Genomic DNA, 136,532 nt, shown 5'->3' with positions numbered 1-136,532 from the left:
TTGACATTATTCAGCTGAGGCACACCTGGGCCCCTCTTTCTCTCTTTAACTTCTTCCCCTGCTTTCTTACATCTCCCACCAGACTGACGTTCGTCTTTCCTGTATAACTTACATAAACTAAAAATTTTTCACTTCTTTACTTTTATCTTGAATCAATCATTAAAATAATCTACAAAGCAACCAAAAGGTCCAGTATCATTCATTGCAAGGTAAATATTGCTTAACTGCAAGTGGTTTTAAGTGTCTTATCATTTCATTGCTATATCTATACACATTTGTAAAGCAGGGAAAAAAACCTGTGTGTCCTTAATTTAACAATATATGGAATCAGCCCTGATTACTTACAAAGCTTAATTCATAAAGTATAGAGGATATTGTCTCACTCATTTCAAATAAAGATGTAAATATTAGTGAATCTGAACATTAAACAAATTGGTGAAGTGTGTGGCTACATGGTTGCCTATAGAGCCCTGTACCTGGTATTTGTTTTCAGTTTCAGGATTTTTTTTTTAATAAATGTACTCCTTTGTCATAACATGTATAACAAAGAGGTAGTAGAAACCAAATTTCACTTCAAGGATGACAGTTGTCTTTGGGACCCCAAATAAGCTTCCTATGCTAAATATCTACAAGGAAATGTGACACAAACTATAGTGTAACTTTTTAAAAATGCTTCCCAATATTACCCCCATGACCACAGTTTATCAGGAAGGTTTGTGATCACAGCAACACACTATTTACAGAATGAAATGTCATGATATGTTCTGGGTCACTGTCAAGGAATAATAAGGTCATAATTGGACCCAGGAGCCCGAAAGCACTGTTACATTAAAAATAGGTATGTTTGTGTGTTTGCATGCATGTGTACATGTACTAATGGATGTCTAGAAGACCTATGAAGCAAAGATAGCAAAGAGCATCATTGAGGACAAAATCCTCATTAGGTTGTTGGGTTCACAGTAGAGGGTAAGGGGGCACAAAAATGGATCCAGATTATGGGGAAACTTGAAGGAAAGGCAAACTGAATGATTTGGATTTTAAACCACTTCTAATTTTTATGTAAAAGAGCTTCACATCCATGCTGTTGTGAAGAGTAGGAGTTCCTTCTTTCTTTCTGCTGCATAGTATTCCACTGTGTAAATGTACCATAGTTGTTTGATTCATTCATTTACTGATCAGCATTTAAGTTGCTTCTAGCACTTGGCTATTGTAAATTGTGCCACTATGAATATTGGGACACATAGGTTCTTTAGAATTAGTGTTTCAGGATTCTCAGGGTATAATCCCAACAGTGGAATTGCCAGGTCAAAAGGCAGCTCCATTTTTGGTGGAGGAAAAATGGAGACAACTGTACTTGAGCAATAATAAAATAAATAAAATAATAAAAATAAAAGAACTTCACACACAAACACACAAAAAAGTTGTACACAAATTTATACAGAGGCATGTATAGTAGAATGATCCCAGATGTGCAGACTGATAACTGGCCTACATTATGGGTCATTGTGGGTTTTCAAAATGTGCTCAAGGCTTAATTAAGCAGTTAGAGCAACATTGTCATGGCTTGTTTTCTATAACATGCAAGGAGGGCACAGCAAAGGGTACAGAAATCCCAAGACATTTCTGGGATCATGTACCAGGAATCACTGAATAATAGAGGGACATGGTATTTCTTCTACTTAGATCTGCCTGTAGTGTTCAAATCATTTTATGGGAAGGAAAGAGATGAAGGAGCATAGAAATTTCAGTAGGGTGAATCTTATCACTAATGTAAAAGTGAAATAGGGGGTTTATCAAATATATGTTCTTACAACAGCCAAGTTAGGGAAGCAACCCATGTGCCATCAATAGACAAGCACATAAAAAAGCTATGGTACACTTATACAACAAAATATTATGTGACCATTAAAAAGAATGAAATCTTACTATCTCCAACAGCATGGATGGATGCTCAGTGAAAATAAGTCAGTCAGAGAAAGACAAATGCCATATGATTTCACTCATATGTGGAATCTAAAGAACAAAATAAACAAAATTGAAAAAGTCATAGATAACAGAGAGAGAACTGGTGGTTGTGAGAGGGGAGTGGGGCTTGGGGTGCTGAGTGAAAAAGATGAAAGGACTAACAGGCACAAATTGGGTGTTACAAAAGAGGCACAGGGAAGTAAATAAAGCACAGGAAATACAGTCAATAGGTAGGGTATTGGAAACATTGAGGGAACACTACGTAAAGTATATGACTGTCTATCCACTACGCTGTATAATCCAGTGCATAATTAAAAATTCATATATCTAAGAATTTTTTAAGTGTGTTCTTTAAATAAAGCTCAATTATCTCTGAGAAGCATGACAATTATTTTACTACTGAAAATTTCAACTGCATTTAGGTTTCTGGCTTCAGGCTGTGGTAGAAATCATTATCTCCATAGGAACTGCCTTCAAGTATTTAGACTTTTGCAAGATGTATAGCAAACATTAAGTTATGCATATAATATCATTTAAACTATACAACATCCTTCTGAGGTGGAAATTATTATCTACAATTCTACATATGATTATTACGGGAGGAAATAGATTCTTGGGCAGTGTCAAGGGAAAAGAATTTCAGCAACACACACATAGGAGAAGTTTTAAGTGATAGTAACATGATTTATTAGAGTGAAAAGTGACTGTATACTCTTAGAGAGACAGAGAGCAGGGAAGCTACAGGGTAGGGCCTGCATGGACTCAGGAAAGGAAGTTACAGAGGCAAAGGAAAGTCCTCTGCTGCTGGTTGCTGCTCCCCTGGATGCAAGTCACATAAGGACCCTTAGCGTTTAGGAGAATAAAAGGCAAAAAGTACAAGCCCGAGAGAAGAAAGGCTCACACTGAATTCTTCGCCCAAATTCCATATATTTTCTTGGGTTTGAGAAAGAGCAAGGCTTTCTTTCAAACTAACTAGTCTCTTTCCTGGCTTTTCCCTGGGCCTTTCCTGGTGCTCTCTCCCTATCCAATCTCTTTCCTAGATTCTCTGGGGCTCGTGCCCTTCCACAATTCCATGCTTTCCCCAGGTTTTGCTCTTCCCCTATTATGGTTGTCATGTTGGCTCCTACTGTGCATGCACCCAGTAGAAAGACGTCACCCTGGCCATTTCCATTGATCCAGTAGAACAATACTGGTTACCTCTCCACCTTCACCCCTTGTATGGCTATAAAACTGTCTTCACTGCCTAGTGGAAAAAGCAGGATGTTTTGTTCCATTTGGTGGAACAATACCCATTATATCCAGGGGTGACTGTTCTGTTGACTTCCTCTCTTTTCGGTTAATACCTAAATAACTACCAACTGTAACATGAGGACACTGAGTTTTCAAAATTTTCCATAACTTCCTTTGGATCACAAATTAGAAAGACATAGAGATCTTGCCTTAAGGGTATTTTCTTCCAAACTTCAGGTGGAAAATAGTGTACCACCAGATGCAGCAATAAAAGAAGTTAACAAGAATTGTTAGACTCTCATCTAGAAAATAGAGACATCAAACTTAGATTTTGAAATTTTTTTCTTTCTCATTCATTCAATTTACTTTATAAACAGGACTGGGTGGTTATTAAACTAAACAGCATATTGAACTATTTACAGTGAGTTTATTATGAATCTTTATTATTTTCTTCAAAAAAAATGGATATCCTGCTGTAATATTGTATTTACAATGAGAAATATATACATATTTGTCTTTGTGCCCTTCTTGGCACAGAGCTCCTAAAACCCTTGGAATTTCCTGAGAGATGAGAGTGATAGAGAGCTTATGTTAATAAGGCAATTATTTTGTTATGTTACTAAGGCAGTTTTTGGAATGCAGTTAAGGATGGGGGCTGGTTACCTGGGAACAAAACCATGTGATCAAAGGGTTGGAACTCTCGGTCTCATCCCCTGACCTCTGAGGAGGGAAGAGGGCTATAGGTTAAATTCATGAATCTTGACTGTGTAATGAAGCCTCCATAAAAGCCCAAAGGACTGGGTTGGGGAGCTTGCAGGTTGATGAGCAAATGGGGATTTGGGGAGAGTGGAGTAGTCAGAGGGGGCATGAAAACTCTGCACCCTTTTTTGATACATTGCCCTAGGTATCCCTTCTATCTGGCTGTTTCTGAGTTATATCCTTTTATAAGAACTTGTAATCTGGTAAGTAAAATGTTTCTCTGAGTTTTGTGAGTCACTCTAGCAAATTAATCAAACCCAAGGAGGGGACTGTTAGAATCTCTGATCTAGTCTGACTGTGTCTGTAGGTGGTTGGGAACGGTCTTATAAGACTGAGCTTTAAAACCTATGGTATCTGGAATTGTTTCCTGGTAGATAGTGTCAGAATTGAGTTGAACTGCAAGACACTGAGCTGGTGTCAAAGGATTACTTGTTGGGGCAAAACCCCTCACCCACTGCACTGGAATTGGGTGCAGAACCTTTGTGTGCTAAATGCACTTACAAACCACACGTAGGAAATGCTCAGCTTCTATATTGTATGAAGATTGCAGGCATTTTAAGGGGAAACACCCACAGTATGTGATCACCTGCAAACCAAGCTGTTCTCTCCTTCACAATTGTTTTCAGAAATTTGTTATACACTGAAGTTTGACAGCAATTTTATGGATGGTACTATTAGTTTAATCTGGACAGAGCCTGTGGGCAAAGACAATGTCAAAAGTGATAAGATGCCACTGAGAAACCACAATGGATTTCTTCCTTACAGCCAAAGCCAAGGCAATTCTTTCAGCAAACAATACAGAATAACTGTTTTATAGGCAAACCATACTGTTGTAACTCTATACAGATAATTTTGAACTTTTGAAAACATGGACATTGTTTAGCAACTTTATACCATCAACCTTAGGTTTTCTCCTTCATTAATTGGTGCCATCCATTCATGAGAAATTACTTAACTCTTTCACATAAAACTTTTTTTAAAGATTTTATTTATTTATTTTTAGAGAGGGAAGGGAGGGAGAAAGAGAGAGAGAGAGAAACATCAATGTGAGGTTGCAGGGGGTCATGGCCTACAACCCAGGCATGTACCCTGACTGGAAATTGAACCTGCGACACTTTGGTTCGCAGCCCGCGCTCAATCCACTGAGCTATGCCAGCCAGGTACATAAAACTTTTTATACAACATGGGCTGATATGAATTTCTGTATTTCCAGCCTCATTTTGTCCTTAACTTTTCCCTTACAAAATTTTTGTATTAAATTATTTGGAAAAATAATTTAGGTGAGCTAAAGATCTGTTATTATCCACTTAGATAATCCAATTTATCCAATATAATTTACTACATAAAATGTTGTATTTTTCCATTTACCATATTTTGCTGTGTATAATGCACACTTTTTTACTGACATTTTTTAAGGAAAAATAAGGAGTGCATTATATATGGGTAGTACCTGAAATACCTTGTATCTGTTCTTGTGTTTTGTAATTATTTGTTACATAAAATTTCTTGTACCATAATATGTTAAAAATAAGTGTTAAAATTCTTTTATAATACCAAAAACATGTATCTAAATATAAATAAATAAATAATCTAATTAAAAAATTAAAACTAAAGATATTTTTTTGTGAAAGTTTGGGTCTAACACATGTTGTGCATTATACATGGCAAAATACAGTAATTTTTTATGTCAACTCTGTGATAAACTAAGTGTCTATAGAGTGTTTCTGGATTTTTTTTTTCTTTTACCCTATTGTGCTATTTAAATCTGCCTGTGCTTTATTCTCAATAATTTCAATATAAAGGGTTAAATCTGTCTAAATGTGATAGAATGAGTGACCCTTCTTTTATATTTTTAAAATATTTCTCATAATTAACTATTATTTGTCATTAAAAATGATAGTCTGTCTTTTAAATTCATCCTTCCACTATCTAAAAATATATACCCTACTAGATTATGATCACTATTATATTAAATTTACAGAGTACTTGAGCACTTGCTTCTTTTATTGCCAAGACATACCACCCATGAACATAACATACTGAATTGTTTTTACAGATTTATTTTTTTCCAAAAAGAATTATTTATTGATTTTTGGAGAGAGAGAAGGGGGAGAGAGAGAAAGAGAAACATGGATTAGTCATTCCATTTATTTATGTATTCATTTGTTGATGATTGTATGTGCCCTGACTAGAGATTAAACTCACAACCTTGACATATCAATATAATGCTTTACTCAACTGAATTACTTGGACAGAGCCTATAAGTTTACTTCTAAAGTTATTTAATAGAGCTTTAAAATATTCTTCATAATGGCCACAGGTTTTACTTTGACTTTCTCAATTTTTTCACTATATTAAGAAATACAATAGAAACTATCAGACTTAATGAGAGATTTGATACACTTAGAGAGGATATCAAAATTTTGAAACAAATATTATATATAAAGAAACCAAAATATGCCTACCATTACTGCATGTGTTCAAAATATGGCTAGTATTACTTAAGAAAGTAGTATTATTAACCAAAACAAAACAAAACAAAAACAAACTCATAGAAAAAGCGACCAAGAATGGAGGGGTAGGTGGATGTGTGGAAAAGAGAAAAAGAATATAGTCAGTAATTTTGTGATCAGATTACACAGTAACAGATGATTCCTAGATTTAGTGGGGTGGTTACATTATAAGGTATAAAAATGTCAAATCACTATATTGTACACCTGAAATTAATATAACTAATATAAGATTATATACCAACTATACTTAAATAAAATTTTTTAAAAATAAAGTAGTTTAACAAGACTTAAAAGGTAAAAGCAATGTATGGCACTGATTTTTTATGTTCAAATAAAATAATAATCACTTATGTTATCAGTATATTTTTATTAAAATTTATAAAATTTATATTTAAATTTACTTGATATTTCATCAAGGAAGCTAGATAAAAAGTCAATCAAAAGTGTTTTTTTAATATATAGGCAATATTTTATAATATTACAAAATATAATTATACAAATTATAAAAGTAATAAGGAAATTCTAAAAACCAACTTAAGCAACAAATTTCTTAAGATTTTTTACTTCCCATTACTCACTAATTTATTCAGAAATATGATTTTTCCTGGTAGAAGAAATCCACCCAGATTTTTTTCAAAGATGACCTCTATTAAAATAAAAGTTTTGACTTTTTTATTACTAAAGTATCTTTATTTCACTCATTTATTTAAATTATATGTGCAAGGTAAATTTTTTGATCAAAATAAATTTTATTACATATTTTGAAATGATTTTCCTCTTTTTGCTTTTATTTCCCATGCTTATTTAGAAAAGTTAGATGTCAATCTTTTCTTTGCATCTTATTTCTTTCTAGAAACTAAACATTTTTTCTACTTGTGATATTATTTAAATTCACAGCATGCATGTGTGTGTGTGTATTTTAAATCATGATTACTTTGCATGTTGTACTATACACTCTTTTAATCTGAACTCCTGTTCTTTTATTATATGATTATCCTTTTCTCAGATATTTTGTCACATTTATTTATGCTTTCTCTCTCTTATGACATCTCTCTGATGAATCTTTACAATTTCCTTTAGTTTTACATATCTTAAATTTGTTCTCATTCTCTCTGACTCTTCATGTCTTTCTAACACATTCTAAAAGATTTTCTCTATCAATGTTTCTTTTCACTAATTCATTCTTTACCTATTTTATATTTCACTAACTATGCAATCCTTCCTTTTGAGTTTTTCATTTCAACTATCTTTTTTTTTCACTTCTAGGGTCTCCAAATAGTTATAATTTATAATCACTTAATAATCATTTAAACCTCCATTATGTTCAGTTCCCTGAGGATACTTGCTGCGCACTGACTTCTCAAATAGTCCTGCTTCCTTTGGCCTGTGTTGTTCCATTGTTGCCTTTCTGTAATAACACTGGAGATATGCAGATATACTGAATATTCCTTACAAATATATTTATCAGTTTGGTTAGTTAAGTCTGTCAAGATTAAGCAAGGCTTTGTCTTCATTTTCTTTTTCTTGATGTGCTTGGTGGAGTTTGAAAAGAGGCATCATTTCTGAGGGGCTTTATGTAGCAGCCAGTGGTTCCCTGCTTCCTCTCTTCTGTCCCCACAAGTTGGCATCTCCTGTCCTCAGCCATCTCTGCTGCTCTGTGGGGTAGCTTTGCCCACAGAGCCCCCCGTCCACCGTGGATGAGAATAAGTCTACCAAGACATGATCTGCTTGGGGAGAAAAGGTGGCCATTCTCTTAAAGGAGAAGGACCAAGAGCCTTTTCCTCAATTGGCTTTTATTAGGTTCATTTTGCATAGGAATACAGGTAAAGCTCATTAATCATTGTTAGGCAGTAAGGATCAAATAGTAGATAATATGTGAAGAACTCTGAGGGCCTATTCTGAGTCAGGGTCAGTTAGCTAAAGGGCTACGAAACTTTGGGAAACAAACTCATTTCCTTCTCGGACCCTTATCATTTAATTGAGAGCATTCTTAGCAAAGCAGGTTTCACAGGATTTTATGTATTCTTTCCTAGGCCTGATCATCCGGGAAACTCGCCCTTTCCAGCACAGGGCTGCACCACCCTCTGTCATTGTTTCAGGCTTAAGTCAAGCAGGGGAAGTAAGGCAACCAAGAGATTAGGAGACTTCTGGCAGACAGAATGAGGACTCAGGCTATGTCAAAGCCGAGGGGCGAGGGTCTATCACCCCATTTCTCCGTAGCCCCCCAAGTCTTTCCCTGGGGCCTCCCCATGATCATGCCTGTCTTAGATTATTCCTCCCTTGAGGAATCTTACCTGTCATTGACTAACCAATCAAACACTGGGAGCCAGGCAGGGTGAAGTAAAAGGAGCAGGAGCGGTGCCCCTTCCAGGAAGATAAGCTTTGTCTCCTTAGTGGCTTATGGTCCCAAGGTCATTCACTCAGCCTTAGCCAATGGGGGGGTTACAGCTCCTTAAACCAGGCAGGGTGGTTGCCAACACTTCTCTATCTCATACATTCTCTTTCTCCCAGCAGCTGTGTCCTTTTTGATTACCCAAGGCTGAAGGCTGCCAGAACTAAGTATATTTATTTTTCTAGGTTTTTGGCTCCCCACTCTAACCTGCCTCTGGCATTGTGCCAGCATTACTCTTGGCATAGTTAGAGCATCAGTATTTAGAATATATCTCTAGGACTCTCTTTTCATGATTATGGTACATATTTTTCTTCTATTGTTTTTAACAGTTTTCTTTGTCTAATGTATACCTTACTGAGTTTTTTAAAATTGATTTTAGGGTGTGAGAGAAAGAGAGAGAGAGAGAAATCAATTTATTGTTTCACTTATTCATGTATTCATTGGTTGCTTCTTACACGTGACCTGACCAGAAATGGATCCTACAACCTTGGCATATGGGGATGACACTCTAACCGGCTGAGCTACTGGGCCAGGACCACTTGGCTGAGTTCTGAGATCAAAATTTCAAGCCTACTTAGGACTTATTTCATCAATGTTCACCCCTCTCCCAATTGCTACCCTAGTTAAACCCATCTTTTGTCAGTCACTGGCCCAATCTCAACAGGGCATAAGGGAGAGAAAAGAATGCAACAGAAATCTTGTGCAGGGGCCAATTTCCTCTTCTTTGGCTTTGGACATCTCCTGCTAAAGCCATGTCTTTGTGTCCCCTGGGAAAACAAAAAGGGGCATTAATTTTATGACTGCAGAAAGGAACTTTCTTACAATTCCTATCTCATTTCCATCACCCCCAGAGCTAGATGAGGGACAGAGAAAGTGTCTATTGTTTAGATTTCTACTCCATAAAGAATTTTGCATGGCCTTGCCATTTGTTGGGATATATATATTCTTAAAGAGTATTTCCAGTATAGTTCTCAGAATCAATTATCCTTGTCCCCTTAGTGGTTTATCTAATAACTATCCTCAGTTCCTGTACTTAATATTGGAAACACAAAGACACATATTCTTGTTCTTTGTTTTTCTTTTAGCTTGAGCTGATACAGACTACAACTCTCTCTTCCCCCACTTTATATCCCTCTATGATAGTGTAATATTCAATATATTATAATGGATAAATTAACACTATATACCTTATGGAAATTCTTGAAGATATGAAATATTAGTTAATTGGACACAGCTATTTATGAGAAAACATGTCTTATATTGTGCAGACCCTTGGAGGGTACATAATAACTGATGAAAGGTAAGTAGGTTTGCTTTATATAACTTAGTGATTAGTCCTAGTCACATTTCTTTATTTTCTATTGAAGTTGCGAAATCTGGAATCATAATATTTTATATAAGAAAATAAGACCACCAGGTATATGTAAAAGACAATGATGCAGGTATGTAGAATTTGCTTTCAGGCTATAATTAATAAATTCATTACTTCATCATATAATAAAAACAACCTTAAAGCTATATTGTAAAAAAAATATATTAGTAATTGAAATACCATTAGAAAAATAACTCTGTTACTGTGATTTAAACTCTTTAGCCCCTAATCACAATTTTGATAAAATGATAATTGAAGGGACAATTTTTGAAAAAAGTTTTGTTATAAGAAACATCTTAGAATGCAATATTCTTGTTATTTCTGGGGACTGCACCCATAATTAAGGGAGTATAAGGACAGTCTGTTCAGTAAATAATGCTGGGAAATTGGCTATTCACATGTAAAAGAATTAAATCTGACTCCTACTATATACCACTCACAAGAATTACCTTAAAATGGACTAAAGACTTCAGTGCAATACCTGAAACCATAAAGCCCCTAGAAGAAAGCAGGGCAAAATCTTCCTGACATGGATCTTCACAGTGACTTTTTTTGGACATGACACCTTTTTTATGTAAAAACAACAAAATAAAAAAATAAAAATGTGGGACTATATCAAGTTAAAAAATTCTGCACAGTGAAAGAAATGATAAACAAAATTAAAGGTAGAAAATATGCACAAGTTGAATGGGAGAAAATATGTGCAAATCATATATCTAATAAGGTTTTAATACATAAAGAACTGCAATAAATAATAAATATATAATAAAGTTTTTAAATATATAAAGTAATATATCATAAAATTCTTTAATATATCAAAAACTATGCAATGCAATAGCAAAAACATGTTTTGATTAAAAAATAAGTAGAGAATCTGGTGTTTTCCAAAGAAGACAAACAAAAGACCAACAGTACAAGAAAAGGTGATTGACATCACTAATCATCAGGGAAATGCAAATCACAACCAAAAGGAGATATCACCTCACACCTGTTAGAATAGATTACATCAAAAAAAAAAAGAAAGAAAGAAAAGAAAAGAAAAGCAAGAGATAACCAGTGTTGGTGAGGCCATGAGCTTTTTGTGGAAATGCAAACTGATACAGCCAATGTGGGAAACAAGTATGGAGATTCCTCAAAAAATTAAAAATAGAACTATCATATGATTGAGAAATTTCAATTTTGGATATTTATCCAAAGAAATAAAAAAACACTAACTTGAAAAGATACATGCACTCCCATGTTCATTTCAGAGTTATTTACAATAGCCAAGACATGGGGGCAGAGGCAGGGAAACTTCTGTCCATTTACAGATGAATGGTAAAGAAAATGTGGAATATTTATTGAGCCATAGGAAAAAAGTATATCCTGTCAATTGTGACAACATGGAGAGAGCTGAAGGGCATTAGGCTAAGTGAAATAAGGCAGATAAAGACATACTATTTGCTCTCACTTCTATATGAAATCTAAGTAAACAAACAAAAACCAAGCTTATAGAAAAAAAGATCAGATCTGTAGTTACCATAGGCATAGGATGGGAGTTGGCTGAAGTTGGTCAAAAAATTATTCAAATTATAACATAAATAAGTACTGGAGATGCATTATACAACATGATGACTATCGTTAACACTGCTGTATGCTATATCTGAAACTTGCTGGGAATATAAATATTAAAATTCTCACCACAAGGAAAAAAATTGTAAGTATATGAGGTAATTGACGTCAGCTACACTTATGGTGATTGCTTTGCAATATATGTATGTCAGGTCATTATATACATTTAAATATATACAGAACTATATGTCAATTGTATCTCAATAAGACTGAAAATATTATATAAATATATATGCAGAAATACAGCTATTGTTAATATAATCAGAGCAGTTTGCACAACACTGATGTAACCTGGCAGCCAAGGAGAGTGGACTGGAATGCACATGTGTGAACAATGATGACTTCACTGTTCTAGTCAGTGGGGGTGGTAGATGCATTGAGTGAGCATGTGTACTGTGTGGCCATCACATTCAAAATGACTGATTGAGTAGAGCAATGAACCTGCATCAAGTTTTCTGTTAAGCTTGAACATTCTTCCATGAAAACTATTTAGATGATTCAAAAGGCCACAGCTATGGGCAACTGGTGATTGGCAGCTTCATCACAACAACACATTACCTCTATTGCAGGGATTTTGGTGAGACATCAAATCACCCAGGTGACTCAGCCCCTCTACAGCCCAGGTACAGCACCCTGAGACTTCTGGCTTTTCCCCAAACTATAATCACCTTTGAAAGGGAAGAGATTTCAGACTGTGATGAGATTCAGGAAAATACCACAGGGCAGCTGTTGGTTAAGGGAGAATTGTGGGAGGTCCTGAGGTACCTACTTTTAAGGGCATTGAGGTGTCATTTTCCTAGGACAATGTTTCTTATATCTTGCATCTTTTCCAATAAATGTCTCTATGTTTCATTTTTTAATATTACATGGCTGGATCCTTTCTGGACACTACATATGTACACAGACACATGCTCACACACATATATGTACCCTGGCATTCACAATTCCCACATCTACCAGAAATTGGATGCGAGCTGCACTGGAGAAGAGTTTATGGCCACAGATTAGACATTTTTTAGAGAGATCAGAGAGTAAAGTTGTTTGCAGGCAGGACTTCTGGCAGCTAAGGGGATAAGTACAGAAAGGGACCCGTGTAATGTATCACAGCACACTAGGATGCAACAGTCTTTGAGAGAGAGAGACAGTTAAATTTCAGTTCTAAGCACTTGGTAGCCTGGTTGTAACAGGCAAGATATCCATACTAGTGAGTGCATTAGTATTCCCTTTGTCAGGAGATCATATAATTTGATTAGGTGTGTTCTGTCAGTTCTATTCTTTCACTTACATATAGTTTTTATAGAAATATGTCTTTTGGTATGAAGTAGTTAAAAACTGCAAAACCATGTTTTTGCTTCCTTTCCAGACTATTACTCATGGTTTAGAAAATTCCTTCATATGAAAGAATAATTGCAGGAAATGACCACAAGGTGGCAGCATATGCATGATAGTTAAACTTTTGATGCCAAAGAAAAGAAACTCTTAGAATGATGTCTTAAAATTATTTGCAAAACAAACAAACAAACACCTCTATACTTCATTGTCAGTATGCTTTAGCACTTTAAGTGGGCATGCTTGAAAAGACAAGAGTGTTTATTTTGTGTCCCATGCCTCCCTTCATCTTATTTGTAGACAATCTTGCTGACATTTACCTGATAACATACCTGTGCCTCAATTTCCTCACTTTCTAATGGAGATAATTACAATAACTCCCCTGTAGATTTTCTGGGAGGATAAAGTGAGTGAAAATAGAGAATAAGCAACAGATCCTGGCATGTTGTGCTCACTATTAATTTTTATTATTCACTATTTTCATTTGGGATGCCTGACACTGTACTTGCTTCTAATCAAAGCTGTCATTTATTAGTTGTCCATATAATACAAGATTTAGCATTCACAATTGCATTGCATGGGATATTATTAAAACTTTGGAGCAAACTTTGGATGTGAACTATGAATCACATTTATAAATGCAGAAATTTAGATACAAGGAGATTAAATAACACGTTCCAAGTAAAACTGCTAATAAATGGCTGGAATGAATTTCTAACCCTGTTCTTATTTACTGGAAGCATTTTCTTCAGCTCTTTACTACATATGAAAGAGCAGCTACGTCTGAACACTATTACCATATTTTGATTTTGTGAATTCAATGGCTGATATACTACATTGAATGTTTTTCTTCCTTTTCCAACCAGAATATTTAAGAATAATTTCTTTTACTTTTTTATTTTATACAGTTAAGGATATTGAAAGTTTGGGAGTTTTAGAAATATAAGCTGGAATTTTGTTATGAAAATTTGATAAGACCACGTGCTGGGTTATCATTCTTCCACTGTAGAGGTGGAATGAAGACGCTGTACAAACTCCTAGAAGGCTGCCAAAGCAGTATAGACTCAGAGAGGATGATGCAAAGGAGTAGCAAACTGTAGAAAGGTATATGTCTGTATGATGCAACTTTGTCCTCAGAAAACACCAGCAATTACTAATCATCCTGGCAGTGTTGAATTAAGTCATCCAGACCCTAACCAGAGCCAATGCTGTGGCTCACTAGCCCCTGTGGTTCATATGATGATTTCAAGATAAACCTCAGCAACAACCAGCAAGAAACTTTGAAAAAAGGTTTATACTCCAAGTCCTGGTGGGTGCAGAAAATGACTATGGTCATAAGCAAGGCTGTGGGTAGAGAGAAAGAGAGAACATGGAGTTAGGATTCTGTCTTTATTGAGGTCAAGGGGGGTTCCCTGTGGTTTCATGAATTTACTCTGTATTAGTGAATTTAAAACATATGAGTGGAAATTAAAGTGTGGGAAGAGGAAAGCAGGCAGTTAATTGAAAGGTAAGTTATCTAGGTCAACCTTTTTTTTCAAAGAGAAAGTTAATGAGAGGGTGACTTGTGTAGGTAGCTGGCGATGTCCTTCCAGATGAATGCCTTGGAATTGGATGCCACAGCACTCAAAAGATAGACAAAGGCACTTAACACTGTAGGCAAAAAAGTTGTCATGTGCTTACAATATAGTTACAAATAAAAAATTACAGTAATATTTAAAAAAATATTTTAAAAATATTAAGTGTACAGTATGTTAGAGCGTGGTGCCATTATGCCAAGGTTGTACATTCGATCTCCTGTCAGGGCACATATAATGTGCAAACAATGGACACATAAATAAGTAGAACAACAAATTGGTGTTTCTCTCTCTAAAATCAATAAAATAAAAATATTAAGTGTACAATTAAATACATTCATATTTTGGGACAATCATTACCACCAAACATCTTCAGAATTTTCATCTTCCAGATCTAAAACTCTGTACTTATTAAACAATAACTACATAATCTGTCTTTCTCCCAGTCCCTGGCAACTGCCATTTCAGGATGTCTCTATGATTTTGACCATTCTATGTACTTCAAATAAATAAAATTATTTAATAATTGTCCTTTTGTGGCAAATTCATTTTACTTAAAACATCTTTAAGAATCATCCATATTGAAACATATGTCAGAATTTCCTTCCTTTTATATGAAAAATAGAGCATTTATTGAAGATACAAGATAGAAGAAACATTGCACATGGGACAATGACACCTCAATGTAGGCACCTTGAGACCTCACATAGTTCTCTCAATCATCATCAGCTGCTCTATCTTATTTTCTTGAATCTCATCAATAGTCTGAAATCTCTTCCCTTTCAAAGGTGATTATAGTTTGGGGAAAAGCCAGAAGTCTCAGGGTGCTGAATCGGTGCTGTAGGGGGGCTGAGTCACCTGGGTGATTTGATGCCTCACCAAAATCTCTGCACTAGAGGTAATGCATGCATGGGTGTGTTGTTGTGATGAAGTTGCCAATCACCAGTTGCCCATAGCTGTGGCCTTCTGAATCATCTAAATAGTTTTCATGGAGGAATGTTCAAGCTTAACAGAAAACTTGATGCAGATTCGTTGCTCTTACTCAATCAGTCATTTTGAATGTGATGGCCACACAGTACACATGCTCTCTCAATGGCATCTACTGCCCCCACTGACTAGAACAGTGAAGTCATCATTGTTCACACATGTGCATTCCAGTCCACTTTCCTTGGCTTCCAGGTCACGTCAAACTCATGCAAACTATTCTCTTATATCAACAATGTCTGGACTATTTTGGATAGACCTCATATATATAGGATATTAATTCCTTGTCACTATTATCATTGGCAAATATTTTCTCTAATTTCATGGCTTTTTTTAAAATCAATTATGTCCTCTGATACACAATTTTTGAAAAATTTTTAATTTCATTTTTTATCCCGACCTAAGAACATTTTTTCATTGCTTTAAGAAAGAGAGAAATGGAGACAGAGAAAAACATCAACATGAGAGAGAAACATCAAGTGTCTTCCTTCTCATCCCCCCCGACTGAGGATGGAACCTATCACCTGGTATGTGCCCTGACTGGGAATTGAGCCTGCGACCTTTTGGCCCACAGGACAACACTCCAACCAACTGAGGCATTCCTGCTGGGGCAATTTTTAAATTTTTGTTGTAGACCAAATTGTTGTTTTCTTGTATTGCATATGTTTTTGGAGTCATATTCAATAACTAATTGCCAAATGCAATGTAATAAAACCATTCTCCTATGTTTTCTTCTAATTATATGCTAGGTGCTGAGTTCAACAGTATCTCTTGTAGAAAATATGCACTTGTTAGAAATAATGAGAGGAAAAACCTGCAGTGTAGAATATTCGTAGGCGCACATAAAGCAGTAGTTTTGATGAAGGCCTACTTTGTTAAACAGCAGATAATTAAAAGCTATATCATGTAGGAGAGACTGGCAACAATAAAAGCCTTCCTGTGTATGGGGCAGTCAAGACATTTTATCAAAAGTAGTAACAGAAAGTACTCTGATCAAAAACAGGAAAAAAAAAAGAAAAAGAAACCTGGACAAAATTTCTTCCACTAACTGTATAAAAGAAAACCTATGGAGGTTTATGGTAGGGAGAGGAGTGGTCAGAGGAAGTTGGGAAAATCATATATAGTGAAAATATTCCCTTGTCCCAACTCTGATCTATTTCATTATTTAATTCAGACTAAACACCTATGATGTAAAGGGCAGTATTATTATATCACATTTTACAGATGAGAAAATGTAATTTTGAGACATAAACAAACTGCTAAGTAAAATCCTACAAAACAAGGACTAGAGATGGGATTTGAATCTCAGTCAATTAGCCTCAGAATACAGCTCAGTGTCCCATACAACACCTGGTTCCCTGACCTGTGAGGAAACTTGCACCCACGCTTTGATTTCATGGAACCAAGGTGTTACAGTAAACCGGAACAGGAGCCCTTGTTTCTTTCCCCTGAACATCTCTGCACATCTCACTGTTCCGGGATGAAACTGGGATCTTCCCACTTTGCAATAAACAATGATGGGATGTCACTGGATGGAGGAGATGGGAAGGCAAATTTGTGGTAGTATTGGCAAAAGAGCTTTTAAAGTGACAGAATATGGTTAGGCCAAAAAACCCCACAAAGAAACAAACAAACAAACAAAAATGAGCAAGAGAGAGATGAAAAATAGAGAGAATGCAGGGTGAGCTAAAGGGCTAGGTTATATTGAAGAATAAGAACAGGCAGACAGGGTAACTTTGACAATCTGAAAAGACAGAGATCCTGGTGGTACAAGGCCTAGTGAGTTATAAGTATGAAATTTCAGGGTAATCATAACATGAAGGATGAGACTACATAAGTGGGAGAGTTAAAGAGGATTAAAAAGTTTGATGCAAGAGTTCAAGGGTATGAAACTTCAGAAGGTTGGGGTCATTCAAATACATGTTAAAGACACTCAAGTTGACTGCAGAATTCAGAATGGATAAGTTGAATTTGTTTCAGGAGATGCAATTTTTGTGAAAGAGAAAATAACATGAAAGCCATTATAAACTGGACATTAAATATCACGTGTTTCTTTGAAGCAGAAATTTTCAAAGGAGAAAGGAGAGTGATAATCTGGAAATGGTAAGGGGATTCTTGTGGGTCCCCAACTTTTTGTCAAGTCCAGACCAGTGCCACCTGCAGTGTGACAGAAAACAGCACCACAGTTGAGTGTGCTTTTGAAGAAATGATGTCCACAGGGGACAGTTTCTAGAGAAGTCTCCTGCATTCCAAATGTTTACTTTCCTCCCATTCCTGACACTGTTCTTATGAAATAAATGACCATAACTCTTCCTATATTTGAGCAGCATAATGTTGAATCTTGTTCATCCAGAAAATGCTGAAAATCCTGTGGTAGTTAGGGGAAGAAATAGATATCACTAAAATTATAATACACACAGCTATTTATGACAACCAATGCTAGCCTAAAATATTTAGGTATTTATGTTTTTTCTTAGTAACTGGAAGGATGAAAGGTAGAAACATCAAAAGAACAAGACATTTTCTAGATTGAAATCTGAGTTTGGATTCCCTTCATTTTACTTTGGTATTTGTTTTCTAAGCATGAAAAATTCATATGAATGAAACAAAGACATAGACTCTGAATTAAAGAGATTTGAAACTTTGTACTTATAATTAATCTCTTACAATGGATGTTGGCACACAGAAACCTTTAGATAAGGACTGAAGTACAAGTTCATTTGCAAAAGGAAGGAAACATCCACAAAGGTCAAGAAATGAGCCAAAGAAGGTTGTTAAAAGTGCATCATTAAGACATCTTCCATTACAGTTTATACTGCCCAATAAAAATGATTCAAAGTATAACTCTTTACACATATAAGGTATAAATTTGAAAATCCTAGTTGGAGAATACCCATTGCATGGTCCCATAGATGTGCACACTGTCAGACTGACATGCAAAAGTCCTCAACACTAGAAAAGGAGAAACACAAATTAATATATGAGAAATCATATATTACTGTGTTCACTGTAACCTAAATTCATATCACCCATAGATCTACATATACTGTATTTAATTTGAGGCATTTTATCTAAAAGAGTAAGATTAGCCCTAGCCATGTGGCCTGTTTGGAGGATCGTCCCATACACCAAAAGTTTGCAGGTTCCATTCCTGATCAAGGCACATACCTAGGTTACAAGTCTGATCCCCAATCAGGGCACATACTGGAGGCAACCCATTGATGTTTCTCTCTCTCTCTCTCTCTCTCTCTCTCTCTCCCTCCCCTTCTCTCTAAAAATCAATGAAAGTATCATTGAGCAAGGATTTAAAAAAAGAAGAAGAAGAAAAAGATTAACAATTTTCTGGTAACAGGCAAAATTAGCCAGAGTCCCATATAATGCATTCTTCACCAAATCCCTTACTGTCCAAAAAGAAATTGCTACCTTACATAATATTGTCAAAAAAGAAATAATTCTATCAGGCATCAACATGACAAAGGTGTTAAGATTAATTAAACAGCAACAACAGTGATGAAAATAACAGCAATGGTATGTACTGAGGTTTTACTAAGTTCCATTCACCTTCAATATACTAAAAGTTTGGTCTTCACAAGCAAACCTGTGGCATAGTGGCAGAAGAAAGAGAAGCCCAGTGGAGGTAAGCAAATGTCCCAAATTCATGCAGTTGGTAAATGACAGAGCAACAATCTCAACACAGCCAGGCTGGCTTCATTCACAGTGTGCCCTAGGACCTGAGTGTGCTCCAGAAGCACCCGAAGAACTGGGCACGGCCAGGTTCCTGGGCCCCCCTCTCTGAGCTCCTGATTCAGGAGGTCTGGGCTGGAGACCAGGGTAAGCTCCTGCTGATGCTGATACTGCTGGTCAGTATCCTCTGTATAGCACACCTTATTTCACAAGTCTTTGAGGCATTTTATAGCTGTTTTTCTTAGGCAACAGCCCAGAGGTTAAGACATTCTTCTGAGAATAAAGATGTCCAGATTCTAAGCCAGGTAAACAAATATTGACAAATCTATTTTCTAGTTCTCTTATATCCCATAAAAGGGGAGAGAAATTTCTTTCCTATATAAACCTGTTGTGTGAACAGACTACTTTCTGTAAAAGAAAGTGCTAAGGCGCAAATGTGTGAGAAACAAGGTGGTAAAATAAGTGTACCCGTAAACGTAACATTTCAGGGGAATATGGGAGCTGAGTCGTTCCCTTGAAAAGTGCACAGGACATGTGTGAGAAGCAGCTGATAGAATGAACAGCAAAACATTTAAAGAACAAGAGTAGGACTAAAGAGGCAAACACAACTTCCAGGCAAAGAATTCTTCCAAAAACAAACAAACAAAAAAATGTCAGTGTGTAAAACCTGATTAAGTAGAAACATTTGTTCAAGCCAGTATTCATAGTTTTGATGCAAAACCTTTGAATACTCATTTGTGGCTTTTATCAGGAATGTACCACAAAAATAGGAGTGTCTCTCCAACATTAACCAGAGGTAATATCCTAGAGATTCTCCTCAAAGGGGCCTGGATTGCAAACTGTATGTAATGAGTGTTGCAGGCAGATAAGCACACTAGGAAATGGAGATCCCCATGTGAAATGATTATTGGGGTAAATCTCCAGGTTTATACCCACCTAAGGAGACAGGGAAAGAAGCAGGACTGGACACATGCAGAAGCTGGGTTGTAATGTAGTCACAAAGGAGGCCCCCGGTAAACCCAAGGGAGTTGTCAAATTTGGGTGATTGTTCTAAGTCGTTAAGATGGAGAGAGGTAGCCTGGCATTTACAGTTCCTAACTACATTTATCAGTTTTTGTATGTAGGCTGCCCCAGAGAAGGAAGTATGCTCATGGACAAGGGCAATTTTTAGAGAGGGCTGGTAGTAGAGCTGTCCAGGGAAGGACTCCCGCTGCAGAGGAATAAGTCTGAGGTGCAGAAAGGGACCCGGGCAGTGCATCACGACATCCACTGCAAACGACTGTCTGTGAGTTAGAAAGTCAAGACTCAGTCCTAATGATTTGGTAACCTGGTCACAATAGACGAGATTTCTTTACTAACAAGTGCAATGAGAATCCTCTCGGCTGGAGATCTTATACTCTGATGCTATGTGTTCTGTAATATCTATCGGTCCAGTTTGATGAAGCCATAAAAGTCATGTCTTTTCTTCTATAAATAAATCAAACCCCACAAAGCATGTTCATACTCTGTGCCAGGCTAATGAGTTACTTAATTAATCACATCATTTAATAAATTTCTGAACATCAAGGGTAATTCTAAGAACCAACCCAAAGATGGCAGCATATACATACTACATACGATGCTAAATTTCTTTGAATGCCAGAGAAAACGCTCAAAATCTAAGCTAGTTTGTATTCCAAAATTATTCTGAAGAACAGGTAAATGATTCTTCATAAAAGCTCATCCTAAAAACAAATTTCACGTTTTGTGGCAATGTGTTTCACACAGATACAGTGGCAGGTCTTCAAGTGAACATACACAATGAGAGGATGAAAGAGGGCCAGGGGATGATTTGGTAAAGAGTTCTGCCTTTCATCTTACTTGTGGAACAGCTGACATCCACCTGATAACATCCGTGCCTCAGTTTCCTCATTTGCAAATGGAGATAATTATAGTACCCCACTCATGGAGTTTCCAGGAGGATAAAATGAAAACGTATGCATAATTTGTATCAGATCCTGGTAGAGGTTGAGTTTGCTATTAATTTTTCACCATTTTTAATTGAGATGCCTGACACTATACTTGCTTGTAATCAGGCAGTCATTTATTAATTGTGCACATAATACAAGATTTAGCATTCGCAATTGTATTGCATGGGGTATCCCATTAAATATTTGGAACAAACTTGGGGTATAAATAACAGGTCACACTTATAAATGCAGAAACTGAGATACAAAGAGATTAAATAATATGTCCCAGATAAAACTACTAATAAATGGCTGGGATGAACTTCTGACCTGGCCTTATTTACTGCCAGCATTTGACTCAACTCTGTACTACATCTGAAAGAGCAGCAACATCTGAATGGTTTCACCAAATTTCAATCTTTTAATATATTTTTCTTCCACTTCCAACCAGAATATTTAAGAATCACCACGTCATTTTAATTTTTAGCCCAAACCATTGAGGATATTGCTTGCCTTGGAGTTTAAAAATATATAAATTAGAATTTTATCATGGAAATTTTACCATATCCTTGGCTTTTATTTAGGATGGTACACAAAATGCCACAATATTTTTGAAGCAGTGGAACTTGCAGAGGACAATGCAAAGGAGTAGGAAATTACAAGTAGATGTATGTATATATGATGCGACTTGATGCTCAAGATCTTGAAGGATGTTAAAGCAAAAGTAAGTGAAATCTTCTAGTCTGTATTTGCACTGGTAACCATACAGACAATGAAAGTGACAACACATGGGCATATATATATATTCATATATATAATATATGATATATAAATCATATATAAAATAATATATAGGTTATATAAAATTATATATAAAATCATATATATGAAATCATATAAAATATAAATCATATATATAATCATATATATAGTTTTTAATTTGGATATTAAAATTTTCAGAATCCATTTTCTGGTCAGTGGAAAAAAGGAATCGAAGATCTCAAAATTATAAATGTGTGGAGTGATTCGAGGATGAATACATGGGCAGCTACAAAGCTCAAAGGTTTTCCTCTGTGTAGTATCTCAGCTAATCATAGTATCACCACTATGTACCACCATACAGTTGAGAAATGAGGTCTCTGCAACTTTACTTTTTGTCCAGAGAAAGTTTAGGTACCAAAAATGAGACCACATTATGGCAATATGTTGACTATATAAATTAGATGCCCACTGCTAGTTTCCAGAAGCCATCAGTATTTCCTACACAAGTAAACATTAAAAATGCTTTTATTATAACATAACATAAAAAGTACTAATGTAACTGACATATCTACAGATTTTTAGGTATTTTAGCTTATTGTTATTCAAGATTAATGTTCAGCAGCCAAAGTGAATAAAATTAAAATGTTTTAGGTATTTTCCAAAATTCTTTGCAAAAAAGAATTTCCCTATATTGTGTAGCATATGTCATGTGTCAAGTTTTTTTTTAATTCCTCAAATTTACTAGTTATATATAAGCATATATATGATCTTTCCACTCCCCCATGTCCTGCCTTAAAAACACATAGCAGAAAAAAGTGTCTATTACAGGATTTCAGAATGCATCTTTGGATGTTGAAGATTAGGTGGTGTTTTTATAAGCAACAGGGAATTAAACTTTCTCTTGTAGACTCATCAAGACATAGCATTAGCAACAAAACAAAACTCTTCAGGACGGACAATTGCAAAAGGACACCGAAAAGCACAGGGAAAATACTGAATCATTTATTTCAAGCTTGGTAATCATACAACCATCAACATTCACAAGATACTGTAAACTGCTTCTAACTGCTACTCTGTTAATCCATCCTGATCACATTCAATAGCTTGATCTCTGAAAAACACATGGGAGGGAGGAAAAGATCAACAAACATTCTAAACAGCAACCTAAACTCTCTCCCTGGACCTTGAACTACTGCTAAAGGCCACGTCTCTCTGCTGTCCAGAAAATGCAAGAACTAACCCATATTAGGATCATATCAACATCCTACAGGCTTTAGTAGTTACTGAAAGGAACTGTACTACCCTGTCTCACTGCTGGCAACTCCAGGGTTAGAAGAGGGACAGAGAATCAGCATCCATTGCTTAGATCTCCTCCATATTATATATATAAAACCCTAGTGATGTCTCGCCATTTTTTAAAAATATATATACCCTTAAAAGATATGTGTATTAAGTTAGCTTATCAGAATTAACTATTCTTGTCTTTTGTAATGAATTTACATAATAACTGTCTTCAATTTCCCTAGTTGATGCTGAAAGCACAAAGGCATATACCATGAGGTCTGTCCAGAAAATATACAGCCATTGTTAATATATGAGAGTGGTTTGTGCAACATGGATGTAACCTGGAAGCCAAGGAGAATGAACTGGAATGCACATGCATGAACAATGATGACTTCACTGTACTAGTCAGGGGGGGACAGTAGATTCCATTGAGTGAGCATGTGTACTGTATGGCTGTTGCATTCAAATGACTGAGTGAGTAGAGCAATGCATTTGCATCATATTTTGCATTAAGCTTGAACTTTCCTCCATGGGAGCTACTTGAATGATTCAGAAGGCTTTTGGGGATGATCCAATGAGTGTAGCTCAAAAGAAGTGTGGCACAAAGGCTTCAAAGATGATCAAGAGTCTGTTGAAAGTAATCCACATTTTGGAAGGCCTGCAACAATCAGAACACCTGAAAATATTGAACGTGTATGTGCTACAGTCAACAAAGATCAGCAACTGGCAATGAGAGAACTAGAAGCTGATCTGGGAATTCCAAAACTACTGTGTCTGAGATTTTGATGTAGGATCTTTGCATAAAATGTTTCATGGCAAAATTTGTTCTGTGGCTTCTGCTACCAGAGCAGAAGGAACATTGTGCTGCAGTTGCTAATTGCTTGATTCAAACTGTTACCAATGACCCAGATTTCCTTAAGAAGGTTATAGCAGGAAGTGAATCGTGACTCTATGGCTATGATCTGGAAACGGAAGGCCCAGTTGTTTCAGTGGAAGTCACTTGGTTCTCCATGCCCAAAGAAGGCGTGGCAAAGTCGCAACAAGATCAAGATCATGTTTTTGATTGGGAAGGTGTTGTCCATCACGAGTACCCTTCAGGCCAAACTATTAACAAGGAGTACTACCCCTGTGTTCTTCATCAGCTGAGAGATGCAGTATGACAAAAGTTGCTACAGCTATGGGCAACTGGCGAATGGCAGCTTCATTACAACAATGAGCCTGTTCATGCAGAGTTTTTTTGCGAAACATTGAATCACCCACCGAGGTGGCTCAGCACCCTCTAGAGCCCAGATTTGGCACCGTGCAACTTCTGTTTTTTCCAAAAACTAAATCACCTTTAACAGAGAAGAGCTGTCAGACCATCAATGAGATTCAGTTAAATATGACAGAGCAGCTGATGGCAATTAGGAGAACTATGTGAAGTGCCAAGGTGACTACTTTGAAGGGGACTGAGGTATCATGCCATGTACAATGTTTCTTGTATTTTGTATCTTCTCCAATAAATTTCCCCATTTTTCATGATACATGGCTGGATACCTTCTGGATAGACCTGGGTATTCTCACCATTTACTTTTCCTTTCCGTAGACTTAATGTAGACTACAACTTTTTCCCTCCTCTTCCTGTACCCTTTCTCTATGGGAGTGTTATCAACATGTTGTAATAGATGAAGCCATATGGTATATTTTCTAAAGGGGCTGCACCATTTTACATTCCCACCCGTGATAAATGAGGGTTCCAATTTCTCCACATCCTTATCCATGCTTTTTTTTTCTGTATTTTTTATTGTTATTATAGCCATTCTATTGAGTGATACTTCAAATAATTTTTGTCAAAGTCTTTATGCTGGTTTATTCAACACAAGAAAACTGCAATATTAACTAATAGCAAAGTCAGTTTTCATCACTAAATTAATCAGCCATAAATACTTTCTCCAAAAATAAAATCTCTCATTTAGTTTTAGTGCAGACATTTTCATCCTCATGAAAACTATTCCTCTTTTCAGCTCAATTTCTAAGTTATACAGGAAGTAAATCAAACAGAAGAGAAAATATAAAGAGCTTCATCATAACTTTGCAGCCTGAAAGAATGTTCCCACCATCCTCAGTGTCTCACGGATACTCTCTTTGCTCTGATCTGATGGGCTTTCCCTGGAGAAGTCGCCAAGCATGCCCGAGCATTGGCCTGAGAATGGAAAAAGCATGGCAGTGGAACTGTACTCCCAACACCCTCCGCAGAAAGTACTTAAAGCCAAAGGCTAACACCAGCCTATGCTCTTCACAGAAATACTTATCGAGACGAGGAAAAAATAGAAGCATACTATTGTTGCCTTGAATAAACAAGATTTCATACACCCATTATTTCAAATTCCCTTTCTTGGGTTTTCCATACGCTTTCGCACCTCGATATAATTAATATTTGAAATGCGTGAGAGTAACGCTTTTTTTCTTTTTTAATAGTAAGCACAATTCAAAAGGGGATGTAGAAAATGAGGAACAGCAGGAGTTCTGGACTTCAAAACTTTCATTAATCCGGGATTTTTTTCCCTCCTCAACTGTCTGTCACCCAGGTCAGGTGCCAATACTCCAGACTCGCTCTCTGAGGTGACCGTTGGCGGCTGGAATCTGTGCAACATACTCTAAATCAACATTGACAGGACCATTGACCAATCACAGTGCCAGGTTTCCTTTCCCCAGTCCAATCTTAACGGCTGCTTTGGAGACTTAGTACTGAAAAGAAAGGGGCGGGCCAAGGGGAGGGCCAGTAGAAACACCAAGGCCCCAAGACTTCCCGCAGCAGTAAAGTGGTTCTTCAGCATTGCATTTGTATTGTCAACATGTCTCTTTCTAAGAAGTTAACTTTGGACAAACTGGATGTTAAAGGTAAACGAATCATTATGAGAGTAGACTTCAACGTTCCCATGAAGAAGAACCAGATTACAAACAACCAGAGAATCAAGGCTTCAATCCCAAGCATCAAATTCTGCCTCGATAAAGGAGCCAAGTCAGTCGTTCTTATGAGTCATCTGGGTCGACCCGATGGTGTTCCCATGCCCGATAAGTACTCCTTGGAGCCTGTTGCTGCTGAGCTCAAAGCCTTGCTGGGTAAGGATGTTCTGTTCCTGAAGGACTGTGTGGGCCCTGAAGTAGAAAAAGCCTGTGCAGACCCAGCTCCTGGTTCAGTTATCTTGCTGGAGAATTTACGCTTTCATGTGGAAGAAGAAGGGAAGGGCCTAGATCCTTCTGGAAATAAAGTTAAAGCTGAGCCAGAAAAAACAAAAGCCTTCCGAGAGTCACTCTCAAAGCTAGGGGATATCTATGTCAATGACGCTTTTGGCACTGCTCACCGCGCCCACAGTTCCATGGTGGGAGTGAATCTGCCTCAGAAAGCATCTGGATTCTTGATGAAGAAGGAACTGGATTACTTTGCAAAGGCCTTGGAAAAACCAGAGAGACCCTTTCTGGCTATACTTGGTGGAGCCAAAGTTGCAGACAAGATCCAACTTATTAAAAATATGCTGGACAAGGTCAATCAGATGATTATTGGTGGTGGAATGGCTTATACCTTCCTTAAGGTACTCAACAACATGGAGATTGGTGCTTCTCTGTTTGATGAAGATGGAGCCAAGATTGTGAATGACATTATGGCCAAAGCCAGTAAGAATGGTGTGAACATTACCTTTCCTGTTGACTTTGCTACTGCTGACAAGTTTAATGAGAATGCTAAGGTTGGCCAAGCCACGGTAACATCAGGCATACCTGCTGGCTGGATGGGTTTAGACTGTGGTCCTGAGACCAACAAGAAGTTTGCTCAAGTAGTGGCCCAAGCCAAGCTAATTGTGTGGAATGGACCTGTAGGGGTATTTGAATGGGATGCTTTTGCTAAGGGAACCAAAGCCCTTATGGATGAAATTGTGAAAGCCACTTCCAGGGGCTGTATCACCATAATAGGAGGTGGAGACACTGCCACTTGCTGTGCCAAATGGAACACTGAAGATAAAGTCAGCCACGTGAGCACTGGAGGAGGTGCCAGTCTAGAGCTTCTGGAAGGTAAAGTCCTTCCTGGAGTGGATGCCCTCAGCAACGTGTAGTTGACAAAATGTTCCTTCCTACTGCTCCCTGTCCACAGCCCTTAAGTCAAGTTATTGCCTTCACACCTCAACTTGACTTTTGTTAAAATCTACCCTTGTATCAAGACCCAGGCAATGACCTAGTGATGGACCATCAGCAATTCTTAACATCAGCACAACGATGCAATTCACTTTAGTTCTGTCATTCATTTCCTTACTCTCTTAAAGACCTCATTTGAACTTCACCACTGTGATTCCTAGGAAGTGGGTTGCCTATTAAAGTGAGGTAAATAAGTTGAATCTCTGCTCCTTTTTATTTTAGTCCACCTTTTTTATTGTTTCACTACTTGAAACATGGAAACAAGACCAAACCCTAATTTTTGAGGAATGGTGGGGTAGAAGTTGACAAACTATTAAACAATGAAAATACCCAAATAATCTGAGAAATAAAATTACATTTAAGAACTCATGAGTACCATTAAACCTCTGCTAAGAAGAAGTTTCTTACTAAATAAGGAAGATAAGAAATCAAACATTCTTATTAAACCCATAGAGTTAAAAGAAAGACGTTAAACCCAAAGAAGGTGTGTTTGTGCATATGGATGCACAAGAGACACACACATGTCTGTTAGAATGGGAGCTGCAAATCAAGGCCAGGTCTCAAACAAGTATTTTCTTTTAAAGTCAGATATCATTTAATAAGTAGCTAATATAACTGCTAAATCTAAAAACTCGGTTTTTGAGACACATATGAAATACATATAAAGTATGTTTAGCCATGGGGAAAATGGAGATATAAAAACTCTTCTATATTAGAAAACAGAATAAGAAAATACTAAGAAATGTGAAGTGAAAATACCTACTAGAGAATATTTTGCCTACTTATATAGACAGAAGTGACTTAGGGCAATGTTGGCATTAAATTAAAAGTAGAAATGCAGAGTAAATTTTCCCAGCTGTCATGACACATAGGCCCAGATTAATTGCATATATTCAGCATCCTGAAAACTGAACTTAAAATATAAACTTAAGATACTTAAACTTCAACTTATTTCTAAGGGCAATATTAATAATATCATTGTAATCCCAGGGTAGATGTAGAAATGAAGATATAGACCTAAGAACAAGTAAAAAGAAAAAGAAAACCAATACTGTAGTAGTTGAACAAAGATTATAGCATATTACTGTCTGTATGTAAGAGTAGTGCACATGGGCTCTTCATCATGAGGTCATCTAGAAAACCAACTGGTAACCCTATGACCCTCAATAAGTGAGTTTCATTTTTGTGTCTGTCTGAGCTTTTATTACTTGATAGCCAGCAGAGCTAAAGAAAAGGCATGCATTTTTTAAAAAATACATGACCCAAAAAGTTCATTTTTTTTCACTCACTCTATGGGCTATTAGTTGTGCAATAAAGCCTATTTTGCAAGGGAGGCTTAGGAATGTATTCTCTTTAGTTGCATACCTTGTATTCAGCTAAAAAGCAATAAATTTTATTACTAAAAGGAAGTAAGGTGAATAAATACAGGAGTAAAATTCTTGGTTTCTGACAGACTGTCGATGACATAGAAAAAAAATACATCATCCAGAAATACCTAATATGGGAAACTAAAAAGTATAGTCTTTTGTTTTTCTTATAACTCCGACACCTCTCTCTATACATACCAGATGTAGAATGATGGAAGAGAAATAGGAAACTACAATATAAATCATCACCTAAAAAAATTAGTTCATTAGAATTATAAATAAATAATTTGCTGGATCAAAATTTCAAGAACTCCCTGAGCTGGTAGTAAAAGACTTTCCTTGGTTAGGCTCTGGCTTTGTTTTCTGGGAGAAAGTCTCTTATTTATTGTCCTTTTCAGCCCCAAATTTGATCATCTGGGAAACTTCCTTTTGCCCTAATCTTTCTGAAGCTAGTGTTGGAGAGCTGGGCCACGTTAGTCCACTGCAAAGCCTTTCCAGCTTTCCCCTTGCTGGTGCAGATTCAAGAAAGCAATGGTTTCTTATTATAGCACACAATTAAAGCCATTCAGGGCCAAGCCTGTGATTTTTCAACTTTTTCAAGAATCAAGATTTTCAGTCTATATAATCACATGTGAAAGAACTTCACCCTTAAACTTCTTATAGTTAATAGTTCTTAATCTTCTGGTTCTTGTTTTTAACTATATGGCTGGGACTACTATCATCTTCATCTTAAGAATGGTTAACTTCTAGCCTTCTGAAATAGTAAGCAGGGATGGGAAAGGTGTATCTATAATTTGATCTTTGCCCATGGTCTCATTATATTTTTGGCTGAAAAGTCCAAAAATTTGAAAAAAAACTCTAACAATCTTTTTCTTGCAGGTTTTGGTATTGAGACAGATTTTTCAACTCAGAAATCACTTTCCTGGTCTATTAGCCAATTCAGGTTGCAGGCAATAAGCAGATTGTCCAATATTTCCTGGCTGTTCTCATTTAAAAAAATATTGTTGTTCAATTACAGTTGTCCCCATTATTTCCCCTTACTCTCCCCTGGCCTGCCCACACCCCCATATTCACTCCATCCTCCTCCATCCCCGTTGTCCGTGTCCATGTGTCCTTTATTCATGTTCATGACTTGACCCTTCCTCTTCTTTCCCTCATTATCCTAAACTCCCCTCCCCTCTGGTCACTGTCAGATTGTTCTTTATTTCCACGTTTCTGGCTATTTTGCTCATTGTGTTTTGTTGATTAGGTTCCACTTATAGGTGAGATCATATGGTATTTGTCTTTTATTTCCTGGTTTGTATCACTTAGCACAATACTCTCTAGTTCCATCCATTTTTTAAAAATTTATTTACAGGGTCCAGCAGAAGTAACTCCACTGAGTGTGGTTGGTAGGGAATGTGAATGTCTATCACAAGATGGACAGCAATTTGAGCATTTCACCTGAAAAGTCATATGGTGTGCTAAAGTGTGGTGTTATTATGTTACATGATTTCATGCTTATGATTTTGTAATAAAATATATTTGTGTAATAAAAAGGGGTGTTATTTGTGCTGGGGTCTGTATTTATTTTTAGAGAGAAGGAAAGGGAGAGAGAAAAAGAAGGAGAGAAACATTGATGTGAAAGAGAAACATCAATCGATTGCCTCTCATCACACCCCAACCAGGGACTGAACTTAAACTCAGGCATGTGCCCTGACCAGGAATCAAACTAGCAACCTTTTTCTTTGCAGGATGACACCCAACCAACTGACCCAACCCAGTCATGGCTTTAATCTTTATTTCATTTAGTGTTAGTTTTAATATTTTACTGATCAAATACTAATATATTTAATTTTGAAATTCCAGCCCCTTCCAGAATGGATAATATAGGACATATACAATAAAATATCATTCTAAAATATAAAAGGGTTAAGGATTATAAAACATGTCTTATTCAATTGTGAACCCATGTATCTTCATGCCTTCTCATGTGCACACACACAGAAATAGGTGAAGAGGATTAAGAAATACAAGCTTCCAGCTATAAAATAAATAAGCTCATTTTTGTTGTATATTACTTAAAACAGCATTCAACAACAAAAACACAGGTATTCCACCTCTTTCTAAGTACTTTCTCTGTAACTGTAGGCACTATAGGAACATGTCATTCCTATTACAGTACCATAGACAACAAATGCCACAGCAGGAAGTAATCGCCACCTTCCCATCTTCCATTTCTCTTTACTCATCTTCTCCCACCGGACCCCTTAATAAGTGCTGTATTTTATTGGTTTTTATTAAGGTAGCATCTCACTTACCAATAGTAATTTCTACTTCAGCCTATAGACTAGTGTTTCTCAACCAGGGAAATTTCTCCTTGTGGGGCACATTTGCCAAGTGGACACACTTCTGTTTGTCACAAATGGGATGAGAAGGGGTGAGGGGAGGGCTGTAGGCATCTAGCATTTGCCACCAAAGCTATTACTAAACATTGTACAATATATAGGACAGCCCTCACAACAAAGAACTATCTAGCCCAAGATGTCAACATAGAGATTTATTTTATTCTCATGTGACATTGTAAGTAGACACCACTTGTTGAGCTCACCCAAGAACCCAGGCAAGCAAAATGTCTCTGCCATCACATGCATGTAGCTTTCATCTCTAGGAACATGAAGGCCAATTGAATTTTGACATTTTTCAGCCAACTGGACAGGAAAAGAGGAATTCAGAGCAAGCATCTTCTCACTAAGGAAGAAAATAGGGAGTCATGCAATTGATTTTGTTTACATCCATTTGGCCTGAAATTAGTAACATGATCATTTCTAGCTAATAGGAAATAGGGCAATGTACTTTCTGACTAGGTGATCATGGGCCCCATCAAAACTATTACTAAAAGGAAAAATAAAAAGAGATGAATTTAAGACATCAAAAAGAGGAACCTATTAAAATTTATATGATATACACCGGAAGATTCATGAAGATCATGCTTTTGCACATAATTATCCCTAAGATAAAGATGAACAAGTACAATTCATGGAAAAAATTATGAAAAGAGTTAAAATGAATTAAGACAATAATATAAGATTAAAAATTCTCTAGAAGAAGGGATAAAAGGGTATAAAAAATTCAAGTATTTCTAGTACAAAATATTAAATGAGGTTAGGGCAAGCGGTGAAGAAATTGAAAATGCAGAGAAAAGAATCAGTGACTTGAGTTAGAAGATAGGGAATAAAAACCAGTATTTCAGGTTGACTTAGAAAATAAAATATATGTAGTATCATTCATATAAATATATATATCACACATACATATATATGTATATGTTTATAATATTTTATATTAATTGTAACTGAAATTTTATAGTTACATATTAAACTCGAATACATAAAATTATTTCATTTTCTTCTTGTAAAAAGCAATAAAATAAACTTTAAAGTTAGGGCATTACAATAAGAGAGTGGGAGTGCCTTGGGCTTTTAGTACAAACAAAAACTGCAGGATTTATTCATTTGTCCAAGGTTGCAATCAGTTGTTTAACTTAAATGCTTGGACATTACTATCCATTTACTTTCTGTACATTTTTATTAAAAATAATGTGTTGAGATAACATTCCCAGCAACATTAATTAATAAAGTTACGATAGAATAATTTTTACAAGTAGGTGTGATATTTAGTGGCCTTATACTTCTGTTAATTTTGAGTAATTTCACATTTTAGTCATTATAAGTCTTCTATAGATTGTAGCAAACTTTGTGTTTTCTAAGTCAATGTGTGTTAGTAATACTCCAAGATAAAAGGTAAAAGTGAAATAACTGGAAAAAAACAAATTAGAAAATCATATGTGCTTGTATGTAAGAGAATATTTTCCTTAGTGCAGGGAAAATGGAGTCAATCAGGCTCCCTCACTTGGATGTCCGGGCAACTAAGATACACAATATTCCCATAACTTTAAGTAGGGGCTCACATGCAGAGAATGAAACTCTGTTATATAAAGTGAAGGTCAGTACTGGCATCTTGCCAGCTTTGCATGCATTTAGTATATGAGGGAGTGGGAACTGCCTGTGGCGTGACACGTGGCTTGCAGCCTTGTGGATCGCCCCACCCGGGTAAAGGCATGTCAGACATCCCAAGAGCTCTGAGAATTGTCTTCCACCTGCCCAAATCCCATGTGAACCTGCCCAGCCTTGAATGGTCACAACACACGCTGCATCTCCTTGCCCTGGACCCTGAGGTTTCTCTCTGTGTTGTGGCCTTGTGACTGTCTCCAGGAAAACAGCAGGGCAACAACTGTGCGCTTATCTTCTCTGTGTCCTTGCCCTCATGTGTTGTTTCCACATTTTTGTCTGGTTTTCAGTTGTTCCCAATGAGAGGGTCTATTTTAGTCTATCCTATGCCATCTTAATCAGAAATGAAGGTTCAAATCGTTTATTCTCAAATATTTACACTGATACTCTCTTTAGGACCCAGCTGAGCTCTGGATATAGTAACTTGTTTTTTAATCTCCCCTCTTTTCTTTTCTAATATTGCTCAAGAAAATGTATATATTTTTTTTCTGAATCAGAGTCATCCACTTTTCAATTGGGGTTTTCAAAAATACATTTTTAGAGCACTTTTCTAGGTTCATAGCCAAACTGAACATTTGTTACAATCAATGAATTGACATGGACACATCATTATTCCCAAAGTCCATAGTTCACATTAGAGCTCACTCTCAATATTTACACATTATGAAGGTTTTGACAAAGGTATAATGACTGTATCCATTGTTACAGTATCATAGAGGATAGTCTCATTGCCCTAAAAGTTCTCTGTGCTATGACTAGTCACCTCCTCCCTAACTTCTGGTAACTAAACTTTTATGTGTCTACATAGTTTTGTCTTTTCCAAAATGTCATATAGCTGGAATCATATAGTATGCAGCTTTTTCAGATTGGCTTCTTTCACTTACTAATATGCATCTAAGTTTCCTCCATATTGACTTCAGGTCAAGATGACAGAGTAGGTAAATACCATGCTCACCTCCACAACCACATCAAATACACTAAATTATTGAACAGCCACCCTTGAGAACCACCTGGAGATGAGATGAGCAAAACTTCTACAACTAAGGATATAAAGAAGAAACCACGTGGAAACAGGTAGGAGAATACCTGTCACTAGAGACAGCCTGGAAACTGGAAACAGCCTGGTCTGACTCCCATGTGTGGTGGTTAGGAGTCAGCAGGGATATCACGCCTGTGGAGATGCCCTACTGGAGGGAGGGGCCCCAACCTCACACCAGGCTGCACAGCCTGTAGCACCGGTGCCAGGGAGAGAAATCCCCACAGCTGCTGGCTGTGAAAATCAGCAGGGACACAGTCCAGGTAAGACAGAGCTGCCATAGACCCAGGCTTCCTTTCAAAGAGCCTGAGCACAGACCCCTCACTCACACACACTGATCCTAAGCTCCAGCAAAGGGACAGCAGCTTGAAAAGCACCCAGGACATTTAAGGAGGAACTAATTTTTTCTAATTATTAATAATAGTCATTTTAAATTATCCCCAAATCCCTGCCATATCAGGGTCTGGTTCTGATGCATGCTCTGTCTCTTCAAACTGTGGTTTTCTTTTGTTTCTTTTTGCCTTTAGTATGCTTTGTAAATTTTGTTGTTGTTTTTGTTGAAAGATAGATGTACTGGGTAAAAAGAAGTGTGGTAAATAGACTTTCAGGAACGTAGTGGTGTGGAGTTAAAGAATTACTCTACTGCCCGAGGATTGTCAACCTCTTCGTGAGACTATGCATGCCCTTGGGCTGATCTTCTCAGTGCTTTTTCCCTTTGTTTTGTTCTGTTTTTCCAATGTCCTTGGTCATACAGGATGGATAGAGTGGACTGGAGGTGGATATTTCCCTTTCCCCATATGAAAGGCTAGAGCAGGCTTCACTGAGTATTTCCCTTTTCCAGATCACTTACACTCTGGCAAATCCCCCAATAAAGTAAGCTTTGGTGAAACAGTTTCTGTTAAAGTCAGGCTTTGTTAAGTAGATCAAAATGTTCTCTCATGTTTTGAAATGGTTATTTCCCCCAACCTACGGCCAAAAGCCTAAGGGGATTTTTCTTCATTCTTTACTGTCAGAACCTGGTGAGAGAATCTGGAGATAAAACACACAGAAATGATTTTGTGGGCCTCCCAATGACTGGGTTCCCTGGAATATTCATCTCTCAGTTTTGTCTACACCGAGCCTCCAGCAACTCCTCAATTCCAGTTCCAGTTTTGCTACCCTCGTATTGGTTTCTGAGGAGTTTTTGGTGGGTGGGCTTCTGCTCTGGTAAATTGTGATTTTCTGGACATGTCTGTCTGTCTGTCTGTCTCTCCAGTTTTGGGGATGGCAGCTCACCCTGTGACTTAACTTTTCTAATGGATCTAGGAAGAGTTGTTTTTATTTCAGTTTGTTCAGCTTTTCATCTGTTGTTAAGGATAGAGTGGCAGTTTCTAAGTTCCTTACATGGTGGACAGGAAACTGAAAATTTGTTTTTTTTTATTTATTTTAAAATTCAAACATATTTTTTATTTTTAACATATTTTTTCAGATATTAGATTATGGGATCCATTACTGTTAAGGAAATAAAATAATAGATTTTAAGTCCACTAACAGGACTTCAAACAAACCCTATTCACTGTATATTTTACACATCGGATTATTTCACTCTCCTTATTTCTATCTCCTATAGCAAACACTTGGTATTGGGTTGGCCAAAAGGTTTGTTTGTTTTTTTCTGTAAGATGACTCTAGAAGTGTTTAGTTCTCTTTAACTTCACTCAAAACAATTTTGTTAGAGTCACAGCTGTCATATCAGCATGAATTCAAAAAACATCAATATTGGTGAATTTTTGTGTAGTTATTTTAATATTGAAGATGGAAGAAAATAAGCAACATTTTTGCTATATTATGCTTTGTTATTTCAAGAAAGGTAAAATGCAACTGAAATGCAAAAAGAGATTTGTGTAGTGTATGGAGAAGGTGCTGTGACTGATTGAGTGTGTCAAAAATGGTTTGGGAAGTTTGTGCTGGAGATTTCTCACTGAATGATGCTCCACAGTCAGGTACACCAGTTGAAGTAGATAGTGATGAAATTGAGACATTAATTGAGAACAGCTGACATATCATGTGGGAGATAGCTGATATACTCAAAATATTCAAGTCAAAATTATGGGTGAAAATGAGAAATGTGTCTTATTTTATGGAAAAAAAACTGTATAAACTTTTTGGCCAACCTAATACAGCATGTAACTCAGTGTTATAGAGTTATTGTTTTTTCATTTCGTATTTCTGTAATGCCAAGCTGGCCTTGTACCTTAAATCTGCATTGGAATGCCATGATTTTCCCAGACACTTTCTCCGGTGGCATAAGCTCTGTGAGATATCTTACCTGGAAATGAATCACTGTATGTCCAAATAAATCCTATATGTACAAACTGATTTATTCTTCTTTGATGAAAGCCATAAGCCAATTTCTTTTTCAGAAAAAAACATAAACCACTGGCTTGTTTTTGTTTTTGCTTTGGGTTTTGTTTTGTTTTGCTTTTGTGGTGGTTCTGTTTTTAGTTTTGATAAACTAATTATTTTGCTTTAGAATAACAAAGTATACTTAAAATTACATTGAAAGAAAAGGGAAGGAAAAGATATGGTTAATACCAGGGATTACAGGGTATTAGCAAACAATGATGAAGTATTTTTACTGATTTTTCTAAAGCAACTTGAACTTATGACAGATATAGCTTTCAAGTGCCTTTTCTGGGTTTCTATGAAACCAGATTGAGACACAGAGAGGCAAATTGAGGAACAGTGCATTTGACCAAGTGCTTACAAAATCGGTCACATAAAAGACGGAATCACAGTTATGTTTGCATAACTCTCCATTGCCTGTTACGTTACAGTGCTATTAAGGTTTCCAAAGGCTATAGTACAATTTAAAATCACTACCTGAATATACTTTGCAATTGAATTTTTAATTTTAATTTCCATGTTTCCTTCAAAAGCCACACGTGAAGTTCTGAGAGACCCATGCCACACCCAGCTCTCTGGCACAGCTGTAGGAGGCTGCTCCCAATAGTGCAGTTGACTCAGAATGGAAGGAGGGACAGAGCCACAGTGCAGATGCAGCTAGTTGTGCAAAATTCAACAAGGCTTAAATTCAAGGGACAAAAACAAATACATTCTCTGTTAAGAGGAGACATCTTTGGTCTCTCATCATTTATACGAATGTTCTACATATATAATAACAAATCAAAAAGAGTGACAGTTTTTTTCCTAAAGATTAAAAACTATTTGTGCTTTGAATTAAATGCATCCTTATCCTGAAGCTGAGTTACTGTACTCACTTGTACATTCAAGTATCCATTTCTCAACTTTTCTAGACCCAGTTGCTACCCGTTGCTCTCTCTGCTATTACAATACGATAGTTAATTCTCCCAAGAGTTCACAGATCTGTAAGTAAGAGAAAAAATAAGCAACTGCTTTTATTTCATTATGGTAAGTACTATATTACATAGATGAAGTGTATTATTTGAGGTACCAAGTAATGTGCTGAAGATGTATGACCCTCCTTTCTTTGTGGGAAAGTGCAAGTAATATGGTTTCCAAAAGACGTTATTAGATTTTATGTTAACAGAATCACACTTTGCTATTTTAATCTCCCAAGATTTATGTAAGTTTTCCAATGAGCAAACTTCCATCATCAAGGTACTTCTAACTCATATTTATTTTTTATAGTGTATTTGATTTAACAACAGGTATAAATACATGCTCCAAACATATATAAACCCTTTACTCCTGCATAGTTTCTACCCTGAATTCCTCAGACTCTTTTCCTCTGCAGATAAACTGGGCTCGCAACCTAGAAGGGAACCTGAATGCAGAGTCGGTTTCATGGTCCTGTGATTTGTGTGTTCAGTTGCACAATGACCCCTTCTCAGTTTTAATGCTCTACCATCTTGTAATTTCTAATAATGTTAGAAACCTTGGGGCCCAGAATTTTTATTTAGTGCCTGACCTTACCCAAATTAGGTAGCCAAACCTGTCGAAGGCTGTCCCACTGAGCCCAAAGTTAAGGAGAGAGAAGTTGTCTTCACTTTCTCAGTTTAGATGTCCACAGGTGTTTCTAACACTTCAGAATCATGTAGAAGCCTTCCTGAAGACTTTCTGAAGATTTAAGACTCATAAAATGCTTCAGAAGATGAGCCCCCATCCCTCACAATAAATCTCATTTAGAAACAAACAAATCTCTACCAAAATATGATTTCTTAATGTGTGGGTTTAAATGCTTGAGGAAAAAAATCAATTTTAGCTTTCATAATGGTTCCACTTGTGTCCTAAAATGCCTTCCTGTGGTTCTTTCTATGCTATCGTTACCAGCCAAGAAAGAAAGGAGAAATTAAGAAGAATATGATACCCTTTGATGCCAAATATCAATACTGAGATAAGGTACTATGCTTTCTCATTATAACTCTTCATTTTCTATGAGTAACCTTAAGTCTCTCTGGAGGTGAGCAAAAATATTGATTGACAATATTTTTGTCAATAATCCTAGTTAAATTCTGTCTAAATGTTAGGGTTTTTTAAATCAGAAAACGTAATTGCTTTTGTAGAAAGTGATTGGCATAAGTTAATGTATTATTTATTGTGGTTAATCAGAAAATTATAGTTTTAGATAAACAAAATGACCTAATGATGTTAAAAATAGTTTTTAAAATAAGGCACTTACACTTGCTCCAAGCACTTACTTTTTGTTTTCTTATTATATTCATAAAATCTTGGAATTAAACACTATGATTTCTTTAGAAGATGGGTGATTTTGTCAGTTTGTGTCTGTGCAACAGGAGAAAAGACGAAGTATGATCATTGCAGGTTAGTGGAATACTTGTGGAATGACCACCTGAACCTTGGCAGTGAAAGAAGGAAGGTAAGAAAGATGGAGGAGATTACCCATAGTGACAGAGTAATGTGCAGACCTTGCTGTCCGGTTGCACAGATATGGTTAAGTAAGCATGAAAGGCGATGGAGAATAATTCGATTTATAAAGGTGATGTGATAAAAAATATTTTAGTATTCACTATTTTAAGTGGCATACATGCATTAACTTGAAATTTAAGTGGCACAAATAACTAACTGACCAGAAAATCTTTAGGTCTTCGAGCAAGCCATTAGAAAATAAAGCCTTACATGCACTGCAGGGAGATCTGTCTTACCAGGAAGAGAAGACAATATAAACCTGTCCAGGGAGAAATGCTTAATGGTAAATTTTCAGAAACTTGGGGTTAAGATTTAACATCTAACAGGCTGGAGGCCTCAAGATGCTCCTGCAGAACAAACTTCTCAATGTGTTCTTGCCATGCCAGCAGCACCAGAAGCTCATTAGAAATGCGGATTATTGGCTGTGGACATGACCCGCTGAGTCACAACTCTGAGAGTGGACCCAGGAATCTGTGTTTCCACCAACTCTCTAATGTGTCTGTCTCTTTCATGTCCCTCAGTCCCTCCCCACCCCACCCCAAGTCCCAGTGTTTCTATTTCAACTAAATTTGATAGCCACTTTAAAAGGAAATAGGAATTAGTTCTAGCAACAGTCATGTCAACAACTAGTTGTTTTAACTAAGGCAAATTATTCACTATCTAGCCACCTTTATATGAAAAAATAATACATCATCTATATGTTTTCTTGGGTTCCTATTGTTCATGAATTATATGACTCTGAAACCCTGACTGTTATACTTGAGATTATTGGCTACCTTTTCATCTACTCTTTTTTTTCCATTTAAAGTAAATACAATTTATTTTTTATTTTATTTTAATTTTTTTACATTATTTTTATTTTTGTTCAAGTCAAATAGGAAAAAAAATGGCCCAGGAGCTAATGGGCACACAACACAGAGGTCTAAATTTTAGAGAAAAACAAAAAAAAAACAAAAACATTAGAACTTTGGCTCTCCCAATATAAATTATTTTGCAATTTGACTCTTAATTCCTATATATGAAAGCAAATTTTCCCAAAACTATATTGTCTGAGAACTTACAAAAATAAATAGAACAAAATATAATGAGATGGATTCAATTATTCTTTACCTTATAAGAAGAAGGTGAATCCAAAGTTCATGTCTAAAGGAGAAATTTATAGTTCAGAAAAATACCTGATGTTTAAGTGTTTGGTTTGTTTTTGTTTGCTTGTTTGTTTTTGGTTGTTTGTTTATAGCTGTGATTTGGTTGCTTGTGCAGATAGAAAAAATTGATGTGAGGAAGGGGCTTGTGGTATTTTTCATTGTATACTCTCTTAGTTTGAACTGGTACTCTGATTGTTTTTTCAGTTAGGAAAAAATATCTACAATTGAAAAGCAAATGTATTTAACTGGATAGGCCCAGATATTACCCACAAAAGTAGCCTTACCTCCACTTTCCCTTGCCCAACCCACACATCCACATGAATGAATCATACCTTAGGGGTATTTTCTTCTTTATGCAAGCTTTTTGCTTTGCTTTTTAATATCATTGGAATTTTCATTTGCTTATATATCCACGTCCCCCAGCTACTGAAGGTCAAAGACTACTTCTTTTCAATGTTCCTAGATGGCCTTGCACAGTATATAGTACATTGGAGGTTTTTATTGATGATGCTGTGTTTTACACACTGAGAGCATAAGGTACACAATATTTAAAGATAAGTGGTGAAATAGAAGCTGCGCACTGGGAACAGAAATGCAGCAACATCTACCAGGCTACTTAACAATAACTGAATTTTCATAATCAGGAGGTTTCTTTCCTGTTAGCTGTGCAGTGAGAGCAGAAAAGTAACAATGTCCAGCAGGCTAAAAGAGGAACTGCATTCTCACAATCAGTCATTTCTTTTCTTGGTAAAACAAACAAACAGACAAAAAAACCCCAGAATATTCCGTTTAACGTATTATGTTTCAGAAAAGAAAGCAAGCCAACCAGCATACAGGATAATCAATTATTAGAGAAAACTAGAAAGTGGAATTCTTATTTAATCAGTGAGAAGTCATTACTGAAAGTCACAAGACATGGATAATACATATTTTGCTTATTTTACCAGATGGAAGGCATATAAATTCTTAATGTCTTATGTTAAAAGTGGAACTGGTATTAAGACATATTAGAGGTGTTGTGTGGTGTGTGTGTGTGTGTTGTGAAAACCTTAAGAGACAATCTTTCTCAAGTGCTCACTGCAGTGTTTGGCAGAAAGTTCTAAGTATGTAAGCACTAGCATTATTAATAGTAGGAGAATGGTTTACCTATATTACCATTCTTAGGATTAAGGACATTTTCACAAGATTAGAATTCTTTTGGAGCAAAAGAAGTATTTTAGGAAACCATATGTATTAAACAAATTCAGGTGGGTGCCATAAGATGCACCAAGTCCTGTGTTCACCTATAGCACAGGTGGCAAACACAAGGCCTGCAGGCTGAATCTGGTCCCCACTTTGTTTTATCAGGCTGGGTACTTTGTTTCTACCAGGCCACAACACGAAGCTCTCGCTTAACTGTTAAAGAGTAATTACATTTATACAATCCTAAAATTACATTTGGCCCTTCAAAGGCAACCATGAGGCTGATGTGGTACCTGGTGAAAATGAGTTTGACACCCCAGGCCTACAGTATTTCACCATCCTTAGCCATATTTGAGTTGGATGTTTTCTGGAATACACTGAAGCGTACTCTCTTGAGTTCTAGTCATTTTCTCAGTGTTGAAAGCTTGCTTGGACTATTAACATTTGACTGCATTCTGCTTTCTAGAGATGAAACCAGCCAAAGTATCACTACTGATGTTTGGGCATACACATTCTTTTGTCTTTTACATGCTACCTTGAAGGTATAGTACAACTTTCACTATCTTGTAACCATGGAAAACGCAAGGACGACTTTTGTTCAGTACATGTTTGCTTGTGATATGTGGCAGTAGACACACTCTATTTTAAACTGGTTTTGCATATATTCCACCTACACTTGTTGAAGAGTAGTATTTCTTACTCATTTTGGCACTTGTGACACATTAAAAATTGGTACTTTATAGGCATTCAATGAGTTTTTATCAAATGAATCAAGTAATGACAAATTAAAATTCCTCTCCCTTTTCATATGGATTAGTAATAGAGTTTACTTATCAATCAGGTATTTTAACCCCCAGATGAAGTACTCTGCCAATGGTATGTGAATTGCTCTTAGAACTATGCTACAAGGTAGAGTTATCCTGTTTTACTAATTAAAAAGAAAACACAAACAAGCACAGGGAGAATGAGTAGCTGGTCCAGGGCTGAGTAATAGAGTCCCTTTAGAGTTGGCTGTAACCATCATAGAGCACGATCCCAGGGGATCCTTCTGAATTCAGGAAGGTTAGAACAATCATTCCTGCAGTATTCCAGAGACATCATGAGAGAAAAAAATTAAGAAGTTGTATTCTTAGATATGCATACTTTGGTTTTCCAATACTTTGCTATTTGTTTTGGTAATAATTGATAATTTTTGTTTGTATGGATCCATTGAAAGAAAGATTCTATTTTTTTTCTGGGAAAATAAAAAGCATACCATTTAGAGTTTGATGGTACAAAACAGCAGTGGACAGAAGTAGTTTCACACTTCTGAGTATAAAGCTACTGTTACAATCATAACCTGCATGTCTTTTTCCATACAAACCACTGTAAACTTACTTTTGCTCAATCTTGTATAATTTCTGGGGATGGAAGCTTCCATTATCTGTGAAAAAATGTGTTTTTTACTTTAAAAAGTCACAAACTAGTCTCCTTTAGGTTAACATTTTTTTTACATTCCCACACAACTGTGAACAAGAAATTTTGCTCAAATTTCTTAAAAAAATGTAAATTTTTCTACAATATTTACAGTATTTAATACTTGAGTATAAATATTTAGGAAAATATAAAAATTTACCTCTATGTATGTTTGCTTTAATCAAAGATACAAACATATAACTCTTTGCCTCTTCCTCACTGAAACCACGCAAAACAGCAATTGAGACACAAATGAATAAGAATGCTCACAGAGCTTTCTCCCAAAAGTGCTAAAACGGAGACAGAACAAATTCATTTCAAATCATTAGTTCACAGCAGGATTTTTTATGAATGTTTTGCATGTCATTCTAAGATCACTGTATAGATGAGGAGATAAAACTAGCAGACTTCCCAATTTTTTCACCTAGATTTCTGTATTTCTTACCAAACCTTTCTTTTATTGTTCTCAGAGGACTCTCCTTCATGAGCAACATACTCTTTGACAAGAGCTGGAGGATAGATAGACATTACAAAATTATTTTTTTGATAAGCGCCATCATTCCCACTGCCTCCACTCCGCTTGTACATCAGAACTCAGAACACTGCAGCTCAGCTTAAATATCTGTCTCTAGTAGCATGGCTCACTCTTAACAGAATATACATATGATAAGGACAGATTTCAACACCTACACAGGGTTTTGGTGCCTTAATTCCCCCATTACCTATAACACAGGCTGCCTTTTTATTCAGGTCTTAGAGGTTCTACATCTGTGGCAACTCACCATGTAAGATGTGTGAGAGGTACTTTTTAAGAGGGAGCACATAATCATAAATGGAAAGTTGAGAAAGGTAAATCAGTACAAAGTTTCAATCAACACAAATCCCAAGGAACTGTAGATACGTGGTCATAAATATCAGTTTCAGGAAAGAGCACACACTTGGAGTTAGAGGATTCCCATAAAACTACCTGGGCTCACATTTCCTCAAAACTACTTATGTATCCTGGTGACATTACCGCATTTGGTAAAACGCAATTATAAATTGCATACACATGATTATACTAAAATGTGTATCAGGGAATTTTAATAATCCACTTATTTAGCCTTAAGGATTTAGATACAGGCATGACTGAGATGATAGAGAAAAAAAACTTTTTAGCAAATGGAATAGTCTTTGACTTAGTGCTTAGTGAAGAGGTTGAAATCTACAGAGCACTTTAAAGAGGAATTAACTAAAGAAAACAGTGTGTTCCTTCCTTAAATTATATTTATAATAAAGCATTATTGGAGAAAATATTCTTAGTAAAGAGTGCTGGAGTACTGGCCTAAAAGTGGTAATCAGAGAAAAAGCAAAACTCTTCTCAGATGAGAAGGTGAAGGTCTCTTGAGACATTAGAATTAACCCCTAAACTGACATAAATTATTGCTAATTTCGTTTGGACAGTGCTAAAGTGTCCCATGTAAACAATGAGAGTCCTTTAAGAGGATTCTCCTGGGGTCCTGAGGACTTGATGACGATTGTGGTTTCCTGGGTAGAAAGGAAGCCTAGTGCCAATTCAGACTTGATCTTCTTTCCAGGCAATTAATGATATTAAAAAAATTAATTGCAAATAAAACAACCACATAGTTCATGCTTTTCATATTCTTTGAGAAGAGAGAAAGTCTTTAGTAAATAAACATATAAAATAATACTGTGAACAACAATAGCAAAAGTCGTAACAGGAGTGTTCACGTATTAAGCGTTACTTTGTGCCAGGGAATGACCTAAATCTTTACATATATAAACTGCTTTAATTCTCACAACCATCCTATGGAATATATACTATAATTATCTCCATCTGTGGAAGAGAAAACATGGAGTTAGCAGTTAGTGATACACAGAGGTAACAGTGATACAGCCAGGAAGAGGCTCCACTGGAGTCAGCTTGAAGGACTGCATGTAATGTTTTCTGTAGCAGGAAGGTGAGTGAATATGCATAACCATGTCCCACTTGTGATCATTGTCATTCCCCTAATACTGCTTGTATTTTACCTAGAATTTTTATTCTCTCAAATCTTAAGTTTAAGTCCGGGGACTCCAACATGTTATGAAAGACAAAATTTTGAATGTTTAGATGAAAATATATTTTAACTTCTGACCTCTATTTATTAGCTCCATGACCTTGAAATATTTTTTAACTTTTCTAAGCCTCCGTTCTTGTAAATTGGAGATAGTAATACTAGTTTTCCATAATACAATTTAAAACTTCGAATGATACATACGAAGTTGCTTTGTGAACTATAAAATGCCGACAAATGTGGATACTCAATATCTATTTCTGACTTTTTCATCTCATCCACACCTTCCCACTACTTCCAGCATGTCTTAATTCCCTAAGCTATAACACATGTAATAATGGATTCATCCAGGCATTTATTTAACAAATTTGTCTTGAACCTACTCATGCAGTGCAGACTAGAGGAGCCAGGAAAGGCTTTTCTAAAGGGGTAATATTTGAGTTAAAATCTGAAAGGTATGAGGAAGCTAGCCATGAAGCTATGAGGGCTGGGCTGCAGGATAGAGCAATCTGGGTAGAGTCCAGAAAGTATAACAACCCTATGGTGGGCCTGAGCTTTCACTGACAAGCATTAGGATGTCCCGTGCAACTGGACCATCATCAGGGAAGAGGAATGCGATTTTCATCGAGTGCTCATAGTGCTCTTAGCAGAAGAAAACCCTTCTGACCTTGAAGCTGGTAGAGAGGAGTGTAAAAAAGTAGACTAGGCATTAAAATGAAGGACAATTGGGTGAACTGAAACCAGGTTCAAAACTGGAGAACCATGCTTACAAAAATAGTATCTTTCTTATAAATTACAGCACAGGGAATTAATCTATAATACTATAATAGCTATGGATGGTGTCATATGAGTACTGGACTTATCAGGCTACAAGTTACATAAATGTCTAGTCACTAAGTTGTACACCTGAAACTAATATAATATTGTATATCAGCTATAATTAAAAATTTTAAAAATACAACAACAATAAAATAAAACAGATGGTGCTCCTGTCATACCAGGACACAGGTCCCCTGTAGTATCTCAGAGTGATGACAAAAAAACCCCAGAATGTTTCCCTAGATTTGGGGGTGGAGAGAGAGCACGCTTCAGCCGGTAGGAACATGTGGATAAATCACCTGAAGACCCAATTCAGGACGAAAGAAAAATTTGAAAACTGGAAGACAGTATGCAGTGATTCTATCTAAAAATTTTTCTGGCAGGCCGAAGAATGGTTTCTTTACCCATATAAGAAAGAAATTTGCCAAGGACAGCATCACTTGAGTAAATAAGATGATCTGACACCACATAGAGGGATCAGCGCTAGTTATTCATATGTGTGAATCTGTAATTATAATTTGTTGTCCATCCTTAGGCAGGAATCCCACTGTTGTAAAAACTTTTTCTTTTGCTTAAGATCATAGTGAAATGAACATATGTTACTTTCAGTTTTATGAAACTGGAAAAAAATAACAAAATCACAGGCTAAAATTTATTTAACCTGATGAAGGTGATACCGCTTTCACTATGGCTATGAGTATTCTTGGAGTAATCATTTACCTGAGAAAGGGAAAAATAAAAATAGATAACTGCAGTTAACCCATAAGCTTCATATTAAAAGCAGATGATGTGTCTTCCTGATTGAGGGCTAAAAAATACACCCACAAGGACTGGCTTCTATTGAGTCAGAGAGGGCCTTTGCACACCAGTGAATTATTAAAACAAACATAAAAGGTCACATGCCAAAGAGCAAGGAGCCAGTGCCAGGTGCAGCAACATCCACACAAATCACTAAATAATGGATTTCTTTATTCCTTGGGCCTTTATTTAAGGGGGATTAACATTTGACAAAGAGCCACATTCTGAGGGACAATGAGCCAGCAGACCCAAATAGCTATCAGCTGACCTTTGAAAGAACAGGATGAGCTTGGGAAGTACAAGCACAGGGAGACTGGTTAATGCTTAACCTAGATTTACATCTTTCTGAGACACAGATGGTAACATTGTGTAGAGTTGGAACCAAGCCCCAGAGAAGAGTAAACTGCCACGTGTTCCAAACCTAAGCCTATTATGAGGACCTAAGGCTTTGAATTTACTGGCTCAGTGGTATAGCTCTAAACTCCTCAAACTGGTACAAAATGTTTTGGAGTAATTATCTTTCTTCTATATCATTTGCTTACCCAATATTGCTGTTCTTTACTCACCTATGTACTCATTTCTCTTCCTGTGTTTTGCTTTTGTCACTGACTTCATTGGGAATGTAAATCTCCCTTGTCTCCAATCAACCATATCTATTACTCCTTCGAAGTTCAGCTCAGAATGCATCACATTCATGAAATCCCTCTCTGACTGATTTTATCCATCTTTTTTTTTCCATTCAAGTACTCTTTCAAATAAGCATTCTTTATTCCTTCTTCATCCTTTATGTGTCATATATTGACATATACTACATGCAGGAAAAGTGCTAAGGATGGGGAATAAATATACATGAAAATCCAGGGTTTGAGAATATAACTGTTTAGAAAATAAAGAGACATGTTTTAAAAAAAACCACATTTAAGAATTACTGATTGAGAGATATGTCCAAAGTGAAATATGAGCTTAGGAAAAGTATTCAAATCTGCCTGCAGGGGCTAAGGAAGACCATCATGAAATACACACACACAGACACACACACATTTACATATATATATATATATATATGTATATATATATATATGGCTGAGATTCAAACAATAAAAGTAAGAGTTAGGTGGAAGGGAGGTAGAAAAGAGAGTGGTTCAGGAAGCAGATGCAAAAACAGGAAGACAGGGGAGAAGATGTCATTTTTTCAGAGCAGTGAAGCATACAGTGGAGGAGCTGGACCATGGAATTGATGAGGAATGAAAAAGCCTGATCATGAGGAATCCTGTGTACCATGAAAAGGAAATTATTTATTCTAAGGGTGGATATTAAAAATACTTCTAACTAGTCCAACACCGGCACTGATGCATTAGAACATTTCCAGGAGGACATGGCCGTGCCAGGCTTAGCCTTGTTTGTTGCCAGATTATGGGAATGTCACGCAGGCTCTAAGGGCAGGGGCCAGGGTGGCCCTGCCATGGGCAAGGAGCACCTGAAAGCGTGAGAGCTGTTTGCCAGCTAATATTTTAACTAAGGTGTGTACCGGGTAAATAACACTGTTTTTCCCCATTAAATAATTTATTATTCATATCAATATTATTATGGTCTGCATTGATTTTATTGTTTATTCTGCTCATTGTTATAGTTTAAATCATGTCAAAACATTTATTGATTTCAAGCATAATAAGAGAATAGTAATTTATGCATCATTACTCTGGCATCAGTTGGGGAGAAAGAATGGGAGAAACAAAAATTGAGAGAGCAAGAGCAGACAGAAGCCCGACACTATGATGTGGAAGATCAGTGATGAGGGTTTGGTCCAGGACAGTGGTGCCGGCTTTAGCAATAACGTGGAGGCATAATCTGTGGTGCTCATGGAGCATGAGGAGGGGAAATATGAAGCCAGCAGTCTAGGATGCACCCAAAACTTTTTGTCTGGCCTGGATTTCATACTTAAAATGTGTCTTAGTATTCAGCTCTTGCTATAATAACAGTAGTTTTGGTTTGTCTGGGAGGTCCCTGATATAAATAATTTATCCTTAGTAATAATTTTTGATAATGTCCTCTTTTTACTTTCAAAGTATCACAAATTAATGGTCATTCTAACCGGTTTTAGAGAACTTTTCAAGTAAATCCACACATGTATGCCTTTTAAGAGATCTCAACCTGTAAAAACCACTTGGAAAGCTTACTGAAAATGTTGAAATCTGAGCTTCACTTTCAGAAATTCTGATTCAGTGTTTTGAGGAAGAAACAAACAAACAAAAAACAACAACATAAAACAAGATAAACCCCCCAAACTTTTTTTTTAAATCAAGGACTGTTGGTGATTGTGATTATATTATTAGGAGCCCTATATTAACATATGCAAATGAATTGTATATCATCTATTCTTTTCTTCACAAATGAAAACATAAATTTTATGTACAATAGGTGCTTACTAAATCACATACTGCTTTTATTGCTTGGGTGTGTGTGTGTGTGTGTGTGTGCACTCTGAGAAAAATGACTTAGAGTTCAGCAACTACCTTGGAATGTCACTAGGGAAACTGCTTATTATAATAAGGCTATAAAATAAAATAAATAAAATAATATGAAAACAAAGAAACCAGAGACATTCAAAGCCTAGTTGAGGAAAAATTTTAAATACTCCTGGATGATCTAAATACTTCAGCAGAATTTAAAACATGGAAAGATATAACATGGTCTTGTATAGGAAAACTCAGTGGCATAAAATTGTCAATGTTACCAGACCTAATTTACTGTTCTAATATGATCTCAATAAACAAACCATCAGTTTTTTCCCCCTACCAGGAAAAAGCTGACTCAGAAGTTCATATAGAAATATTTCTAAAATACTGTGCATAGTTAATCCAATCTTCTGGCAGAAAATTACCAAATGAAATAATTAATAATACATATTTTAAACTTTAGTTTTTCTTTCTTTTAAAAGATATGGTAGCCAATAATATTGTGAATTTAAGTGAAAATAAAAAGATGATTATTCACCATACCACCTTTTATCATTAACAGGATAAATAACTCAAAGAAAAAGTAATAATCACTTGCATGGATAGAATAAATACTTTGAATATCAAAATGACCAAGTACATGAAAATACATAAAAGACACCACTGTTAACTACAAAAATTTCAATTCATAAACAGCAACTTGCTAGGAGTTAAACTCATACCACAAATACAAAAGTTAAAAGTGGAAATTAACTTTTTTCATAATGAATGTATGTTGAAATAATGAATGAGGAAGGAGAGAGGAATGAGAAGAGAAAGTGACATTTTCATCACTTCTAGGATACAATGCATTTTCATGGTCAGGTATATTCAACATTTTTTGTTAGGTAATGTTAAACAACGACTATGTTAATACATTTAAACAGAGCCTCAGAGACAATAGAATTAATATAAATACCTGTACATATACAGTTATCTTTGCTGGAAAATTCTGTCAAGATCTATAAGGAAATATCACCAAGACATGAATCTGCAAATTAATTGCTTTTTTTTTTTGCTTTCTTCATGAGTAAACACTGCTCTATTTGCTAAAGGTAAAATATGTCATCATTATAAATTATGCCACTCATCTTTTAACTGCTCACTAGATTCTCACCTTGTAAACCTCTTCAAGTAACAAAAGATAGATTCCTTCCTCATTGTTTTCAGCAATAATGAAAATTTTAACCTCTACACATAATTGATTAAATCATATATAAATATAATTATCCTGTATTTATATACCCATATTTTTGGTGAAGTCCCATCACACATCTCAAAATTTACAAAGAGATGATTACATTAATTTTCATTCATCAAAAATTAGGAGTTCAGTTGAGTACTGACCTTTAGATGCCTTAATTTCTAGGAGTCTATTATTTTTACCAATAATTCAATGTTCAGATTTTGGAACCTTGATCTAGCCTTTGAGCACGAACATAACTCTAATTTTTAAAATGTATGAAATAATGCTGCCATGCTTACTTCTATACAAAATGTTACATTGAGGCAATTTTTAACTATATGAATATTTTATTTAAGATGGAAATTGTCAGAGACTGATTGATTTTAACAAATAAACATTATACACTAAATTAATTCAAAGAATAAGCTAAGAGATATGGTTGGATTTGGTCACCTTATTAGAGCTCCAAAATTTATTCATCCTTAAATACTAACTCTCCTTCAAATTTCTGTATGTGTGGATGTGCAATTGTCATTAAGTGTATTCCTTTTATTAAATTCTTACAACAATTGTAGTGAACACAGCACATATTGTCACCAATCATGTGCACTAATGACTTATTGTATGTTTTCACGTATTAATCTTTTCAGCAACTCGGGGAAGAATTTTTCACATTCCTTATAGTACTTGGTACTACATACTAGGTGTTTGGTACTTACTTAAGAAATACTTGTTGAGTAACTAACTTGTTTCTCCAGTGATTGCATTTTGCAGAAGTGTGGTTCTCAACCTTCACTTCAATGATAACAACCTGGGGAGCTTTTAAAAGTCACTATACCCAGGACACACCCTTGATCAGCTGAATCCTAATCTCCATGTGTAGGACACAGGCATCAGAATTCTTTTAATCTGAAAATTTAGGTTAACTATTTTTTAAAAATCACAAAAATAAATTCCAATGCCCATTGAATTTTTAGGGGAAAAGTATCATGACCTAAGAATTTTATTTCCAGCTATGGTATATTTAATGTTCAGAATATACAGAACAGCTTCAGGTAGGCATGTGCTATTCATTTTCTTTCTTTATATATTTATTTGGTATTGTACTGAAGCCACCCAAAAGAAGAATAAGATTAAAAAATTGGTTAAGCAGAAATAATAGTATATTCTTTTTTTCAAAATTTTCTTTTATTATTATTATTATTTATTGTATTTTCCCATTACCATTTAACCCCTTTAACTCCCTCCCCTCCCCCATAGTCACCATACTGTTGTCCATGTCCATGAGTCCTATTTCCTTTGGTTCCATACCTCCACCCCCTCAACTCCTCCCATTGCTTAGCTGTCATCCTGCTCTCCATCTATCAGTCTGTCTCTATTTTGTTTGTTACTTCAGTTTGTTCATTAGATTCCACATATAAGTGAAATCATATGGTATTTGTCTTTCTCTGGCTGGTCTATTTCACTTAGCACAGTAATCTCCAAATCCATTCATGCTGTTGCAAAGGGTACAATTTTCTTCTTATTTATGGCTGAATAGTATCCATTGTGTGAACATCCCATAGTTGTTTTATCCACTCATCCACTGTTGGATATTTGGGTTGCTTCCATATCTTGGTGATTGTAAATAATGCTGCAATGAATATAGGGGTGCTTATGTTCTTTTGAATTAGTGTTTTGGGTTTCTTTGGGTGTATTCCCAGAAGTGGGATCACTGGGTCAAGGTCAGGTCCATTTTTAATTTTTTGAAGTATCTCCATGCTGCTTTCCACAGTGGTTGCACCAGTCTGTATTCCCACCAATAGTGTCTGAGGGTTCCCATTTCTCTATATCCTTGCCAACACTTGTTTATTGGTTTATTGATGATAGCCATTCTGACAGATGTGAGATGATATCTCATTGTGTTTTTAATTTGCATTTCTCTGATAATTAGTGATGTTGAACATCTTTTCATTGTCTATTGGCCATCTGTATGTCCTTTTTGGAGAACTATCTATTCAGGTCCTTTGCCCATTTTTAAATATCAGTTGCAATTTTAAATGCCAATATTGAACTAACAGAAGGGCTTGTTAAGAAAATAATCCCATTCTTCGCAATTGCTTTCAGAAGAATTAAATACTTAGTAATAAATCTAAGCAAGAATGTAGAAGACCTATACACAGAAAATTATAAGATACTGAAGAAAAACTGAAGAAGATACAAATAAGAGGAAGCATATACCATGTACATGGATAGGAAGAATTAATATCATAAAAATGTCTATACTACTAAAAGCAATCTGTAGATTCAGTTCAGTTCCTATCAAGATTCCACTGTTGTATTTCCCAGAACTAGAAAAAATATTACAAAAATCTGTATGGAACCAAAACAGGCCCTGAATAGCAACAGAGATCTTGAGAAAGAAGAATAAAATTGGAGGAGTCATGCTTCCTAATATCAAACTACACTCTAAGGCCATAGTAATCAAAACAGCATGGTACTGGCATAAAAACACACACATAGATCAATGGAACAGAATAGATAGCCTAGAAATAAACCCATACCTTTATAGTCAATTAACATTTTGACAGAGGAAGTAAGCACATACAATGGGCTGAAAGTAGTTTATTCAATAAATAAGATTTGGCCCTGGCTGGCATAGCTCCGTGGATTGAGCATGGGCTGTGAACCAAAGTGTCACAGGTTCGATTCCCAGTCAGGGCACATGCCTGGGTTGCAGGCCATGGCCCCCAGCAACCGCACATTGATGTTTCTCTCTCTCTCTCTTTCTCCCTCCCTTCCCTCTCTAAAAATAAATAAATAAAATCTTTAAATAAATAAATAAATAAGGTTGGGAAAATTAAACAAAGTTGCAGAAAAATAAAACTCGGTCACCTTTTTACACCATACACATGAAGAATAAATTCAAAATGGATTGAAGACAAAAATTAAATCCCAAACCATAAAAATCCTAAAAGAAATCATAGGCAGAAAAATTGCAGACACTGCTTGTTTCAATATTTTATCTAATATATCTCCCCAGACAAAAGAAACAAAAGAAAAAATGAACAAATGGGACTATATAAAACTAAGAAGTTTTTGCACATATAGGAAACCATCAACAAAATAAAAAGTCAGCCCATGGAATGGGAGAACATATTTGCCAATATATCTGATAAGGGGTTAATATCCAAAATTTATAAAAAATTTACAAAACTCAACACCCCCAAAATCTAATAGTATATTCTTAATTGTGAGATTTTTCTTTCATTGTGAATCCCAAATTTATGAATTAAACCATGGCATCTGAATTTTACATATTCTTATCTTAGTTATTCTTCTGCTTTACTCCTTGCCAGGGTATGAGTCTCTTGAACCAAATAGCTATACTGTAAATCTATAAAAATACAAAGCTAATTTCCAATTATGGACTCTACAGGGAAATATATAACAAAAGTTCTCTTTTTTTTTTTGTCCTCCTTTGCCTCAAAGGCAGTCCCGCAAAGAATGTATAGTGACTATTAGTATTATGAGAAAATGTGAATCTTGACTTTCTGTATCTTTACAATTCTTTCCAAACAACTTGAGAGTTATTACTTTTTTAAAAGAAGAAACTCGCTTAAAAAACTACTCAGTGGCAGATTTTCAAAATGCCAGTCAGTTTGTTACCTTCCAAGTAGATCATGTATTAACTATCTTAACTTTGGAGAAAAAAATCTGACTCTATTTTGCAATAAAAAATCAAAGACCAAAAGAGACTGGAAGAAACTACCCTAAAATATTTCTTGTTTTGATTTGTAATTGGTAAAGTCTTTAGTGATTAAAAAATAGTGTTCTTTCAAATACATTTTCAGAATGTACACTGTGTGATCATAATTGTAACTATGAAGTTAACCTCTGGCTTCCTAACTGAGGAGCTTGAGCAATTTTAAGCAGTACTCACTTGGGGGAAATATTTTTGTATCTTTTCTATTGATCCTACTTTATACTTAGTGTATTTTCAACAAATATTTATTAAATTCCTGTCATGTACCTACAATTTTAAGAATTGACACACATGACTCAGTCCCTGATGTGAAAGGAAACTCTAGTTTTTCTTTAAAAAATTTGTCCTGTACATGTATTTTGTTTGTTGACACAAAGTTTGAGAACATTGGAAGTGAGATTTGCTTGTTAGACCTGGCAACTCTTCTCTCTAGTTTTGGATTTTTCCTTACTCACTTCTCTGTTGTAGAGTTGTGAGTTCAGCCAGACACCAGGATATCCATGTAAGACACTTAACTATGTAATCCTTAACAAATTATTTGTTAGTTTTATAAACTTCGTGATGATAAACAACAATTTCTCTATACTTAAAAATCTAGCCCTGTATAGACCCATACACTCGTAATTGCTAGTATTTATGGGACATTTATAGTATATAAGAGATTGTTACAAAATGTTTTACATCCATTAAATTTATTAAAACTGCACAAGAGTAGGTATTATTTTTATCCTTATTGTATTGATAACAAAGCAGAGAAATGCTTTAAAACCAAGACTAGTAAAAGTCAATGACTTAGTAAATAAATTCATCTAGGTAATGAGAGAAAAAAAAAGTAATAGAACCTTGTTTTCTCTTTTCCTAAAACAGATACAGTAAGTCAGGAGTGGGGAGAGTTTTAAATTAGTCTGCACTATCATTTTTTTGGATGAGATAGCTGAGTCATGGAGAAGATAAATGCCTTCACTATACTTTGTATCACTTTTAAATATGCATTGATTATAATAATGCACATGTTATCCCACAGAGTGGTGGCTGTTTCCATAGCTCGCAGCTAGTCTGTCCCAAGGTCAGTGCCTCGGACGCCAGCTGCTGTGGGTACTGGTTACTAAGTGCCCACATCTGCTCCCCTTTTCAGGAGAATCGTCTGTGGTCAATGGGAGACACTTTGCCAAGGAAGTCTGGTCATCCCACTGCCGCTAATGACTGCTAGCTAGATCGTAGGTTAGAAAGGCTGTCTGGAGTTCTGTCCCTGTGGATGAAGAAAGGCTAGACTTGACTTGAGACCTCACTTTTCCTTGGCTCTTTGCTCTTGCCAGGACTACTCCCTTGCCTCCATTACAGGCTTTTCCTGAAATGCACTTCTTCAATGGACCACGAGCAATCTAACTGTGCCTATTTCTAAAGAGCCTGACTCGAGACATATATGTATGTATATATGTAAATTGCTCATGCATTGAAGAAAAGAACATGTAAATAATTTACAATTCAGATATTTTGCTCCCATGGTGAGGTATATGAATGATTAGAATGATTTGGAGACGATGTGGTATATTTACACAATGGAATTTTTATTCAGCCACGAGCAAGGACATCCTGCTATTTGCCACAACATGGATGGACCTCAAGCACTCTTGCAATGTGAAACTACTCAGACAGAGAAAGACAAGTATGTATGGTATCAATAACATGTGGGGTCTGAAGAACCCGGATTCTTTTTTTTTTTTTTAAAGATTTTATTTATTTATTTTTAGGGAGGGAAGGGAGGGAGGCAGGGAGAGAAAGAGAGAGAGAGAGAGAAACATCAACCTGCGGTTGCTGGGGGCCGTGGCCTGCAACCCAGGAATGTACCCTGGCTGGGAATCGAACCTGGGACACTTTGGTTCCCAGCCCGCGCTGGATTCTTAAAACCTAGAGTGAAATGGCGGTTACCAGGGAATGGGGGAAGCAGGACAGGACAGATGCTATTGAAGGGTACAAATTTCTAATGAGTAGTAAATAAGTCTTAGAGATCTATTGTGAAATTTAGTGAATATAGACAACAGTATTCTATTATAGCCATCAAACTTGCTAAAAAACTGGAACTTAATATTCCAACAATTAGCAAGAAAGTGTAATTATATGACATATGCTAATTATCACTATAATGAAAATCATATTATAATATGTAAAAATATCAAATTAATATATTGTACACCTTAAATTTATAGTTACATGTTAAATATATTTTGATATAAAAAAGAAGTACCATATTTTGCAATGTGTAATGCACACCCACATTTTTGGCCCAGACTTTCAGAAAAAAATCTTTTATTTAAATATTTTAATTCAATTTTTACTTATTTATATTTAGAAACAAAACATTATTGTATTCCAAAGTATTACTTTTCATACAGATATTGTTATTACTTTTTAGAATTACACTTTTAACATATAAGCATAAAAGAATTAAAAACATTTATGTAACTACAGAATTATTGCTACCCATGTATAATGTGCATACTTATTTTTCTTTAAAAACTTGGGCAAGAAAAGTGTGTATTATACAAGGCAAAATATGGTAATAATCACTGAATTAACCATGGGCACCAAAGGAACAATACAAATGAGAGAACACTACAAATTGGCACATAAACAATCCTTTTTCTGGAAATTAATGTTACTAAATTAAATTAATATGCTAAAGTGCCCTGGCTGGTGTGGCTCAGTGGATTGAGTGTGGGCCTGTGAACCAAAGGGTCAAGGTTCGATTCCCAGTCAGGGCATATGCCTGGGTTGCAGGCCAGGTCCCCAGCAGGGGGCATGTGAGAGGCAACCACACATTGATGTTTCTCTCCCTCTCTCTCCTTTCCTTCCCCCCTCTCTAAAACTAAATAAAATCTTAAAAATTAATATGCTAAAGAATAATTCAATAAGACAACTAATTTATAAACATTCTATTTAAGAAGTATAGTGAAATAATTGCTAATTCTGCAATGCACCTAGGTGGGTAATGCTTACTTTTTAGCAAGGACACAGAGGCCCAGAGATGCCCCGTCATTTTACTAAAGCCACCCTGACTGCCCCTAATAGAATTGGGCCTTGAACACTTGCTGCTTACAGTATATTGATTCTTTCCCATGATACGTAAAAAAAGAAAAAAGATCTTATAAAAACCCCAAATATCATACAATATCACTTATATGTAGAATTTAATGAACAAAATAAACTGACAAACAAAATAGAAACAGAGGTATGGGTACATGGCACAGACTGACAGCTGTTAGAAAGGAGGGAGGAGGAGGGACTAGAGGTGAAGGGAATAGCTAAAGAACATACATGCATGACACATGGACACAGACAACAGTGTGGTGATGGCCAGAGGGAAGGGGAAGGCAATGCCTGGGCAGAGGTGGGCAATGGTGGGGGGAAATGGGGACATGTATAATACTGTCAACAATAACAATCAAGTTTTTAAAAAGTCCTGCATTAGTAATTGTATCAAACAAAAATCATATATGGAAAAATTTTATGTGCTCAACAAATAAGCTTTTGTTGGAGATAATAATAAAAATGTTAGTTCCATTTATTGAGCATTATATGCTAGGTATTGGTTTAAGAATTTTCCGTACAATATGCCTTCAATCATCCAAGCAAACCTATGATATGAAAATCAACATTTTACAGAAAAGAAAACTGGAGCTTGTAGAGGATTTTCCAGACCTGACAATTTCCAAAGACTGTGCTCTTAACCTGTAAGCTATAGGCAGTTGGTAACTGGGAAGGAAAAGTCCTAGAAACCTGGGCCATGGAGGTCAGCTCTAAGACAGGGGTGCTTACATCCCAGTACAGTTTGCAAACAGTACTTAGCTCTAGGGGGTCAGCACGGTGGTGCCAAAGGGCAGCATCCAGTTACAGCTGTGTTGAAGACAAGAGGAGGGAACCTGTGCTTTATTTAATTTATATTATAGCCAACCTGGTTATAGTGTACTGGTCAAAACCCAAGGACAGAAGAATAATTTTAAGGAGTAAGATAAATAACATTCTCTAAACAAGATGTATTGATTGATAGCAATGGTCACTGAGACACTCAATGACATGTTTTAAGGAATAAGACAAACAACATTCCCTAAACAAGATATATCGATTATTAGCAAAGGTCACTGATATACTCAATTATAAGTTCCTTTAGAATGGTTGGAATTGATTAAATATATACACAGGAACAAATGACTTTCCTTTTTAATATAAACTCTAGGTACACAAATAAAAATAACCTGGAAGATATTCATTGATAAAATTGGATGGGATGGATTGTGAAGGACCAACAATGATGATGCTAAATGTATGAGGCCTGTCCAGGAAGTATCCAGCCACATGCTATGAAAAATAAAGACACTTATTGAAGAAGACACAAGGTACAAGAAACATTGTGCATAAGACAATGACATCTCAGTCCTCTTCAAGTAGGCACCTTGGGACCTCACACAGTTCTTCTAATTGCCATCAGCTGCCCTGTCATATTTTCTTGAATCTTGTCAATCTTTTCTGAAATCTCTTCCCTTTCAAAGGTGATTTTAGTTTTGAGAAAAGCCAAAAGTCACAAGGTACTGAATGTAAGCTGTAGGGGAGCTGAGTGACTTGGGTGATTTGATGTTTTGACAAAAAACTCTGCACGAGTCTTGATGCATGAGCAGTGCATGGTTGTGATGAGGCTGCTAATCACCAGTTACCCATAGCTGCAATCTTCTGAATCATTGAAATAGTTTCCTCAGAAAAATCTTCAAGCTTAATGAAAAATTTGATGCAGATCCCTTGTTCTACTTAGTCATTTTGAATGCAATGGCCACATAGTGCACATGCTCACTCAGTAGACTGTGTCTACCGCCCCCACTGACTAGTACAGTGAGGTCATCATTGTTCATGCATGTACATTCCAGTCCACTCTCCTTGGCTGCCAGGTTATGCTGATGTCATGCAAACCATTATTGTTCTGTTAACAATGGCTGTGCTTTTTCTGGACTGACCTCATAAATACAGAAAAAGACAAATTGATATCGTGGGAGGTGAAGGAACAAAGCTAGTTTCAAACAACAATTTTTAAAGATTAAAGTCAATATATCAGTTCAATATGTATGTGGCATTTTGTAATCCTAAAGGGCTACATATTTTTATCTTTGTCTTAATGATAGGCAAGCTAACATTTGACATGCAAAATACCTGTGTAGCATGGTGCATGTAATGATCATTTAGTCGTAACTATAGATATTCAATCAGAGAAAATCTAGTAAATGCTAATAATACATCAAAAATATAGTTCCCTTTTTTAAAATATTTTATTTATTTATTTTTTAGAGAGGGAAGGGAGGGAGAGAGAGAGAGAGAGAGAGAGAGAGAGAGAGAAACATCAATGTGCGGTTGCTGGGGGTTATGGCCTGCAACCCAGGAATGTACCCTGGCTGGGAATCGAACCTGGGACACTTTGGTTCACAGCCCGCGCTCAATCCACTGAGCTACACCAGCCAGGGCTATAGTTCCCTTTTTTATACTTTTCTATCCATTTCTCTCATAGGACTACCTCTCAGAAAATGCAATTGTGATGTCATAGCTTACTAGTGTTAGAGACAGGCTTGTGCAGACACAAGAAAAGAAGTGCATAAAATGGAAGGAAATTAACATTTACTATATACCAGGAAACTTACATATATGACTCATTTTATCTCAGTGAAGAAAAATAATATTCCAATTTGTAGATATAAAAACTTATGGACAGAAAAATAATTTTCCAATACACATTGGTACATAAATTTAATCTGTGCTCACCATACCATGAATCCCAAGCTCTTAATATTCCACGCTGTTAACTGGAGAGTAGGATAGGCTCTGGGTGCTTCTGGGTCTAGTGTAGCCCATGACACACGTCCTCCCATAGAAAAATGGTTGCATAGGCAGCGAGTCCAAGGTGATTTTATTCTATTGGCTGATTTAGCTTATTGCGAGCTCCCATATCAAATATAATGGGGTAAAATACATTTTAGGGATTAAATGGAGACTTGGCAGCCAAATAGTTCAAGATTTTTCAAAAAAAAATTTGTGGTAATATCTATATGGAGTTCTAAATAATGTTTAAAGTAATATTCAATTATTTAACTTATAATTAGCTATAATTAAATTGTGTTCCTATCATATCATAGGTACTTATCTGCTTTAGTGCATTTTTGCTATGTAACTCAATAGAGCTAGTATAAGCCTGAAATGAACAGAAATTATTAAATTATACACTGCATTGTGCAATGTATATGCTAACATGAGCACCCGGAAATGCCTGACAGTGCTGTGTATGTGCTGTGATTTATTATTTTTGTGATTAATTAATTTGTGATTTATTAATTTATACTCCATTTGTAAAAATGTAATATTTAAAATCATTACACTTTAAAGGTAGAGAGAACCTGAAATCATTAGTCCACCCCCCTTCATTTTTGAGATATGGCAACAAACCTGCAATGATTAAATAAAGCCTTTTATAGATGAACAGAATTAACCTATAATAATTTAGTATGCAATGTAGCTCAGTGGTATGTTAAATTCCATACAACCAGAGAACAACTTTTAATATCAAGAGAACTTAAAACTTAGAAATATCAATTGTTATGAGGTTTTTTGTCAGTATGTTTTGAAGGGCATTATCACCTTACATTTACAAAGATAAATTAGATATTCTCCAAAACAATGAGGTCCAACAGAATACTAATGAATATTTTAGATCTCTGTAAGGAAATACTGTATTCTCTCATCATGAAAATCTGGGTTCATGAAAATGATAAGCTTAGCTTTACTTATACAGAAGTAATCTTGGAAGCTTTAATGTTGTAATGAGAGTGATTAAGAATTATCAAAATATCGATTGGCAAAAATGTGGATAAACTATAACAGTATATGAGCTCCAAGGAATACAGGTTTGAAATAAATGTTTGAGAATCACAAGATGCTGCCAAAACTTCCGTCAGACAGCTGGCAGTGAAATCCGAGCCCACTGGTGTGACAAACCCCGCTTCAGACCTGTTGACTTAGATTTACTTGCACAAACAGTATTTGCTAAAGACAGGAAATAGGTGTAATATATTTAGATACCTCTCTAACCTTCTCTTTCCACTTTCCTTCCTCCTACAGATAAAGCCAATACGTTTCCTTGCTCAGAGAACCAACAGTAAGTGATAGTTCTTTATTTTAAGGTGAATATTGTATTATGCCAATATATTTATGCCTTGCCAATGGTAAAATGATAGAGGGTAAATTAATCTGTGATTTTCAAAACTCTGTTGATAACTTTTATTGAGAATAATGACTTTGTTATTATCTTCTTTTTAATCTAAGAAAGTAATATATAGCTTTAATATCCCCAAAACACCTAATCAAATTTAACATCTAAATGAATTTTTTACCTTTTACTCTAAAATAAGCAATATAATTAACTCCCATGTCTATGACTTTTAGAAACAATTAGAGTAAAATTTCCTTTAATAGGAAAATTAAAAAGATGGTTATATGTGTGTGCATACTTCCAAATATTAATAACTTTACTAGTATTCACATATATAATTTGTGTTAATATAGACATTATTAAAATGAGGATGGGAAGCTATTGTTAATAGTTTTAAACCCATCAAAACCAACATATAGTACTGACCTTGAGATAAAAAATATTCTATTAAAGATTATCAGTATGAGATACAATTTCCCTCATGAAATGTACTCAACTAAAAAAAAAAAGGGACTTTTAAAAGTGTTCTAATGCAAGGTCAATCTACTTAGGCAGCTAACTTTGTATAAATAATTTAAGGATAGTATCTGTTTTATATATTTTATATCAGGAAGCAATTTCCAGACAGAGTTTTTCCTAATAATAAGTGATTCTGGATAAACAGATAGTAAAAGACCACAGAGCTACCTAAGGACAATCTGTAAGGAGTTATTTACTTCATAGAGAAAAGATTTTACTTTCAAAATATTTTATTAATGCTTTTCCCCTCTGTGGCTGAATGCTAGGCAGGGAGCTTGGGGATGATTTACACTGTTGCCAGAGAAGTTCTGGAGTTGCCTCTTTTGCTAGTTAAAACTAAATACCGTATGATCTTACCTTTAACAGGAACCCAAACAACAAAACAAACACACAAGCAAAATATAACCAAAAACACTGAAATAGAGAATGGGTTGACAGGGACCAGAGGGGAGAGGGGAGGGAATTTCAGGGGAAAAGGGGAAGGGTTTACAGGAACAAGTATAAAGGACACATGGACAAAAACTAGGGTGGGGGTGGAAATGGGAGGGAGGTGGGGAGGACTTGGGGGTGAGCAGGGATGGGAGTAAAAGACAAAACTGTACTGAAACAACAATTAAAATCAAATCAAATCAAATCAAATAAATAAATAAATAAATAAACAAACAAACCAAAACCAACATCTGCCTGGATGACTAACTCTCTGGAGGAGAATCAGAGGAAATTAAACTGATGACATGTTTCAAGACCGGAGTTACATCTAATGACATGTTGTGAGGTCACTTGGGGCCACTGATCTGAGCTCAGATTTGATGAAGAAGCAAATCCGGAGGAATAGTGTCAGAACTCCCAAGCAGAATATAAATCCCATACTGCTAAGAATTCCAGTGATGTTTGGTAAATTCAAGCAAAGAGAAGATAATTCATCCTTGAAAAGGGAAATATAAATTACTTTTCAGGAACTGTCAAGGCAGTTATTATCACTTAGAAATGTTTATGGATTTTCTACACAATAAAATCTAGAAATTTCGTGAACTTCGTATAGTTTTGGCCTGCTTTCTATCCCACTGAGAAGTGGTGAAATGAAAGAAAGATATCAGAACGAAGATTAAATATTTCACTGAGAGTTTGAAAATGTTGTTTCAAATACTTTCCTGTACTGTGAGTTGTATATAAATGTAGACACCTGCAATGCACACATCACACATACACATCACACACACACGTTAATGCTTTTAATGGCCTGCTATCTGGTCTGTGTTGTTTAAACCATCTCCATCCCCTCCTGCCAAACTGTCTGGATTTATCCCTCAGTTTTCCTGTTTGCAAGTTTATGGTATTGAATTATTAAATCTCTGATCCAGGTACTGCCTATCTGTAAACTTGGGTATTGAGTAACAGCAGCTAATGCCTAGATTGTTATGAGTTTTGAATGAGCCCAAACAGAATGCCATTGTTACGTGTGACTCACTGAGGGTGAAGCAGATGGCCCTGAAAAGTGGTATGTAAACTTTTATCTATTTATAAATTGAATCCCTCTACATTCACCTTTATAGTTGATGCTTAAGAAGGATTTGATTTTATTTTTCTTCATATAGTGAGCTAATTTTTCTAACACTGTATGCAAGATAACCTGCTCTTCCTCTTAAATGAATTTTTATACCACCTTTTTGGTCTGTCTCTTCAATTTTCTGTTCACCTCCCTTAGTCCATTTGTCTGTTCCTACAATAATACCAAATTTTTGTCAACATAAGTTTAAAGTCTATCTTAATAACTAAATATAAAAAGATACCCAAATTAATTCTTCTTATAAATGGTTTACTTAATTATTCATATGCCTATCAGAAGTTTTATTGGAATTTTAAGAATATCATATTAATTTAATTCAAATTGACATTTAAAACATTTTTTAAAGATTTTATCTATCCATTCTTAGAGAGAGAGAGGAAGGGAGGATGACAGGGAGAGAAACATCAATGTGTGGTTGCCTTTCATGTGCCCCCTAATAGGGGTCTAGCATGCAACCCAGGCATGTACCCTGACTAGGAATCAAACCAGTGACCCTTTGGTTTTCAGGCCTGTGCTCAATTCACTGAGCTATACCAGCCAGAGCCAAATTGACATCTTTATTAACACATACAATTTAAGAGCATGGAAATATCTCAATTTATGCAAATCTTTTTTTTTAAGTTTTTTTCCTCACCCAAAGATATCCTTTCATTGCTTTTAGAGAGGGAGGAGGGAGAGAGAGAAAAATTGATGTGAGAGAGAAACATCAATCAGTCACCTCACATTTGCACCTAGAATCAGGATCATACAGGACCCAGTATCATACATGCCCACACCAGGGACTGAACTTGCAACCCAGGCATGCACCCTGACTGGGAATTGAACCTGAAACCCTGAGGTTATGGGACAGTGATCCAACCAAGTAAGCCACACTGGCCAGGGGAGCTTATGCAGGCCTTTTAGGTCTTTTACTAGGGTTTTAAAGTTATCTCCAGGGAGGATTTTTTTTATTCTTGATTGTTTCATAGATGCTTTATAGTTTTTGTTACTACTATGGGTAGGATCTTTCTTTAAATCTTATTTTCTAGTTGAGTGTGGCTGGTGTATGGTGATAGTATTTTTTGAAAGGTGATATTGCATCTGGCAAACTCTTTGATTATGGTGTATTCTCTAGATAGATGACCATATCACTTGAAAATAATAAAGTATTATCTCTTCCCTTACAAGACCAATGAATATATTTTTTCTTTGTTACAGCTTTGATCAGGAACTCTCCACTTTGATGTTGATCAATGGCAGTGATATCAATAATTTTTTCTTGTTCCCAATATTAAATGTAATGCACCTAGTTTCTCGAGTAACTACAATATTTGTTGTAGATATTTAATATAATGCCATTACCAAATTAATGATCTCCTCTATTTCCCTGTGTTCTTTTTTTAGCTATGACTAGGGATTGAATTTAGTAAAATATTTTTGCCACATGATCTTTTTAGTCTATTCATGTGATAAATAGACCAATGAACTTTTTCATTTTGCAATAATCTTTCAGTACTGATACAAACTTTCCTTGATCATGACATTTTAATTTTATTTTTGAAATTGGTCTGTTAATATTTTGTGAGGATTTTTGCATGCCATTTGTGAAATGAGCCTATATATTATGTACTATTATTCTCATCTGTTTGGTGAACCAATGCCAGAATCATTTCCATTCACTGCCACTCCTCAGGTTACGTTTTGAGGGGAAACAGGATTGGGAAGAAGTAGTCACACTATTTTATACTCACATAACCCTAGGCGGTAGCAATGTAGGTTAGTCCACATTTCATTATTTTCATTAGTTCTTGACACTTGCTGGAGATTTTTATGCTTTCATGATGATATCCTGCAGAGAATTTCACAATGAGGAGGAAACAGTGATTGTTACGAGGTGAAAGCAAGATTGTTACTGAAACTACATGATCATGTCAGTCACTGTCCCAGGATGCAACACCTTCTTCCACTTCATACTCAAAACATACATACATCTCCCCATACATACACACTAGAGGTCCTGAGTAACTTAATTCTCCCCTGCTTTTCTCACTGTCTTTTTGATACTTTCTTGGAAGTTATGCTTTCCTTTCGTTTCTCTCATTCCTTTGGAGTTCATGTTAGGGTGATAACCAGAAGCCTGCATGTATTGACATCCTGACTGCAATTGAAGGCTAAAAGCTCACATTTTAAATTAACCATTTTGTGAATTCTCCTCTTAAGAACTAAGCAAATTCTTCCTAGTTTATCATTTCAATTTCCTTATATGCACAAAATGGACTTTTAAGGCAAGGTATGCTGGTATACTGTTTGTAAATACATAGTTTTTAATCAGTTAATAAACAGTGATAGGTCATTATTTTCTTTTTCATGTGAGTCTTTCCAATATTGTGGTGGTCCTATCATCGGTGTGACGAAGGAACGGTATATTGCAATTTAATTGTATCTTTTACATTTATGCTTCAGAAAGACACAGCTTGCTTTCTGCTGTCTGTAATTGGGTAGTAATAAACCATCAACACTTGGAACTGTACATCTTTGAATCTTTGAATCTGGCTTTTCTCTAATCACATTTATGAGAAATTACTAATCTCTTTCAAAAAGGAAAATTACAAATGGCAGAGTGGAAAACTGTATAAAAGGAGAGACTTGGTGACAGCGTGTGGCAAAGTAAGTCTTTTAAGGGAAATGATTTTAAAAGAATCTAAAGTTTGTCTGTAAGTAATAAGCAGAGGAAATGTGTAACCACACACATTTGGAATTCGTCTATATGCAAGTAGATGAGAGGAGGAAGCAGTTATTAACCTAATGTTTTCTAATGCTTTCTGTGGGACTGGACTCAATGAAAGAAAAACAAACAGTATTATGTCAGTACCAGGCAAAGGAGGGTGTTGGAGCTAAATGCTTTGGTCTTCTAGCTGGTGCTAGACCTTAATCATATTTACCATACCTCTAATACTTCCTGAGACGTGTGTTATGTAGATATCCCCCATCCTTTTTCAAAAGCATCACAATTGGTCAGGGCAAAAGAAAAAAAACTTTAGCTTCCACTTTTGCACATATGGGAAAGGCCAAATACTTCCCACTCTAGGTACTTGAATGATGGGCTCCCATAATGGTGTGCTAAGACTCTGAGGATGGACAGGAATCATATCTTGTTCAGTTGATTATGTTCAGCAATATCTTGAACACTATTCCAGACATATTGTGTAAAATTTGATGAATGTCTGTCACAGAAAAGAACAATATCTGATTGTCATTAACTTGAAAAAAAGAAAAAAATCTATTTTCCTCTGTTGCTTTCCAATTCCACAGGAGGCCCCACTAGAGAGATGGGCATGCACAAGGACATCAGTCTAACAGAGTCCTCTGGGGACTCTGAAAGCTTCTGCAGCTCCCACCATGGAGCAAACACTGTTTAGCCAAAAGGCATTTAAAAGAAAATGATGATGGTATTCTGCCTTTTCTAGATACTCAGTCTCGCTATGGGAAAACATCTAATGTGTATGAAGAAATTGAGATAAATTAGATCCTGAACATAATCAGAAAAAAAGTTTACTGGCTGGGCTTTTTTTTTTTTAAGACTTTCATTTATTTTTAGAGAGTGCGGAGGGAGGGGTAAAGAGGGGGAGAGAAACATGGATTGGTTGCTTCTCATAGCAGCAACCCGGGAATGCGCCCTGACGGGGAATCGAACCAATGACCCTTTGCTTTGTGGGATGACACCCGACCAACTGAGCCACACCAGTCAGGACTGGGTGGGTTTTAAATGCTCCACAGAGATAACTTCTGTGTGTTTTGAGTTAGTCTGTGAGTTTCTTTGTAGAGAGAGACTTTGAAATGTTCTTGAAGGAAGTGGCTAGAATCCAGGTTTGAGGATTAACATTATCAAAGGCATAAAAGGCATATGATCAGAGGAAAGGATAATGAAAGTAAAAATAGGGAACCTATCCTGATTAAAGTAGTGGAATAAAGATTATCTAATAAATGATGTCACAGGTTGGGTTCCTTAGGTAATGTTCAGAAATATAAGACACAAGAAGTTCATTAAGGAATCCACTTGGGATTAATTCCCTAGGAGAGGAGTGGAAGGAAGTGAGATTGGACAAAGGGAAGAAATCAAGCTGTGATGTAGTCTCATTATAGGTTTCAGTCAATCAACTGCTTCAGAGTGGTTCTTAAGCTGAGATGATGTTTCAGTGCTGTCTGTAGTAGGAGTGAAGAGGTAAGGCCTTTATGCCCCATGTCAGGCAGACAGGGGATGAGGACGCCCTGAGAAGAGAGCATGATGTTGGACCACATGGCTGTCTTCAGCAGACGCTGTCCCTGAGATTTATGCTGGCAACACTCCCAGCTAAGGGAACAAGCATCCCAAATGACAATAAAAATATTAATGTTAATGTTAGGACTTGTATGTACATGGTGATTTTTTTTAATGCTTTCAAATTCTTTAACATTATTTATATTTTTAAACCTCACAAAAACCTTGTGAGGTGACCCTATCTATGTCCCTGTATTTTAATTTGACAAATGAAGATTGTCAATTTCATATGCTTAAAGATGAGCCAGGTAAAAGAGCACCATTGACACCATAACAACAGCCCAGGCTTCTTAACACTTGTTTTGTTCTCTTCATCACGATACAGTAGCCAAAGTTTGGGTTTGCTTAATAGGGAACCAGGCATCTCTGAGAAATAAAACGGCTCTTTTTAGCATTCAATTTATGTTTGCTATACAGAAATAAGTTCATTGTTCTTTCCATGCTTTACTTTTTTGTCTTCAAATTTTCATTTTTCTTCCCCTCTTCCTCTGTTCTACCTAAAAAGCTACAATATACACAAAAATCAAACTTTCTCCATTGCCATGAGTGAAATTTTAATTGTATAGAAAAGCTTTAATCTAAAAAACACTATAGAAACACTTATATAATTTGTATTCATTATAGAACCCCAATAGGAATGTGTTATCAATTTTGTGATTTCTGTTTCAACACTTTCCCTTCCCTTCCTAGTTAATTCAATGGACATAATCACTTTATTAAAATGCCTACAATGTCTTTCGATAGTTCAAGAAGGTAACATGAATAAAAATTATCAAAATGGGTTATGCTTTCAATTCAAAATAAACATCCTAGGAAAATATTTTTTGAGCTCTCAAAGTCTTAGGAGTTTTATTTGTAGCTAAGGTAAAGATTTGACTTAATTATTAGTATTTTTTATTTTTTTCTAATTTTCTCAAACATTTTGAGCAATCTACCAGGTATTTATCAGCTGCCAAAAGATTTATAGTAATGTATGACTATTTTTTCAAGGCAAAAATATTCACTTTTTGAACCCTCACACCCCCAATTTACTACAATTAAGTGGGGGATGAATACTGAAGTTAAAGAAATCTTGGGTTCTGTCTCAGCTACACACCAACTAGCAATGAGGCTGTCAGGAAGTCACTTAACACCTCCAGGGCTCTGCTCTTTTCTCCTTGAGCATCACGATGCCCAACCTTTTAGCTACACCAGGCTGTCGTGAAGTAACTAAGACAATTGGTTTGACAAAGTCAGAGGCATTCTTCCAAAAGTTAACAATCACTTTGGAATAAAGATCTTTCCTTTTTGTAATTACTATAATGTAGACTCAATATAGGAAATGAAAAAAGAAAGAATGTCTTATTTATCACACAAAGATAAACTCATTCTCTTGTATTTCTATTTAATCTTGCTTGATCTTTGCCTGGCTTTTTGTCTGAGTATTAGTTTTCCAGGAGAAGGGGATAAGGTCCTATTTCTGCTACTGTCTTTCAGAAGAATCATAATATACTGATTTCCAGATCTCCCTACACATCTAGATCATCAATACCTATATGGAATAATTTTTTTCTGTTACCTTATCTTAAAATTGGCCCCAAGTCCCTATGCCATAGAGGTGTTGTCATATACCCATGAGGGAAGCACAGCTGCCTTGAGATATGGATGCTGAGTGGTATCCAGAGGTACCCTCCCATCTCAGTGCCTTGCTCACACAAGCACACTGGAATGCAGACCTGTTTCTCCAGGAGATTTCAAATTGCTACATTCTATGGACCTTGTAACACTCTTAAAAAGTAACATATCCCTCAGATGATAAATTTGAGAATGTATATGAGTCTGCCTGGGTTGCCATGACAAATTACCACGGACTGGGTGGCTTGAACAACAAATATTTATTTTCTCACAGGTCTAGAGGGTAGAAGTCTGAGACCAAGTTGCTAGAATGGTCACTTTCTGCTGAGATTTCTCTTCTCACAGCATTCTCACGTGGACTCTACTCTGTGTGTGCTGAGGAGAGAGACAGACAGACAGACATTGACAGAGAGAGGCAGCACAGGTGAAAATGCATTCCCTGGTGTCTCCAATCCTATCAGATCAGGGCTCATCTTTACATGCTCATTTAACCTTAAGTATCTTTTAAGGGCCAAAACACATATAGCCTCACAGGAGGTTAGAACTTCAATCTATTGATTTTGGGAGGGCACAAACTTTTATTTATAACAGGAGACTAAGGATCTCCCATATGCTATTTGGTGTTTTTTTTTCTTAATTTTGAAGCATACACATTTTCTTCTTATAAAACCATCATAAACATAACTTTATGTCTAATATATGCTAATAAGAGAATGTACTCTAATTTATTTAGACATTTTATCTCCCTGTTTTTGAACATATCATTGTTTTACCCTTAAAAATATGAAAGTGCTAAAAAATGATGACTAAAGTTTTCCTAGTATATATTATTTTTTCAGGATTCTAAAAAGTTGAGTAAGTGAAGCAAAAATTGTGAGCATATGAAGGATATTAATACAGATTGGGTTGGTAAGCTCTTAAAAGTGGTTTTCTGGCTTTAGATCCAAAAGGAAAGTATTACCTTTTTTGGAATTTGAGGCAACATAATTAAAAAAAAATGGTTGGAGTGGAAATGAATGACACATGGACAGAGCTATGGAGAGTGGTTGAAAGGTTTTTGTTTTTGTTTCTTTACATCACTACTTCTTAGCGAATTTACCTAGGGTTCTAGGAATTACTAGTATATGAGGCAGAAGAAATGGCTCACACTAACTGGTAGATTGAAGAAATGTTAATGAGGGGATATTTATAAAGATAAGCAGTGTTAAGAAAGCCAGCAAGGACTAATTCAGTAGTATCCCCATAATCAAAACGGTTGAGAGCTATTTTTACTCCTAAATGGACAATGTGAAGAAACCATTTCCCTAACTCGAAAAAGTTGCTGTGTAGACAAAACTGGAAATACGGTGGTATTGGGTGGTGTACCTTAAATATTTACAGGTGTACTACTTCAAGAGCTTCAGCTTAGTATATCTGTTTGTTCTTTATCATCCCCATTAGAAAAGCTTGAGTCTGGGCCTGAATCCATTAGAATTCCAGTGGCACCCTGTGACAAATCTACTCTTGTTATGTTACTAATGAATTTGAGATAACTGATGTTGCATTGTTTCTTTTTTCTCCTCCTGTGTTCTTCAGAAGTTCTTGCACTAAAATACCAATGTAAGTCTTTGTTTTGTTTCCTCAGCGATGACACTATTCCCAGTGTTGCTGTTTCTGGCTGCTGTGTTGTTTCCGTTCTTCCCTGCAAATGGACAGGTATGATCGAGGTTGAAAATATTTTCAGAACAATGCAACCAACCTTGAAGGACAGCACGCTACTAGATCAATGTTCAAAAGTAAAAAGAGCTAAAGTATCTAGTGTATCACTAAGTATGGTAGTACCTAAGCACATGAAGGTATTGAACCCTGAAATATGGATAGTCAGAATTGAGATATGCGTAAACATAATGCATAGCAGACTTCAAAGACTTAGTTTAAAAAAGGAGGTAAAATTTCTCATTAATAATTTAATATGGATTGCATGATGGAAGCTATAGTTTAATATTCTTTAAATATTGTATATATTCAAATCTATAATATATATAAATTTAAGTATATAATATAGTCACATGTATTTAAATACACAATATATTTTTGTAACTATATGCATATATACATGTATTATACATTTAAGTATATGTTTGTGTATACATATAAATATATTTATATAAACATAAATGCATTTATAAATTTATTTATCTAAATATAAATATATTTATAAATATTATATTTAGATATAATTTATATATTTATAAATATTATATTTAGATAAATATATATTTAAAATATATTATAAATATAATTTAATCTGTTTATCTTTTTATAAGTGGTCACCAAAAAATAAAAATGACATGTGGCGCTTTAATTGTTTTTCTGGTGACACCACTGGTCTATGGGTTTAAAAGCTAACAAAACTCCTCCTATACCAAGATCTTGTCTACTTTGGTGTTATTTAATCCATTTCTATGTGACCCCCACTGAAAATTAACAATTTGTTTATCTAATCCCTAATTAAGAAAGGTTCTTCACATACATCACCACATTTAATTTTTATAGTTACTGTGTGAGAATAGTTATACTTTTTTATTTAAAAAGAGAAAATTTACTAGGGATATTAAGCATTCAGATATTTTCATAAGTTTTACAATTAATTTGTGTAAGATAAGATGCTCTAATTATTTCTAGTATGCTGCTTCAGTTTAATAATCCCAAGAGCAGCATCGGTGTTTCTCTTCCACTGGTGTGTAGGCTTTTCTGGTCAGAAAACCTCTGAACTCGAGGAGTTCTGGTCCTTGCTCTCTGTTCCCACACCCTTCCTTGGCTCTGGGTGCACAAGATTAGCTAAGAACTCTCAGACCAGAGAATTCTGACACTAGGTCAAACCTCATTTGGCATTCAGAATTGAAGTCATTGTTAATCAAATTTTTCAATATGAAGACAATATATTCATCACTAAGAGCTTCATTTAAGTAGTTCTGTCTTCCCAATTTCATTCCTAAAGAGTTCCTTTCAAGGCCATTTTTGATTCCCTGTTATCTTTCTCATCCACCTCCTGATTTTCATTTATAAAATTATTAAAAATGGAGATATAGTTAGATCTTTCGCATAACTCAGTGTTTGCTGATGCTCTACATTCCCTGTGCCTGGTGTGGTTTTTTGGGCCCTCTCAATTTGCCCTATTCTGTGCCCTAGAAAACACCACTAAGCTCTCGAACCTCCACTTCACTTTTTTGTGAAGTGTGGGGGGCTCTGCCCACAGCACCCGTCCACAACTGATGAGAATAAGTCTACCAAGACATGATATGCTTGGGGAGGAAAGGTAGCCAATCTCTCAAAGGAGAAGGGCTTTGAGCCTGTTCCTCAATGGGCTTTTATTGGGTTCAGTTTGCCCAGGAATACAGGTAAAGCTCATCAATCGCTGTCAGGCAGTAATGATCAAACAATAAATAACATTCAAAGAACTATGAGGGCTTATTCTGAGTGAGGGTCAGTTAACTAAATGGATATAAAACTTTGGGAAACAAACTCATTTCCTGAACAGAACATTATCAGAAAATTGAGAACATTCTGAGCAAAGCAGTTTTCACAGGAATTTAGGCATTTTTTTTCTCAGTACTGATTGACCTGGGGAATCCACCCTTTCCTGCACAGAGCTCCAGCATTTTTTCAGGCTTAAATTGGGCAGGGGAAGTAAGGCAGCCAAGAGATTAGGAGATTTCTTACAGACAGAATAAGGACTCAGGCTATGTCAAAGCTGAGGGGCAAGGGTCCATCATCCCCTTTTTCTATAGCCTCCCAAGTCCTTCCCTGAGGGCTCCTTTGTGACAGTGACTGTCTTAGGTTGTCCTTCCCTTGAGGAATCTTGCCTGTCATTGGCTAACCAATCATCTGCCCGGGGCCAAACAGGGTCAAGTAAAAGGGGGCAGAGGTGGTGCCCCTGAAAGGGAGATAAGCTTTGTCTCCTTAGTGTCCCAAGGTCTCTTACTCAGCCTTAGCCGTGGAGGGTTAAAGCTTTTGAAACCAGGCAGGGCAGTTTCCAAAAGTGAAGCCTTGCCTGAACCCAATAAAGAACTGATCCCTTCTTTTTCAACATCTAGTAGAACCTGCTGATTATTTTATTTGTCATGTGGTATTATACTCATTTATACCATATTGTCTTTCCAGTACAAATTCTTTAAGTATAGACAGATACCATATTTTATTCATCTATTTTCTTCTGAATACTTTTCATATTTCTCATCACATAACAAACGCTTCTTTAATGTTTATTTAAAAAGAAACAAAGATATGTCTGTCTTCATCAGTAGAATTTTTACCTGCAAAAGAAGTTGGTATAAGAAGCAAAAAACGCCCTGGTTGGTGTAGCTCAGTGGATTGAGCATGAACCAAAGTGTCGCAGGTTCAATTCCCAAAGTGAACCAAAGTGTCAAAGGTTCAATTCCCAGTCAGGGTACATGCCCGGGTTGCTGGCCATGACCCCCAGCAGCCGCACATTGATGTTTCTCTATCTCTCTCTCTATCTCCCTCCCTTCCCTCACTAAAAATAAATAAATAAAATCTTTAAAAAAAAGAAGCAAAAAACAATTACTTCTCTTTTCTCAAGGGACAAATTTTGATATGCTTTGAAATGAAACTATTTTAACAAAGTTTTTGAGGACAAATAGGACATACAAGAGATGTTATTTTGTGCTGTGATCAGCCACTGCTAATATTTCACACGTGCACTTTTTCCATTTTAGGAATAAGTAGCTGGGAATGCTCCAAATCTGGGGATACACTGGTATACTTGTATTCATTCTTGGTCTCTGTCTTCAGGAACATACCAGCAGGTGGGAGAAATGGACACATAAGTAGATAGTGGTAATAGAATATGATCAGACCTATGTTCTCAGTATTTGGAGAAGTTTGCAAAAACTCAGTATTGTGGGAGGAGAGAAGAACTTATTTCAGAGGCCCTGTTTAGACTTTTAACTTCGAATCTTGCTCGTGTTCCTATAACATCACATTCTTGTGTCAATTTAGGTCATCAAATTTTGTCAGCCTTATAGAATAATCACACAGCTTACTCCACCTCTAGGCTTAGACACCCCCAACACCCCACAAAGATATACCAAAAATATAAGTATGTGATTTAATACTTTAATTATATTTCTATTACTAAAATTAATGGTCAGCAATAATCTGACCATTGGCTGACTTTTTTCCCTCTGCATTGCCTTGGAGATGTGTTTAATATTATAAAACTGCCTTTTGAATAATTCCATAAACTCTGCTAGATAATAGGTGGATTCATTTACTAAAATATAGAATGCAGTTGGACTGGGCCTACACATTTTTTCTTTAAATACTGATACCATGTCGGATCAAAGTTCCCCTTAAAGTCTAGATGAGCCACCTGTCTCTTCTCTTAGTACTCCTTTACTATAGCTTGATTGTGAATGAGAATGCCTTAAAGGTTCCCATCATAAAACACAGTCATTACATTATCACTCATGTGTCTAGAAAAATCACATTAAGACATGTTTTAATACTAGAAAGTGGCATTTGTGGCCTTGGAGATGTTTTTAATTGTCATAACATGAACTACATCCACACTCAAAATTTAACACTACTTCTTTCCTATTTAAAAAACTCATAGCTTTGGTTCAGATTCATTGGAAATGCATAACAATTAATATTGGTTTGAACAGAGCACTTTTTTCTTATCTTCACCTGAGGACATGCCTTTTGATTTTAGAGAAAGGGGAAAGGGGGGAGTGAGGCGGGGAGAGAAACCTCAATGGGAAAGAGAAACATTAATCCGCTGCCTCTCACACACCCCTACCAGGACCAAACCACAACCTATGCATGTGCCCTGACCAGGGATTGAACAGGCGACTTTGCACTTTATGGGACAACTTCCAACCAACTAAGGCACAGCAGCCAGGGCTAAATTGAATACCTTTTAAATAATCTTTGTTTTCTTGGATTAATTTATTCATTCAGTTGCAATTTTTAAAAGTTTTAAAAATAATTCTAATTTGATTTTCCTTTAGGATCCAAATTTTGATGATTTGTCAACCACCCAAAAAGAAGTCCAAAGTGAGATTGTAAATAAACACAATAACCTAAGGAGAGCAGTCACTCCACCTGCGAGCAACATGCTGAAGATGGTAAGAGGTGATAACAAAAGGAAAGTGGCTTGTGGAGCTGTGATAAGCACGGACTTCTAGTAAATAAGATTACGAAGACATTTGTGACAGGAAGTTCTATCTTTGTTATTTTATTAAAGCTTTGTTATTGACAATGCATAAATACCTTTTTTTCATTCCACATACTATTTTTGCTTATAAATTGTGTATCATCCTACTATTACATGTTCTGTTCACTAGAATAATACAATCTGGAAGAATTAATTTGCTACCATTTCCATTTCAGAGTTTCCCATCTTTTGAGTGAAATATCTCTTCCCAGAAAAAAATGCATATGTAGAATTTACTATATGTAATATGTAATAATCTATTTCTATGTTAATATATATATATAATTTGCATACACTTTTAGGGTACTTATAGAGTCATGCAGCTCATTCTAAAACCTTCCCCCAATGTTAGTGTGTGCCTTCTGACCTTGATAACTTGACTTTTAGACAGTTTTACCAGGCATTTTCTGTTCATTTTGATCTAAAACAATTTTCTAATAAGTTCTCTGACTACAGGCAGCTCTCTGTCCAGTCCCTCTTTGTACAGTGAGTTGACCTATGTATGATTACTGACATCATCCTTATTATTAATGTCCACCCCACCAAGGTTTCACCTTATACCCTCTATCTTTCCTCTAAGACATGTTTTTAGTTGGGGAAATTCAACTCTTGCTGATTTGAAGCTTGAAGGAACCCTCTTTACAGAAGAGTACACAACTATCTTACCACTGCAAAATTTTAAAAAAATGACCATGTGTATTCTGTGGTCCCCTAGCACAACCTTAGAAGAACCTATTCAAGTGAGAGATGCAAAATTTAAGCTTAATTAGCTCCATGGGACAAAGAAGAAATTCTTAATTGTGCTTTATAATGGTCAAATAACTTGTCCATTTTACAGAACTATTTAAGTTGTGGAGGCAGAATTAAAACCAAATCTTTTGACATCCAATAAGGGGCCATTATGTTTTTCTGATCACTATTGCTCTTAATTTAGAATCAGGAATGCCTTTTCAATGTAAGGATCAATGTAATTCAGGGTAAATAACAGACAATTCTGGGCCCATTACTAAAAGCCACATCTCCCAAATATATTCCATGGTGGGGGCAAGGGAAGGAACTAGGAATGAAGTAGGCCATTTTAGTATTTTAGGAGAAATAATCTCAATGGATCTACATGTTTATTGATATTTAGTTAAGAGCCACTGCTAAAAGTCTGTAGGTGTTCCTGTTGTGCTATCTTACATAGATTATTAACTATCTTAGGTTTTATAGTTCCTTAGGGTAGCCATACTATCTAATTTCTTTAAGAAACAGAAAAAGACACATCAAAAATATATTTGATTAGAAGGATATGCACGTACAGAAAAATTTAAAATGATATGAATCAACTACCCATCTCATTACAAAGTTTATGCCCCTTTGTGGTTTGAGTTATTATGTGCCTATCTTTTTCTCCCTCTTTCTTTTTAGACATGGGACAGCAAGGCAGCAGCAAATGCCCAAAGGTGGGCAAACAAGTGCACTTACAAACACAGTAGCATACAGAATCGAGGAATTGGTATGTACACTGATAAATTTTTATTGAGTAGATGAAAAAGTGAAATAATAAGGGGCCATTTTTTTTGATGTTGCATTACAAAACTTGGTGGATAAATGTTGCCTCAAATGCTACCTTTTCAAGTTAAAGTATCTCTGTGAGAGAAAACTCTTGAGAAGCACCACTCTGGGCTTATGCTTTTATCTTTTGCAAAAACGGTCTCACACAATATCACATTTGTACCTCTTAACCATCTGTTAACAGGAAAGAAAATCATTTTCCTGTTAACCACTGTTAGCAGGAAAATGATTGCTAAGAAGTGTCATATCTGGGAAATTTAGAATTAGAATTTCATACATCTAATCCAGTGTCATTTTCATATTATAGAGTCTGTGTTTTTAAAAAGTGTTTATTTTTAGATTTATAAAATATGTTGAATTTTGTCAAACTTACTGAATTTTACTCAAAATCATTTAGCATTAGCACCTTTTTAATCTTTGATGACAATAAGTCAAATCTTTTGTATGTTCTGGATTCCTCTTACAATGCATACAGTACTATATTAGACTCAAAGTAGTCTCAGAGACATGACCTCTACATCAAGGGACCTAAAAACAATTATATATCATATGTATGATCAAGTAAACAAAATATTTACTTAATTATTAAATGACAGATATGGAGAAGTACAATTAGAAAGTAGTAAATAACTTACCTGTTTTGAAAATAGAATTGCCATTGCTATTTGTATTTTTGATACAATAATTCAATGAAATTATGGAGAGGGTTGACTATATTCAGTAGAAGACTGAAACAAATGGTTTTGAAGATCCCAGTCTACTGTTAGCATCTCAGCTTCTTTCTTTCCCTCTTAGAAGAGCTATTTGAGAGTAGTTCACACTCTTTTTCAGTGGTATGTAGATATTACATTCCAAACCATCCAAACATAAGTATTAATTTCAAGGTTCGAAAAATACATTGAAATTTTTGTGGGCTGCAAAGCACTTTTATCCTAATTCTTTGAGGAGAAGTTGGCTTGTGACACTCTGATTTGCTGATGAAAGGGAGACCAATAAACTTTGAAAATATTGTTCCTCCTAGTGTCACCTGTTTCATGCTTAGGACTCTTAAAGACTAAATTTTTTTTTCAAAATGTACACAAAACAACCCTAAGCATTTATTAAAGTTGCTATAAGTGATAAGTTTCTGGTAAGTGTGGGTTAGGGTAGGAGACGTGTGCAGCTGAGAGCATGAGATCAACATTCATGAAGAATTTCCTATGTGACTGAATGTCTCTAGGGGAGTAGATGTTAAAGAAGGAGAACTTCATCTGTTCACAATCTGCACATTGAGACCAGCCTCAGTGTGTTGGGTACATATGGCTTCCATTCAGCTTACAGCTGATAAGGAACTCTTTATGCTTTAATCAGCAGTTAGCAACAACTATGGGAACTGTGTCTGAAAAGTAGTGAATCTAGATAGCACAGATAGATAGATACATACATACATGCATACATACATAGCATACATACATACATAGATTTCTCTATCTATCTATCTATCTATCTATCTATCTATCTATCTATCCATCCATCTATCTATCCAGGCATATATACCATTGCATACTTTTTTGCTTACCTCAGGAATGATCTTTTTCTTAGGTGAAATGAAATGTGGCGAGAATATCTTTATGTCAAGTAACCCTGCTTCATGGTCATATGTAATCCAAAGTTGGTTCGATGAGAAAGATGATTTTATCTATGGTGTAGGGCCAAAAGATCCCAATGCAGTGATTGGACATTATACCCAGGTAAGGGAAACAAGTGAAAAAAAGCTTCTGTAAATGCCCTGAAAAGAAAGCCTCTCAAAATTTTGACTGATTCCAATATTGAATCTGGGGGAAGATCTCAAGTAGGTAAAGGACAGTCTGCGAATTTTGTGGGTATTTAAGCTGCGAGCTGTCACTTGTCAAAAGCCTGTCAGCTCTAGGGAAACATACTCTATATTTTTTGAGTAGTCTAAATGGATAAAGTAGTGAACATACATGAAAATGAACTGTTTGAAAAGATTTTGAATTTAATTTAATAATTTAAATATTTCCATAAGGTATATGTAATCATAATATATCAGTAACTTTTTTTATTTCCTATTATTCATTTTTTGGATGTTTCCTTCTCTAATGTACTCTTGTATCTTCACTTATGGACATGTAGGTTGCTTGGTACTCATCTTTCCTTATTGGATGTGGAACTGCCTATTGTCCCAATCAAAAAAAACTAAAATACTATTATGTCTGCCACTATTGTTCTGCGTAAGTATATGTTTTCAAATTTGCTATTGATGATGCCATCAGCAACTTAATATTTTAAATTTATCATGTATTAGACAACCCAGGCTGAAAAAGCATATTTCCATGAAGGGGAGAGATTAATCTTTAGAAAGCTTTTGTAAATTTGAGACACAATCAACTTCTCAGACAGAAGACCAGCTTCTCAGTTTCAAGTATGATATCTGAAGCTTACTCCCTCAAGATTAAAATTATTTGTCTTCCCTCTCAGTTGCTTTCCTGAGGCTCAGGGTTATGTGGAAATATGTTATATGTAGTTATCTAGATTTGATACTATCAGTTTTTATTACATTCACATTCTAGAAAATGAAATCTTGATGGTAAGTCCAAGGGTAAAGGTGAGGTAACAAACAGTACTCAAATGTTTTTTGTACACAAATGTTCTTATGGTTGTTCATCTAAAATACCTGTAGTATACCATGAAGAACTGATTACATCTTGGGCCCCAAAAGGTTTTCAGGAAATCCCTAATATATTTCAAATTATCAAGAAAAGGTAATATCTTAAGTCTTTGTTTTTAGAATTTAACACAAAATCTCTGAAGGAACCATGCAATAAAATCTTGATTTATAGCAGGAAATATACTCCTTCCTCAAGCAATATATTTGACTTACCCCCAAAATTCTATGGATTTGGTGAAGATATATCTATAAGTAGAGGTTACTTTCAATGTTTGAAACTCCTTGCTACTGGAGGGAGAGTTTTCCCCCCAAGCAAGCTTCCTACATGATAAAACTATAGATAAGCCAAGTGAAGTTAGGTTCCAGTTTGAGAAGTATGACCTTCAAAGTCATTTTCCTGAAAGTACCAGTTAGGGTTTAATAGAAAGGATTGAAATGCCCTAAGAGAATACACCCAAGCCCACTGTCTGGATGTGAGAGGGGAGGCAACTAGAACAAGTTATCTGTGGTAAGAGTTGAAATGAATAACAAGAAAAACAAGAGTGAAAGAACTTCTAAAATATTTTTATATATATTTCACAATTTTCCAAAATCTCACACACCTTCATAGCTATATTTTCTGCAAGGAGACTGAGGTTCAGATGCATTGTCCTGGGTCTTTCCAGGGTTTGGACCACTAGGTCCAAATGAAACTTTGACTCTGTTGTATTTTCAGATAATAGTAGCCAATTGGTTAATAATTATCAATGAAGCACAGGCTAGTCATTGTAGGAACACTTTACCCTGAAAGTTAGTGTTAATGAAACCTTTCCTTCTAACATTCCCATTTTTAGTAAACATAAAAACCTCACATACAAAACCTCTAGACATTCAAAATCCTTCCTACCATATCCACCTCCCACAAAATACTTGAAAATGTCACCAGCCTGCATCTAGAGGCCAAAAATTATCTTGAAGCAATACTTTCTCCAGTTCATAGTATAGAACTTATTGATAATTAGGGTTTCCTTTTTAAAATATAAAATTACATACAATATTAAGTATTTCCCATAATGCAACCTCTGTCCCCCAGGAGATTCTAGTATCTCTCACAGGGGTGCCAATCTTTTGGTATCTGTATACTACACTGGAAGAAGAAGAACTGTTTTTGGTCACACAATAAATGCATTGTGACACATAATCACAAAAACATGTATCTCATAATGTTTTAAGTAAATTGATGATTTTGTGTTGGACTGCATTAATAGCCACCCTGGGCCACATGTGGCTTGTGGGCTGTGGGTTGGACATTCCTGCAGGGAATGTGCCTCACCTGTAGTCAGCACCTTGGGGTGCACTGCCTTAGCAATTTGACCAAGTCTACTGATAGATGAAGTGTTGCCACAGTAAAATATACCCTCAAAACTTTAGACCCTATTTACTCCATTTCAGTTGCTCAGATGTGAGATTATGGTCAAGGGAGTGTTCATGTGAATTACTCTCTTACTTTGCACTGCTACCTGAGTACACATTGGGAATATTCATTTTTCAGGGTGGCATGATTAAAACATTGAGTAAATATTCAGAATATGTGATGGATGCTACCCTTGAAGCATAAACTGAACTAAAGAATTTAAAGAAGTGTTTGATGTGTTATATTTCAAATTTCAGTGGTAATATTGTTAGCAGAAAATATACTCCTTACCTCCAAGGAACGCCCTGTGCCAGCTGCCCTAATCACTGTGACAATGGACTATGCAGTAAGTTTGAAGTCACTAATTTACTAGTATAATTAAATGACCTGATTTTTCTTTTTAAAAGTTAAGAAATCTTCTGAATGGAGCCAACTTAAGCAATGCCTTCATGCACAAGACAACAATAAAATTACTCAACAGTGTGTGTTTAAGCAAAAATCTTAAATCATTCAGTACATATATGCATTATTTGCAATGAAAGCCTATTGCCATAGGTAACCTAAAGGAGCATCTACCATCTAGGTGTATCTGTGACTATGTCAAACCCATTTCATATTGGCATATATGAAAATGTTTCTGTGAAAATAATTTATTGTAATTAAATATGATTTTTTATCAAAATTAATGTTATTATAGAAAAGGTTGCATTTTAAAATGACAATAAGTACAAATATAAAGGTGTGAGGCCACACATACGGCTCAGTCTGGACAGGCACACTAAATATAATCCCTTATATGCCAATGAGTTGGTCATAGTACATTCTTCATTTTTCTCATAGTATAGTTAGAATCATCAAGTTTAATTGAATAATCATTTGCACTCTTGTTTGCTATAACTTTTATGGACTTTTAAAATTTCTATCAAATCTGCATAGGGTATTATTGGCTAACAGAAGCTTCAAAGCTGTTTTAACAAAAAGGAGTAAAATTAATGTTATATATCTGCTTTCCAGTGTTGTTATGAATTAATGTACAAAGAGTTGGTATCTTTGTTTAGTTGGGATGTATTATTAGAATTATTATGAACAATACAATTGACCCATTAACTAAAATTTTTACTTCTCAAATGCATTCACCTGACTCAATTGTAGCATTCTGAGTGAAACATATAGCCATAATTCAGAATATTGATGATATAAAAACTATAAATTAACTAACAAGGAAAATACTTACTCCTCTGTGGAGTACTATTTGTTAATTTTGGAATTTTTTCTATTAGTAATAAGTAGCCAGTTGAAAGATTTTAGACAGAAGAGTGATAAGATCAAAAATGTGTTTTATAAAGAGTTCCTGGCAGTATGAAGAAAAAATTGAATAGAAACCAGCTGAGATACACTGTTGAGAAATATGGATTCAGAAACAATGGATGTTCTTACTGTATTAAGGTGAAATGAATGAAGATAAATGGACAGTTTATGAGAGACAGGGAGAAAGTAGAATAGCCAGTGTTTATTGCCTGTGCTTTTTAAGTGCAGATAAAAGGAGAGGGGGGTGAGTTCAGGTTGATTCCTAGTTCTTGGTTTGAATTGTTTAGTAGTGGGGAATGCTATTCCTTTGAGTTTGGGTGAATTGAGCTGGGAGTTGGGGAGAGATAACAGAAATGCCAAGCTTGTAGGCAGGGTGGTTAATCTAGCTTGAGATTTGTTGAGTTTTTGGCCATTGAGCAACATCCAGATGGGAATGTCCAAAAATAATACTAAAACTTCTTTCTGTTTTACATTTTACATTTACTTTTTCTTATAACAATTCCTCACTCCTGAAAGAAAGGCCAATGGCATTAGAATTTGGTGAAAAGACTGCCCAATGTAACTTTCTGCAATGATGGAAATGTTCAATTTCTGCACTGTCCTGTAAAGTAGCCCCTAGCACATTGGCTATTGAACTCTTGAAATGTAACTAATACGTATCACTGAGGACCTGAAATTTCAAAGCTATTGAATTAATTTAAGTTTAAATTTAAAAAAACCACATGGCTAGTGGCTATAATTGTGAATGGTGCAGTTTTAAAGAGATTTATTTATGGTAAATTCATTTTACCCTTTTTTCTGATGGAGGAAAGTTGGTCAATTATTTTAGAAACATTTGGAAAAGCTCAAATTTAGAAAGAAATGATGCCTTAATCAGTGAATTTAACTAAGGACACTTATGTGTCCCTCAAGATATGAAACAACCATCAGAGAGAAATGAATGATGCCAAATTTTTTGCTCTATTCCCTCCTCCTCACTCACATAGGATTTATTGTTTGTGTTATTGCTGTGGAGGATAATGATAATGAAGTTACTAATTTACTGTTTTTATTCCAGCCAATACTTGCAAGTATGAAGATGTTTTTAGTAACTGTAAAAAGTTGAAGAAACAAGTGGGTTGTGACAATGCGCTCACCAAGGGCAGTTGCAAGGCTTCCTGCAATTGTTCAGACAAAATTTATTAAAAATAAATGCCCAATACAGATGGAAAATGGCTAAGTGGAGGAGAGCTACATCTACTTACCCTTGACATTTATTAGCTAGGAAATCATAGACATGTTAGCTATAAATTTGATTCCAAATAGTAATGTCTTTTTTTTCCTGGATCTGTTCTTAACTTTACAGAAATCTCTTTTATCTTCAAAAGTGTTCACATACAGGGTCTTTAATTCCTCATCTGCCATTCACCCTTCTTCTCACTCATCTAGCTTCCACCCTTTTTAACTAAATTAAAATATTTCTTTTTAATGTACCCCCCACCTTCATTTTGCCAAAAAATCACCTTCATTTTGCCAAAATTCTTCATATGCATAAATAAAAGACCACACCTTCCTTTTTACACCTCTCCTCTCTTAGACAAATCTTCCTTAAAGAAGAATTTAATATAATACACATAAATACTCTTTCCTCCAGGAGTTAGAACTTAATCCCCTCCCTTTTGATTCTGGGCTGAACTCAGTGACTCATTTTCAAAGAGTGAAGTATGGAAAGGGAAAAATGTAACTACACAGAGATAGCTGGCAAATACCATCTTAACCAAGTGATTGAAGTTAGCATCACCTATAATAAGTCATGTGGACTCATGTACCCACTCACATGACATGATTAGAAAGGCATTTCACTGCTGGGGTAATCTGTCTAAAAGCTTATAACCCAAGTCTTGTCATGAAATAAAATATTAGGCAAATTTAAATTGAGGTACATTCTACAAAATACCACTGACCCGGATTCCTCTAAACTGTTGAAATCGTGAGTGACAAGGAAATTTGGAGAAACCATTAAAACCAGAAGAGATGAAACAAGCATGAAGACCAAACATAATGTAATATTTTGGATTAGATTCTGGAACAGGAAAATAGTCACGAATGGAAAAACTGCTGAAATCTGAATAGACTTTGTAGTGTTTTTAATAGTAATATTGATTTCTTAGTCTTTATAACTGTACCAGAGTATGTAAGATGCTAACATTATGGGAAACTGAAGTTGGATGTGGAGTATGAGGAAACCATCTGTACTATCTTATCAACATTTCTGTGAGTCAGAAAGATTCCAAAATAAAATATGCATTAAAAACAGAAAATCTATTTTTCTTGGCTCCATGGCACTTCATACTTGTTCTCTAGTTTGTCTGGTTATACTTTTTCAGACTCCCCTGCCCCTCTAAGTTTGAATTCTGCTACTTCACTGCTAAATGTTTGTTTGTGTCTTTTGGAGAACTCTCAGATAATACCAATGATTGAGACTGTCAAATTAAACTCACACACTTATCCAGTGTCAAGCTCAGTAATCATTTCAAGGATATTAGTCACGAGGTAAAGGCAAATGAGGACAGGCCCAAGGCTGCCAATGCAACCCCTAGATGCTGTTTTTTCTTTTTATTCAACACATTTCTTAACCTCTGAAGTGATAGACTTCCTAATTAGTCTAATCTCAAAACCTTCCCACAGACCTCTTAAGTACCGAGGATAATATTTGTACTCAAACTGATAGGCAAGAAGCTAAATCATCTTTTCTATACTTTCCTATCCAATCTCACTTCAATCCACCCTCCCTTACATCTTATGCTCCAAATTCAATGATCTTATTATATTCTCTCAAGAGCCTCAAGATTACTCTCAACTGAGAGCTTTTGTGTTTGCTGTTGGCTCTGTGTAGAAGAGTCATCCCTCTGTTATTTTCTAGACTGGCTCCTTCGCATTAAATGTCATTTCACCCAATGTCCCCCTGTTCCCTCTTACAGCTTCCTATACCTCCTTTCATAATAATCATCACAATGTGTAATAATTTGTTACTGCATTCAACAAATATTTATCTGGAACAATTATGGCTCAGGTATTTAATTAGGTCCTTTGAAAATAGTGATTAATAAGACAGACCAAGCTCCAAACCTCATGGAGTTCAGACTCTAACAGGGCAGAGAGAAAGAAAACTATGTATTTGCATATAAATCCTAATAAAACATAGACAGTGGTAAGTTCTATAAACTAAAATGGGCAAGAGAATAAAGATTGATGGGAATAGACTGAGAGGAAGAAGGGTTAATTTAAATAAGATAGATACTGAACACTCTCTGGGGTGATGACATTGGATTGCAGACACAATGGAAGTAAGAAAACAGTAACAACAAAAGGTCAGGATACTTTTATGCGAAGGGAATAGTGAGTGCAAAATTGCTGAGGTATGAATAAATCTGGTATATTTAAGGGAAGTCAAGAAGCCTAGAATGGATGAGTGCAGTGAGCAAGGTAAAGATAATGTTGAAAAGGAGTCAGAGCACAAATTTAGTCACATGGTGCCCTCTAGGGCAGGTAAAGAATTGTGATACTACTATAAGTAAGCAGTGAGATAAATTGTAAGAGGACAAAATAAAGCAAAAAAGTCTTTAAGAGACTAAAAGACAGATAAAGCTAAATTTCACTAGATTCTAAGTGGGTTTTTATATATATGTACTTATACTCATATGTCTATCATATATATTCCACAATTAATTTCAGGTTATTTTTGTTTATATCATGACAGGAAATGAGACAACTATTTCTATCTCAGGCTAGTATTACCTTATACCAAAGCCAAAGGCATCACAAGAAAAGGAAACTATAGGCTCTTATTTCTCATGAACATAGTTGAAACATATAGAAAGTATTACACATCATGACAAAGTAAGGTGGTCCCAGTATAAAAGGTTGTTTCAACATTCAAAATCAATTAATACCATATTAATAAAATATCATCATACAAGATGCAAAAATGCACTGAACAAAATTCAGCACTTTCATTAAAACAATTTTCAGAAAACTAGAAATAGAAGGTAACTTCATCTTAACAAGGAACATCTAACAAAATCTTCTAGCTAACATTGTACTTAGTGATTGACTGAATGCTTTCTTTTTATATTACTTTAGAGGTAAGTACATGATTCTAGTACTTTTCAACCTGGAATCCGCTATAAGAAATAAAGCAAGGATGCAAATTTGTACCACATGGTTCACATTCTAAGTTTACAGCCAATGCAATAAAATATAGGAAGATAAATTAAAGGTATATAGATTAGAAAGGTAGAAACTCTTTACTTGCAGATTAAAATGACTTTCCTTGTAGAAAATCCAAATGATTCCATAAAAAACAACTACTAGTACTAATAAGCAAGTTCAGCACAGTAACCAGATTACAAGGCAGAATGTGGAGCATCTTACAAATAAAGAACAGGACAAGAATTACAGTGGGCTTCTCATCAGAATCCATGCAGGAATCCAGTTTTTTCAAATCTCAGGCATCTAGACCACTGCTCCTTTCGGATCAGCACCAGGCAACCTTGGATTTTGCATGAGTGTGTAAACACACCTGCACTGTTCCTGTCAGTAATGAAGAGGAAGTTTCCATTTGCTTTCCAGCATGTATAGAATCTAAACCTATAAGCTTTTTTAAATCTAGATTTGCCCTCTGTACCATATTTTTCAACACTTTTTTTTTCTTCACATGCCGCCCTTTTGTCCTACTTCTACTACTCTAAAATTAATATGGGAAATTGTCACCACACTTTTATTTTTCCCAACACCAATATCTGAGCTCCACAAATCACCTTGCACAGTGCTATCAGGTAGCTTTCTTGAAGTAATACTTGATCATGTAATTTCCCAACTCTCTACACATCAGTGAAATTATTACTTTCCCATGTTATACAAGGAAGCAAATCTCCTTAGACTTCTATACAGTTTCCACAACATTTTCTAGAGCCTATCATTCTGATAATATCAACTCACAAAACTCTCAATTGCTGTACATTTTTCCTGTTTTAATTTAGCACTAACCTGCACTACCCAGTAAGTTCATATGTATTTATCAATATCTTTCCCACAGGACTACACATCTTAGAAAAGAGAGATGGCATGTCCTTTTCTCTGCATTACCTAAAAATCTAAGCTAGGTCAATATATATTCACATCACTAATCTTTACAAACTGCCACCTATGTAACTAATATTGTGTTAAGCTTTGGAAATATAGCAATAATCAAGAGAAACATAGTCAATTTATCAAATACAGGTGTGGGCAAAATAGGTTTGCAGTTGTGAGTAAATGAAACATAGTTTATTCTAATATTATTATTTATGAGTTGTTATATTATTTTCCACACTAACAACTTTATACCTACTTTGGCCCACCCCTGTACATGTGCACTGACATTATCTGTCACTACGGTACTCAAGTTGCTCTCATTCTGGCATTTTCCATAGGAACAAGTAATAATCTTGGAGGTATCATGCCTCCAAGAATGGAAAGTAGGATATTCACAGTAAATTACAGAGTACTATAGGATAATAATGGATTGTTTTGCTCTAGAAAAAGAACAACATACCAAACAATTCTTTCTCTAAAAGATGAGCAGCAATTTTATGGCTACAACTATTTGAAATGTTAAATTAATAATCCAAACAAAATATGGTGAGAAACATAAATATAGCAGCAAAAGAGATCCGGGGATGGATTTTATAAGCATTTAGAAATGACAACTCAGGAGTTAACTTTGATTTAATGTAACCATAAGAGTAAAGCAATACAGGATGACTTCTAAATTCCAAGATTTTTTAGTCAATTGTAATTGAACTGAAATGGGAGAGAAGAACTAAAATGATGTCTGTGCATTTGTCACTTGGAATTTTAACATTGCAAAGGGAAAATGGCACTCAGCACCATGCAACTACACAAAGATAGAATTGTGCCTCCATGAGTCTCAAAGGGTTGAAATTTCAAGCCTCTTGGCATTGGGTACACAGAGCTAACGTGTGATGGATGGTAATCCTTGGTTTCACATCTTTTGACCCAACCCATCTTCTAAGTAATAAATTAACTCATTTCCTTAAATCTTGAAAACAGCTGAGCACAGAAGAAAATGCATCTAATTTATCCGCCTTCTTCGAAGAGAGGCAACAGATCTTGCACCAACGCCCTATATAAACCTGCCTAACTTGAAGCCAGTGGCCTTGGATTAGGAATTCTAGACATTTTCTTAAAATGTGTTCATTTCACGCTCCTTGGATTTCCTGACCACAGAACAATTATGGAAATCAAAAAGCAGGACCAAGATAGGAGGTGTTTATGAGCAAGCCTGCAAACGCCAATTTTATCTGTTGGAACCTTGAGTGCATTATTCACACTACCCTGGCATTGCTCTGAAAACCTAAGTATCTATAGAATTTTCCAATCTGCTTTTTAAATCCTGCCCCATGTTAACTCAGAAGACCTTGTTCGTCAAGGGACACCCCCCTTTCAGCCACGCCCCGGGCATTTCAAATCCTGATATATATCCAGCCTTGTACTGTTCAGGTATGTGAACAGACACGTGCCTTCCTCATTAAGTAATGATAATGAGAGAAGAAGGAGAACTCTGCTTTTTACAAGGGACAGTGTGTAGGATTTTCTCCGGTGTAGCCCTCGAGGGAGCTGCGCACGTTGCAGGAAGAACTCAGCGGCTGACATCACACTGAAGGCACAAAGCCCTGTGACGTCATGCACACACGTGGCTGGCTGGGTGTTTTACACGTGCTGTAGGCGGGGCCAGCTGCAGCTTGACTGTGGCTCTGCCCAAGGCAAGAAGATCTGGGCGCTGGAGCCTGGGTAGGAAGTACAGCAGACTGGGAAACTGGAAATGACCAGGGTTGCAGAGGTTGGGTAAAGACAGAGGAGGGAAAGGTCTGTGAGGTTGGTGAGGGGTCTTCTGATCCTTCGTGCTTCTTCTGGCGCTCTGGTGCACATCGTTGTCTGAACTGGTGCATAGGGTGCAATGTTTCCTTGTGTTGATTAGTGAGAATCCAGCAAAGACTTCCAGCATTCTTCTTTACGTCTATCCTATAGAAACTCTTTACCTATCTTAAAAGATAAATCATTCTTTTCACTTGATAAGCTCTGAGTCATAGCAGAAGCCTGGAGTCATTTCTAAATCTGGCCTTTCATAGTGTCAAAGTGAGAACTTTAGATCCTTATGTTTTGAATGCTGTAAATTGTGACTGTTGAATCTTTGGGACTTCATGTCATCTACTCTTTTCCAGGAAAAGACATGAAGAGAAATAAAGGCATGGCCTCGAATCTGTGTTTTAAATGCTCACTATGTGAGCAAATACTTACAGAATTTATCTTCTAAAGAGTATGTGAGTTAGAGGCCTAGATAAGGAGATGGGAATCTTGAAAATACGCTGTGATATTCCAAGGAAGTCAACCAATGCAATCCTTTTCTTAGTATTCAAGTAAAATACCAGGACATCAAAACAACCTGATCTCAGAAGGCAATTATGGTCTTAATGATGAGATCAAATTAATACAGTGAAGTATTAGAGACCAATACTGAACAGCTGTGTCAAGTTTTAAGTTTACCACAGAGATTATTTGATTATACCTATTCTTCACATCCTTATTTTAAACATCCTCTTATTGCCTGTTCCAGGGTTGTGGAACTATACACCATGCTCCACCTGTAGACCCCCCAGCAGAACCATCAGATCCTGGTTTTAAAACACCTGCAACAAAGGGCACAGTGCTTTTCTATTAGTAAGTAATGAGAGGGGAAAATGCCAGCCAGCCTTTTCAATTCTCTATGAATATGGGTTTAAAGGAATAAAATATGATCTTTTTTTCTGTAAGTATACTCTCACTGAAAATGTTATTGCTGTCACTGATGCAACAAAGATAATTATAGATTGGGTGAGTTAGGTGTGGGGAGAGGGCCAGGAAGGGGTATGTGGTATTATGATCTGTTGAATGATGGGAATCATGGGTCATCTAATGCAAACCTATTGAATGATTGAGCTTTATAAACTCTTCAGGCTTGTGTATGTCTTTCAATGAGCTGATAAGGATACATTAGCCAAGTGTTAGATCATTTTCCTAAAGTTAACAAGGAGATCTCTGCTAGAACTGGGCCTTACATATTAGAACCTTTTATTTGAATATGCTGATTTTTTTTCTATGACACTTGGAATTATAAACACTTAAAAACACAAGTCTTGGTTATGGGTGAGTCCCACTTCCAAACTTCGGGCTCTGTCCATGGCTGGGTGGGGAAGTGGAGGATGGAAGTGGGCTTATCAGCCATTACGTTCTATCTAGCCAGCACCAGCAGCCCTGTGGTGGTGACAACGATGGACCTGGAGCCAGTGAGCTCTTCAGAAGGAGGAGAAGGGGTCACAGTCTTGGGAGCTGCTGCCATGCAGGCATTCAGGGATGCGGCATGGCAAAAGAGTAAGGAAAAAGGCTTTGGAAATGTAGAGCTGGGAGTCACCAGGACAGAGAAGAAAGTCCCAACGAGAGTCATCCACTTTGTTAGTGGTGAAACAATGGAAGAATACAGCACAGACGAAGATGATGTTGATGGTCTGGAAAAGAAAGATGGTTTGCCTACTGTTGATCTGAAAAAGCTTACCTGGGGCCGCTATTTATGCTTCCACATGCACCGTGCCACTACATCAACCCTCTTGGTATGTGACTTTCTTGGAAAGAAGATTGCATCTGTTTTTGGCATGAGCAACCTAAGGCACCAATACACCATTGATACATGTTACCATATGAAGAGGGAGGAGGGAAAGGAAGAAGACAGGATGTCTGAAGAAGTAGAAAAACAATACCAACAGAATGAACTCCAGGCTGATTCCACTGTTCAGACAGATCAACCAGAAACAGTGATATCCAGTTTATTCGTGAATCTCAATTTTGAAATGGAGGAAGATTGTGAAGTAATTACAGAAAGCAAACAAAATTCAGTCTCTGTCCCTCCATAAAGTGAAATGACTCTCAAACTTCAAACCCTAAGGGGGTTTTTATACCAGGAACGTTCACATTCTCTAGTCAGTGGGACTTAATATGTTAGTTATTATCTGGAAAGGGGAAAATGTTTCTTTATTCTTAGGCTCTATCCAGCAAAAGTCAGATCTGAAATTTGGATATTTGTGTTATGCTTTTACTGTGTGTAAAATTAGTTCTTTGGTTTTAAAATGATTTTTATAAAAAAGTTAAGGACATTTTTACAGCCCTAACTTCCAATTAAAAAGAATTACATTATCAAGCTTGTCTGTTATTTGTGTTTGTAAGAAAAAAAGTAGGGAAGTTGCTGATAAAGGCTAATCAAAGTTGATTTTCCTAATCTCAGATGAAAATGAGGATTTTCCCCCTAAACATTTTATACTATATCTTTATATTTGTGTATCTAACCATTAATTTTATAGGATGGTTCATTGAGTGTGTAATAAAAGGAGCAAGTTAAAACACTTTGAATTTTCTTTCCTCAAGAATAGCTTTATTTTATAGGAAAGGTGATTGAGTTCCTAACACTAACTTTTAAGATGGGATTTTTTTTTAAATGCAGGTTACTTAATCTTGTATTCTCTTTTCAGTAGTTACTCAAATTAAATAACTAACTTTGAACAAAATGCTAAAAATACTAGTTATTGAATAAATTTATTAATGTACTTTTTTCAAGTGGTAATACCTAGTGATTATCCACGTGGCATCCTGGTTATGAGCCAAATAGTTGCAGGGAGGGGGTGTGCAACAGAGGGACAGGTGTGAAGACTTAATCTTTCAGAGCCTCACTGTTAATTAAATTTTGCACAAGGTGCCATGGTAGCATAATGAAGGTACGTGTCATTCACCATTTCAAAGTAACAACAGTAAAGTGGACAGTTTACCTGACCCAGGTTGGCCTTCTCTCTACTCACTGTGCTCTTAGCCAAGCTTACAAAAGTATAGTATGGAACTAACTTTGAAAATATTTCTAAATATGTGTTCAGAATCTTATGAGGTATCTGTATGACTTTGATTTATAGCTGTCAGTAAAGAAGAACACGTGTCATATTTCAGATATTACTGCTCTTAAAAGCCCCTTCACAAATATAGGGAGTTTTTGGAAGTTAATAGTTGCTAATAGCCATCTAAACAGCATTAAGTTTTCAATCTTAAATGTATCTATATAAAATACAAAAAACTGACAACATAGATACAGTGGGCCTATTATGGAAGTCTGTTACCAATTAAGTGGAATTTGGAGAATTTATGACAGATGATTCTTTACTAGGAATCATTGGTTACATAGATTCATGGTGGGATGATTCATGACATGTGATATAATCTTTTGGTTATGGGTGTAAACTCTACATACTTTAGTCCCCTTTAGGATTTATCATCAGGTTATGTAATTGATGTCCCTGTGAGTTATGGTTTATAATAGCTCTACCGCATGCAAACCTGATGTCTTCCCTCTAGTTTGTTTTTAATTTCATTGGAGATAGTGCTTTCCACTCAGATATTTGGCTGTCTAGTGGAGGCATGCATATATAAAGTTCATTTGAATATTCTCTCCCTGGAGGTACTAAAAGAAAACTAGGAATGTGGAGGATACCGGCCAGCAGTATCCATCTTGGCTGCGGATGCTCGTCGAAACATGCTAAAAACATACACAGAGACAACCAGGTCCTGTGGGGGAATAGGGACAGAAGGGCCACTCCTCACATGGGGAGCGCCTTGGCCACCCTCTCTCCTGGAGGGCACCACTTGGCCACTCTCTCTCCTGGAGGCTGCCATGGCCACTCCCTCTCGTGGGGAGCGCCCCGTGTCCATACCCAAGCAGATTTTTATTGAGAAAACAGACTGAGTTTGTGGATTCACAGTCTGGCAGAAAAGATCAAAAGAAGTAGGTGACTTACAAAGGTGCAGACAGAACCCCTGCTGTGATTCTGGGCAGAGATTGGGGTTTTATCTAACAGGGCTCAAAGGGCAGTTTCGGTTTCCTGTCTGTGCCTTTCAAATTCCAAGCTAATAACATCCTCCAGCAAACAGATCTCACAGGATCTTGCCTATTCTATGTCCCAGGCCTGATTACCCCAGGGGTTCACCGTTTTTGGTCTGAGCTGTTTTGCCCCTGCAGGCCTGAGAAGGGCAGGAGACAGAGGCAGCCAGGAGACTTGGATTTCTCACACCCAAGAACAAAGACTCAGGCTTTGACAAAGCCAAAGGGGGTAGGGGTTGATGTTGATCACCCCGTTATTTCTACAGCCCCGTGAATCTTGTCCCTGTCATTCCTTCATGAACGCATCTGTCTTAGATTCATTCTCTATCCAAGAGAATTGTTACCCGTCATTGACTGCCGTTCAAGCATGAAAAGGAATGAGGCATATGAACAGGCAGCGTTCATGCCAGGGAAATAAGTTTTGTCTCCTTCAGTGGCTCCTGGTTCAGAGGTCTTTCACTCAGCCTAAGTCACGGGGGGTTACAGCTTCCTGAGACCAGGCAGGGCAGTCCCCAACATAGCAACTTATCTGATTATAGTAAAAAAAGGTAATGACTTATGAAGGTTTTATGTCTAATTTCATTTTATTTACTTGTCCAACAGTGGCCCATTTGTAATGTTTACATAGTTATACATTGTGCCTTAAACTTTTATATTTTAATTTACTCAAACTATAAAATTTCCCATAAGTACAAAAAATAAAATAAAATAAAATAAACACAGGTCTTATAAACACTTCTAAAATAAATTGATGACTTAATCAAATAACATGCATTTATGGAAGATCTTATGAGCTCAGAAAATGACCACTCGTTGTAAAGGGTAATAATGAAAATATTGATAATTTCCATTTATTGAGTATTCTATGCCATGCATTTTATTAGGTGCTCTATGTATATTATGCCTTTTAGTTTTCAAAGCAAACCTATTATAAGACAATCCATATTTTACAGAAGAGAAAATTGAATCTCTCAGAGGGTTTCTCAGCACTAATGTTTTTAAAAACTATGTTCTTCACCAATAAGACATAGAAAGTTGTTAATTAAGAAATAAATGTCACAGAAAGCTGAGCCACAAGAGTTCAGCTGCAGGGTAGGGTCCTGGTTACCTTTGCAATGATTAACCTGCCTGGAGCAGTTTTTATGAAAATACTAGACCAAAAGCAACATCCAAATTTTAGCATTCCTGAGAAGAGATGGCTGGTTAGGGAAGAAAGGAATGCTTTACTTATTTAGATTAAAGCTAAATGGAAACCAAATAATGTCAAAAAACAATGTCAGACAACTGGCAATGAAATTGAAAGCTATTGGTGTAAAAAATTCTGTTCCAAAACTTCTTGACTTAGATTTACTTGGGCAACCAGAATGTGCTAAAACAAAGATAAGTATAATATATATTGTGTGCTAACCTTCCCTCCACCTTCTTTCTTCTGTCAGATAAAGAATGTACTTCATCTTGCTTTGAGAACCAAGTATAAGTGATAATTCATTTATTTTAAAGTGAACATTTTATTTGTCAGTCATTTTTATTTTGCCAATGGTAAAATGGTATATTTAATCCATCCATGTTTTTCATAACTTTATGTTTAATTTTTACTGAGAGAATAATCTCAAGTAAATTTTACTTTTTTCTCAGTCTATCAAATTGAAACCTCAATGAATTCTTTATATTTCATTCTAAAAGAGATAATATAAATAATTCCCATGTGTATGACTTTGAAACAATTGAATGAGAAGTATCTTTAACAGTAATATAAGAGTATGACAATCTGTATTATATATATTTCAAGGGCATCAGTCATGTTCTTCAGTTTATATTTTATTATCCCTATCAGAGACAAGGTTGGTTCCACTATGATTTTACTGGTACCCTATGACAATCTTCTCTGGTTACATTATGAATCTGGAGATTGCAGTTGCTTTGAGATGACCACGGTCATCACATTGGTTTCCCCTCTTAGCCCACAAACTGATGTTCAATGCAGACCTTTGTTCTCTTTGACTTAGTTCCCAGCAATGGCTTTATTCCCAGTGGTGGTGTTTCTGGCTGCTGTGCTGCTTCCATCCTTACCTGCAGAAAAAAAGGTAACTTGGAGTGGAAAATCTTCCCAGAGCTATTCAAGCAACTTTGTGGGATGGCAAGGCACTTGAAGAGTAGAAAAGAGAAAGAGTGTCTGGCATATCACAAAGTACTCACTGGTTGCTCAGAGCATTTATCATCATTATCTAGATGAAAATTTAAGGCTGTGCTGTGAAATATGTAGCTACTGTCTCATGTGGCTATTGACAGCTGAAATGTGGCTTGTCCAAAATAAGATGTACTGTAAGTGTACTATACGTACCAGATTTCAAAGATTTTATACAAAAAAGAAGAGGTAAATATCACATTAATTGTTTTTATATTAAGTACATGATGCAATAATGTTTTAGATCATTGTAAATTTCAGCCATTCATTTGTGTAACCCTCATGGAACAACACCCACATTTTCCTCTGCCTTCAGACTCAAAGCCCCACACTCCCACACACAAGGACAAACCAGAAAATAGCAACACCTGATTTAATACTTTAATTAAACTTCTGTTAATAAAATAAAAAAGTCAGCAATAGTCCATTAATTGGATGGTTTTGCTTCCTCCAAATGCCTCAGAGATTGTTTAATATTGCAAAGCTGTCTTATGACTGACTTCATATAATCTAACCACAATAGGTAGAATGAATTTTCTAGAATTTTGAATGCACTTCCACGGAGCCTAAACATTCTTTCCCTAAAGTATTCTAAATACATTCTGTCTCTAAATACAGATAACCATGTCAGGTCACATTTCCCTCAAAGTTGGGATGAACCTTGAGCCACACCCTTATTCCCCCTGATGCAGCCTGATTAAATGTAAATGAATATATCTTAATGTTCCTATTGTGTACCTTTGTAATTTTAAATATTATCACTTGTATATCATATTGAGTTCCCTTGAAGTCAGAAATGGGCATTTTTGGCCTTAAAGGATTTGTAAAAATTGTCATGTCATGAATTACATTTTTATTCTCAAAGCTTCAAATTCCTCCCTTGCTATTTGTCATAGCTTTGGCTAAGATTCATTGGCAATGCTTTGCAACTAATATGGTTTAAACTGAACACTTTTTAAAGTGATCCTTGCTTCCTTGAATTAATTATTCAATATTATATGTTTAAAAATTTCAAAAATGTCATTATAAAAAAATTCTAATTTTATTTCTTTTTAGGATCCAGCCTTTTCTTCTTTGTTAACCTCTCAAGCGCAAATACAAAGAGAGATTGTAAATAAACACAATGAATTAAGGAAATCAGTCTCTCCACCTGCCAGCAACATGCTCAAGATGGTAAGAGGCAGTAATATAAGGAAAGTGGTAGGGACAAGTGGTGAGATCAGGAAGCTGGTAATTGGTGTTCGCTACCAGCTTTGTGCCTTACAACATTCTGCTCCTGTTTTGCTATTTCATCTGAGCTGTGTTATGGGCAGGAAAGAAATTCTTAATTTTATTTTATACTAGTTAAATAACTCATCAAAATTGGGCTATAAAGTTTGGAAGGCAGAATTAGAGGCCAAATCTTCAGGCATCAAATGTGAAGCTGTTACTTTTTTTTCTTTGCTATTTTTTCCTAGCTTAAAATAAATCCTGTTTCTTTCAAGATCAGTGTCATTTAGGGTAAATAGTCCACTTTCCAAGGCGTAGTCCCCGAAAGCTAAATATCTCCTGTATGAAATCAATAGGCTACAAATGGTGTCGGGAATAATCTAGGCCAGTTTATTACTACTATTGAAATGTAGTTATAATTATAATACTTTACATGTTGGTCACTATTTAGAATAGCACCATTACTGAAAATCCTGACCTGTGGCTGTTGTGTGATCATAGTCAGATATTATTGTGTTAGACTTTCGTTGGACATGCTACCTATAGGCTGTTTTTGTGGGAAACTGGCACCTCAGCAGATAAAGACACACCAAACAAAGTATATTTTAAGACCTAAGACCAGTGACAAATAAATTATATATCTACAGAAGTTTTTTTTTTTTTTTAATCCTCCTGGGAGGGCATGCTTACTGATTTTAGAGAGAGAGGAAGGAAGAGAAAGTGAAAGAGAAACATTGATGTGAGAGAGGTACATCAATCGGTTGCCTCTTGTACACACACACCCTGAGCAGGGGGCAAACCCTCAACCTTTCTGCTTATGGTGGGATGCTCCAACCAACCGAGCCACACCAGCCAGGGCTCTACAGAAGTATTGAGGTAGTACAGGTTAATCTACCAATCAGATTATAATGCATATGCTTTTTTGGAGTTGAATACTTAAGTGTATTTTTTTTTCTTATAATGCTTAGGAATGGAGCACAGAAGCAACAGCAAATGCCCAAAAATGGGCAAACAAGTGCACTTTACAACATAGTAATGCAGAGGACCGAAAAACCAGTATGTACGTTAGTAGCCATTTGTTGAATAAATGAAGAAATAAAATAGCAGTGGACAAATAAAATAGAATGGACCATACCAGGGTCTTGCATTAAGACTGTGAATAAATGTTGCTTCTATTTGTCTTTTTGAAATCAAAGTACCTGTATATAGAGAAATGTGATAAGTACCATTTTGTGCTTATAGATGGTTCATGTTATGCAAATAATTTCTCAGTCATTTGTTCCTTTCAACCAGCTCAGGAATAAGTAGGTCATGCATCACCATTTTTTAAATTTTAAAGATTAGAAAACTAGGACTTGACAGGAATGACTTACCTGAGAACACAACCTGAAGTAGTGACATATACTGGAAACTTAACCAGGCTCTCTGATTTCTAATCCACTGCCCTTTTATGATATTGTGTAGCCACTTTGCACTCTGAAATCTATTAATTTCATATTCATAAAATATATTGAATTATGTGGAACTGTTCCTGATTTTTTCTTTAAAAAATACTAAACTTTTTAAAAGCAGGATAAATATTTGGGATATGTTCAATCATTTCAAATTTTTAATAGCAGAAAGTCAAGTATCTTATATGAATTTGTGCCTATAATGCATAGTGTAATATATTAGATTCAAAAAACACAGAAGACATATCTTATAAAGCATAAAAATACTGAAAGGGAAAACACTTGTATGCATAAACCTTACATGCAATATTTATTTACATTATCAAACATTATAATGCATGATATCAAACATAATATCACTATGTATAGGCAAGCTCAGTTTGAAAGTAGTGAATAATTTACTTGTAATTTCAGTAGAGCTGTTATTGTTTGTATTGTTGTTGCTCACATTATAATGAAATTATGAAGAGAGAAAACTGTATTCAGCACAAGACTGAAAACCAAATGGTCTTAAAGTTCCAAGTCTATGGTTAGAGTTTTAATTTCTCTCCTCCACTATTAAAGAAGATATCTAAGAATATTTTATACTCTAAATAGCATGTAAAGATTAAATTTCTAGCCAACAAATGATAAACATTAAATGAAAGCTTGAAAAGATAGGGAAAACTTTCTGGGCTGCAAGAAACTTCTTTATTTTTCTAATTAATTTTATTATTTAAGAACACTTAACATGAGATCTACCCTTTAAACAACTTTAAGTGTACCATACACCATTGTTGTATTGCTGTACAACATTGTACAGCAATGTTGTACAATGGTACAAAGGTACAATGCTGTACGCTTTTTCATCATTCATAACTCGGGCTTCATGCCCATGGATTAGGAATTCCCCACTTCCCTCTCCTACCAGCCCCATCAACCACCATTCCACTCTTTGACTCTGTCAATTTGAGTATTTTAGTAGTTTCATGTAAGTAAAGGCATTCAGTAGTCATCTTTCTGTGGCTCATTTCACTTGTCCTCAGGTTCATCCATGTTGTCACATGTTGCAGAATGTCTTACTTTTTAAAGGATGAATAGTGTTGCATTTTATACACACACATGAGGCAGCCCCCAGAAATCATAGATCCTTGGATGTTCCATTCAATTCCTTCTCTCCCCAGGGAGAAGCTAGGAGCTGAGATTTTTTGCCTGTTCACTTTGTGCTGGACCAGAAAGAGAAACTGTGGCTACTGCCAGCCAAACCCCTGCCTCTGTTTTCAATAGCCCTGGGCAGCTAGATTATGCTAGGTCTTGTTAGCATTTCCAAATAGGCAAGTCAGAAGCCATTCCTTCAGGCAGGCTCTGGAAATTCGAGGCATTGAATGTCCAGACAAACTCTTTTATTCCTGTGGGGAGGAGCAAGCAGCTGTGGTTTTTGTCTGCTTGTCATGTGCTGAACTGGAAAGAGGATCTATGGCATCTACCAAACCTTCTCTCTTCTTCCCCAGAGGGAAAGACTGTGCCAACCCCATCAAACATCTAAGAATGGCAAGACAGATGCCAACTCTTTGGGTAGCCTTGGCAAAATTGGAACATTAAATGCACTGATCAACACTATGCCTCCCATAGAAAAAGCTGAGAGCAAAGATTTTTTATTTTCTTGCTCTGAACTGAGCCAAAGAGACAATTATGGTGTCTCCCAGCCCAAGCCACCATATTGATTATCCTTCAGGTGAATAGCCTGAACCTGACACTCAAGGCTCCAAGACAACCAAAACAGAAGCCAGCCCTCTAGGAAGTCCCCTCGGAAAAGTTGGGATGTGGGACATATAAACCAAATTGTTGCCTCCCCTGGGAGAAGCTGGAAGATGGGAGGGTATCTTCCTGTGCTGAGAGTAGAGCTTCTAGCAAGTGTTCCATTCCAATCTCCCTACAGGCTTCATTGAGCCTGGCTTCATATTCTACTATATATAGGAGCTTTTCAATGAGCTTTGGGGTTTCTCACAAGGGCAATTCATTCATTAACTGTTGTTGGATCAGTGTGTTGAAGGCAAGAAAGTCCAGGCTTCCTATTTCATCAGTCTTGCTGATGTCATCCTCTGCAAGGTCTTTCTTGCCTTACTCTCTGAGGGGGACTTGACCTTGTGACATTCTTATTTACTGATAAGGGAAGATACAAAGTTTTGAAAACTGCCAATCCTCCTGCTGTCAGTTGTTTTTTGTTTGGGGTCTTAAAGACTGCTCATAGAGCTTTTACCTTTGAAGTTTGACACAAAATCATAATCATAAACATTTGTTTAGGGTTCTGTATGTGAAAAATCTCTGGTAAGGGTGGTCATGAGGAGGAAAGAAAGATTAAAAGTTGGTTGGTGCCTTTTACAAGCTCATAATACAAAGCTAAGAGTACATGAGGCATTGCACACATGAAGCATTTAGCACGAGAAAGAGTGCATCTTTGACAATCCAGAGGAAGGAAAGAAGAATGAGGTCTTCTCAACCTATTCAAGTTTTGTATGTTGAGGTCAGCTTCACTGTGATAGGCAGACCTGTGTTCTATACAACATTCTAGCTGATAAAGAATTGAACCACCTTTTTTATGTATTAATTTTAGTCAACATTAGCAAGTATGGGCACAGTAGAAGGCAACACCCTGGTGTTCCTATAGTGGATTTCTTTTGCCATTGCAGCTATATCGCTTTCTTCATGATCTATTCCTTCATAGGTACAAAATGTGGTGAGAATCTCTTTATGTCGACCGACCCTACTGCCTGGTCCAATGCAATCCAAAACTGGTATGATGAGAGCCAAAATTTTGTCTACGGTGTAGGACCAAAGAGTTCCAGTGCAGTTGTTGGACATTATACCCAGGTAAAGGGAGCAAATGAAAATACTTCTGCCACAAATGCTCTAATATAGAAAGCTTCTCTAATTTATGACTATCTCCAGTGTTTAATTTGGGGGAATGGGCCTGAATAGGTACAATATAGTCCTGGTGCTGGGCTGGCACTTTATCTAGAGCTGTCATTTTTTCCCCATGACCTGCAAAACTCTTGGTTGGGAAGTGCACTCTGTATTTCTGCAACATGATATATGAATAAAGCACTAAATTTACATAAAAATTTAATATTTTTAAAGTTTGTGATTTTGTTACAATAATTTAAATATTTCTATGAAATACATGGTTATAAGCTATAGTAGTAATATTTTTTCAAGCTTTTATTTGGTATTTGTTCTTTAATATTTTCTCTCTTTTTTTTACTGCATTCTCTATATACTCCTTTATGGTTTTGTAGGTTGTTTGGTACTCATCTTACCGTGTTGGATGTGGAGTTGCCTTTTGTCCCAATCAAGACAGTCTAAAATACTACTATGTCTGCCAGTATTGTCCTGCGTGAGTATACACTTTAGAGTTTAAATCAATAATTTCATCTGCAATTTAATATTTTTAAATTCTCATATATTAAACAAATAGGAATAAAAATATGTTCCAGTGAATGGTAGGAATAAATCTTTGGAAATGCTTTTTTAAGGTGAGATACATTCAACTTATCAAAGAAGAGACTAAGTTCTCAAGTCCAAGTATAAAATCTGAAGCTCTCTTTCCTCAATTATAAAATGATGTCTTTTCTCTCAACTGCCTTTCCCTAGGGCTGAAGGTTATTCCATGAGTGTGTGGAATGTGCATTTCTCTAGATTTGGTATCATCAGTTCTTATTAATTTCACATTTTAAGAGGGTGGAAACTTGATGATTAAGCAAGGGGTGATAGTGCAGGGATCACAAATTGTGATTTCTGCCTTCTCTGCTAAAATGTTTCCACTTGTGTTTATTTAAAGGCCACTTACATTTTTACCATAAAAAATGATTTATTTTTTTGAGTTTCAAAGGTTTTCTAAGAAATTTTTAATATATTTTAGAGTCCAGAAAAAGTTAACATTGTCTTTGTTTCTCAGCAGTTTTCACACACATACACAATACGTTCATAAAAAACCATCCCATACTGTCTTGATTTATAGCAGGAAACATGCTGTTTCATCAAGCAATATGTTTGAAGTCATCCACAATAATCCCTATGAATATTTTCAAGACCTGATTTCAACGTATCTGTTAGCCCTGATTTCTTTTAATGTTTGTAATTCCTTATGACTAGAGGCAGGGGGACCCCCAAAACCACATTTCCCATAGGATTTATTTTGAGATTGTAGACAACCTGGGGATGTGGATCTCCCACTGGAGAAGTGTGGCCTCCAGACCCATTTGCCCACAAGCACCTATTAAGTCTTACAAAAAAAGAAATGAAAAGTCCGAGGAGAATGCATTCAAACTCACTGCCTGCCTGTGAGAGGGAAGGTATCTGAAATGAGGGGTGGCATGAATAATGAAGGAAAGCAGAGGTGACAGAACTTCCAGAACATTTTTATGTCTATTTTACAACTTTCCAAGGGCTCGCACACATGTAGTTCTATTCTGTGCAGGGAGACTGAGATTCAAGTGCATTCTTGGCCCATTTAACACTATGAGGATTAGGACTCCCACATGTTTTCAAATAAATTAACTGGACAATGAGATAATGATCATCAGAGAGTTACAAGTTAGTCTCTGTAAGGTGATTGCACCTTGGATATCCATGTTTATAAAATCTTTTAAAAACTAATGTTATTTTGTGTTAAACATAAAAATCACACACAGCCTCTAGAAACTTACACATTTCCCCAACACTCCCCTCCTCACAAACATAAGTACAAACACCACTAACTACTTAAATATCATTTCCCCTGTGTAGAAGTAAAAAAATGTATATACTTGAGCTTTACTGTCCCTAATTCATGTAAGAAAAATTATGGTATTTTATCATTTTTCAAATATAAATGATATTGTAACATTGAGTATTCTTTTTCGTACTGCAACCCCCAGCCCCCCGGGAGTTTCTCCTGACTGTCTAGGAGATATGTTCTTCCCCTCACCAGCACATCGGCTGCACTGCCTTACCAATTCGACCAAGTCTACTGGGAGATGAAGAGAGCATTAAAATATACTCTGAAAAATTTAGATGGTAGTTATCCCAATTTAGTTGTCCAACCTGCAGAATAATGGTCAAGGAGATGAGTCAGCATGTGAAGCATTTTCTTAATTTGGAGTTTATCTGAATTACACACTGGGAATTATATTTTTTCACTTTTGTTAACATATCTAAATATATTTAATAATTGCATATTTTGTGACTGATGTTACCCTTGGAGTATAAACTAAACAGCAAAGTGAAAAATATTTAACATTATGTATTTTAAATTTCAGTGGTAATAACATAAGTAAAAAGAACACCCCTTACCAACAAGGAACACCCTGTGCCAGTTGCCCTGGTGACTGTGACAACGGACTGTGCAGTAAGTTTAAAGTCATTAACCTGCTATGATAATAAAATGTTCATGTTTTATTTTCTTTTTGTGGATTAGCAAATTTCATAAAGCTACCATTTATGTAATGTCTTTATGCAAAAGACAAAGATTCCTCAACAGGATGTATAAGTAAACATTTTATACATTTTACTAACCTACATATTTTTGTAATAGAAAGAACATTACCATATCTAACATAATGAAATATCTACCATCAATGACTTTTGTGGCTATGCAGACCTCATTAACTACATATTTCTGGTAACTAGCTCATTTCATCGAAGTATCATTACACTACAGGTGGTAATTTGAAAGAATGAAAATGTATAAATCTATGGATGTGAGATGACTGGCTCAGTCTAGACAGGCACACTAAACATTGTTTCTTTTTTTAAGAGATATTATTTATTTATTTATTTATTTATTTATTTGTAGAGAGAGGTGAAGGGAGGGAGAAAGAGAAGGAGAGAGATATCAATGTGTGGTTGCTTCTCATACACCCCCTACTGGGGACCTGGCCTCCCGCAACCCAGGCATGTGCCCTGACTGAGAATCGGACAGGTGACCTTTAACATTACAGATGGGGCCCTGGCTGGTATGGCTCAGTGGATTGAGTGCCGGCCTGCAAATCAAAGGGTCACCGGTTCGATTCCTAGTCAGGGCACATGCCTGGGTTGCAGGCCAGGTCCCCAGTAAGGGGCATGCGAGAGGCAACCACACATTGATATTTCTCTCCCTCTCTTTCTCCCTTCCTTCCTCCGTCTCTAAAAATAAATAAGATCTTAAAAAAAAAAAGATTACAGATGGGTGTGCAACCCACTTAGCCACACCAGGCAGGACAAATATTGTTTCTTTTATGCTAATGTGTTCATCATGCTGATTACCACATTTTTATAGTATAATAGCAATCATAGTGTTTGACTTGATAAATGGTCACTGACCCTAAATAAGTAGTTTTGTGCACTTCTTAATGACAAAATCCAATGCACATATAATATTGGTTCATAGAACTCACAAACACATTGTTGCAAAAGGAGAGAATAAAATGTCATATATCATTTCTAAAGTTGTTATAAATAGAAGTAAAAAGTGTTGGCCTTTTATAGTTGGAATACTTTCATTAAAATTATGAACAATAGATTTAACTTACTCACTGAGAGTTTTACCTTTCAAGTGCATTCACTTTTAGTTAGCATTCTGATTGAATTATATAGCTATAATTCAGATATTGATGATATCAAAGCTATAAATCAAATTTTAAAAAGTTGAATCTTTATATCTTGACTGAATGCTATTTGCTAAGGAGATTGGAATTATCCTATTAGCAATAAGCAATTAACTGAAAGATTTTAAATCAAAGAGTGACAAGGTCAGAATGACATTTCATAAAAAACTTTCTAGCAATAGTAGGTAGAAACAATTGGATGGAAGCCAGCTAGAAAACTGTTAAAAAACATGGGTTTAAAAAAGTGGATGTCTTTACTGTGCTAATGGCAAAATAAATAAAGAAGAATGGACAGGGCTGAGAGCCCAGAAGAATAGCCAGTGTTGGTTACCTGTGCTGGTTGAATGTGGGTCAGAAGTAGAAAAGGAGATTAGATGGATTCATTTCTGGGCCTAAATCACTGAGGAGTCAGAGAGCCATTTCACTGAGATTATGGGAGGGATGTAGGAAGACAAAAGCCAAGAACCACCAGCCTTGTGGGTAGTATGATGAGTTTATTTTGGGATTTGTTGAGTTTGGGGTCCCCCGGGAACATTCAAGAAGAAACACCAGAAGGAAAGGGGGCATATCATCACTGTTTTACATCTTAATCTTCCTACAAAAATCACTTTCTCCAGAAAGGAAAGCATTAGAGTCTGAAGCCATGCTGTTCAATAGCATAAAAGGATGGAAATTATTAAGGAAATACATTTTTTATTTTATTTAATTTATAATAATTTAATTGAAATAGCTACATATGGCTAGTGGCTCCCATATTAGTGGCTCCCATGTCTACGGGTATACAGGGATTTACTTATATTGATCTTAGTTTCTTTGAAAAGGGGGAAAAGTAGGTCACTTAATTTTAGAGACGTGTTGCCAAGTTCAAAATTTTAAGTGATGGATTAAACAGTGAGCTCAACTAAAGCACCTTATTATGTCCCTCAAGAAGTGAAAAGCCCATCATAGTGTAAGAGACACTGACATACTTGTCCAACCCTACCCCCTATGCATTTTGAATGTATAACTTGTTTTGCTGCCACTAAGGAAAATGATAATAATGTAGCTAATCTGTTTTTCTTACAGCCAATAGTTGCCAGTATGAAGATCTCCTCAGTAACTGCGATTCTTTGAAGAAAACAGCTGGATGTGAACATGAATTGCTCAAGGAAAAGTGCAAGGCCACTTGCCAGTGTGAAAACAAAATTTACTGAAATACTCAATGTACCATGTGCAAGACTAAGTGGAGAAGGGCTGCATCATTTAGTTGACACATCCCAGAGGGGAAATTGTAGGCATGTTAGTTACAAATTTGATTTCAAATGGCAATGGATCTTTTTTTCTTGAATCTTCACAGAAAGCTCTTTCACACATCAATTTACAAAAGCAGCATAGTCTATAATGGCAACTTTGGACTTTGAGATAAACTTGGTACTTTAAACTTAATGAATCAAATCAAGTTGAAGATTTTTAAAGTTTTATAACCATAGGATTTAGATCACTAGAGTTTTGGACTAAAACGAAGAATCATGTTTCCCGAAACAACTTAAAAAACAAAACAAAACCCTGTAACATCATTGTCTTTCCTACTACATGATTTTTAAATGTATTGTATAAAGAATGAGTCCAAAGAGTAACATCTACCTTTGTCTTATGGCCTCCTTTTTAAACAAAAATAATAAAGAACATATTAAGCAAACACATAGATGTGATTCTTTTTTTAGATATGATTCTTGTACAATATTTTATAAAATTCATAATTGTTCCAGCTGGACTTAGCCAAGATGTCATATAGATTAAAATTTCCAAAATATTTGCCTATAAAATTAAACTTTAGTAAACAAAAAAAGAATCAGCCTATTATTACTTCTTTTTTGTTTGTTTATTTTTTTTGATATTCTAACATCCTCTCTATTGGTTTAGTTGATAAATTTTAAAAAGAAAGTATTGCCCTGTCTGGAGTGGCTCAGTTGGTTGGAGTATGATTTTGTACACCAAAATGTTGAGGGTTTGATTCCCAATTAGGACAAATACCTAGGCTGCAGGTTCAATCCCCAGTTGAGGTATGTATGGGAAGTAACCAATTGAGGTTTCTCTCTCACACTGATGTTTCTCTTCCCTTCCTCTGTCTAAAATCAATAATCATGTTTAAATTTTTAAAAGGGCATTATTATCTGACAACATATACAAAAAAAATCCCCCCCAAAATAGTAATAAATATTTTAGGGAGATGATTTATAAGTTTTTGCCTCAATTTATGATTGATGAAACAACAAAGTAGACCCATTTCATGAATTAAAGAGAAACCACTTTGAAAATCTAAAATAAGTGAAATGGGTATGGATAGTAGTCAGAAAAATATCTGTCAGGTCTGGCCAGAGAGATGGTGAACTAGCCTGAGCTATTGATGCATCCAAGATGAAATAGATCATATAAATTATCTTATCCTCATTAAAGAAATTGAATTTATAATTCTAATGTTTCTATAAGAAAAAATTTGAGGCTCAGATCATTTCATTGCAGAGTTATATCAACTATTTAAAAAAGGATTACTACAAATTATGCACAATATCTTTCAGAAAGTTGAATGAAGGAATGCTTTCAATTCACTCTTTGAGACTAGTATTATCCTACTACTAAACCCAAAGACATTAAATAGGATTTTTAAAAAAATGTAGAATTATAGCTGTCATGAACATGGATAGAAAAATTTCAAACAAAAATTAAGTAAATTAATCCAGAATTATAAGATAAAGATAATATACTCTAGTGACATTGGATTACCTCTACAGGTGTGGGGTTAATATTCAAATCTACTTTGTTGCCACCTTATCTATTTGCCACCAAATAGATAAGCCATGTGCTCATCTCAATAGATGAAAAGCAAACATTTGACAAAATCTGATATCCAGTCAAATAAAACTCCCAGCAAACCAAGAAGAGAAGTTTTTCAAGTTGTCAAAGGGAACCTAAAGCAAATATATTCTTCTATAAACAAATATACAATACTTAATGTTAAAAGAGTGAAAGTCTTCCCCCTAATATAGAAAAAAAATCAAAGATATCCATTCTCATATGTACTAAACATTGTAGTAGTCCTGTCCACTAAATTAGATAAGACAAACAAAGAGCATCTAATTGGAAAAGAAGTGGTAAAACTATTCTTATACTCAGAAGAAATGATAGACATAATGATCAACCTGAGAACAGATACACATATATGGACAGATGATTTGACAATGGTGGAGAGTCAACTCAATGGAGAAAGAACAGTCTTGTCAGCAAATGGTGCTGGGAAAAATGATACATATTTAAAAAATGAACTTTGATTTAGATTTTGTACTATAAGCAAAAAATAACCCCAAATCTATCATAGACCTAAAAAAAGAAATTAAAAAAAATTTTAGAAGAAATCATAAGAGAAAAATCTCTGAGAGTTCTGGTTAAGTAAATATTTCTTATATACAATGTTAAAATGATATAAAAGAACAAATTGATAAATTAGCTTAATCAAAATGAAAAAAGTTCTGTTCTTTTAAAACACCATTAAGAGAACAAAAGGGCAAGTCACAGACTGTGCAAAATTATTTACAAAGCATCTATCTAAAAAATAGACTTGTATCAGGAATATATGATGACACTCAAAACTCAATAATGACTTTTTAAAAACAACCCAGTAAAAATGGGTAAGAGACTTGAACAGAGACTTCACCACAGTTGTGTACAGATGGCAAATAAGAATATGAAAAGATGTTCATCATTAGTCATTGCAGAAATGCAGATTAACCACTCTGGAAATATATTACCCAGGTATTAGAATAACTAAAATGAAAAAAAAAACTGACTCTACAACGTGCTGGTAAAGTTGTGGAAGGACTGGATCCATCACACACTGCTCTTGAGAATATAAAATATTGTTATATAAAGATAACATGTCCACAGGTTCCTAATAAGTTATATAGCTAGCATAGGACCCAGCCTTTCCATTTCTATATACCCAAAGGAAAACATATGTCCATTCAAAGGTTTGTACATGAGCATCCATGGAAGGTTTGTTTGTAATAGCCAAAACCTAGAAACAATTCAAATGCTCATTCACATGTGACTGTATTAGCAAGTTGTAGTATATACATATAATGGACTACTTGGCAGATAAAAGGAACGAACTATTGATATTCCTAACAACTGATCTATCTCAAAATAATTAGTAAAAGAAGATAAGAATGTGCATACTATATGATTCCATTACATAAAACTAAAAGCAAACTATAGTGACAGGAGGCCTTCAACTTTCTCACTTATAAAATGAATATAATCATTATATCCATTGCATAAGAAATTTGCTAAAATTTAATGATATAGGTAGGCTTAAAATAGTGTTGGCTGCAGGGTAATGTCAGCCAAATGGCAGTATAGAAATTTCTAGCCCCCTAAAACATAATTTTGAACAACAATCCATACACCTAAATACCTTCACAAGAGCCAAGGATTTCAGGTGAGAGATTATAGCACCTGGGTGAAGCATAAGGATAAGAAAAGACATGTTGAAGAGTGTAGCAAAGATAGGTTCACTCTACACATATTTCTGTCCCCGGATCCTGGGCAGCCTAGTGCATACACATACCCTTTTGTGGAGAAGTAGAGTGAAGTGAGCACCCAACTTCACCACAGACCTCAGAACCAGCCTAGCAGGTGCTGGGCCAACTGCTGTAGTTCCAGGGGGTTCCCTAGTGGCTCCTGCAAACCAAGGCCCCTGATTCACCCAGGGCTCATGGTTTCCAGAGATCCCAGGCAGCTTCTATGGCACCAGGTTCCTGGCAGGCTCCTGTGATCCCGAGCTCTTGACCCTCCAAGGTACCAGCCAGCTCCCATAGCACATGGTTTCCGGTGGTCTCCTGTGAACCTGGGATCCCAGCTCACCCCAACATCAACTGGCCTCTGGGGCACTGAGAAGCTCCTGTATAGCACCAGACTCCCAATCAGCCTGGCAAACCTAGGCTCTAAGCCTTGTCTTCAAGGAGTTCACATTGTCCTTATTCAGAAAGTTCATATTCTAAAGAGATCTTAACTCACTTGTTTGCATCACAACTGTGTTTCCAGTGCCCAGCAGAGTGTTTCACTCATAAGAGGGTCTCAATAAGTAATTGTGGAATAAGTTAATACCAATGAATAGGTGAGCAAATAAGGTATTGTATATGTGAGTGTCATAGAGAAAATAAGCAGGAGCACATAACAGAAAGAAGAGAGTAAGTGGGCCATTTATTTTTCATTATTATTAGTTTTAGTCCTCACCCAAGGATATGTCCATTGATTTTAAAGAGAAAGGAAAATGGGTGGGGGGAGAGACATAGATGTGAGAGAGATACATCAATCAGTTACCTCCCATATGCATCCTGACCAGGGATTGAACTTACAACTTAAGTATGTGTCCTGACTGGGGGATTAAACCTGCAGCCTTTTGGCATATGGGACAATGCTCCAACCTGAGCCACCAGGCCAGGGCTAGGTTTGGTGCTTAAACATCATCTTCTTTTTGGAGGTATAAGAAGTAATTCTGGGCTATGTAACTTCACATGCACCATGAACATACGATATGCAGGCTCAAGGTATCTCATATCATTGGGTACCATGTACCAAAACTGAGATTGTCTAGAATTAAGGAGGAAAGGTGAAGGTTAAATTTTGTTACACATATGAATTTTGTAGAAGTTAATGGAATATGTAGGCATACAGCGAGAACATAAAAATACAAAATTAGATCAAATGTGCAAAACAGCAAAATATATCAGTATGTAAGATATTTTTTCCTGATTTAGTAAAATTATTTAAGTAAAAATTTCCCAAAGGCATAAAATTAAGTTCAATGAGTTATTTTTTTTTACTTTAAGGGCTAAAATATTTACTTATTAAATTATTTGTATGCTAGACTACAAATTCATGACTATGTAAATTCTAGACAGTATAATAAACTACCTAGAATAGCAAAAAATGTTTTGTCTGTTGCCCTGGCTGATGTGGCTTAGTGGATTGAGGGCCAGTCTGTCAAGCAAAAGGTCGCTGGTTTGATTCCCAGTCAGGGCACATGCCTGGGTTGCAGGCCAGATCCCCAGTTGGGGGTATGTGAGTGGCAAATACACATTGATGTTTCTCTCCTTTTCTTTCTCCTTTCTTTCACCTATCTCTATAAATAAATAAACAAAACCTTTAAAATAAATAAATAAATAAACACTCAAATTTTTTTTTTTGTCTGTAAGAGCAAACTCTATTTCTTACCTTCAACTAAATTAGATCTTGTGGTCTCAAAAACCAGTGAAATGGGACTTTGAGTCATTCTATCTTTTACTGAACATTTCCAGGTCAAAAGGTAAATTTAATTATATCTACACAGTTAAATATAGTTTAGAGAACAATAAGATCAGAAATTGGCTTAGTGTCTACAAAATTAAAATGCACATGTACACATTATTCACTTAAAGAAGCAAAACTGCATTAATGAAACCACAAAGTACTCAGGAGATATTGATGAAAAACACATCATGAGAAGTCTCCAATGATGTAAAAAAAAATCAGAAATGGATTTCATGACCTCTGGCAGAATACAGTGCAAGAAAAAAACTATTAGGATCACAATTATTCATGGTGTTTCAAGTTGTATTGCAAATAAGCAATCTAATACATTGACTCAACATATTCAATATTTTATGCATTATATTTTTATTAAACATAAGTTTAAAAAGTAAAAGTTTTATATTTATGGTGCTGATAATTGTATTTATAAATAAAATAAAGGTCTTTGTTGGTAGTTTCATTTTGAAAGCAAGGAAAGATTGGCAAAGTGAGATGATTTCTTATAAAATAATTTAGATCCAGCTCTGGTTGGGTATCTCTGTAGTAGCATCATCCCATGCACCAAAAGGTTGTGGGTTCATTTCCTGGTCAGGGTACATTAGCTAGGCTGTGGGTCAAATCTCTGGTTGGGGGTATATGGGAGACAACCGATCAATGTTTATCATGTCAATGTTTCCTTCTTTCTCTCTTCCTTTCTCTCTAAGATCAATAAAATCTTATCCTTGGGTGAGGATTAAAATAATTTACATCCACAATGGAGAAAAAGAAAAGTAGAATAAACTCATATGTTGTAGTATATTCAATAATTAAGAAGTAAAGGATTCTATTAAAAGCTGATAAATCCTCTAGAAAAATGGCAAATAATACAGGAAGAGGGCACTATAAGAGTATAATTACAAAGGTAGCTACTAAAACATAAAGTAAAAAACCTTTTGAGTTGCAATTTTTTTTTAAGAGCAAAGAAAACACAATACATAAAGTATTGGGTGGGCCATAAAGTTTGTTCAGTTTTTTTCCATAAAATGGCTCTCATAGTGCTTAGTTGTCTTTAACTTCATTTGAAAAAAATTTGTTAAATTATGACAGCTGTCATATCAGCGTCTATTAAAAATCAAAACTGGTGAATTTTTGTGCAGCTATTTTAATATTGAAAAGGGAAGATACATAACATTTTGGGCATATTATGCTTTATTATTTCAAGAAAGGTAAAAACAACTGAAATGCAGTGTATGGAGAAGGTGCTGTGACATGTTGAAAGTGTTTTGGGAAGTTTCTTGGTACTATTGACATTTTGGCCAAATAATTCTTTATTGTGGGACTGTCTTATGCATTGGAAGATGGTTAGCAGCACCCCTGGCCTCTACCCACTAGAAACCAATAGCAAAAGGTAGATGACATCCTCAAAATATCCGAATCAATAAAGTTGTTGGTGAAAATGAAAAATGTGTCTTATTTTACTGAGAAAACTAAACAAACTTTTCGGCCAGCCCAATAAATATAATGTAATGTACATAATAAATGTAATGTAAAATAATATAATAGAGTTGAAAAAACATAGCCATATAAACAAAAATGGATGGGCTCAAATCAATTACTTAAAAAAATTTCAATGTCACAAAACAGAAACCAACTATGTGCTTTATTAAAGAGTAATTCAGAAAGACTAAGAATATTAGCAAAGGTATTCCAGGGAAACAGAAAAAAATAAGAAAGCATGGGCTAGAAGAATTCCAGTCAAAATACATAAAATACAAAAAAGAATTTTGTAATGCTAAAAGTTTCAATTCACCATATAAAAATTATAAACACCTGTGAACAAAATAACATTAAGGCTGTCTTATGAGAACTATAGAAGATACAAAAAACAAACAGAAAATATTAATAACAGAAGACTAATACAACTCTTGGCTCAAGAAAGATCAAATAGATAAAAAAATCAGACTACAGAAGACATAAAAGACTCACTAAAAAAGTAATAGCACTTACACTTTCTTCTCAAGTATACAAAACATTTTTTAAATGATCAGTTGTTAGATCACAGAAAATATGTTTCATAAAATACAAATATAAAAAATACTTCATCAGCATGTAATTAAAAAATTATAAACAAAATTAAAATTGAAAAAGGTCTTTCTACCTGGAAATTTTAGAACCCTCTATTTAGTCTTGGGTGACTGGGGAAATACAAATAAAAATTATAGAAATTCTATAAAAATGATAAAATTATTATCTATTTGAATTAGTAGAACACACATAGATAGTGATAAAAAGAAAAATACTTATTTTAAACATTTTTACCAAAAAAATTAAAATAACTTAAATCCCAAACTCAAAAATCTAAAGAAAGAACAGCAGAGTAAATCTAAAATAAAGAAGCAAGTGATGGTCATAAACAGAAATTAATGAAACAGAATAGAAGATCAAAAGATATAATTAATAAATCAAAATTCTGGGTTTTATAATTAACAAAACAGACAAATGACTAGGTAGCTTATTAAGAAAAAGTAAAACCAAAAATTTACCAAACAAGATGACAAGAGAAAAATAGCTATTAAAATAGATGAAATAAAGAAGAGGGGGGGCACTATTAAAACCTCTTACATTTACACAATGGAATACTACACAACAGAAAGAAAGATGGAGTTCCTACCTCTTGCCACAGCTTGAATAATGGATCTGGAGAGCATTATGCTAAGAGAAGTAAACCAGGCAAGTGAAAGAAAAATACCATATGATCTCACCTGTAAGTGGAACCTGATCAACAAAACAAACAAGTGAGCAAAATAGAACTAGAGACAGGGAAATAAAGAACACACTGACAGGGACCAGAGGGGAGGTGGAAGGGGATGATGAAGTGGGGAGAAGGAAGGGTCGTCAAGGAAAATATATAAAAGACAATGAACAAAGCCAAAAGGGGGTAGAATTGAGGGAGGGGGGGAGGAAGGGATGGCTGGGATGGGTGGGAGTGGTTGTGGGGGAATATGGAAACGGCTGTACTTGAACAACAATAAAAATAAACTTCTGTGTAAATATATTTGGACACCTAGATAAAAAATAATTTTCTAGGAAAATAAAAATACAAAAGTTGACTCTATTAGAGATAGAAGGGTTAAACTGGACATTGTCTATACAGAAAAAGCTATCAAGGAACAATCGCCTCTCAAACAAATGTGTGTATGTGTGTGTAATATGGTAAATAAATGTGCAAAGAACATGAAGAGATAATTCACAAAAAATATATTACGATGGTCACTAAACATAAGAAAAGATTTTTTAGTTCATGCATAATGAAAGAAATGGAAATTAAAGCCACACTTATATAACATTTCACCTCTCAAATTTCAAAAATCAGCAACACATTCTAGTTCAGTTTTTTATGGAAGGGTACTTGGTAATATCTACCAAAACTACATGTGCATTTATTATTTAATCCAGCCATCTTTCTAAGATTCATCTTCAAATAACTTCTAGAAATTTCATAGTGTTCTTCCAACCACAAGATGATTCATATGTGCAATATTATTTATTGAAATATTGTTTGTAATTGCAAAATATTGAAAAAAATTATTTACCCCCCAAAAAGGTGGTTGAATAAACTATGTTGCATCAACTCATTATCATGCTATGCATCTTTATAAAGATAAAAAGAATCCTCATAAACTTGTATGGAGTGATTTGCAGCATACATTTTTAAATAAAAAAGAGCAAAGTGCAAAAGTGTTTTTATAGCATTCTACTCTTGTGCTAAAAGAATGGTAAGTGCAAAAAGTGCACATGAGAATGGGGGGTCTGGATGGGGTATCAAATGGGGGTTGTATCTTTGACTATTCATTTTGTATAGTTTTAGCATGTAAATTGTGATAATGTCTCACATATATTTAAAAATAAAATATAACCAACAAGGGTGGGAAGAAAAATCCAAAAATGGAGTAAAAAGCCACATTAAATGATATTTTAAATACACAAAATAATCATTGTAAAGGGTGAAAAAAAGAACCATTTCAACTAATGTTGGAATGCCAGTTTGGACTCTCTGCCTTCTATATTTAGGTAAAAAAATGTTTAACTCTAATAATCAGACTTTCTTGTTTGCTTGTTGCTGACCTTAGATGCAGATGAAACTTCTACGTGTCCTATGATTGAACAAATAAATACATATTGTAAATAATGGGAGCCAGTTTTCTCACTGTTGGAGAAAGGTTTTACACCCATGAAAGGGGAGAATGCAGGAATAAATCTTGTGTTGTGTTAGAATTGGAGGTTTTCTTATCAGTTGATGGTTTTTAACATGTAGACATAACTATAGCTGCTAGAAAACTAATCAGAGGGAATCCTTGCCCTCATGAATTCATAATTTTTGAAAGTAGGGGTAAGAATACAAGGGTTCCCAGCCATGAGGGACACACACCATTCTTCAGGATGTGAAAAATTATTCAGAGAACAATATAAAATGGAATACCAAAGGGAGAAAGTCAGTTTCACCACTTTTAAATGGAATGCATCATGGCTTTGAATGAAAGAACATTCCAAAAAACACAATTTTTTGTAGTCTGCATGAAGCATTCATCCTGTCACTGCAACACAGGCAATCAGCAGCTGAGACGGTGGTGGCTGATGAGTGGCCACTGGAGGCCCCCATGGCATCCAGCAGACAAACTCATCTGGGAGGTCTGGAGTTACTGCTGGCAACATGCTCATTAAGTGTTCCCAGGTGTCAGAGTCCTTAGCAACACTGACCTGGGAAAGAGGCTGAGTAGGTGACTAGGGAAAAAGCAGATGCTATGGAGGAGGTGACAAGATCTGTTTGTACACATGAAAAAAACCCTAGGGCCCTACAGATACCCAGTAGTGATTGGGTGAAAAGTTTAGAATTTATGACTCTTTCAAGAGCAGATAAATGGGAACACTACCTTTACATGTCATACACATACATATACACACACAAGAAAACAATTAGGGAGAACTGTCGTAAAACCAAAGCCCCTAGTGTTGAGATATATAATAATGAAAGTTACTCTCGATTTGTATTGATATATAGAATTTTTAAAAAGATTTTATTTATTTATTTTTAGAGAGGGAAGGGAGGGAGATAGAGAGAAAGAGAGAAACATCAATGTGTGGTTGCTGGGGGTCATGCAACCCAGGCATGTACCCTGACTGGAAATCTAACATGTGAGAATTTGGTTCACAGCCCACACTCAATCCACTAAGCTACGCCAGCCAGGGCTCGATATATAGAATTTTAAAATGTCATCAAATATCTATTTCTTTATTAAAAATTGAGATGATTTTTCTCTTTTTTGATTAAGTGAAATAGTGTATGTAAATATTTAGGAGTAAGCGATATTAATGATGCTTAATAAATTTTAATGAACTTACCTGTTTCCACTTATTGTTACCAAAGTTAATTAAAAACATATTACATTCCAGGTACCATGCCGAATTTTTATATTCATTTTTGCCCTTTGATTTCACAGTAGTCCTTCACCTGCATCTTGCAGAGGAGTAAATGAGGGCAGGAGAGCTAAGGATCTTATCCAGACACAAATAGCCAGTAAATGTCAGAGAAAGGACTGTGACATTTTACACAGCCTGACAAAAGCCTAATGCTTTTAAGCACTACACAATGCTGTTTTTTTATCTAGACTACAATTAATTGATAGTTCGGACTAAAATATATTCACACCATTTAATTTGAAAAGAAAAATTTTCTTTAAGTTCTGAGAAACATTACTCATTCTATATTTAGGAAAAGGTGTTTTCTTTTTTTGACTATGCGAACTTCAAGACTTGTAGTGACTCAATCCTGCTGACTTCCATTGCTACTATCTTGAAAACTTGGTCTATATTTATTATTACTTTTAAAGTGACAAGAAATAGATTAAAACCTGAAGAGGACTAATGGGGTTGGGACACGAGAAGGTATTCCGCGTGCTGGCTACATAGCTATACACATATGGAGAAATTAAATAAGCTACAGACCCTCAAGTTTGTGCACTGTGTTGTATACAAGCTATGCCTCAATTTTAAAACAATAAACAGATGCAGAAAAGAAGGAAGAGAGAGAGGATGGAAAAAGTAAAAGTTAAGAAAAGAAAAATGACAAAATCAATTACCATGATATGGTATGGAAGCACAGGTTTGGGAAGAAAATCAGACACAAAAATAAATAAAAAAATAAAGTTAAAATTAAAATTAAAAACAAAGAAGAAAGTGGATGTATGGAGTGGTAGTTGAATTTCTGAAAACAAAACAAAACTGGAACTCATCATTGTATAGATGCTACTTCAAGTTGTGGTACTCCACTGGATTCTTAAAGAGTGAAGCAATGTGCTAAATCCCAGAACATGTTGAAGTTTGTGAATGTAAGATGCAAAGATCTACCAAATATGTCAAAAGTTACTGTCTAACTCCTATTTTTACTTTTTTTTCTATCAAAGGGATGAATCTTTAAACTCTACAGCTCAGCATCATCATCTGAAAGAGGAAAAGAATAATTTAATCTGTGAGGAGACCATCACAAATCTTCTATGGGCTTGGGGAATATGGCAAACTCTTCAAGTCATCATGGAATAATTACCAGTTAACCTGAAAAATGACAAATTAAAGCATTGTATGGTGACTAATTATAGCAAATGGAAGAGCCAAAACTATCACAAAAGAGTAACATTAATATGTGGGAAATATCTACAATTTAAAGTATTTTTTTCTTTTACTTTTTAGCAACCTTGAGCCATGGCTTCATATATAAAACAGAGTAAAACATACACCAGTAGTTTTTTAAAACTTGTGTGAGACTAAATTTGTTTCTCTTTTTGATAATGCATGCTTATAAATGAAGATTGGCTGCATTTTATAAAATTGTGTGTGCCTGTAGTTCATCTATGTGTTCAGCAGAATTTTACTAAATTCTTATTAAAACATGAGAACAATTTGCAACTATAATGGGTACTCGCAAGTGGTTGAAAAACTGCTGACTAGAGGAAAGATGTCAATCTACAGTTCTCTGTACTGGCTTTGTTCCGCACAAAATCCTGACCTTGATTGGATACTGTTAACCAGTGTTTCCCCTGACATCTATGGGAGCAGGCAATTAGGCAATGCACTGAGCAACCTCTCAGGAATTTGTAAATAAAATTCAATTTCTTAGTTAAACCAAGTGATGTTATCAACTTCAGGTGAAATGTTTGGGAAGTCCCAAAACTCTAGTCAAGGTAACCTGGATCAACTTTGCTAGGGATAAGACTAGAATATAATTGCAATTTGTTAAATGGAAACTTAATTAGGAAAGACTGTGTAATTGGAAAGGGTAGGCCACTGTAAGACAGTGTTCTTCAAAGAGCTCTCCCTGAACCAGTACCACCAACATCACATGGAAACTTGGTAAAATGCGTGGAGTCAGAAACAGGGGTGAGACTCAGAAATATATGTTTTAACATGTCCCCCACCGAGGTGCTCTGAAGGTTCAGACTGCCTGTCGTCTGGTGCAGGACAGGGAAGGCAGACACTGCATTGGCAGACCTAGTGTAGTCACTAGTTCTTTTAGTAGCCTCATCATGACTTGAATGAAATGCCTCTCAAAAGTCTTTACCTTTGCTCACATTTTATGTGCAAAAAAACATTTTTTATTGCATGTTTGGCCTTCTAATTACATTGTCAGTGCAAAGTAGGAGCCTTTAAAGGGAATATAATCAGACTAATCTTGGACAGACACTTAATATTTTAAGTGACAGAATCAAGGGCAGCACATTCAAAAATGACCTGTAGAAGAACAGCTTCAGCAACACTTTGTGCATGAGTATCTTATTTGAAAAAGACCTAGAGCTTTTCACTAATTACCTGTGACATGAGAACAATATGATGGCACTACTAATGTGCTGTCACCAGCCTCAAGTGCATGTATAAGAAAATGTTCACTCAAAGCAAATATAAGGCCCATTCTACTGTGCATGGTGAAGAACACAACCAGAGCATTAGAACATTCTATTCTTTTCTGATGTCGACTTTCAACAGGGTATTTAAACTGCTGTCCAAAGGATAGTGTAAAGGAGGTAAGGTATATTAAAACCTATCATCCAGCAGACATCCCTCAGAGCCGTCGGACACCAATCCTGTAGCAGCCCACATCCATGAGCATGGCTGCCTGTCACTTAATGATCATTTCTGGGAGTCAGAGACATTTTTATGGTTTGGGCACTATGGAATATTTAGTGGTCACCTGTCTCCCTTTGCAAGTAACAACCTCGGTTGAACAGATGAAAGTGGGAAAGGTGGTGACTTGATGTTGTTTCTGCTTCAGGTGCTGTAATCAGAGCATGTGGGCAGGCTGGCTATCACAGGAAAACATGTGACATTGAGCTCAGGCTGGAGATTCCCTTCTCTTACTTCCCCCACTTTAAATCCTCACACTATCTTGCTTGCCCCTTCGCAATTGCAAATGTCCCAGCCACAAAGGAAAAACAGAAGGTGGGGGCAGAGGGAGCTAGTTATAAAAAGCATAATCCCAGAAGTGGGATCACTGGGTCAAAAGTCAGGTCCGTTTTTAATTTTTTGAGATGTCTCCATACTGCTTTCCACAGTGGCTGCACCTGTCTGCATTCCCACCAACAGTGCAAAATGTTCCCTTTTCTCCACCTCCTCATCAGAACCTGTTCTTGGTTTATTTACTGATGATAGCCAAACAGATGGCCAAGAGACATGAAAAGTTGCTCAACATCGCTAATCATCAGAGAAATGTAAATTAAAACCACAATGAGATATCTCACTCCTGTCAGAATGGCGATCAAGTCAAGCTATTTTAAAAGAATCAAAGCCGTCATATTTCCCATATTGTTTACCCCATCGCTAGATTTCCTTTCAATATAAGCTTAGTAACTAAGCTTATCCCATCTCTTGTCTGTTAGTCATGATTTGTTCTTAGCCCACAGGTGCTTTTTCCAGAACTGTTCACTGTTGCTATCTTTGAAGTACTTCCCCTTCTGACTAATATACCTCCTGTAGCTTTTGTCATATCTCATGTTAACTTTCTTAGTGAAACACAGTATTTTCCATCTTATGAATTCTTTCCCAAATTTACAAATCTATGCCTTATTCAAGTGTGCGTATGAATTTTAAAGCAAATAGAGGAAGAAAGCTGTCTTCACAGATTTATCTATATTACAGTGCTACTGGTTTCTTATTTCTTTCTTCATTATTTTCCTTACTCAAATCTTAGCTCTCAAACTAGATAAACTAGATTGCAAGCTCAATTAGAACATCTAAGATATTATTCATCCCATGACAGTTACGTAATAAAAAATGAAGTGTTTAATTAAACTTAAAATATTAATTCCCCAAATAGATTTAAAAACCCAATAAATAAAATTGGTCAAGCTGCTGCTACAATAATGAGCTGAGATTTTTATTTTCCACTAATAATGCAAAAATATGGGAGAGAACAAATGTTTAACCTGCCTATGTAGAAAGGGGAGACTTAATTCCTAATATATGATATAAACACTGAGTTGAATGAATACCAAGTATAATCTTAGAAGGAAATGATTTGCAAAAAGATAAACTTTTATGGGGAACATTAAAATCTTCAGTATTTTACTGTTAACACTGCTTCAGAGTAAGAGATTGGAAACTTCTGACACAGGGAAAGTCTTTTTAAAAGTTTAAAGCACTAATTTAGAAGTTGATGAGGAGATACCCTTATTATTGTTATAATTTATGGATTTGCTGTTACTATAGTCATTATTTGTGGCTATATTTGCAAAAGTGCCACCAAATGTCAAGGAACATGCAGCGTGCAATAAATTGCCAAGACCACCACCAAATGAAATTACATTTCTTAGAGAAGGACAGGATTCATCGCACCATGGCAAACTGAAGACCAAAAGATAAAGAAATAGATATGGAAGGTTGAGAATAAGTCTCTTCCTTCCCAAACTACTATATAGTAAGATCACATGGGAAAAATGATATTCTGGCTCTCAGGAAGGCAGAGCTGTTTGCCAAGTAGCAGTTCTTCTTGACTAAGAAAAAGATCATTCAAGTACAAACAATGGGCAAGAAATTCTTAGTATCTTCATTTAAGCAAAGCTGTTTTATTTCTATTTCATCTCTACCATCTTAGAGCACTATGAAGCAGGAAATGTAACATTTCAATTTATGCTTACACATTCAAAAAGTGAAAATAATATTGTACAAGATCATTCGAGATCCTATGTCAAGAGATAGTTCTACATTACCTGATCAAGTAATTATTTCATTTTAGCAGCCTACTCTATAAGGTAAATATCACAATTATGACATATAAAAATTAGAAGAATGAAGTACAGAGCTTTTCTTGAATCAGCAGCTAAGCAATGTGGTTTCCCCATTGATAATAAGTTGCAGAATCAGCAAAATGCTCCAATAATACAGTCTATTCCTATGTGAGATGTCTCCACCAACTATTTTTCAATCCTCACCCTAGAATATATTTATTGATTTTAGAGAAAGAAAGAGATGTTGATATGAGAGAGAAAGAGCATCAGTTGCCTCCAGTATGCTCCTGGACCAGGGACTGAACACGCAACCTAGGTATGTTGCCTGACTGGGGATCAAAACCACAACCTTTTGGTGTGTGGGATGATGCTCCAACCAATTGAGCCACATGGACACAGCTCCACTAAATATTTTTTGTGGGTATGTAAAGTTGATATTCTGGATGAGAGATGGGTTTGGATTATACAACTGTCGAGTGACAAACTTCTTTTGGTATTCAGATTACCATGTCTTTGAACTGTTTTTCTTATACTTAGAAAGGTAATTAAAATGAAAATGAGTTCATTTTAACAACAGTTAAGGCTAAAGCATTTTGCTTACCATAAATATTATTGTATTTGTATATATAAATATATATACTTATATGTGTGTGTGTATATATATGTATGTATGTATATACCTGTTAGTTCCAAATTATCCCATGGTTTAACAAGCTAATCTGTAGACAGCTTGTTAAAACTGCATCAAAAACTGTAGACAGACTAGCTTGGTAAGAACTAGTAACTGTATGCAAACATCTTGCAGTATTAAAGATCTAAGAAAAGAGGCCTAGGCCAAATGTGTCAGATTTTCAGGTAGATATATACAATATAATTTTACTGAGTAAGCTTTACTGATTCATAATATAGGAAAAGGGAAAGCAAAAATGAACAAAGTTTTCTGTTTATTTCAAACTATCATACACACTTCAAGGTATTTAAGTACATTATTTTCTTAATAAACTATAATTTTACTATGTATACCAATTTACATATACATTTTAAAAACATTTTTCTTTAAAAATCACATTTTGCCTTTCTTAACTAATTTCTTTTTTAAAATTGAGATATAATTGCTATATAACATTGTGTTATTTTAAGGTGTACAGAATATTGATTTGATGCATTTATATTGCCATATAATTGTCATTATAGTGTTAGCTAATACCTCTGTTGAGTCACATAATTATTTCTTCTGGTAATGGAAACAATTAAGATCTTGTCTTTTAGCTTACTTTAATGTTTATAACACAGTTGTGTTGTCAACAGTCACTGCACTGTATATTAGCTCTCCAGAGCTTATTTATCTACTAGTTGAAAATCAGTACCCCTAAACAACATCTCTCCCATTCCCCAGGCCCCAGCCCCTGACAACCACCATCCCATGCTTTGTTTTTTTCAGACTCAGATTTTTTTAGATTCCACATTTAAGAGATATCATATAGTATTTGTCTTTTCCTGTCTGACTTAGTATAATGCCTTCAAGATCCATCCATGTTGTTACAAATTGCAGGATTTTATCTTTTCTCATGACTGAGTAGTATTCCATTGTACATATATACCACATCTTTTTTTATCCACTCATCCACTGATGGCTAGATCTTTGCTGTTGTGAATAATGCTGCAATAAACTGGAGAGTGCATATATCTCTTCAATGATCAATTTTCATTTCCTTTGGATATATACACAGAAGTAGGTTTGCTGGATTGTGTGGTAGTTCCTTTTGAGTTTTTGAAAAATCTCTACACTGGTCTCCACAGTGGCTGAACCAGTTTGCAATCCCACCAACAGTGTACAAGTGCTCCCCTTTCTCCTGGGCTCACCGACACTCGTTATTTTTTGTCTTCTTGGTGATAGTGTTCTAACAGGTGTGAGGTTAATTATCTCACTGTGGTTTTGATTTTATTTCCCTGGTGATTAGTGAAGTTGAGCACTTTTTCATGTGCCTATTGACCATTTGGATGTCTTCTTTGGAAAAATGTTGACTTATGTTCTCTATTTTTTTAATTGAATTGTTTGGGTTTTCGTTATTGAGTAGTATGAGTTCTTTATTAATTTTAGCTATTAGCCCCTTGTAAAATAAGTGGTTCACAAACATTTTCTTCAGTTCCATAGTTTGTGTTTTCATTCGTTGATTGTTTCTTTTGCAATGCAAAAGCTTTTAAGTTCAATGTAGTTCTTCTTGTTTTTCTTTTGTTCTTTGTGCTTTTGCTGTCATATTAAAAAAACTTTTTAAAAAATTTATTTACTAATTCTTAAAGAGAGGGCAAGGAAGGGAGAAAGACTGACAGAAACATCACTGTGTGGTTGCCTCTTGTCACACACCTCCACTGGAGACCTGGCCCGCAACCCAGGCATGTGCCCTGAATGGGAATCAAACCAATGACCCTTTGCTTTTCAGGCAGGCACTCAATCCACTGAGCCATACCAGTCAGCATCAAAAACTTTATTACCAACACCCATATTAAGGAGTTTTTTCTATGTTTTCTCCTAGGAGTTTTATGATTTCAAGTTTAGGTCTTTGATTCATTTTTGGTTAATTTTTGTGGGGGGTATAAAATAAGGTTCCAATTTCACTTTTCGGCATGTGGTCACCACTGTTTCAAACACCATTTGTTTCAGAAACTGTCACTTCCCCATTGATGCTGTTAGCTTCTTTATCAAATACTAGTTGAGTGTACACATGGGGTATTAATTTTGGGCTCTCTTTTCTGTTCCATAGGTCTAGGCATCCATTTTTACGTCAATGCCAAACTGTTTTGGGTTTTTTTAAATATTCATTTCTTTTTTAAAATATATGTATTTATTTATTTATTTTTAGGGAGAGGGGAAGAGAAGGAGAAAGAGAGGGAGAGAAACATCAATGTGTGGTGTCCTCTTGCACACTCCGTACTGGGGACCTGGCCCACAGCCCAGGCATGTGCTTTGAATGGGAATCGAACAGGCAACCCTTTGGTTCACAGGCCAGCGCTCATTCCACTAAGCCACACCAGCCAGGGCCCATTCTGTCTTAATTACAACAGCTGTGTGGTATAATTTGAAATCAGAAAGTGTGATGTATATGTAGGGAATCAGATTGTTTCAAACTGGCAAATGTGACTCGGCCCTGTATCAAAAGCCAATAGGAGCAAAGTGGTGTACAGGAGCCAGACCCTCAAACCAGTTTTCCTGTGGGAATCAGGCCTAGAAAATGCATTCAGACTGTTATGGCTTGCTCTTGCTAAAACTCCCTCACCCTGGTCTGAAACAGTAGATGTTTATTGCCTGTCTTCAAGGTCATTTCCAAAGCCTATATCAATTTTCCCAAGGACGGAGTGTAATCAGTTCTTCACCTTTCCCTTCTGCATTTGTTATTTTCGTTTCCTTGATTGTGCCTAAAATGTAGACAACAACATTCTATGTAATAGATAATAACACCTGAGAGAAACAATAAAAGCTTGTCAAGGGAAGGGTTGGGGTGCTCTCCCCTTGAAAGAAGTGGCCACAGGACTCTCATCTTGAGAGAGCACCTGTGCTGTCCCTTTTCCCAACAGGACTGCTGTAGTGTGTGTGTATTTGTTCTCGTCTTCAGCCACAACACACAGATTCTGCTGGCCGGAGTCTGCCACAGTGATGCCTCTCATTGTGTTTTTCTATCACACAGGTTGGGTTGTTTATTTGTTATCCTTCTAATTTCTTAATATATGCATTTATTGCTATAAACTTTCCTCTAGAAACTGCTTTTGTAGCATCCCATAGGTTTTGATATGTTGTGTTTTTATTTACATTTGTTTCAAGATATTCTTTGATATCTCTTTGATTTTTTTGTTTGACCTATGGGTTGTTCTGGAGTGGGTTGTTGAGTTTCCACATATTTGTAGATTTTTGTACCTTTTCTCATGTTATTGATTTCTAGTTTCATAACATTGTGGTTGGAAATGGATACTTGGTATGATTTCAGTCTTCTTAATTTTCTTACATTTGCTGAAATATGTTTTGTGTTCTATCTTAAGTTCTATTCTTTTTTCTTTTTTGAAAAATCCTTACCTGAGGGTATGTTTTTATTGCTTTTAGAGAGAGAGGACAGGAGAGAGAGAGGGAGAGAGAGAGAGAGAGAGAAGCATCGATCAGTAACCTTCTGTATGCACCCCTACATCAGGGATCAAACCCACAACCTAGGTACCCACAGCCATTTGGTGTAAGGGATGATGCTCCAACCAACTCAGCCACCCAGCCAGGGTTTAAGTGTTATTCTTGAGAATGATACCTGTACACTTCAGAAGAAAGCATATTCTGCTGCTGTTGGATAGAATGTTCTAAACAGATCCATCAGATTCTTTGGCTCTAATGTGTGGCTCAAGTCATGTTTTCTTGTGACTTTCTGTCTGGAGATCTATCTATTGTTTAAAGTGGGGTATTAAGTCCCCTAGTGTTATTGTATTGTTGTCTATTTCTCCCTTCATATACATTACTATTTGCTGACTATATTTAGGTGTTTTGATATCAGGGTATATATATTTATAATTATTATATCTTCTTGATGGATTAATTCCTTTATTATTACAGAATGGCCTTTTTTCTTCTTAATGTTTTTGGCTTAAAGCTACTCCTGCTTTCTTCTGGTTTCTGCTTGCATGGACTTTTTTCATCCCTTCACCCACTGATGAGTCTATATGCATCCTTAACTCTGAAGTAGGTCTCTTGTAACATATATTTGATTCTTGTTTTTGTCCATCTAGACACTCTGTGCCTTCTGATTGGTGAGATAAAAAAGAGAGAGAAGAGAGAGAGAGAAACATTGATGTGAGAGAGAAACATCAGTTGGCACCCACTCAGTATTGTACCCACAACCCAGGTATGTGTCCTGACTTGGAATCAAACCCACAGTCCTTTGGTATATGGAACAATACTCCAACCAAAAGGGCCACCAGGCCAGGGCTTTATAATTAATTTTAATAATGGAACATGATGTTGGACTTTGTAATATGTATTATATAACCCTTAGACTACATAATGCAATATTCTAAAAGCTAATTAGTGAGCAATTCCATGGAAGATTATTGAGAACAAAAATATGTAGATCACCACCTAGCTAAATAGTATTACACTGTCTAGACCAGGAGTGTCCAAACTTTTGGCATCTCTGGGCCACACTGGAAAAAGAGTTGTCTTGGGCCACACATCAAATACATTATGACATGTAATAACAAAAAATCTCATAATTTTTTAAGTAAATTTACAATTTTGGGTTGGGCCACATTCATAGCCATCCTGGGCCACATGTAGCCTGTGGACCCCAGGTTGGACACCCCTGTGTCTAGACCTTTGTAGTAAATCTTAGGCATTCCCTAACTCATCATTACTAACATTATTAAACCTAGTTATAGAACAGCAGTAATTATTAATTCAGTCCCTCTAAGAATTAAATAATGGGCTTATTTGGTACTGAAGCAGGTGATAAGATCTTTTAGGACATTTCTGTCATAGGATACTACTGCCACTTTGCATAATTCAAGGCAACCAAACAGGAAGAAGAAGTGAATTGTGTTCATATATATATACTGCACTGCTTAAATTAAAAAAGTGTTCATCTCCTTTTGGATATAGGAACATCTTATCTTTCCCACATGCTTATCTCAGGTAAAGCAACTACTGCAGTATTTAATGATAAGAGATATCTATCCACAGTAGGAGAAAAAATTTTATAGATTTTATTCTGAACTTTACTATTAGTAAATGGGAGTATATTAATTAGCAGGATTTGTTTCAAATGCTTTTCTAGCATTGCTTTGGTCTAACATAACAAATAAACCAAAGGATGAATTGGGCATGGAATATTATGTTTATAGTTGGATAACACTTTAATGGGGTTATAGATAAACTGGACTATACCAGGGCAAAGCCAGTAAGGTACTCAGCATTCTCAAAAGCACATTGCACACAAATTGAAGGAGGCAGGCTGTTTAATTTTTCAGACAGGAGCCCAAATGGGATGATGATAGACAACTTTAATAGTTAATGGTCATATAGAAGAATTAGAGCAAAATTTAATTGAAACAAAGGTATTTCAAAAATGCTGTTAAAATAAAAGAGGGAAGTATTATAAAAGTAGTACTTGGCAATTGTTTAATAATAATGAGTAGAGAACCAAAGGAACTAATAGTAAAGTAAAAGAACTATAAATCCATCGCTCTTTAGAAGTATCCACTGTTACTACTGTGGTGGATAACCTTGCATATCTATCACTTACTCTTTTTAGTGGTGCATTAAAGACTTTCAGGACACAGAGAAAAATGTTTAAAAACAGGGTTTTTAATTTTTAAAAAATACTTATGTGAGGGCATGCCCACTGATTTTAGAAAGAGGGGAAGAGAGGAAGAGAAAGAGGGAGAGAAACATCAATATGAGCAAGCAACATGAACCCATTTCCTCTTTTACACACCCCAACCACATCACAACCAGACACCAAAACTGCAACCCAGACATGTGCTCTGACCAGGAATCAAACTCACTACCTTTTGGTCTACAGTAGAATGCTCAAATCAACTGAGCCACATTGGCCAAGACTAAAAACAGGGTTTTAAACTAACTTCCTTACTATTGCAGATGCTCATTGGAGCTATAAATTATTACAGACCAAAGTTTTGCAAATTAAAACTACAATGAGATGCCACTTCACACCAGTCAGAATGGCCATCATAAACAAAGCAACAAACAACAAGTGTTGGAGAGGTTGTGGAGAAAATGGGTCCCTAGTGCACTGTTGGTGGGACTGCAGACTGGTACAACCACTATGGAAAGCAGTATGGAACTTCCTCAGAAAACTAAAAATGGATCTGCCTTTTGACTCAGCAATTCCACTGCTGTGACTCTATCCTAAGAATACTAAAACACCAATCCAAAAGAACCTATGCATCCCAATGTTCATAGCAGCACAATTTACAATAGCTAGATGCTGGAAGCAACCTAGATGCCCATCAGTAAATGAATGGATCAAAAAACTATGGTACATTTACACAATGGAATTCTATGCAGCAGAAAGAAAGAAGGAGCTCCTACCCTTTGCAACAGCTTGGATGGAGCTGGAATGCATTATGCTAAGTGAGACAAGCCAGGCAGTGAAAGACAAATACCATATGATCTCACATTTAACAGGAACCTAAACAACAAAACAAAGAAACAAACAAAATATAACCAAAGACACTGAAATAGAGGACAGGCTGACAGTGATCAGAGGGGAGAGAAGAGGGAATTTCAGGGGACAATGGGAAGGGTTTATGGGAACAAATTTAAAGGACACATGGACAAAAACTAGGGGGAGGGTGGTAAAGGGACTGAAGTGGGGAGGGTTGGGAGGGTGGGCTGGACTGGGAGTAAAAGGGAGAAAATTGTACTTGAACAATGATTAAAATAAAATTTAAAAAAGATATTATATTAGACATTAAAAATTAAAAAAACAAAGTTTTACTTTTTTCCTTTGATTAGGTTTTGAATTCTTGGGTTTCTAAAGTATTAAGAAACATTGCTGCTGTATTCGTGGGTTCCAATCAAGGAATGGGTAGCCCAAGAATTAAGCCTACATTTGTAAGTAAAGGATGAGACTGATTTTTATTAAGAAAAATTGTCTATCTGACCAAGAAAAATTATTCCTACAGAAAGTTTCAATCTATAAAAAGCTATGTAAGTCCACTTCTTAAAATCACAATAGTTGTTTCATAAAGTAAGCTGTTTAATATAGTCATAAATCTCATAAATACTTCATTTTTTCCCCAGAGACAATGATGCTGGTGGGCATGAGCTTCATGGTTTTGCAGCAACAGGCTGCAGGTATGGTAAAGATTTCACTTACAAGATGGATTTTAAGCTCTACAGAGAGGGCTGCCTTACTTGTAGCTCATGGTGAATGTGACAATGACAAAGATGATGGTTGCAAATCTCCTGGGAGGGGGAGAAAAAGAACTATTCCCTCATCACATAATGCACTTTGTTTCTCACCAATGTGTATATTTACAGTAATCAGTAACCTTTTTACTCATTAACATTATTGAGCAGTAAGACAGTGGGTCAGCAAGGAGCATTAGATGAGAAGCATAGCATGAATCCAAATGTAAAATTAACTCACGGCTTGACTTACAGGAATTCATTTTATCATAACTGGCTTGTTCAGTTGAAGAATTTAACATGTGCTTGGAGATTTAGTTTCTAGACCCACAAAAGTATTTATTTGATATTACAAAGTTCTAAACAACAACTGTTCAAAAATGAAACTACAATTTTGGCTTCTGAAGTTTAGCTCAGCACATTTCAACTTAGTTCAATTCAACAACCACTTATTTAGTGTCTGCTACCACATAGTGCTAAATGCTGAGAGTGCAGTAAGATTAACATAGTAAGAGCCCACATAATGCTTTAGAGTAGTAGAGGATTGATGAGTCAACTGGTAATTTGAAAGTGTAAGTGCATTGTTTAGGTAAGTTTGAGGTTCTAGAGAATGTTATTACTGAACATTTGCTATTTTTAAAAAATCTAGAGCCTTGCCTGGCGTAGCTCAGTGGATTGAGCTCAGGCTGAGAACCAAAGTGTTGCAGGTTCGATTCCCAGTAAGGGTACATGCCTGGGTTGCAGGCCATGACTTCCAGCAACCTCACATTGATGTTTCTCTCTCTCTCTCTCTTTCTCCCTTCCTCCCCTCTCTGGAAGTGATTAAATAAAATCTTTAAAAAAAAAAGGAAAAAAATCTAAGCATTTTTTCTTTTCATCTCATTTAATCCTCATGATAATGTAATTAATAGGATTTAGACTGATAAAAAGAGAAGATGGAGGTGGAAAAGGGTAAGTATTTGAGGAACAGGTTACATCAGTTTGAAATGTAACAGGTAAAAGAGCATGGGAGTTTGAGCATGAGCCAGTTTGGAGTACAAGGTAAGACACAGTCATGTTAGTGGAGTTAGAAGAGATGACTGTGGGGTGAAGCTGGAGTAGTAAAAGCAGGCCCAGGTCCCATAGTCCTTATAAGCAATGTTAAGTGCAGTCTGGGAGCATCTGAATTAGAGGGTGATACAGTGAGGTTTGCATTTCAGGAAGATCACTCCATCGTATGGCAGGGGGCAAGACTGGAAGCTGGGAGACAGGTTGCGAAGTTGTTCACTAATGTAGGTGATAAATTATAACAGTGGCCTATGGTGATTCTAGGAATTGTAATAGGGTGCAGTCAAGGGGGGGTCCCTCAATGGAGATTAGTAATGGGACCCAGAACCCAGGGTTTCCAGGAAATATTAGAAAAAAATTATATATATAGAATGTCCTCACTCCCACAAGTCTGAGCTGGACGATGAGACACATGGAGCAGGGCCATTGAGAGTTTTTTGAATAGCAACAGTTTTGCAGATAACCTCTGGCATGGTCATTTAACATATCTATAACCTTTAACTGGTTTCATGGATATATCAAATAGCTGTGGCCATGCTTTGAGCCAGGAGGATGGGAGTGACTTCAACCCATGATGTAACTGGGAGGCAACTCCCTCTAGTTACAGTGCCTGCATGAGAGCTTGGCGATAATTGGCTCTACACCATGGGTCATGCCTGCCCAGACTTACTATGGCAGCCCAGTAAAGCTGGAAGAACAGGGAATGCTTCCAGCTGTGGCCAATTGTGGGAGGAGTCAGAAATGGTGCTGCAGAGGAAGGTTGGCACTGGGATTCAAATCCAGGCGCAACAGCCATGCTGGGGCTTTTTGGTTGGGACCATAAGGCTTTGACAAAAGTTGGGACCATGCAGCTTTAGGGTGCTTCCTTTTTGCCACGTGGCTTAGGATGCAGGAGAAATTTTGCCTGAAGAAAAGGAGTGAAAGAATTCTTGCTGGTGGGCCATGAAAAGGTGCCACACGGTTTTGGATTAACTAGAGATGGTGGCAACACAGCTGATGGTTCCAGAACCAAGGGGCTGCCTGAACCACGGACTTATACTTCTTTTCCTGAGATACAGTACCCCAGCCTGGGCAAAGGGGGAAGGAAGGACTGTGCATTTGTGGGTATTCTAAAGGACTTTAGTATTTTTAATAAGGATATTAAGTCATTACTCTAAGTCTGTACAACTTTTTAAATAAATAATCCATTATTTGAAGGAAATAATCCATTTCCTTTTCACCAATCTCTGGCATTAAGAGACGTCTTTCCCAGGCAGTGGGCAAGGCAAACCTAGTACACGTGGAGGGGAGGGACTCCTGGAGTACAATGGTGGGTCCATTCAGCAATAGTATATCATTCAGCCACTCCCATCCCGGGTCTGTTCTGTAACAGAACGAGGATCTAATTCTGAATTAGACACTACAGGAGTTAGAGATCAGTTAGACCAGGGATGTGAGGAGAGGGTGACAACATCTGCTTTGAATCACTGGGTGACTAGTGATGACATGCACTGGAATGGGGAGCACCTGATGATGATCACACTCTTGGAGGAGCCAAGGATGAATTCACTGGGGGCAGATAGGTTTCAGGTGAGGTGTGAATAGGATCTGAGCTGGAGATAGAAGTTTGGGGATTATTGGCATATAAGTGGCATTGAAACTACAGAAGTTTGGGGGAAAAGAACTACAAAACTTGAAAACATATAAAGTGAAAAAGGGAAAGGGCCTAGGAAAGAATGATGAAGAATACCAAGTTTTAAGGGTGAGCCAGAGAAAGGGAAGCTGAAAATGAAGGAGACAGAAGAGAAAGAGAAGAAGAAATACAAGCATTGCAAAGCCAAGGGGAAGTGATTCAAGAAGAAGGTTGTATGCAACATTTCTCAATGTTACCTAGACAAGCAATATATAGAGTGAAAATTTTCTGTTATATTTATTGCTGATGGGATCGTGATGGTCTCAGTGATTGCCAGTTCAGGGGGGTTGTGGGGACAGAGAACACAGTGCAGTAGGTTGATAAGCAAGTGTAAAGTGAGCAAGAGAAAGACAGGAACTTTGAGGGGAAGGGACACCCCTCTATTTGCTAAAAGGGGAAATTCAATCAATAAGTGCAAGATTTGGCTTTTAAGTTTGTACTTCCTTTTATCTTCTTTGGGAACCAAGCTGTGGCACCTTGACTGTTAGAATCAAGCAGGAAAAAAGAAGGTAGTTTTGAAACCTTGAAGCTGAGTGATTATTATAATTTTACCTCTTACTCATTTAAAGGGATACTGTAAAAAGCTTTTTACAGACTAGAATGTTATTTGAAGAGCCAAAAGAATAATGTAACTTCTATATTTCTCAAAAGAAGGTAAGTAGAAACAAGTTTCCTTGAATTACATACCTACAAAGCTTTCTTAGTATCCTCACCAACCATGTAGCCGATTAATATCAACATATGGGAAGACGTTTCAAGTTTAGAAGTGCTGCTTCCTGAGTGCTAGTAGTGCATTCCAGGTGCCCGTATGTTGACCTAGAAAGACTCCAGGGTTTAGTTAGTGGCAAAGAATTTGATTCAAGTTCTGGCTTTTTTGCTCACTGATTTTTATGTTTAGATGGGAGATTTTTAACATGTCTAATTTCTAAGGTCCTATTCTGTCAAATGGGCATAGAGTTTTAGTCCATGCAGCCATTTATTCTGAGCAATTCCTATTAAGGAGTGGTTTATCTGGTTTCGAATATCTCTGAACCTTGTCCCACCCCACCCCGCAATTTTCATTGGGGGATACTAATTCTTATCACAATGTGTTGTTTTGGGAAGTAAATTATACAATAGGACTTCCATAAAGTGTGAAAATTAAAATTGTTTTATATATTATAAGACGTAGAGAAAGAAAATGTGACAATATTTTGAGCATCACCAAGACTGATTGTAAAGATCTGTACTCAGGGTGCTGGCTTCCAGGACACCCACTGCACCCTCCAGGAATCTGAGTGATAACTGAATACATTTACTTAGGCTTCTTTTCTTAAGGTGTGAGCTATATATTTGAGGTATTTTTGTCAGTCAGCACTTTAAAACAAAAATCACTGTCACTGCTTTGTGTGTGGTAATGATGTAATTGGAAAGTCAGTACTAGTGCATATGAGAAGTTGAATGAGAAGTGACATCTAAGTTAAAGGTTTCAGTAAGCAAAGAAATTAGATATTAATTCAGTTATGTAAACAAACTTTCCCAGCTATGATGATAACTTAATATATGCAAATACTTATTAGTCCTGTGAAATTATATTTTACAATGTTTTTGGTTTATTTTGCTTATTGTTTTTGAGTAGCGAGTAAAAAAAAACATTATTAATATATCCAGAGGATAAGAAAGACACATGAGTGTACTAACAGTGAAATGCTTAATGTGCTAAGCTGTTTTCTAAAGAATCAATGGTAACTTCCATAAGTTGCTCTCATTATTTTAAAAGGGCCTATAAGCATAATGGATATGTTATCTGTTTATTAATTTACATTGTCAAATTTGAAGTCATTGTTTTCAAACATAGAAGAAAAAGAAAACCTTACATAACTTAGTTAACATTTTTGCATCTGTTTTTTAATGGGTAAAATAAAGGAGTTTTTTTTTCACTCAGAGTTTAGACAGGAAATTCAACAGAGATGTTTTGTGTCATTTCAGCTTTCTGAGAAATAATTGACACATGTTATTGTGTGAGTTTAACGTGTAAAAGTAGTTATTTGATACACTTACATATTGCAAAATGATGACCACCATAGCTTTAGTTAAGTTAAGGCACAAAATAGTGACTGACAGCCATAGAAAAGCCTTTTGACTGCTAGGACTAGAGGACTACAGGGAGAAATAACAGTGGGATTGAAGTGGAGATATCTCTTCCCAGAGATGGAGTGTGGAAATAGGGGAGGGGGGCCAGGAAATGCCGTGACCTCTACTCCCTCTCACCTTCCGTTCTACCAGTACCTCTCTGTGGCTCATTCCACCCAGAAAGCACAAGAAAGGGAGTCCAGGTGGGCAGGCCAGAGGGTCAGCTTCAGGCCAGAGGCTGGGTGGAAAAGGGTGGACAGAGAAGGGTCAGTGGTGTAGTCAAGAGAGAAGAACCAGAAGAGCATTTACTAAATGATTTCTGGGGTTCCTTTCAGCATAATCTTTTCATGAATAATTTTTCCACTCCAAAATATACTTTCTAATTATGTTCTTATTAAGACAGAAAAGGATAATTTTTGAGGTTGGCTTAAACATAAGTATGCACATAATTTATAATCTTTATATGATACTGAATGTATTTGGCAGACACACTGCATATTTTTTCATCTCAATAATATCTAGATATACTGCAGTATATATATATATATATATATATACACACACATATACACACACATATATTCACATAAAATTTTCTATACTTGGAGTAACTATTTTTGCAGAATATCATATACCTCAAAATCTGTTTTTGCAGAATTCTGGATACTATTTTTTGTTCTACTGGAACTTTCTGGTACTAATTATGCTGCTGATGAGAGTTTAAATTTTTTTCATACAATCATATAATCACGTGTCAGCAGGTCTTATGGATCAAATTAATCTATTGTTAAAGGCAAAAAATGGTCTCATTCAGAAGGACATGCCCAAGTTCCCCACAAAAATTCTGTGACTTAGGCTTGGATTCTCAAAGCATGATCTCTGAGAACTTGTCGGAAATGCAGATTCTCCAGCCCCACCTAATCTTCCTGAATCAAAAACTCTGAGGGGTAGAGCCCACCTATCTGCATGTTAGCAAGCCCTGTGGGGGAGTTTGATGCTACACTTGAAGAACAGAACTAAGCATTTTTATTAACCACCATATTGAAATAAATCAGTTGTTTTGCTACTTTGATTTTCAATATTGTAACATTGTCCTTCCTTTTACCTCATTTTAAAGTCAAATATCTCAGTTTTCTCTTTATTGACCCAACATCCATGAATCTAAGTGGCGATTATTAATAAGCACAATGACCTCAGAAGGATGGCAAATCCCAGTACCAACAGCAGGCTTAAAATGGTAAGTCATGTCTTATTGATAGATCATTATCAATTAGTATCTAACCATTTAACAATAGACGTTAAAGTAGGACCTATGTGTGTAAAATGCTCTATTTATTTCACTGGAAAAGTTGTCATATTGGCTGGTAGTTAAATGTAATAACTGCATTCGAACTGGAAAACATACTGATTTTCTCAATATAGGATGAAGCTATAATTAATAGACAGTGGAACAAACCTTGAAATTAGACTACTGGAATAATTAAATGCTAAACAGACTTAAACTGCATAATAAAATATGGCATCTAGATCCAAACACTTAAGAGTCCCACTGTTTGGCTATGGTCAGATCGTATGTTGTAGAATGTGTATGGATTTGGACAATGCGTTAGTAAAGGAGCATATGCAGAAGATGTGGATTCACATGGTGGGGAGCCTGGAAACCATATGATGATGCAGTAGGAGATATTTAGGCTAGAGAGTATCCCATGAAAACATGGTCCTTTAGTCCAGACTAATTACTTAATCTGGAAGAACCTCAGTTTTACTGGCTATTTGGGGGGAAAGATGATCAAACTTGGCTACATCTTTGTGAGGATTAATAGAGAAATACTAATGTAAATAAAATGCCAGGAACATATGGGTTGTTCAATAAAAACTATTTACTGTTTCTTTTCCTAATTCAAGTATTTAAAGTGTTATCATATGACAAGTGGATTAAATTTGCTCTGAATTTTCTGAAAAAGCTGAGTTAAAATCAACAAATCATATGTACTTGGAAGTTATACCATTCCTTAAAAGATTAAAAAGAAAAAAAAGTATTTAGCAATTAGTACTAACATTAGTGTCTTAGGAAGTCCTGAAAATATACTTCGACTGCAAGCAAAAACTTTATTTTTGGATGAATTTCCTATAATAAAAGAGAAATAGAATCTTTCTGGTTCATTCCATTTCTGAAGCTCTATCAAAGTTGTTCTTTAATCTAGGCTATAGGAAAAAAATTTTCTACTGACCTTTATGTTTAGCTTCATTTCTGAGGAAGTCTGTTAGGCCAGATGTACAAGACAACTACCTCATTACCATAACAAGTAATTGACATTGCTCTCTCAAAGATACAATGTGTCTGTTTTATACTGAGCATCTCTTCTCATCTTAGGTTGAAACTTATTTTTTTCTTTGTAGAAAGTAGAGTCTAGGAATATTGGTTTAATTTGTCTGAATTATGATAATACTAAATTCCTATTTGCATTGATTTTCCTGTATCTTTCCTATTTTTTGCCTGTGAAATAAGGGTGGGCATGTATCTTTCCATTGTTATATTTCATTTAGTACGACACAAACTAGCTGATGCTTGCTATAGCATCTGGCAGTATATTGATATATACGAAGA

General features: G+C 35.9%; 4 protein-coding genes across 4 annotated transcripts; all 4 read left to right on the top strand.

The window, feature by feature from the left end:
- Positions 1-26,239: 26,239 nt before the first annotated feature.
- PGK2 (phosphoglycerate kinase 2) lies at positions 26,240-27,493 on the top strand. The gene has a single exon (XM_045843672.1). It carries the CDS (start codon positions 26,240-26,242, stop codon positions 27,491-27,493), a length of 1,254 nt encoding a protein of 417 aa, XP_045699628.1.
- Positions 27,494-60,950: 33,457 nt separating this feature from the next.
- On the top strand, positions 60,951-84,458 carry LOC123821784 (cysteine-rich secretory protein 3-like). The gene is made up of 8 exons (XM_045843529.1): positions 60,951-60,982; positions 70,658-70,728; positions 75,048-75,164; positions 76,664-76,751; positions 78,392-78,540; positions 78,944-79,041; positions 81,129-81,217; positions 83,237-84,458. The coding sequence occupies exons 2-8, from the start codon at positions 70,660-70,662 to the stop codon at positions 83,362-83,364; spliced, it is 738 nt and encodes a 245-aa protein (XP_045699485.1). The 5' UTR covers positions 60,951-60,982; positions 70,658-70,659; the 3' UTR covers positions 83,365-84,458.
- A 6,003-nt stretch (positions 84,459-90,461) lies between these two features.
- On the top strand, positions 90,462-91,166 carry LOC123822231 (protein FAM177A1-like). Its single transcript, XM_045844207.1, has one exon. It carries the CDS (start codon positions 90,462-90,464, stop codon positions 91,164-91,166), a length of 705 nt encoding a protein of 234 aa, XP_045700163.1.
- Positions 91,167-95,181: 4,015 nt separating this feature from the next.
- Positions 95,182-105,809, top strand: CRISP2 (cysteine rich secretory protein 2). The gene is made up of 7 exons (XM_045843677.1): positions 95,182-95,253; positions 96,411-96,527; positions 97,532-97,619; positions 100,719-100,864; positions 101,290-101,387; positions 103,291-103,379; positions 105,682-105,809. The coding sequence occupies exons 1-7, from the start codon at positions 95,185-95,187 to the stop codon at positions 105,807-105,809; spliced, it is 735 nt and encodes a 244-aa protein (XP_045699633.1). The 5' UTR covers positions 95,182-95,184.
- The last annotated feature ends 30,723 nt before the right edge of the window (positions 105,810-136,532 follow it).

The sequence above is a fragment of the Phyllostomus hastatus genome, unplaced genomic scaffold (assembly GCF_019186645.2).
Source record: "Phyllostomus hastatus isolate PE091 unplaced genomic scaffold, TTU_PhHast_1.1 phas_contig_40, whole genome shotgun sequence".
NCBI classification, from domain to species: domain Eukaryota; kingdom Metazoa; phylum Chordata; class Mammalia; order Chiroptera; family Phyllostomidae; genus Phyllostomus; species Phyllostomus hastatus.
Note: the sequence above shows the minus strand (reverse complement) of the source record. Positions and strands in the feature narration are given on the sequence as shown.

Excerpts from the sequence above, each read along its gene's own strand:
- LOC123822231 (XM_045844207.1), top strand. The coding sequence starts at position 90,462 with ATGGAAGTGGGCTTATCAGCCATTACGTTCTATCTAGCCAGCACCAGC.
- CRISP2 (XM_045843677.1), top strand. The coding sequence starts at position 95,185 with ATGGCTTTATTCCCAGTGGTGGTGTTTCTGGCTGCTGTGCTGCTTCCA. Across the intron at positions 97,620-100,718 it reads TGCAGAGGACCGAAAAACCA|GTACAAAATGTGGTGAGAAT; the intron begins GTATGTACGTTA and ends ATTCCTTCATAG. Across the intron at positions 103,380-105,681 it reads CTGTGACAACGGACTGTGCA|CCAATAGTTGCCAGTATGAA; the intron begins GTAAGTTTAAAG and ends TTTTTCTTACAG.
- PGK2 (XM_045843672.1), top strand. The coding sequence starts at position 26,240 with ATGTCTCTTTCTAAGAAGTTAACTTTGGACAAACTGGATGTTAAAGGT.
- LOC123821784 (XM_045843529.1), top strand. The coding sequence starts at position 70,660 with ATGACACTATTCCCAGTGTTGCTGTTTCTGGCTGCTGTGTTGTTTCCG. Across the intron at positions 78,541-78,943 it reads TGATTGGACATTATACCCAG|GTTGCTTGGTACTCATCTTT; the intron begins GTAAGGGAAACA and ends ATGGACATGTAG. Across the intron at positions 81,218-83,236 it reads CTGTGACAATGGACTATGCA|CCAATACTTGCAAGTATGAA; the intron begins GTAAGTTTGAAG and ends TTTTTATTCCAG.